The sequence below is a fragment of the Perissodus microlepis genome, chromosome 3 (genome assembly GCF_051167445.1).
Source record: "Perissodus microlepis isolate ML-2025 ecotype Zambia chromosome 3, ASM5116744v1, whole genome shotgun sequence".
Lineage (NCBI taxonomy): Eukaryota > Metazoa > Chordata > Actinopteri > Cichliformes > Cichlidae > Perissodus > Perissodus microlepis.
Window position 1 is genome coordinate 26,530,082 of NC_140463.1, and position 141,596 is coordinate 26,671,677.

Here is a 141,596-nt window from a genome sequence, read left to right on the forward strand (position 1 = left end):
TTCCTCAAAAATACAACTTGCCTAATAATTCTGCACTCCCTGTATAAGTGATCCCAGGCATCTTTTATTCTTGGACACATGACTGAATCGTTCTTTGAATTGTTGGACCTTGTTGAATCTATGCCATTGAAAATGAAGACATTTCTGAAAGCAAAAGCGGGCTTAACTTTGTACTAGCAAGTCTGGACACTTAAGGTAGAAGCTAGTCTATAATTGGTTTGTTTGTTTGTTTGTTTGTTTGTTTTGGGGGGGGGGGGGTGTTTTTGGAGTGACCAATAAACCTGTTTACTTCTATATTCATTTGTACCCCAACAATGAGTTAGTCTACATCATGTTGACAATTCTGTCAAAAATAGTGGAACAATGAAGGCAGAAAAGTACTATCATATCTTAATCCATAATATGTCATGCACAATTCCAGATGCTCTACCATCCAGAAAGCATCTGCTTGCGATAGTGTGGTGGGTCAGAAATTTGATTTGTTTCTGGGCTGTGCATTTCTGTTCCTTATATTTTGTGGTATGTCTTCATTTTTTGCTTTGTTTGTTGTTTTGCCTTATGAGATAATTAGCCACAACGAAAAAAGTTTCCTTCAGTCTGTTTCCATAGATTTCACTTTTTCTGTCATGGCCCTAAAATCTTTCAGGAGGTTACACATGTCAGGATAATATTAATTTGTTCCAGTAACTTATCACCACTGTGGGCCATAAATTGTTAAAATTCATTTTCTAAGCTGTTTCAGCACCACTCACTCTCCAGACCTCTCATTAATATGATCAAACTGGTTGCTTTGATGCTGTTTAATAATAAACTGTTCTCTTATCTGTATCTCTGTATCGCTTATCTATCTGTATCTATCTGTACCAGTTGAACTCAGCATAAGAGCAATGAGGAAACAGTAATACATTTGCTAGCAAAAGACTTCCAGTGTTGCTGTCAGTGTATAAGCTCAGACACTAAAAATACACTATTAAAAAAAAACTGTGCCATCATATCATTGAAACAGCTCGGCACATGAAGGCAAAATTAGCTGAAAAGATGTTAAAGTGAGAGTCTGTTTTGCTATTTCCTCAAAAAGAGGCTTCATTGGTGGACAGCTCAAGATCTTGAACATTGTTAGGTAGGCTGTAAAAGTAAAGTTTATTTGAATGGCATAAATACCCTGCAAAGCAGGAAAGCTATGACAAGGCTGGAACTTTCCATCTCCTTTTCATTTTATGCCCTGGCCCCTAGACAGGTCATAACATGAATATAAAGATCCTCTGTTTTTCTTGTATTTCTGTTCTATGTTCACTAATTCATTCTGTGCTTATAAGTCAAAGTTATATAATGTTGACAGGCTCGAAACAAAGGGACCTCCACATAGGTGTAAATACATGGCTCCTTTTGAGAAACGTGGCATTTTTTCAGGTATCAGTTTGTTGACGAATGCAGCTTAAATGCCCCAGTTTATCCTCCTCACTCCTAAAAATGCTTATAAGTTACTCCTATTTATTTGCACCCCAACAATTATTTAGTATACATTATCAACACATAATTGTGAAGTAGGAATGGAGGTGATCCCTGTATGCTTCAAAAGTCATACATTATGGTACGGAAATTATTTACTTCAATTTTATTCATTGAGCTCACATTTTGATATTCACGATCAAGCAGAAAAAAAGCAAAACAACGTTGTTTATAAAGCAATAAACTTGAATACAGAGCTCATTCAAACTATCTTACTAAAGATTTTTTAAAACGCTATCAAAATGCAGTTAATAATAGGCAATGCAATGAAACTCAAATCAATTAAATTAACATGAACATACATCTTAAAATTATATCAAATTCAAGAGTGATAATAAAATTAAAGCACAAAATTATTAAGCACATTTGAATGTTACAGAAATTGGTTTGATTTGTGTGAAGCATCATATTTAAAAGAAGCTCTGGCCTGTCATCCTAAGCAGACATACATTTACTTTTTCTTATGTTTGCGTGACCAAAAAACCACTAAAAGTTGTGTGGTCGGCTCCCCAAACATATGTGTTTGCAGCCATGCTCACATACACTTGGTCTCCTTGGTGCAGCTGCAGGAACACAGCGTTTCCTCCATTATCAGCTCCGTCGCTTTCTGTCTTATGATCAGCTGTTAAGACCGTCATCTCATTATTCTTGAAAATACGCAGATAATGTGGGTAGCTTCTTCCACCGTGATAGAAGATGGTAAAGTAATAAACACCTGCAACAGGTGCTGTAAAGACACCTGAAGAATAAAAGAGTGTTGGTCACATCAAAAAGAAAAGGAAAAAGTAATGGAAATTCAGATTTGATCATTACTTCTCATCCTTTAACTATATATAAATGTCAGATTTGTAAATTGCTGTTGAAATTTTTAATAATTAAGTTTAGTACATTTAATTTTACAATAACAATAAATATAATTTTCCAAAACTGAATTGCAAACATGTTTTCGTCTTGCACTTATATCTCTTTTACTTTGTGAGATAAAACAAATGAGCATACAGGAGGCTGTAAATCTTACCTGTGACTGGACTGTAGGCATTGCCAAAGTTTGTAATTACTTTCTTATAGTCTATAATTATGTCTGTGTTGAAGGGTCCGATGTGTGCATTGCCTCTTCCTGCTGTTGCACTGAATATTATCTTGGTTCTTTCTGTGAAAATCAAATCATAAACATAAAATTGTTGTAAATGTAGGTTCCACACTGACTGATATTGTGACTTATCTGTAAGGACACACAGACGATCAGGTGTATCAGATTTCTTTATATAAGCAGATAAATGTGACATTTAGCTTTTAATTTGGATCATTACTATGGTATTATTAATGAGCTTTTTGATAACATGGACATTATCTGGTCTTCAAAATGTCATTGTTTTAAGCTTTTCATCTTTAATTAGACAAACAGTGTAATTAATTTTGCATTCTAATATGACAATTTAGGGTGGTCCTACCAAATTTCCAGGTTGTTAGAGAGGCATAAACTCTTTGTTTTTTACTCAGTATATGATTTCCCGATACACAATGTTTATACATTTCAATAAATCATTCCAACTTTTTCCAATTTTTGTAAAAATAGAAACAAGGCGTGGCTCAAGACTCTTTTATTTTATTTTTTTTACAGCACTGAATTTCAGGGAGTAGTTGCTCTATCGTCAGGTTTGAAAACATAAAATAAGAGCATCAACACCTTCCATCTTCCTTCCTATACTAATATTTTTGAAGATTGTTAACGTTGAGTCAAATTAATTGTATTCAGCCACAATGAAAAAAATGCTTAACAGTTTAATCAATGAAATCTCACTTCATTTTGTTTTACCTTTGCTTTGCAGCTCCAAAATTTGGTTTTCGCTGTCTTTCAGCCTTGTTACAGTCTCCTTTAGGTAGATTTCAGTTTCCTTCAGTCTTGTTTCCATAGATTTCACTTTTTCTGTCATGGCCCCAAAGTCTTTCAGGAGGTTACACATGTCAGGATGGTATGGATTTGTTTCAGTGGTATTAGCACCACTGTGGGCCAAAGACAAGCCGCAAAAGAAGAAAATAGACCGTAAAATGTTAAAATTCATTTTCCGAGTTGTTTCAGCACCACTCACTCTCCAGACTCGCTGATGATTATGATCAAACTGGCTGTTTTGATGTTGTTTAATAATAAACTGTTCTCTTGTCTGCATCTTTATATCTCTTATCTGTTTATACCAGTTGGACTCTGCAAAGCACAATGAGGAAATTGTTTTTCTACTTCCTGACACAGAGGCTTGATTGGTGGACAGTTCAAGACCTTGAACATTGTTAGGTAGGCTGTAAAAGTAACGTTTATTTGAATGGCAGAAATGCCCTGCAGAGCACAAAAGCTATGACAAGGCTTTAAGTGGTGTTTAGGAACTTTTAATCACTATAATAAATTTATTATGGCAAAGCCAAGGTTAATATGCTTTTTGCAACACTACAGAATTCAGCAAATCTGGTCTACATAAAATATATCATATATTATCTTATTCTCACTCTTTGGGTAATCTAGGAAGGTCAGACTCAGTTTTTGATTTATTGTTTTATGAGGTTATTTGTGTTCCTTGGAGCTCAGTTTGGTTTTGTTTGTTGTTTTGTTCTTGGTTTAAAGGGGACATAAAATGCTACACGTGTAACGGCTAATTTACATCATTCAGCCCTGCTCTCAAAAACTGTCAAGGGTGTAACTCTGTCTGTGAAACTGGATTTAAGAAGTAACTGTTATAGGTCCTGTGTCTTATTAAACACCATTAATTCTGTTATCAACCCTTCACCTTCCCCACACTTACCAGTGTCTCCAGCCACCTGTGAAACCTTTTTACAGTTTCTTGTTAAAGATAAGATAAACCTTTATTAGTTCCACACGTGAGAAATGTGTTGTGTCACAGCAGAAAGTGGACAGTGCAGAGTTACAGTAGCAAAAATTAAGAAAAACACTGGAATAGAACAAGAGAAAAAAGAATACCATATGTCACAACCCGGCTCAAAGGATGTGACACAGTCTGTCAGATATTTTAATGAAATAAAGTAAAGAAATTCAAGCACAGGTTAAATGACAACAATCATAACTGAACATAACCAAAGGAGCATAATGAGCCCCAGATGAAGAGAGAGAGAGAGACAGAGGTTCAGTCAAGGTAGCTTGTATATACTGGGACTGGCCTTCTCAGGTGTGCTGTATCCATAATTGGGTCAGCTCCACCAACCACATATCTGAAAGAGACAGTCAACAACAAAACAAGGCCAGCCCACTGGCTGTCACACATGCTATATGCAATAGAATAAAATGCTACATTGTTAGAAAAAAAATACACTTAGTGTTATTGCACATAATAATAATAATAATAATAATAATAATAATAATGGATTGGATTTATATAGCGCTTTTCAAGGCACCCAAAGTGCTTTACAATGCCACTATTCATTCACTCTCGCATTCACACACTGGTGGAGGCAGCTACGGTTGTAGCCACAGCTGCCCTGGGCAGACTGACAGAAGCGAGGCTGCCATATTGCGCCATCGGCCCCTCTGGCCAACACCAGTAGGCGGTAGGGTAAAGTGTTTTGCCCAAGGACACAACGACCAGGACAGAGAGCCCGAGGATCGAACCGACGACCTTCCGGTTACAGATACGCTTCCATGTGTAGATGTGTGTGTTTGGTCATCTACAAAGTCTTTGTACTGGCAGCAGTAGGAAGGAAATACCTGCAGAGTCTCTCTGTGCCGCAGCCTGCCACTGAAGGTGCTGCTCAGTGCTGTCAGAGTCTCCTGCATGGGGTGGGGGATGTTGTCCCACAGAGATGACAGCTTAGCCACCATTCTCCTGTCACTCACCACCTCCACAGGATCCAGAGGGCACCCTAGAACAGAGCTGGCCCTCCGGATCAGCCTGTTCAGTCTCTTCCTGTCCCCCAGGCAAGTTGCTGCCCCCCCAGCAGACCACACGTTAAAACATGGCTGAGGCCACCACAGAGTCACAGAAGGTCCTCAGCAGTGGGTCCTTCACTCCAAAAGACCTGAGTCTCTGCAACAGGTACAGCCTGCTCTGCCCTTTCCTGTAGAGAGCATCTGAATTATGAGTCCAGTCCAGTTTATTGTTCAGATAAACACCAAGGTACCTGTAGCTGTCCACAGCCTCAATGTCTATACCTTGGATGTTTAGTGCTTGCAGTGGAGGATGTTTGTGCCTGCGGAAGTCTACCACCAGCTCCTTTGTTTTTCCAGTGTTGATCTGGAGGTAATTCTACTGGCACCAGTCCACAAAGTCTTGCGTCAGTTCTCTGTACTCCCTGTCGTCCATATCAGTGATGAGGCCGACTATTGCAGAGTCATCAGAGAACTTCGGGAGGAAGCATCATCGTCTCCAATGCCGGGTTGGTAGGCAAACTGAAGTGGGTCCAGTGATGAGCTCACCAGGGGACGAAGCTTATGATCCTTCGGTTCCCGCGTATTCCTCAGCTGTTTTTGATCGCTTTGAGCCTGTTTCTCTGTGCACTTTGGCTGAAGTAGGGTGTGCAAATTCCCTGCTGACTCGGCCTCAGGATGTCTAGAGGCACCCAAATGAGCGCATCAGTGATCATGTGCGCATCAAGCAGAGGGAGAGTGAGAGACGAAAAACAGCAGCAGAGCATGGCAGTTGTATCGCAGTTTGTGTGATTCCGTGTGCGTTAATGAGACTGTAAGTGTTATTACCTTTGACAGGTTAACTGGTATGATAATAGTTATAGTTGTTTGTGTATGTTTAAGCTAAAGTTATGCCTCAGTACACTGCTACCACGTTAGTAGGTTTATTTAATTATTTAATTAATTAGCACTAAGTTAATACCAGTGGCCAGAATCTCCCCCAATGACTATATCCCGCGGTTAAAGGATTTTTCTGTTGTTTATTGTTTAGTTTAGCTGTTGTTAGCTTGCCACATGCTTGCCTTAGTACTAGCAACTGGGAAGATATGTGCTATTTAGCCAACTTCTGGTCTTACGGCGACCCCTTGTGGACATTGTAAAATATTGCTGTGTCTGAGTAGATGATGTGTTCTGATTGTTGTTTAGTTATCTTTGACCCTGCTAATTATAGTATTACCTGTTTCTGTTTCCAGACAACCATGCTTATAGTCACCGATACTGCACCTGCCACAATTATAAGTGCATATCTGGCTGTATCATAGTTGGATCTATCCTGGCAAGCCCTGCTGTAACCAGTTCTTCTGTGAAGCTTCATTAAAGACGGTGAACTAAACTCCTGGACTGCTGCAGTCTTTCTGACCGAAGACTTAGGCCAGACTTGTATACCCAGCACTTCCAGTATATATATATTCTACATAGGGCTCTCTGGAAAAGTCCAGAACTCCCATTGCAAAAAAAATCTGTGAGTGTTCTTTGATGGCAATTTTTCATTTGACAAACAAACAAATAAATCCTGTTGTAAAAGCCAGCTTCTTCCAACTCAGGGCCCTTGCAAAAATTAAGAACATTTGGTCATCTGTTGACTTCAAGAAAGTGATTTATCTATTAATTTCATCCTGGCTTGATTAGTGTAATAATCTTTATTTTGGTATCAGCCAGGCTGCTCTCTTCTTCAGCTTGTTCAGAATGGGGTTAGGGTTAGACAGGCACTCGTGAATGAGACCATATTTCCCCAGTCTTGGCGCATTCACACTGGCTTCCAGTACGTTATAGAATTGATTTTAAGATTTTATTGCTTGTTTTTAAGTCTCTTAATGGATTAGCTCCCCCATACCTCTCTGATCTTGTAACTAAAAATACTCCAAATAGAACTCTTAGGTCAGCTGATAAGTTGCTTCTGATTGTTCCTAGCAGCAAACTAAAACCCAGAGGAGACCAGGACTTTGTGATTGCTGCGCCTAAACTTGAATAGACTGCTTCTTCAAATTAGGACCTCTCCAAAACTCGACATTTGTAAATCTCATCTAGAAACACATCTTTACTCCCTAGCTTTTAATTGTTAAAACCCACTAAAAAGTGGGTTTTAAGTGGGATTGTCCGCGGGTTCCATAATGGCCCCATTTAATAAGCCCATCTCGGTGTTATATTGGTAAAATCTGGGAACTAGTTGGACCCCAACTGGGCAAAGTACACAGAAACCCACCCAGGCCCCATCTTTCAAGTTTCTTGTGGGTACCATGTAAGTACCACATAGGCTGAACAGTAACAGTCCAGTTTATTGTCAATGTGTACTCCAAGGTATTTATAGTCCTCCACAATGTCAACACTGACCCCCTGGATTGAAACAGGGGTCAAGTGTTTCCTGGTCTTCCTGAAGTCCACGATCAGTTCCTTGGTCTTTGCCACGTTGAGCTGCAGATGATTCTGCTCACACCACGTGACAAAGGAGTCGACCACAGCCCGGTACTCTGTCTCATCATCCCTGCTGATGCATCCAACCACCGCAGAGTCATCAGAAAACTTCTGAAGATGGCAGGTCTCTGTGCAGTGGCTGAAGTCTGTGGTGTAGAGGGTGAAGAGGAAGGGGGGGAGGACAGTCCCCTGTGGTGCCCCTGTGTTGCTGATTACCTTGTCAGACACACACTGTGGGAGACGTACATATTGTGGTCTTCCTGTCAGGTAATCAACAATCCAGGACACCAGAGAAGCATCCACCTGCATCGCTGCTAACTTATCACCCAGGAGGGTCGGCCTGATGGTATTGAAAGCACTAGAAAAGTCAAAAAACATGACCCTCACAGTGCTCGCCGGCTGGTCCAGATGGGTGTAGACACGATTGAGCAGGTAGATGATGGCGTCCCCAGTTCCGAGACGAGGCTGATAAGCGAACTGAAGGGGATCCAGATGTGGTCTTACTATGGGTCGCAGCTGGTCCAGGATGAGCCTTTCCAGGGTCTTCATGATGTGGGAGGTCAGTGCCACGGGCCTGTAATCCTGGGGGCCACTGGGACGTGGCGTCTTTAGTACAGGGACGAGGCATGATGTCTTCCACATCACTGGGACCCTCTGCAGACTCAGACTCAGCATAAACAGTTTATGAAAGACTCCACACAGCTGGGGGGCACAGGTCTTGAGGACGAGGGGACTCACTCCGTCTGGTCCAGCAGACTTGCCTGAGTGAAGTCTCCTCATTTGCATCTCAACCTGGTATTGAGTGAAGGTGATGGGTGGGGTAGGGGTGTCAGGAATCTCACAGGAGGCAACAGCGCCATGTGAAGAGAGAGGCTGGCACAGTGGTGTGGCTCTGGATTCCAGGCTGACTACAGGTGAGGTTGTGGGGGTGGGAGCAGACACTGTGGTGTCGAATCTATTGAAAAACAGATTCAACTCGTTAGCTCTATTCTCACCTCCCTCAGCTCCCCTGCTGTTGGTTGGCCTGAATCCAGTGATGGTCTTCATGCCCCTCCACACCTCTCTCATGCTGTTCTGCTGGAGTTTCCACTCCAGCTTCCTCCTGTAATTGTCCTTAGCCTCTCTGATCTTGTCCTTTAGTAACACCTGGACCTTCCTCACCTCCTCTTTATTGCCCCCTCTGAAAGCCCTCTTCTTGTTGTTGAGGAGGGCTTTGATGTCCTTAGTCACCCACGGCTTGTTATTTGGGTAACAATGAACAGTCTGAGCTGGAACAATGGAGTCGGTGCAGAAAGTTATGTAGTCTGTGATACACTCAGTAAGCCCATTGATGTCCTCAGCGTGAGGCTCACAGAGTGTTTCCCAGTTGGTCACCTCGAAACAGCCCTGTAGTTCCGCTAAGGCCTCCTCTGACCACCTCCTAACAGTCCTCGTGGTCACAGGTTCCCTCCTCACAATTGGCACATAGCGGGGGGTGAGGTGAATCAGGTTATGATCTGACCTACCAAGTGGGGGGAGGGAGGAGGAGCTGTATGCATCCTTGACATTAGCATACAGTAGGTCTAGAATTTTTTCTCCCCTGGTGGGACAGGCCACATATTGTCTGAATGTTGTTAGTGTATTGTCCAGTGATACATGGTTGAAGTCACCCGAGATCACAATAAAGGCACTCGGGTGCTGAGTCTGTAACCGGGCTATGGCAGAGTGGATAGTGTCACATGCAGCTGTGGGGTTAGCAGAGGGAGGAACATAAACAGCCACCAAGATGACGTGAGAGAATTCCCTGGGTAAATAATACGGCCTGAGTCCAACAGCACACAGTTCAATGTCCGGGCAACAAATCCTTTCTTTGATTGTTATGTTGGCAGGGTTACCCCCCCGGTTGTTAACTAAAACAGCAAGCCCACCTCCTTTCCGCTTACCGCTAGCGATGCTGTCCCTGTCCGCCCGAACAGTGTGGAAGCCTTCCACGGAAGCATTCTCATCGGGAATGTCCTGGTGCATCCATGATTCGGTGAAACACATCAGGCTACACTCTCGGTATTCCCTCTGACTCCGTACCAGTGCTGAGAGCTCGTCGATTTTATTCGCTAACGATCGCACATTTCCCATCACGATAGACGGCAGACACGGTTTATACCTCCTCCTCGCTTCGAGCCTCCGCTGTCTCACCATCTCCTTCTTTCTTCTCTTCTGTCCTTGACCTCTGCATCCCCGATGTGTTTTCCTCCAAATTTCAGCTGGTACTTATGCGGGCCTGGCCAGCGAGCCGGCCGGCATCAGGGCGATCAGCTGATCTCTGGAGTAAACAGTCCGTGAGTGTAGGAGATGTGCCGCGGTCCCGTTCCTTGATAAAAGTAACAGTTCCACGGCCACCAGAAGAACAAAAACTCTCCCAATCCACATGATTGAGTAAAAGATAATAAACGGATGAAAATACAAGTCAGAAAAAAAGAGAATACGTAAGAAAAAAGAGCTAAACTAAGAGAAAAAGCAGTTTGTACGTGTTTTGGAATTTTTACGTGTTTTGGGGTTTGTACGTGCTTTGTCTCTAGCGGGCACCGTAAATATACTTTTATTTATTCTCTCCACATAAAATGTAATAAATAAATCATATAATACAAAAAACAACTATTTACATTTCAACTTTTAACTATTTAAATTTTCAGCTTTTTCCTTTTAAACAAATTTAAAGTGAAACAACACAAAACACTGAAAACCACAACACAAATATAAATTAAAATACGAAAACAAAAAGAATATGCACATTCTCTGTCATATGGGCCTGCATGAATAAACTTTCTGAATCCTTTATCATCCGCAATTGAAAATAGTTGTGGATGATTACTATACCTTTCTAATGTGACGTTGTTGTCCCTGGCTCTCTTTCTCTCTCTCTCCCTCCTGCTCTGTTACTGTGCTACTGCGTGTGTAACTACCCCCCCTCCCCCCTCTACCCAGCGCAAAGCACAAGGCTCGCGTGCGTAGTGAAGCGGAAAAAAAGTGCGAGAGAGAGGGTGAGATAAAAAAAAAACACGCTTGTGTCGTTCACTTCAAAGAGTCGGTTTCGTTTTGACCAACACATAACTAACAACCATGATGAAAAACGCTCATCTTCTTCCATCACCATCAGCTGATTAACATTGAGCTGCTGCAGTCAACACCATCAAACTAATTTAGTGTTTAATGTTATGTTATTGAATGCTTTTATTTTTAAATCTTTACCAGCGCTTAAAGACTGTAGATGTTCACACCTGGTGTTAGAAAACCGAGCTCACACTGTTTTTTTATAACAGGAAATTTAAATTTTTATTGGTTACCGTGTTTATTACCACTTTTATCAGTAATGTACTTCCTATAAAATATGGATTTGATAAGTTACCGGTTTATTGAAATCAGCTAGTGAACACATCGATCACTTTATTGAACTACACGCCTTACACTCTTGTGAGCTCTGGTTACTAACAGCAGGTGTGAATGTTTGGAGTCCAAAACGCAGATAAAGATTAGAATAACAAGGCAATGTAAAATCAGTTTAATGCAGTTGACAGTAGCAGCTCAGATGGAAATCAGCCAATTGTGAGGAGAGCAGAGGACCAAAACTGTCAGAGTTGTGGGACAAGTGAAGAGAACACTGTTGGCATTATTGTTAGCATAAAAGATGGAAATTTAAATAAATGTTAAATTTTAAAATTGATCATTGCCTCCTGTGCCTAAGTAAATAAATATATATATATATATATATATATATATATATATATATATATATATATATACTGAATACCAGTAAAAAAAAAAGGATGCCCCAAAGACCATCACTTTTCAAAAATAATAATAATAATAAGTAATACAAATAATATGAAAGTTACTTACATGTCAAAGATGGTGCTTGTGATCTTGAAGAATCTAAACGTGATAAGGAAATGAAAGAAAGTGCATGAGAAAATACAAACATTTTTGTTTTTTCCCAGGATAATTCAATATAAAAGATTCTCTTACTAATGCACAAAATGAACAGTGTAATTAAAAGTTTGAAAGGCACTGCATGTGTTTATATGATAAACTGACTAATTCAAGCAGCAAACACTAGCAGTGCAAAAATGTATCTAACTAGCTGACAGACTTTAAAGTCACAGGAAGATATATAAAAATGGTGACTTATGCCAGAACAAATGACTTGACAGACATAAATCCTAAATTCCTTTAAGTAAAAAATTGGTGACATAGTAATAAGTGGTCCCTAGTGGTTTTCAAATTATTACATGGCTTGTTAATTTTTTATTAAATTATTAAGAAGCCAGATGAGTTCAAAACATTTACAAATTACTATAAAGCACTATCCAAACTTCAAATCAAGTGGCAAAATCTCCAAATTAAAAGTACTCGCTAACTATAAAAATTTGATTATACTTAAAAATATGCAAAAACTAATTTAGTGGAATTTTTACCTGCTCAAGAATACATTAAACATGCACTATTTAATTGAAAAGAACAAAATTTGTGTACTTTTAGAAGGGATTATTAAATATTTGGGGATACTAGCCATAAAGAGGGTCTCGTACATTTACGGGCATCTAATTTCCTGGATTTAATGGTTTAAAAGTTTAATAGGTCTTTGAACTTGATAATAAAATTGAGTCCATTATTAGCAAAAAGAATTTAAAAAAGGAGCAAAAAAATGCTTAATATATAATAATTGTTTTAAACTTAAGCTTTGTAATTGTAGCAGATTTCATTATGTCTGTAATTTTTTATTTAGCCCCACAGTAGTAAAAGCCATAAATGGGAGTTAGATTTATTACTAGTATTTTACACAGCATTCAGCTATAGTAACTACTATAGTAACTACTACCTACTTCACCATCTGATCTGAACAGCTGCACTCTCTTAATTAATTAATGACCTAACATTTCTCAGTAACCAATAACTAGATGGAACAGCACAGTATCTAAGAGATCAGACAGTGTTTGAGCTAAAGAAGCTGTGTGTTTCTTTTGGGGGCTTTTTGCACACTGATCCACCACCGTTTTCCTATAGTACAATGCATATCTGGTAACATTACCGTAAACGTGACCAGTAGGTTCACGTTCAGATCAGAAAACCGTTTCAGCTGCAGGCATCTACTCCTGTAATTTAAACAATCACCTCATACGCCTCATGTTTTACACCCCTATAAGGTGAGCTTGCTACACTGCACATGAATATTACGTAACATGGTATGACTAGCTCATGTTCAGACATTTAAGATACTGTTCAGCCATTTTGTTTACTGGGTAGTGCATAATGGCCGAGTTAGCTGAGCAGGAATCCACTAAAGCCAAAAAAATAATATAAATTTTTTTAATTAATTACAAAAACCTTATAGGAAAACCTAAGAAACAGTTGCAGAAGCACAGAAAAAAAAACTGCCGTGTACGTTATAGTGTGTAAATTCAAAAACTGTATAGAGAGAATGGTGCAATGAAAACAGAATAAGATAAGATGAACTTTATTGAGTAGAATATAGGCAGTAAGAGTTTTGTAAAAACTTTAAATTATGTTTGCCAAAGACAATGCAGTAAATTAACCCAGTTCTACCTGCTAGCTAAAGATGTTATGCTTCTCCCCCTTATACCGTTTAGGACGACTATAGAAAGTTACTAAAATAACCATTGATGAAAACGTATCAAACTTTAAGTATTTACCTTTGTCATAGTTTTCAATTCTTTGGTATCCTTTTGTCCTCCACGTTCTCAAACACCAGGGAGAGAAAAGGCCGCAACAAACGAAAGACCGCGAAGACTAGACGCTAGGCGGTGCAATCTGCTCCTCCCTCTTTTTAAACAAGCCAATAGGAGCTGCTCACATTAAAAACAACTTTATTTAAAAAGTCGTTTTACACCTGAATCAAAAATTTTAAAAGTCAAACAATGCACAAGTTTAAAAGAACAATTTTATTTTTAAAAGTTTTTTAAGCATAGGGATGGTTAATATGTTTAAAAAATTAATATATAATATTTATCAAAAATTGTCGCCCAAATCAACATCATAATAAAAATATAATTAATAAAAATATAATAATGATAAGAAGAAGAATAACAGTTTACCTAAAAGCTCTTCTAACATTAGACTGCTTTTGAAAAGTTTCAATAGTGTCAATACACCATAAGGACAAGGGAGCTTCACAGTTGAAGTGTGACTGCTTGAAAGACCCCATTCCCTCTCCTTTCCACTAGTTCAAAGAAAATATAAATTATTTCTGATTATATAATTTGAGGGCACAAGTTTGAAGAGTAACATTTTAACAGATCGGTAATATACTTCAGGAGCTTTACTGGATCTGATTAACCAAAACTTCCATCTTCCATGTAGCTAACTGTCTTTTCTCTAATACAGTAGAGTGTGTCTGATCTACTAAAAATCCTCAACTGCATGTTTGCTCAAGTAAATAGTCTTAATTGTTTGAACAACCAGTAATCCTTAATTTGCAAATGCCAAATCTGGATTTTGTCTGTGTAATTCACTTTTATCTTAGGTTTTTTATTTGTATTTTTTGCTTTTCTTTTTTTCTACTCTTGTGTCCGTTTTAATCACTTATTATTGCTACTGTGACAAGTGAATTTACCTAAGAAGAATCATGAAGTCCTTATTTTATCTTATCTGAGCCTCACCATGCAGCCTACCATGCAGAGCGCTGAAAGTTCACATTAAGTACTTAAAATGAAATCTAAAATTAAAAAGTAACCAGTTTCAAACCAGTTATTTGGAATAGTGTGCAGAGTGTTTTGAGTAACATTGAATGTTCAAAAACACCAAAGTTCCTATAGTCTCACTTGACAGCTGGGTTGTAGTGTCTGATAACACATAACATCTTGAGGTCTCAATGTGGACTTTGAGTACATTTGCTAGCCAAGGCTAAATACTGAGAGGGTCAAAAATGAAGGGTAAAGAACATCTGACTGTACGTAAGGGTAGCAAAAGTGATAGACTGAGGTTGTGCCAAATATGTTAAAGTTAGGGTGATTTGTTAGAGAATGGTACCCCATGGGTGCCGTCTGCAGGTTATAAAAGAGAGTTATGTTCATACTTTCTTTTGAGATTCTTTTTACAATTTGACTTTCAGAACTCCCTGGGTTGTGTGCAATCTGTGATGGGCTTGTTTGGAATAAATCCTCCTTTATTCAAATAACACTTTCTCAGGCTCTTCACAGAAGAAGAATCCTCACATAAGCATGTGCTACCATTTTGAACCAATGTACACATTTACCATCACTGACCCAACTAGGACCTACATTGGATGCCCACCCATATGGATTTGATGTTAGAAACCCAAGTGGGTCCCATATATACTACACAATCTTGAGCCCATGTAAAATATATGCCCATATTAATTTAACATAACCCATATGGGGCCCACATAGACATGTTTTCAGGGTTTGACTTGCATTTGCCCATGTGTGACCCATATAGTTTGGCCAGGTAGGCCCCACCTGTGTCATCAATACTAAAAAATATATTGATTACCTCACTTTGCCCCACCTAGGGCACACAACAACACCTTTTCTTTAAATGACTATGTTAGCACATATCTAACCCAGGTGAAAAACCCAAGTGGGTCCTACATGTGTTTCCCATTTTCGACCAATTGAAGTGTTTCCCATGTTTGACCCAGCCAGGACCTACTATATGTTTCCACTTGGTTTTGCCAATATGGCTTTCATGTGAGAAACCTAAGTGGGTCCCATATATACTAAACAATCTTGAGCCCACATAAAATATATGCCCATATTAACTTAACATCACCCATATGGGGACCACATAGATATGTTTTCAGGGTCTGACTTGCATTTGCCCATGTGCGACCCATGTAGTTTGACCAGGTGGGCCCCACGTGTGTCATCAGTGCTAAAAAATATATTGACTACCACACCTTTGCCCCACCTGGGGCCCACATAGACATGTTTTCAGGGTCTGACTTGCATTTGCCCATGTGTGACCCATATAGTTTGGCCAGGTAGGCCCCACCTGTGTCATCAATACTAAAATATATATACTGATTACCTAACTTTGCCCCACCTGGGGCACACAGCAAACGCTTTTCTTTAAATGACTGTGTTTGCCCATGTCTAACCTAGGTGAAAAACCCAAGTGGGTCCTACGTGTGTTTCCCATTTTGAAACAAGTGAAGTGTTTCCCATGTTTGACCCAGCCAGGACCTACTATATGTTTCCACTTGGTTTTGCCCATATGGCTTTCATGTGAGAAACCCAAGTGGGTCCCATATATACTAAACAATCTTGAGCCCACGTAAAATATATGCCCATATTAACTTAACATAACCCATATGGGGACCACATAGACATGTTTTCAGGGTCTGACTTGCATTTGCCCATGTGCGACCCATGTAGTTTGACCAGGTGGGCCCCACGTGTGTCATCAGTGCTAAAAAATATATTGACTACCACACCTTTGCCCCACCTGGGGCCCACATAGACATGTTTTCAGGGTCTGACTTGCATTTGCCCATGTGTGACCCATATAGTTTGGCCAGGTAGGCCCCACCTGTGTCATCAGTACTAAAAAATATATACTGATTACCTAACTTTGCCCCACCTGGGGCACACAGCAAACGCTTTTCTTTAAATGACTGTGTTTGCCCATGTCTAACCTAGGTGAAAAACCCAAGTGGGTCCTACGTGTGTTTCCCATTTTGAAACAAGTGAAGTGTTTCCCATGTTTGACCCAGCCAGGACCTACTATATGTTTCCACTTGGTTTTGCCCATATGGCTTTCATGTGAGAAACCCAAGTGGGTCCCATATATACTAAACAATCTTGAGCCCACGTAAAATATATGCCCATATTAACTTAACATAACCCATATGGGGCCCACATAGACATGTTTTCAGGGTCTGACTTGCATTTGCCCATGTGTGACCCATATAGTTTGACCAGGTGGGCCCCACGTGTGTCATCAGTGCTAAAAAATATATTGATTACCTCACTTTGCCCCACCTGGGGCACACAACAACACCTTTTCTTTAAATGACTATGTTAGCACATATCTAACCCAGGTGAAAAACCCAAGTGGGTCCTACATGTGTTTCCCATTTTCGACCAATTGAAGTGTTTCCCATGTTTGACCCAGCCAGGACCTACTATATGTTTCCACTTGGTTTTGCCAATATGGCTTTCATGTGAGAAACCTAAGTGGGTCCCATATATACTAAACAATCTTGAGCCCACATAAAATATATGCCCATATTAACTTAACATAACCCATATGGGGACCACATAGATATGTTTTCAGGGTCTGACTTGCATTTGCCCATGTGCGACCCATGTAGTTTGACCAGGTGGGCCCCACGTGTGTCATCAGTGCTAAAAAATATATTGACTACCACACCTTTGCCCCACCTGGGGCCCACATAGACATGTTTTCAGGGTCTGACTTGCATTTGCCCATGTGTGACCCATATAGTTTGGCCAGGTAGGCCCCACCTGTGTCATCAATACTAAAAAATATATACTGATTACCTAACTTTGCCCCACCTGGGGCACACAGCAAACGCTTTTCTTTAAATGACTGTGTTTGCCCATGTCTAACCTAGGTGAAAAACCCAAGTGGGTCCTACGTGTGTTTCCCATTTTGAAACAAGTGAAGTGTTTCCCATGTTTGACCCAGCCAGGACCTACTATATGTTTCCACTTGGTTTTGCCCATATGGCTTTCATGTGAGAAACCCAAGTGGGTCCCATATATACTAAACAATCTTGAGCCCACGTAAAATATATGCCCATATTAACTTAACATAACCCATATGGGGCCCACATAGACATGTTTTCAGGGTCTGACTTGCATTTGCCCATGTGTGACCCATATAGTTTGACCAGGTGGGCCCCACGTGTGTCATCAGTGCTAAAAAATATATTGATTACCTCACTTTGCCCCACCTGGGGCACACAACAACACCTTTTCTTTAAATGACTATGTTAGCACATATCTAACCCAGGTGAAAAACCCAAGTGGGTCCTACATGTGTTTCCCATTTTCGACCAATTGAAGTGTTTCCCATGTTTGACCCAGCCAGGACCTACTATATGTTTCCACTTGGTTTTGCCAATATGGCTTTCATGTGAGAAACCTAAGTGGGTCCCATATATACTAAACAATCTTGAGCCCACATAAAATATATGCCCATATTAACTTAACATAACCCATATGGGGACCACATAGATATGTTTTCAGGGTCTGACTTGCATTTGCCCATGTGCGACCCATGTAGTTTGACCAGGTGGGCCCCACGTGTGTCATCAGTGCTAAAAAATATATTGACTACCACACCTTTGCCCCACCTGGGGCCCACATAGACATGTTTTCAGGGTCTGACTTGCATTTGCCCATGTGTGACCCATATAGTTTGGCCAGGTAGGCCCCACCTGTGTCATCAATACTAAAAAATATATACTGATTACCTAACTTTGCCCCACCTGGGGCACACAGCAAACGCTTTTCTTTAAATGACTGTGTTTGCCCATGTCTAACCTAGGTGAAAAACCCAAGTGGGTCCTACGTGTGTTTCCCATTTTGAAACAAGTGAAGTGTTTCCCATGTTTGACCCAGCCAGGACCTACTATATGTTTCCACTTGGTTTTGCCCATATGGCTTTCATGTGAGAAACCCAAGTGGGTCCCATATATACTAAACAATCTTGAGCCCACGTAAAATATATGCCCATATTAACTTAACATAACCCATATGGGGCCCACATAGACATGTTTTCAGGGTCTGACTTGCATTTGCCCATGTGTGACCCATATAGTTTGACCAGGTGGGCCCCACGTGTGTCATCAGTGCTAAAAAATATATTGATTACCTCACTTTGCCCCACCTGGGGCACACAACAACACCTTTTCTTTAAATGACTATGTTAGCACATATCTAACCCAGGTGAAAAACCCAAGTGGGTCCTACATGTGTTTCCCATTTTCGACCAATTGAAGTGTTTCCCATGTTTGACCCAGCCAGGACCTACTATATGTTTCCACTTGGTTTTGCCAATATGGCTTTCATGTGAGAAACCTAAGTGGGTCCCATATATACTAAACAATCTTGAGCCCACATAAAATATATGCCCATATTAACTTAACATAACCCATATGGGGACCACATAGATATGTTTTCAGGGTCTGACTTGCATTTGCCCATGTGCGACCCATGTAGTTTGACCAGGTGGGCCCCACGTGTGTCATCAGTGCTAAAAAATATATTGACTACCACACCTTTGCCCCACCTGGGGCCCACATAGACATGTTTTCAGGGTCTGACTTGCATTTGCCCATGTGTGACCCATATAGTTTGGCCAGGTAGGCCCCACCTGTGTCATCAATACTAAAAAATATATACTGATTACCTAACTTTGCCCCACCTGGGGCACACAGCAAACGCTTTTCTTTAAATGACTGTGTTTGCCCATGTCTAACCTAGGTGAAAAACCCAAGTGGGTCCTACGTGTGTTTCCCATTTTGAAACAAGTGAAGTGTTTCCCATGTTTGACCCAGCCAGGACCTACTATATGTTTCCACTTGGTTTTGCCCATATGGCTTTCATGTGAGAAACCCAAGTGGGTCCCATATATACTAAACAATCTTGAGCCCACGTAAAATATATGCCCATATTAACTTAACATAACCCATATGGGGACCACATAGACATGTTTTCAGGGTCTGACTTGCATTTGCCCATGTGCGACCCATATAGTTTGACCAGGTGGGCCCCACGTGTGTCATCAGTGCTAAAAAATATATTGATTACCTCACTTTGCCCCACCTGGGGCCCACACAGACATGTTTTCAGGGTCTGACTTGCATTTGCCCATGTGCGACCCATTTAGTTTGACCAGGTGGGCCCCACCTGTGTCATCGATACTAAAACATATATTGATTACCTAACTTTGCCCCACCTGGGGCACATAACAACAGCCTATCCTTAAATGACTGTGTTTGCCCATGTCTATCCCAGGTGGAAAACCCAAGTGGGTCCTACATGTGTTTCCCATTTTGAACAAAGTTAAGTGTTTCCCATGTTTGACCCAGCTAGGACCTACTAAAAGTGCTCACTTGGGATGGCCCATATGGGTTTAATGTGAAGAACCCAAGTAGGCCCCATACAAAAAGCCCAGTTTGAGCCCATGCCCACATGGTACCCATCCAGCCCGAGCAAAAACCAGGTGGGGCCCATATATACATGTTGGCTGGGTGAGTGGGTCTCTTCTGCTTAATCCTGGAGTGTAAACACATTTTTAATTCCAAGTTGGAGAATGACCGCTTGGATGAAGTAAACACAGGGATAATGCCAAGCAAGGGCGTAGATTTGGCATGGACGGAAGGGACATGTCCCCACCAATATCCAGCGATTATTGAATTGTCCCCACCAATAATTTGATCTCTTCGAGTAAAGAAAAACAAAACCCATAGAAATAAAAAAAAAGCGATCCGTCGACGTCTCATTCACCCAGCGGTGCAGAAAGAGTTAAATTACGTTCTCTAGTGGTCCTACGTCATGTGACAAATATGGCCAATGTGATTGGCTGTGCCTTTCAGGGAGCTCTGTTTAGTTTTAGCAGCGGCAATCCTGCGCTGCGAGGACCTGCAAGGAGGAGAGGAGGACGGCAGCAAAAAGGAAGAACCTGGATATAAGAAAGTATTTTTCAAAGAAACCTGTAAGTCACTTAAAGTCAAGTTCACTCATAAAATCTGTCCATCATAATAACGTTACAGGCTATGCAAGGCAATACATGCCAACCCCCGAATTTCAGTGCCCCTCTTATTACTCTTTCTGGGTTGCAAAATAAACTTTTAAAAAATTTTCAGGCGAGAATGTAGCTGTGCAAACTTCAAATATCTGAACCGGGGAGAACAGCAAACTCCCGGCACATCGTTTTAGGCTTTGGCCCACATCAGTCTAAAATTGTATGTAACCATGAATAACGTGTTACCATGTCCACCAGGAGAGACTGGACAGTATAGATGTAAAACAAATATGCCAGCAGTTTATCTCAGTTAATGAGAGGAGAAGGCATGTGTTTGGCTCCTTCACATAGTGGACATTGAGTTGTTGTGTGGGACACCAGTAGTCCATGTCTGTTGCTGTAACAGTAGTTCATGTTTAGAGTAAAACATCCCAGCTCACTGACTTGATAGGGGCAATAGTGCCTAAAATGTTGCATAATTTTGCTAAGAGATCTGTTACTTTGTGGTAATCTTAGATGAGTAGTTTTATGGACAAAAACCACCAGGTCATTCAGTGTTCCCTTAGTGCTAATGTATACGAGATGTTGGTGTAACTGAAGTAATGTTGTTAAGTCCTTAAAGTCATATTCTTTTATTGTCATGACTGTATTTGAAGCTATTTTTATTTTTGTATGACACCTGATTTATATGGAATATGGTTGAAGTAAACTAAAGTATAAAATACTTAGTCAGTCATTTGTTTAATAGTAACTTAACATTATATAATTCACATATAAAACTATGAATTGTAATTTTAAATGGTTTAAAAGCATGTAGAATAGCATACATAGGCAAGTATATTATATATAACAGGGCAGGGTTCGGTGGTTGAATCATCCGTCCCCACCAATGCCAAAACCAAATCTACGCCCTTGATGCCAAGAGTTCTCAGGTGCATGAAGCATTTTTGAGAAAGTGACATTTTGTCTCATTAGGGTCGAATGGGTGAGAATTTTAAAGGATTTCCTGTATGCACCAAGAACTACTGTAAGGAGTGTCGACTGTTACACTGGCAACACAGTATTTATTTATCCTGACAGACACAGGTCATCGGTTTACAGCATGTCACTTTAAATAATACATCATTATGAAAAAAGTAGTTAAGTGGTTTTGTGAAAGTTTACAATATAAATACTCTGGTTTGTCACATTAGCTTTTAATATTTATTAATCATTAAAGACTGGAAATATTATCACAAAGGCCAGTTTATAAGTTTGTAAAGACAAAAAAGATTACAAAGATAAAAAAATAAACTACAAACATAAAAACTAAAACAGACTTTTTTTCTGACATCTATCAACAAAAGTGTAATAATGAAGTAATGTAGCTATAATGAAGAAACCAATTATGATGTCACTGAAACAGAATGTCAAGCAGAACATGAGGAAACCATAATTACCTTAGCGAAGATCAAATTTTACCAATATTGTGTCGTTTACAGCTATAGATTTGTTTTTCACTCTTAGTTGAAATTTTGCCATCACCAAAACACCCCAGTGACACACAGTAGAGAACTACAAAATCCCAATTCACTCCAGAATGAAATCTGTAATAAATGGAGATAAGATAAATCTTACTTTGCCTCGTGTCTAAATTCTAAAATAGTTCTGAAGTCTTATTTAAAACAAAAAAAATGTATTTCTCATTGTCTCTCTAACTGACCCACTCATACTGTCCTCCTCTCTGCATGCCCACAGCCCTGCCACAATCCTCAGTCTTTCCCTCTCTGCTCCACTTCTCATAGCAGACCAGCTTGTCATTGACCCAGAACCACAGATCCAGAGTGCAGGAGTAGCGCAGGCCGAGCCAGACAAAAGGACTCAAGGCATTCTTGGCTCTCTCCTCCACCCATCTCTGTTGGTAATGGTTAGTGATGGGGACCAGTCCCCTGTGAGACTCTCTGCAGTAATCCAAGGCCTCCTCCCAGGTCTTGTTTTCTTTGATCAGGATCAATTTATCTGCCATAAAAACAAAATAACAGGCTCAATTGAATCTAGTGAGCTGTAAACATGAGAAACTCGCTATTTATTTTGTTATAATAATAATAAAATAAAAAAAACCTAGAAAAGCTTGTGTGTTACTCTGCCCTCAGTAGAAAACAGTATAATAATATTAATGAACTTTGTGCAGACAGGTCAACAATATCCTCAAATATTTATGTGTTTTTAAACTATTAGGAATCTAAAACCAACTTCTCTCCATATTTACAGACAACAGAGACTTTAAAACGTTGGTTGAACCTACCAGTAGCTGAAAGTTATCCCACAGATATTTAAAGTCATCTGACTGTCAACTAAGTGTGTTCATGTTTATGAAATTAAATCAGCATACATGCAGATGTAGGTGGAGGAAAAATATACAACATGTTCAGTTGGATCTTGTCAGTGATTCCAGTGATCCTCCTTTTAGAGAAAACCAGTCAGACACATGTTGATAAAAACTCACCATCATAACAGAAGAAGGGTTTTTCTTTGTCACATTCATCAGAGCTCCATTTTCCTGATCTGTTTAACAGAGTCATAGCACATTTCTTGTTGCTTTGTTCATCATTGAATAACTGCATATCCCAGTATCTGAAAGAGGAATCACTCCCATCTGACCATCTCCAGCTGTCTCTGAACAGACCCATCCACACACTCATGGGACCGCCATTGAACAGGGCCTTTATTTCTTCTCCATCTACGTGATCGAGTCCACTGGCCAAGTCAGTGTGATGGTATCTGCAGTAGCTCTGAGCCTGTGTCCAGTTCATAGATGTTGTTATCAAATACAATGTTTTACTGTCTTTCTTCATTTCTGTGAAACAAACAGAAAAACACATAAAGACATCCCTCAATTATTTCTCACCTGAAATTCTGTCTATCTCTGTCTTCTCACTTCACAATTATGTGATTGCATTATTTTTTTATATCATGATATTATAATATTATTTAATATTATTCATATCTCCTCACCATCATAGCAGATGAACCACATAGGATGGTCACATGAAACCTCTACCAGCTTGTCTCTTTTCCTCCCACAGTTTCCAGGCCCAGGTTCAGTTTCTTGTCTTCCATTCAGATTCCAGCTGTTGTCATTATGATTGTATTCCACTCCTGGCAGAGACCAATGCCACATCCTGTTTCTACCTGTGTTGTTGTTCAGTCCAATCCAGGCTTCTCCTTGATTCTGTGTGGAGTTACGGAGTCTGCTCATGTCTGTCATGTCAAACACTTTGGCCAGGTCTGTATATTTCTCTCTGCAGTATCTCTGTGCTTCAGACCAGCTCTTGTTTTCTGCAATAAAGTGGTACTCATACAGGCAGCATGTAAAGAAGCAACACTGACCTGAAATACAGAAATATGATAAACATAGTCTGACTGAAGAAATTAAATATTACAGGTTAACATCGTTACTTAAATGAGACTCTGACTGTAGTGACTGGGCAGATGTGAGAAGACTGAGTGAATCTAAGCTAAAGTCTTTTATTTGCCAGTTGCATACATACAATAGGTCCAGGTACATGGGAAATCTTGTACAGAGCTGAGAATAACAGTCAAATAAATACAAATACAAAGACACACTTACATATATGGTATATAACAAAGTGCCTACAGAGGTATTATATAGGATTATTGATTTTTTTTTTCTTAACAGAATAAAATGGGAAAAAAAAACATGTCAAGTAGTTCATTTATATTCATAAATATTCTATATTCGTTTTATTTAAATTAAAAAGAGTATATTTGGTAAAACAATCCACTTACCCATCAGAATAAGCAGATACAGACTCCACTGCATCTTTGATCTGACAGATGACAGTGATATTTCATTGCTCAAGGAAACAAAGATTTAAACAGAACTTCTTCTTTTTTCACTTTATGTCAGGAAAGAAAAGATAGATCAATACAAGATGATAGGAAATATGAAGTACATGTGAAAAAGACCAACATACTTAAAGAAAAATAGTGTGAACTATTATGAACCAGAACAGAACCTATTTTTTTAAATAATTCAGCAGCTCATGAACAAACTGATAAAATTAATGATTTTACTAATCTTGAAAGCTCTTTTTTATTTAATGCTAGTTCATCTTTTCAGTAAGAGTTGAGGTAACAGATTTTTTAGTTTTGGTTTTTTTAGTATCACACCTGACAAGATATTTCAGATATTCTCTACACATCACCTCTGCACCACATACATAAAATATATTACAGGTTTTAATCTTACATGTTATAATTTCTTCTCTATTCGGTGTGTTCATGAAGACCGCTCTCAAGTAGATATTGATATACAGTAAAGAGAGCTCTTTTTTGTCAAAGTTAATATTTTGAATATCCAAATACAAGAGTGGGACTATTTCCCCTGAATGAATGGTCCACTGATGAGAGGGATTTGTATATTCCAGTTATAAAAGGTGTCATTTACTTTATGAGTAAACAGGAAAAAAGGGGAAGAACACACTGCACTACTAGCTGTCCACCAAGCAAGAACGTATAAACATATCGTCCTTATCTGTGTTGCTTAATAACTTCATCCATTATCTTAAACTGGGTGTGAGGCACAGTTAGAACTTGATCTGCTCTAGAAAGTACAGGATATCACTGCTTCAGCTGCAGCTACTCAGACATCATAGCAGGAGACTGCAACCAACAAATGAAGGCATTTATCCAATCCAGTCTACTAATTTTTAATCCAAACCACACCTAAAACTGTCTTTCTAGTTACATTATTTTTTATATACAGTTACTGGTGTTATCAGTTTATTCAATTTAGGTTATTAGCCCCATAGAAATGAGTCCGATAAGATCTAAAGCAGGTGTATGTAACGATCACTGCTGAGTGATTGTCACTCTAACTGTCAAACAAATCACAAAATTAGTTGAGCCAGCAGATTGACTCATAGACCCGAATAAAGAAAACTGAATGGAATTTCTGCTCTGCTTCAAGTTTTCAGGTTTGCTTTGATTGAGATAATCATCTTGTACTTGGTGAAATGATACAGGATTCTTGGATTACCTGGATAAAATTTCAGCTTCCAACATTTAATTTTAATAAACTTGTGAATGGAGGCACGCTAGACTGAGTATCTAATTTTACTTCTGCTTTTGGTTATGTGCAAATTGTAAGCAAATACTATGCTCAGTGAAATAATGACCTTATATTTCGTGGCATGCTTTTATTATTGTTTTGTTTGTTGTTTTGGCTGTGTTGCTGTATGGACTATGCAGTGGAAATGTAAAGAGTGATGAGTGGTGAGAGTTTTGCCTGGGCGTCGATCCATTGGTAGTGCCTCAAGGTAATGCTTCGTGCGTCTCCTCCTTCACTCAATACAGACGAATGAGAGCGAGAGCTGTGTGTCAGTATTATTCGTTCATTTTTCCTCACTGCTTCCCCTGTTTAAGGTAACTGCCATCCACAGAACGCTATAAACGTGGCAGCATGTGTTACTGTTAACTGTTAGCCCATTATCATTGTTCATCATAAGGAAAGAGGTGAATTGTGGACTGTTTTTGCTGCGTTGAACTCTGTTGCTGTGTATGCTAGCTTTCTCTATTGCTCCACCATATTGTGTCATGATTTTTCTGTTACTGTCTGTATAAGATAACTACTGGAAGACATACAGTACTTTAAGTATTATTTAGTTGCTGTGGAAAGTCAGTGACTTTGTCAGCTAAAATATCTGCGTTAACAAGATTCATTTATCCAATGTTACACTTCATGTTGTGTACTGTCTAAAGTATTCTCATCAGCTACTACAGAGAATAAGAGTAACTTAGTTTGGAAACTATTGTCACGAGACTGTGTATCAATACAAGGAGAATATGGTTTTGTTTGTGTTGTTTTTGTAAGACTCAATACAGGCGAGAGGGTGAGAACTGCATGTCAGTACCATTCATTCATCTCTCCTCATTTCTTCCCCTGTTGAAGGGCAAAACATCTCTAGTGAAGGTTTAGTTCTGTTTTCTTGTTCTCCTCATTTAGTCTCTGTGTGTTTTGTTTTCTTGGTTCCTTACCTGTCATGTCCCATGTCTCTGTGTCAAGTCTGCTTATGTCTCATGCTTCCTGTTTTATTTTGATAGTCCTTGTCCCATGTTAGTGTACCTAGTTTTGCTTCCCCTTGTCTCTTTGTGTCTGATTAGTCCCAGGTGTGTTTCCACCTGTTCCCCATCCTCTCGTTATCTTGCCTGTGTCTTTTAGTCCTCAGTCTTCCCCTGTTTGTTGTCACCTCGTAAACCCTCACGATGCTGTGTGTTATCGCCGTGTTCCCCTTTTCCTAGTCTTTTCCTAATCCATTTCTGTAACCTATTATGGTTATACCCCTAGGATCAGAGACACTGGCCCTTTGAACAGAGAGCCAGTCCAGACTTCTGTACTGACGTAACTGTGATCTTTACAGTAGTTAACAAAAAACTCCAACAGAGTGACTCTAGGAGCCTGTGGCGGGGATTAAGGACAATAACGGATTACAAAGCACCAACAACCGGTATGACGAACACGGACGTGACTCTGGCAAACGAGCTGAACACTTTCTATGCTCGCTTCGAGGCTGCAGCTAAAGACGCTAACGATGCTAATGCTAGCGGCGCTAACGGCTGCAGACAGGAAGATACTGCCAATACCGGAAACGTGCTCATCATCTCCGAGCATGACGTGAGGAGAGCCTTCAAGAGAGTGAACACCAGAAAAGCAGCAGGACCAGACGGCATCTCAGGTCGTATCCTCAGAGACTGCGCATACCAGCTAGCACCTGTGTTCATTGAGATATTCAACATCTCTTTATCTCAGTCGGTGATCCCCACATGCTTCAAAGAGTCCATCACTGTTCCTGTCCCGAAGAAACCCCACCCTGCTTCTCTCAATGACTATCGCCCTGTAGCCCTCACCTCAGTAGTGATGAAGTGTTTTGAACGTCTGGTCAGAGACTTCATCATTTCTTCACTGCCAGACACACTGGACCCACTACAGTTCGCTTACCGTCCAAATCGTTCCACAGACGATGCCATCTCTCATCTCCTCCACACATCACTTACTCACTTGGACACTAGAAGGGGGAATTATGTTAAAATGCTCTTCATTGACTACAGCTCTGCATTTAATACCATAATTCCCTCCACACTCACCACCAAGCTGGAGCATCTGGGACTCAGCTCATCTATGTGTCAGTGGATCTCCAACTTCCTAACTGGCAGACCACAGGCAGTAAGGATGGGCGGACATGTCTCAGCCTCCACCACTCTCAGCACTGGAGCCCCCCAGGGGTGTGTTCTGAGCCCCCTGCTGTACTCTTTGTACACATATGACTGTGTGGCCACTACCAGCTCCACCACCATCATTAAGTTTGCTGACGACACCGTTGTGGTGGGCCTGATCTCTGACAACAACGAGACAGCCTACCTGAAGGAGATTAGGAATCTGGAGAACTGGTGCCAGAGGAACAACCTCCTTCTAAACGTCAGTAAGACAAAGGAGTTGATAGTGGACTTCAGCATTAAGCAGGAGAGGAACTACCAGACCCCCGTCATCAACAAGTGCCCAGTGGAGAGAGTGGACAGCTTCAAACACCTCGGAGTTGACATCACGCAGGACCTATCATGGTCCTGTCACATCAACACCGTGGTGAAAAAGGCCCGACAGCGTCTCTACCACCTCAGACGCTTGAGAGACTTCCGACTGCCCTCCAAGGTGCTCAGGAACTTTTACTCCTGCACCATAGAGAGCATCCTGACGGGAAACATCTCAACCTGGTTCGGGAACAGCACCATGCAGGACAGACGAGCTCTACAGAGGGTTGTGCGATCAGCTGAGTGCACCATCCGCTTCGAGCTCCCTGACCTGCACTCAATCTACAGCAGGCGGTGCTGGACCAAGGCCAGGAAGATCGTGAAGGACCTCAGCCATCCCAACAACAGACTGTTCTCTCTGTTTAGGTCAGGAAAACGATTCCGCTCCCTGAAGACCAACACAGAGAGACTGAGGAGGAGCTTCTTCCCGCAGGCGATACGGTCTCTCAATCACACCACCACATAGTACTGACCCACACATATGGTTTTTACACACACACTGGACATTCTGGACATTTGTTTACACTAGTGGCCACTGCACAACTACACTGCATGGTCATCTAATCGAATCACTTTATCACAAGTCACTTAAATAAATCACTTTAAGCATATTTGCACTGCACAAGTCACTTACACATGTGGATCGCACAACCCTGGACATTATATTTCTTCATACCATTTAGTACTTGTACAGCTGCTGTTATTGTTCTATATTTCTTCATATATTCTTATACATTTCTATATTGGGTATTTGTGTATTGTGTATTTTGTTGTACAGTTATTTTATTTTTAACTTTATTTTTTATATTTTATTTATTCTTTCCTATTTAAATTCACTCCTCATTTTAATTTCTTGTTGTACAGTTATTTTATTTTTAACTTTAATTTTTATATTTTATTTTATTCCTTCCTAGTTAAATTTACCCTTCATTTTAATTTTCATATTTATTTCCTATCCTATTCATAGTCTTTTTTTTCTTTAGGTCACGAGCAGTTGTCAAAACATTTCACTGCATATCATGCTGTGTATGACTGTGTATGTGACAAACAAAATTTGAATTTGAAATTGAATTTTGAAAATAATTTTTTTGTGAGATAGCCAGTGATAGGAAATGGCTAATAGTTCATTTTGAAAATGAACTATTTTCAAAATAGTTCATTTTCAAAATTTTCAATTTTTTTGTAGTTTATTGCACTTTTTTGCAATTTATGTAATTACTATGCACTAAATGCATACATATTATTAAAATTTGGGCTACAATGGTTGTATTGATGTATAGCAACTTGGAATGCTCCAGAAAATAGCACTACAGCATGTAAAAATATAATATAAGCTCTGGCGGACTTGGTTCTATGGTAGGTCTTAAAGGGTTAAGAGACATGGTTACAAAGAGGATTTCAAAGTCCAGGCTGTCAGTCACGCATTAGAAGCTGGAAATAGAGCAGCTGTGAAATCTGTCTGTCTTTGTTATTATGCTCATCGTCTGTGAGTTTACATTTTTGTTATGCACAAAACAACATTGTTTTCTTTTATTTATGGAGCATTATTATTTAATAAATGCTGATAATTTATTTTTGAGTAATTTCTTCATGTACATCTGCGCTGTATGTTAATAAAAGTGCCTGTGTGACATCTGGGACACAGCTTTGACTAAGAACTCTCTTTTTGTTCTTACCTTAAAAAAAAATATCGAGATATATATCGTATATCGCCATCCAGCAAAAAAATATCGAGATATGAATTTTGGGTCATATCGCCCAGCCCTAGTCAAACATAAGGCCTGGGGACCAGAATTGGACCACAAGACGGGTTAAACTTTGTACTAGCAACTCTGGACACATAAAGTACACAGGAAGTTAATCTATAATTCTTTTTGTTTTGTTTTTTGTTATTTTGTTGTTTTATTTTCTTCGGGTGGTATTTTTTAGAGTGACCAATAAACCTGTTGGCCTCGAGGGAAGGCACAGCATTAACAGAACTTAACGTGAAATACAGTAGTAGTAAACATGTGATTATAAGTAATCTAAACAGAATTGTAGATGTCATTCTTTCACACTATGGAGAAGCTATGGGAACCTTGAGTTTTGCAAAAGTGACTGTGGGTGTGTAATGACATTAATTCACTTTGTGCTGATTACTCCTATTCATTTTTACCCAAACAATTAAATAGTATCATGTTAGAAATTCTGCCAAAAATGGTGGAATAATGAAGGCAGAAAAGTACTATCATATTTTAATCCATAATACGTCATGCACAATTCCAGATGCCCTACCATCTGGAAAGCATCTTCTTGCAAGTAGTGTGGTGGGTCAGAAATTTGATTTGTTTCTGGCTGTGCATTTCTGTTCCTTATATTTTGTGGTATGTCTTCATTTTTTGTTTTGTTTGTTGTTTTGACTATGTTGCTTTATGAAATATTCAGCCACAACAAAACAATGCTTAACAGTTTAGTCAGTGAAGTCTCACTTCATTTTGTTTTACCTTTGCTTCACAGCAAATTTCTTTTTCAATTCACTGTCTTTCAGTCTCCTGTCTCCTTACTGTATCCTTTAGGCTGATTTCAGTGTCCTTTAGTCTGTTTCCATATTTCACTTTTTCTGTCATGGCCCAAAAATCTTTCAAGAGGTTACACATGTCAGGATGGTATGAGTTTGTTTCAGTAGCTTATCACCACTGTGGGCCATAAAATGTTAAAATTCATTTTCTAAGCTGTTTCAGCACCACTCACTCTCCAGACCTCTCATTAATATGATCAAACTGGCTGTTTTATGCTGTTTAATAATAAACTTTTCTCTTGTCTGTATCTCTGTATCCCTTATCTATCTGTATCTATCTGTTGAACTCAGCAAAAGAGCAATGAGTAAATGCTAATACATTTGCTAGCATGACTATAAATATCCACTATTTTTCTTACATTTCTGTTCTATGTTCACTAATTCATTCTGTGCTTATAAGTCAAAGTTATATAATGTTGACAGGCTCAAAACAGAGGGACCTTCACATAGGTATAAATACATGGCTGCTTTTGAGAAACGTGACATATTTTCAGGCATCAGTTTGTTAACAAAAGCAGCTTGAATGTCCCAGTTTATCCTCCTCACTCCTAAAAATGCTTATAAGTTACTCCCATTTATTTGTACCCCAACAATTATTTAGTATACATCATCAACACATAATTGTGAAGTAGGAATGGAGGTGATCCCTGTATGCTTCAATTAAATTATTTACTTCAATTTTATCCATTGATCTCACATATTCATATTCACGATTAAGCAGGAAAAAAAGCAAAACAATATTGTTTATAAAGCAATACACTTTAATCATTCAAAGCATTTTAGTAAAGATTTTTTTAAAAAGGTATTAAAATGCAGTTAATACTAGGCAATGCAATGAAACTCGAATTAGTTAAATTAACATAAACATACGTCTTAAAATGATATCAAATTCAAGAGTGATAATAAAATTAAATACTACAACTTTCCAAAAAGAAAACAAAGGATTTTGTATTAAGCACATCTGAATGTTACAGAAATTGGTTCGATTTGTGTGAAGCATCATATTTAAAAGAAACTCTGGCCTGTCATCCTAAGCAGACATACATTTACTTTTTCTTACGTTTGTATGACCAAAAAGCCACCAAAAGTTGTGTGGTTGGCTCCCCAAACATATTCATTTCAGTGGTATTAGCGCCACTGTGGACCAAAGTCAAGCCAGAGAACAACAAAATAGACTGTAAAATGGTAAAATTCATTTTCCAAGCTGTTTTAGCACCGCTCACTCTCTAGACCAAACTGGCTGTTTTGATGTTGTTTAATAATAAAATGTTCTCGTCTGTATCTCTTATCTGTTTGTACCAGTTGGACTCTGCAAAGCACAATGGGGAAATTGTTTTTCTACTTCCTGACACAGAGGCTTGATTGGAGGACAGTTTAAGACCTTGAACATTGTTAGGTAGGCTGTAAAAGTAACGTTTATTTGAATAGCAGAAATGCCCTGCAGAGCACGAAAGCTATGACTAGGCTTTAAGTGGTTTTTAGGAACTTTAAATCACTAAAATAAATTTATTATGGCAAAGCCAAGGTTAATATGCTTTTTGCAACACTATAGAATTCAGCAAATCTGGTCTACATAAAATATATCATATATTATCTTATTCTCACTCTTTGGGTAATCTAGGAAGGTCAGACTCAGTTTTTGATTTATTGTTTTATGAGGTTATTTGTGTTCCTTGGAGCTCAGTTTGATTTTGTTTGTTGTTTTGCCCTTGGCTTACTCTGAGTTTAAAGGGGACCTGAAACACTGCACGTATAAAGACCAATTGACATTATTGAGCCCTGCTCTCAAAAACTGGCAAGGGTGTAACTCTGTCTGTGAAGCTGGATTATTTATTTATTTTTTTGTGTCCCGTTTGGATCTTTAGTCATCAGAATTGTTGTCTTAAGGCCAAGAAAGATGCCAAGCGGATTTATTTTACCAAGTGGATCATCATGGCCTTGCCATATTGGTCCATTTGATTGACCTTTATTATAATTATGAATTTATTTTATTTTCGGTTGCTACAAACGGGACAGACATGACTGGGGGATAGGACAGGGAGAAAGAATGAAAGAAAGAGAGGGAGAGAAAGAAAACCAAAGGGGAGAAGAGACGGTGAGAAGGGGGGGAAGAAAGAAAACAAACAAACAAACAAAACACCTGGATCACCTGTATGGAGAAAAAAAACAGAAGAGAAAGCAAACAACAAAGAGCAACATAATAAAAAAAAACCAGCACCATCACAATAAACTAGCTAACAGTAGATAACAGTAGATACTAAATAATAAACAATATTGTGCAGCACGCAAGATAGACAGCGCACAATGTGCTTTGAGGCAGCAGCCACGAAAGGTGTAGTCCGCGTCTGTGAACACAGACGCTGTGAAGCTGGATTTAAGAAGTAACTGTTATAGGTCCCGTGTGTTATTAAACACCATTAATTCTGTTATCAACCCTTCACCTACCCCACACTTACCAGTGTCTCCAGCCACCTGTGAAAACTTTTTACAGTTTCTTGTTAAAGATAAGATAAACCTTTATTAGTTCCACACGTGACAAATTTGTTGTGTCACAGCAGAAAGTGGACAGTGCAGAGTTACAGTAGCAAAAATTAAGAAAAACACTGGAATAGAACAAGAGAAAAAAGAATACCATATGTCACAACCCGGTGTGGTATTTCGACAGAAGAACGGAGACGGCTTGGTTTATAATGGAACGTGTATTCAGCAGTAGTTCGCCATTCAAAACATATCACAATACACTTCACTTCTTCTATCCTTCTATCACTATTAGTCACAGAGCCCCCTACTGGTAACTGAGTACATGTTCATATTCAGTCCCCCTTGTAAAGCAACCCTTCACCATCTTAGCAGTGTATGTAAACATAACACCCGGCTCAAAGGATATGACACAGTCTGTCAGATATTTTAATGAAATAAAGTAAAGAAATTCAAACACAGGTTAAATGATACAACAGTCATAACTGAACATAACTAAATGAGCATAATGAGCCCCAGATGAAGAGAGACAGAGAGACAGAGGTTCAGTCAAGGTAGCTTTATAACTGGGACTGGCCTTCTCAGGTGTGCTGTATCCATAATTGGGTCAGCTCCACCAACCACATATCTGAAAGAGACAGTCAACAAGAAAACAGGCCCAGCCCACTGGCTGTTACACATGCTATATACAACAGAATAAAATGCTACGTTGTCAGAAAAAAAATTACACTTAGTGTTATTGCACATGTGTAGATGTATGTGTTTGGTCAGCTGCAAAGTCTTTGTACTGGCAGCAGTAGGAAGGAAAGACCTGCGGAGTCTCTCCGTCCCACACTGTGGGTGCCACAGCCTGCTACTGAAGGAGCTGCTCAGTGCTGTCAGAGTCTCCTACATGGGGTGGGGGATGTTGTCCAACAGGGATGACAGCTTAGCCACCAGTCTCCTGTCACTCACCACCTCCACTGGGTCCAGAGGTCATCCTAGAACAGAGCTGGCCCTCCAGATCAGCCTGTTCAGTCTCTTCCTGTCAGCAGCTGAGAGGCTGCCCCTCCAGCAGACCACACTGTAAAAGATGGCTGAGGCCACCACAGAGTCACAGAAGGTCCTCAGCAGTGGGTCCTCCACTCCAAAAGACCTGAGTATCTGCAGCAGGTACAGCCTGCTCTGCCCTTTTCTGTAGAGAGCATCTGAATTATGAGTCCAGTCCCATTTATTGTTCAGATGAACACCAAGGTATCTGTAGCTGTCCACAGCCTCAATGTCCATATCTTGGATGTTTATGGTAAAATGGTAAATGGCCTGCATTTGTATAGCGCTTTTCTAGTCCTTAAGGACCCCAAAGCGCTTTACACTACATTCAGTCATTCACCCATTCACACACACATTCACACACTGGCGATGGCAAGCTACATTGTAGCCACAGCTGCCCTGGGGCGCACTGACAGAGGTGGTTTAGTGGTTGCAGTGGAGGACATTTGTGCCTGCGGAAGTCTACCACCAGCTTGGCCTTGGGTCAGTTCTCTGTACTCCTTGTCATGTCAGTGATGAGGCCGACTATTGCAGAGTCATCAGAGAACTTCTGCAGGAAGCATAATCCTCTTCAATGCCAGGTTGGTAGGCAAACTGAAGTGGATCCAGTGATGAGCTGACCAGGGGCCGAAGCTTATAATCTTTCTGTTCCAGCAGATTTCTCAGCTGTTTTTGATCACTTTGAGCCTGTTTCTCTGTGCACTTTGGCTGGAGTGGGACCCTCTGTCCAGAAGTCCTGTTGCAAAAAATCTGGGAGTGTTCTTTGATGGCAATTTTTTATTTGAGAGAAACAAATAAATCCTGTTGTAAAAGCCAGCTTCTTCCAGCTCAGGTCCCTTGCAAAAATTAAGAAAATTTGGTCATCTGTTGACTTCAAGAAAGTGATTTATGCATTTATTTTGTCCAAGTTGACTACTGTAATAGTCTTTATTTTGGTATCAGCCAGGCTCTGCTCTCCCATCTTGTTCAGAATGCTGCAGCCCGACACTTTACAGGCACTCATAAACACAACCATATTTCCCCAGTGTTTCTCATTCACATTGGCTTCCAGTATGTTATAGAATTGATTTTAAGAGTTCACTGCTTGTTTTTAAGACTCGAAATGGACCCTCCTACCACTTTGATTTTTAAACTAAAAATACTCCAAATAGAACTCTTAGGTCAGCTGAAAAGTTGCTTCTGATTGTTCCTAGCAGCAAACTAAAACCCAGAGGAAACCGGGACTTTGCAATTGCTGCGCCTAAACTGGAATAGTCTGCTTCTTCAAATTATTACCTCTCCAAAACTCAGCATTTGTAAACCTCGTCCAGAAACGCATCTTTATTCCCTAGCTTTTAATTGTTAATGAGCCTTGTTTTGTTCTTTCTCTGTGTGTTAGTTTTACTTTCACAGCACTTTGGTCGACCTGTGTTGTTGTTAAATGTGCTTATAAATAAACTGATTGATTGACTGAAACTGACCATCATGAGAGTATTCCAAAGAGGACATGAAATATTTCCATCCATTATCCAGAACTCTCTTCTACATAGCACAAAACAACAATGAAGAATGTGTGCATCAAATTCACTAGTGGCATCTAGTGGACAAATAAGAAATGACAGTCTTGATGTCATTTCATTATTATTATTATTATTATTATTATTATTAATAATAATAACAATAATAATAATAATAATATCAATATTATTATTATTATTAATGATAATAGTTGATATTTTATGTTCTATTTATATTTTATATATTTTAAAATCTAGTTATAGATTTTAAAGATATCTACTTATCAAATATATTTGTGGTAACACCATGACAAAAAATGCAAAAAAAAAAAAAAGTTCCTAAATGATAGTCTCTTTAATTTCTGTCCATTTAATGTCATAAATTATACTACACACATCTTTTAAATGGCATACAGTGACTCCTGAAGACCACAATATAAGAAGTCTGAGTAGAAAAAGTACAAAATGAAACAAATGGTTGAACAGAAGGAAATAGTTACAAAAAGGATCTGTAAAACAGAGCTACAAAGAGTAAGTAAGTAAACAGTTTGTTGATACAATAAGTGATGGACAATCAGCAAAAACACAACAAACAAGCAGAACTCGTAATCCATCCTTTGGTCAACAATTATAACAAACAGCATTTATAGTTAGAGCTGTGGGAAGGGGGTGCTGTATGTGTTTATACAGCGGTGGAGTGGACCACAGCTGTACACAGCAGAGAAGAATCAGTAGAGTCCAAATGTCACAGGCACAGAGATATCAAGTATTCCAGTCTTGCAGCTCTTAGGACATCAGTCAAGACATATGATGTAAGCTTATTCGCACAAAGTTAACGTAATATTTTAAAGTCAACTTTCAACAACAGGGCCCCTGTGGCTTAGTTGCTAGAGCAGGCCATTTGCTAATGGTAAGGTTGCTGGTTTGATCCCTGGCTCCCCGTGTGTCATAGATCCTGAGTCCTGAATAACCCCCCAATCCCCCAAGGCTTGTATTAAAAGTGAGTAGAAAAGCACATATATACACTTATATTATTTTCTTATGGATTAATAAAGTATTCTGATTCCGATTCATACATACACCGGTCCATGTACAAGAAAGTCAAGTGCCCTGTTGAATCCAAGGGATTACTTTAAATGACTTCCTAAAGTTCATCTAGGTGCATGATTTAATGCTCCAAATAATTGGCTAATAGCTGATTTTGAAAAATGCACCACCTCTAGCTGGTGATCAGTACATAACATAATTTGATCATAATATGTCCTAACGTTTTTCTTAAAGAAACAGGAATAGTGTCTAAAGTGTTTCAACACGCCCAGACCTCCTAGTTTCCAGTGTTCTGTTTTGCCCGGGTTAATAATTTTCTGTTATTTCATTGTTCAATTTTGTTTCTGTAAAATTTATACATTTCCAATGCTGTATGTATGACCAATTTTTTACTTTTCAAATGTTAAAAGTTAGAAAATATAGTACATAAAAAATAAAACGCTAAAATTGATGCCTCAGTCAGAGGATCTTCATTAATGCATGTTATAAGAAAAATGTTGAAATTTGACCGATCAAATGCCCGATGGGCAGGTGAGCAAACTGTTACTGCACACCGAATAGAAAATATGGTACATAAAAACCTGAGTCAGGTGATCTTCATGCATGTTATAATGAAAAATGTTGAAAAATGAAAAATGTTGAAATTTGGACAATCTTGGAAAATCTAAGAAAACTCTGTTTGCACACAGAAAAAACATTAAACTGTTACTGCACACCTGGACACATATATTGCTTACCAGTGATGCATTCACTGCACCAGATCCAGTGCTTGTGATTACTACTGCTTTTGCACAGCAGTGATAATCAAAGGATCGCTGTTTTTCTCATTTTGTTTCAGATGTGGACTGAAGTATGGAAGGATCTCACCACCGAACGAACACTCAGTAAATGAGTAGATGTGAGACTGAGACGTCACATCGTAAAAGGACACGAGACCTTCCTCATAATCTACAAACACCCCGACTTTCCGAGGTTTCTCTTTAACCGAAAGGCTCACTGGTGGTGTTGTCAGGGCTGCATATTTCTGGTCTTCATAATGTACAGTAGCCCAGTAACCATTGTCAGGACTGATTGAGAGTTTCCCCTTGCGGTTTGCGTCACGTCTCGCCACACCCAGATCCCACCCGGTCTTTTTGCTGACCTCCACCTCCCAGTATGCCCTGCCAGAGGACAGCCTGTTGAGCCCCACGATACTTCCAAACATATTAAACCTCTGTGGAGAATCAGGATCTTTCGACATCTTTCCACTATCTCTCACTTTTTTCCCATTATCAGAAATTTCAAGGCTTTGGTGTGCGGTCGCCGGGTCCAGCTTCACGTCCACTGCAGTCAAAAGAACACAAGTGATTAAAAAAACAGAACCGTGTGGTGGGTAGAAGTGTGGAAGCATCACAAGAGTAATGGATAAACTACAATAGAAGTCTCCCCTTACTTTATTTACTTTTTCTATTAAACATTTCAGCCAAAGCTTTGGATTAAACCCAAACATGGTGGTAAGTATTGCTATGGAAACATTAGTAACAACACGTTTGTCCTCAGTAAGAAATAATATTTGTATATGAAATCTTAAGGAGATGAGATATGAGCATGCATGATACATTAACCGTTCCCTGAACTTTTTTTCACATCTTCCTCCGGATAAAGCAATAAAGAGAGGTTTCACACTATCGACAAGCAGCTAGGCTAACAAAAGAGCATCAGGGCATTGTGTTCGCCATGCTGACCCCTTGAGGTCTTGTCATCATAACAAGTAAACACTACTTACTTATGTTAGCTAACTCACTATTTAATTTTTTCATTGGTAAATAAACAATATATTAATATTTTTTAGCTAATAACTGTGCTAATTTTCCAATATTTTATTCACATAACTCCTGAAATCTTACATTACTGAATCACAGTGCATTAATTTTGTTGAGTTTGCTGCTCTCCCAGAGGTGTCAAATATCGTTCACGTGACAAAATTTGAGAGTAATAAAATGTGCCCAAGCTAAACGTGTTCATATCCTTAAAAATAATTATTCATGTTTTTCCATAGACCCTTTTTTCAGGGGGGGGAAGTGATTGCAGTTAAGTGAGCAGTTTTAGAAATATATAAGCAGACAAATTACTGTGGGGCAATTTGTTTCCACAGTGACACAGTTACAGTTGAGGAGGAGAAACTGTATGCCTTTGTGTTTAAATAGGAAAAAACTGACGTCGCACTGCCCGATGACCAATCATCACCATCAGCTAGATAATGAGTGAAAGTAATCGCTACAGACGATGTTAAAACTTATCTTTGCCATTTGTTTCTTAAATAACTTTGAAAGAGTACATTAGAAAATTATATTTTATTTTAGAAATCTACATATTAATTTTGATTGCATCCAACTAAACCTTAACAAGACGAGTTCAATTCTGGAAAACAATAAGAGCTAATAAATAACTGGAGGCTTTTTTTATTTTGGAATTTGAGAAAATCCTGCTAAATTTCTATAAAGCTTTGGTTTTTATTTTAAAAATTTCCCAACTTATAAAGCTTATTAATTTTCCATTACAAGACCTACTGCTGTTCATCAGTATGTATCTGTATTAAACATCAAAATGCAAAACAATCACATTTTTTCATTTAAATAAGGTTTTTATTTTGAAATACACACCTGCAAATTTAGTAATCCTCCTGAGTTCTGTGGAAACAAACATTTTAGTAAGTGGCAATAAATCAGAAAATACAGATTTTAATATAACTATAACAAAATGATGGGTCACCGATGGATGAGAGTTTTTCCAGTTTGTCGTGAATTTGCTTCATCATGGCTGAAGTCGTACTTCTCAGTGTGCCAAAGGAGAGTGAAGTGTCAACTTGTACATTTTTCCAGTCAGTAGATTCATTCAGGCCTGTTAGTGGCGAAACCTGTGTGTGTGCACACAGTAAACATCAGCGCATGACAAGATTAGATTTAATGAGTTTAACAAAACAGAATTGCCAAAGTGCAGAAATGCACTTTTATGCTGAGATGTTAAAAAGACCAGAAGATGGACTTCAGGTCCTCAAAGCTCACCTCCAAGTCTGGGTTTTTGGGTGCCTCAGCAATGGCCTTTTTGAGCACATAAATTTCTCTTTGCAGCTTCTGGATGATATCCTGAGCATCTCCTTTCACTTTCTGTCTCCTAAACAGTATATAAGAGAGTAAAATGTACAGCTCTATAACAGCACACTGGCAATGTTCAGCTGCTCTCCACTGATAAACTGACAGTACTAACCTCTCCTCTAGAGGCTTAAGGGCTTTCTTTCGAGCATCTTCCACAACTCTGATAGCCTCTGAGAAGAAATTATTGACTTCCAACCATTCAGCATCCAGAGTACCCTGAAAAGAGAGTGGATGTGTTAAAGTAACATCAAAGCAAGAAACCAAACAAATGAAAAATAAATAAACATCCTTACCTTGCAGTCTATTTCCGATGATCTGACTTCAGCCATCTTGAGCTCTCTGATGTGAATTTTCTGCTGCAAATCAGATTTCATCTTTTCCTGTTTTGCCTTGAAAGAGGACAAATGGCTCAGAGTCAAAAGTCTCATGATAGAAGGACACATCCTGGTCAAAAATGACTCCAAGGTTCCTCACAGTGTTACTGGAGGCCAAAGTAATGCCATCCAGAGTAAGAATCTGGTTAGATACCATATTTCTAAGATTTTCAGGGCCGAGTAAAATAACCTCAGTTTTATGTGAATTTAGAAGCAGAAATTTAGAGGCCATCCAGGTTTTTGTGTCTTTGCGATATTTCTGCAGTTTAACTAAATTTGGATACTAGGGAGGTTTAAAGCTAGAGGTGTGGTGGCTTTGACTAAAAGGTGTGCAAACACGCAGCAGTAGCCTGTAACACTCTGTGAGGCTTTACTTCCACTACTATGAGTGTCTGAACTGGACCTCAAAGCAGTGTTTGTGCTGTTGGCACCTTTTGGAGCATTTTTAGAATTTCTTCAGTTTTAGAGATTGAAAATTCTACTAATTATTACATTGTTACTCAGAACCACTATTTTAACAACTATTAAAACTGCATTACCTTTTGTAGTTTTTTAGTCTTCTTCTCTTTCAGCCTGTCTATCTCCTTTTCTTTTTCTTCGGGGCAGATTGCTGCGTGCTGGGCTGCTTTCCCAGGAAGCTCCAAGAGTTGTACCACCTAAAATATGAAAACAGTAAGTAATGAAATTAATCTTTATACAGTTTAACTCTTAGCAAAATTGTTTCACATTTATACTAAAACCATATTTTACATGCATCTGAATAACTGTACTTAAGAAATCTGCAGTACCTGCTGTCCACCAGTAGAGAAGTCCAGAGCTCGACGGGCTTTGTCTGAGCTCACGGTGCTTTGATGAGAGCGCTGAGGAGTCTCAAAGACTGCAGAGGAACAAGAGAGTTACTGCCAAGCAAAGCTAGCTTGAACTGTCATCAGCTGTGAAGATTGTAATGCGTACATGATGTGTCTGTCTCCATCTTTGTGGTTGTGTTGTCTGTGTGATCACTGTGGTTGCTAAAGGTCTGTGACACAGACATGAACACAGACTGTAAAAGGAAAGTAGAAGTGGAGATTCAGTGGGTGTCACTTGACATGTTATCCTAACACTTCTTTGATATGTTTGAAAAGAAAATCTGTGTACCTGTGCACCAGAGGCAAAATCAAGCCCCTGATATGCGCCCATGTTTGATCCTGTTGGCACAGACTGTTGCTGAGTTTCAACCACTGTAACAAAAGAGGATTAATGGTTAAATTAAGCCACCTTGCTTTTTTGGAGCGTTGTCATTATGAACTAACTAAATTAAAATGCATACATGATTTAATTATCTCTACTGCAGAGGCTTGTCTGGCTGGAGAATCGATTTGGGGGATGAAGCTTGATGGCAGAAACATATTCTGCTGGAGAGAACAGATGTGATTATACAGTTCAATGCTAATCTAGTGTAATTTCTCATATTTCGGTGAAAAAGCCATACCTCCTCCTTGACTGACGGACTGAAAGTTGGTCTGCTGCACTTTTGATGAGATTCTTCCTGATGATTTCTCCAGAGTTGAACTTTGTTCTCCTCCAGTTGATTTTGTGTAGATCTCATCCCTCCCTGGAGATCTCCGAGGTCCTGATCAACTGTGATTCTGGGCCAGCTGTAGTAGCTTGCGTTTGAATCTGTTGTGTTTGTGTGACACATTAAGGAATGATTATTTTAACTCTTCCTGCATATTCTTTGTTTATTTTTTAGTAAATCATTCCTGAACAATGTGAGAATAAACTGTAACGAACTGTCAAAGTGACAAATTTATCCTCGGCCTCTGCAGCTGCACAAAGTGTAACTAGGGGCAGCAGTACAATCAGCGCACTCACCAGACTTCACAGAATTCTTGAAAATATCCATAAATGGGTCTGTTAATTTGATCTGAGGACTCAGGATAGTCACTGTAGGAAGGTAACTGAATTGTTCATGTTCAGGGATCCTCATTCCCTTTGGTGTACATCCCATCTTTCCCTGGTGAACTCTGAGGCCCTGGTAACTTGTCGTTTTGGACCAGCCACAGTGGCAAACCTGAAGACTCATTTTGGATGAGTTGAGTATCTGAAGTAGACAGAAAAGGGTGTAAACAACAGGGAAACCAGTAAGAGTTCAATTATTAAAAATACATGCACTGTTTAGAAAATGTGGTTTTAGATTTTAGCAGGAATAATATGAGTAATGTGTGAATTATCAGTGAGGGTAGTTTATCACTAGTTTGCATTAATAATTGATTTTAATGCTATTCTTTCCAAACAATTTGGTTATTATTGTTTGTCTTCTGCTAATGAAATTAAAAAAATATATTTTTTCTTCTCTCATGATCCCAGAGTTTTGAGTTTTGGGGTGTTTTGCAGGTTTTTAATTTATTTATCTGTATTACAGTTCTGTATTGTTGACATTCTGGCTTTTTTATGGTTCACATCTTAGTCCTGTTCTCAGTGTTTGTTGCCTCATGTTTAATTTTGATAGTCCACGTATCATGAGTGTTTTTTATTCAGTTTTGCTTCCCACTTCCCAGCCCGTTAGCCTGATTCCATTCAGCTGTGTTCCCTGGTGTTTTGCATCTCCCTGATTTCCTAGTATGTAAACAATGTCTGAGTCCTCCTTTGTTCTTTGTCATTTTCTCCCTCAAAGTGTGTTTCCTGTGTGGTTCCAGCTTGTCTTGTTAAAGGCTTGTTGTGTGTTCATAGTTTCTACTATGGTGTATACTTTACACCGGCACTGTGTGGAACTTTTAGAAGAGTTTTTTTACTATTAAAAGTTGTGCTTTTCAGGTTAAAAGTAACCTTTCAAGGCATTACTCCTATGATGTCCTGATGTCCTTATATCAGAAAGAAATGATGACCATATTGTTTTTGCCCCTCAGTTACCCACCATTTCTCTGTTCCACTTTACAAGACAGACATATAAAATACTAAGACAAATATATTACCCCATATATATAAAAATACTTAAAAAAAAAAAGTGAAACTGTCAAAAATTACACCTTGGACTCCTTTGTGTTGCACAGTGATTAGGCGCCCTCTAGTGGCACTGAATGTGCAGCAAAAAAAACACTGATATTACAGTTTTGTGTCTTAGTGTGGAGAGTTCATGTCAGTAAAGATATACATTAAAAATGTCACCATTCCACTGAGATTTTAAAAAACATTATCAAGCTACAACATGTATGTACTTATACATAATATTGAATAATTTAATTCAATTTTTATTTATATATCACAACAACAGTAGCCTCAAGACGCTTTATATTGTAAGGTATATTGTAAGGTACAATAATACATACAGAAATCAATCATATGACCCCTACGAGCAAGCACTTTGGTGACAGTGGGAAGGAAAAACTCCCTTTTAACAGGAAGAAACCTCCCACAGAGCCAGGCTGGGGAAGGGTGGCCATCTGCCTAAATAAAGCATAAATGTGGTGAAATATCGATCCTATACATAACACATAAATGTAATTAGTGTTTTATTATTTTTAATAAACCTTAAACATTCATTTTAAAACTCATCTCCCTTTCAAACTTTGACCACACATATAACACATAATTATAGGCAAACACTCAGGCCCTGACATTTAATCTGGACTAGAAGGAGTTAAAATGACTCTCCAAGAGTAGTATTTGCATTTCAGGGTGGATTTGTTTATTCCTGTCATGGAAAGAAAAGCAGCCTAGTGGAAAAAAAAAGCTTAGCACACACCCTGCAACCTGCGGTTTAATTTTATAACCATGACAACTTCCTTATCCTGAAAAGATCTGTGTAATTAACTGAAGTTTTGTTGTATAAGTTTGTATGCATGTGCGCAAACTTATACAGGCTTATATAGGGTTTTTTTCTGGGATTTCGTGCAACCCAGGAAAAAATAATTAATACATAACGGGCTTGGAGTGACAACATTATGAATGAAATGAGCTTTATTTGGAAGCGCCCCCCCCCTCGACAGGTTGTGTGTGAGACTTCAGCACAGCAGCAGCAGCAAGTAGGCGAACCGAGGGCCCTCGCGCTCAGTTTTCGAGTATATCTGTGTGATAGAATTTAGAAAACACATCGGTGCAAATTATAAGTCTGGTGTTTTTGTGTCCGTTGGTTTGTTTTTGTTTTGTGAGCTGGTTATTAGATAACCAGAGAATACCTCGCCGCCCCGCCCCTCTCCTCCCAGTGCAGCAAGCAACAGGCGCACCTCGCAAACGGAGGGCGCCCTTACTCGCCACAAATGGGCAATAGAAAACTGACTGGTACCCATGCAAGCACAAAAATGCGTTGGCAGCATTGGTGCCAGCAACTATTTTTGCCGATGTCCATAATCCCGCCCCCACCATGTCGCCCATATCAAAACCCCCATATGTATGTGTCTATATAACGTTGTGTGCTGCACGCTACAAAATACGAGTTACCTAACAACTTTTTAGATTTTATTTCACACGCAAGATGACGTCACAGCATCTACACAAAATAAAATACATATAAAACATATATATAATACTTATAGTATTATACAAAGGATTAATGATTTAATATTATCTGATTCTTCTACAAACAAGGCTTTCATTCATGCAGGCACGAGAGGTCAGTGAGACTGTCGTGTTATTTTATCAAGAAGCATTTCAAAAAGTTCAAAGTGCAGAGCAGCCTACCTGCGCTCCTGCGTATCTCGATGCTCCTCTGTGAGATCTGCTGCTTTCTCCACACTCTGCTCCTCTCTAATAAAGATTCAGTAGTTTCAGTTTCCTTTCGGCAAAATCAATTCCGAAACCAACCATTTATATGCAACTGTGAGGAGTTGCGACATATCACTGCGAAATACTTGGTTACTGGAAACATCATGGAAAAGAAACAAACAAATAAACGTCATGAGGAAAAAAAGGGAACAACGTTCATTCATTCTTTAAGAAAAACGAGAGACAAAAAAAAACAAATACAAACAGTTGACATATAGATGCTAAAATCTATTTTTGATACCTAAAGTGTAAAAGTGGAGGTGTCTATCACACAGGTGGGGCTTTGTGTGCAAAGGACACTCCTCATTTAGCACGCAGGTCATTTAAAAATAAGTTTTTTTAAGCTGAACACATAAAAGTGTCATATCCTCCTCACTGGACGATAAAGAAGAGAGAGGCAGAGAGATAGATGAGTTTATTTATTTTCCATTTCCAGCATGAAGCAAAAGCAATATGTGACAGCAGACTGGGACTGAATGATTTACCATTAACATCCGGGTAGAACCCCCGCACGTGCTTCAAACATGGCACTTAAAGAAAAAATATAATAATAACAAATGCACATATACACAAACCAGTTCACAAAAAATACCACACCCATGCATACTGATGGCTAGCAGTGGCACCATGTTCTTCAACATGTCATGGTGTCAACGAACACAGACCGACACCCACTAAATATACACACACAAGGTAATCGGGTAATCACACACAGGAGGGGAGAACAGCTGATCCTAATACACACGATGACTGGAGGACACAAGCTGAACACAATGACAACAGACACAGACCTTCAGAATAGAACAGGAAATCCAGAACAGGAGCCTTCAAAGTAAAGCAGGAAACACACAGACTGATTTACAACACAACACGGGGACATGAACAGAGCACCGAGGACAGACACAGGTAGGGCTGATAAAACACTAAACTTCAGGTTCAACCCTAAACTAATACAAAATCAGAATAAACACAAGGCACAAAAATGAACTTCGAGGAAACACAAAACGCTGGGTCAAAATGACCCAGGACCATGACACAACATGCAAACTGAGATAGGGGTGAAGTTCCCCAGTAAACAAACACTCTTTGATTTGTAGAATGACACAAAACCTTCCTCGTAACTCAAAAAAACTCCAACGTTTGTGAGGTTGTACTTTGGGCAAAGGAAGCAGGTGGTTCTGTGAGGACTGTACAGTCTTTGTCATCTTTGTGCGATCACCCAGGAATCATTTTCAGGGTTTTGTGAGAGGTTCTCCTTACGGCTTGTGCTGGCTTTTATTACACCCAGATGCTCGTGTTGCTAACCTCCACCTCCCAGTAAGGTTTCCCAAGGATTTCCCAGTAAGATTTCCCCTTGCCTCTTGTTTTTGTACAGAGAAAGTGATCAGGCTTTTTCTTCATCTCCTGACACCAGCTGCACTGGATCTTCATCCTTTTTCACTCAGCGAACTCTTTCCTTGTGTTGGTCATTGCTCTGCACAGGAAAAACAAAGTATGTGATCACAGGTGAAATAAGGGATTGTTTTCCCAGTGCAGGTTTAGAGTGTTTCATTTTGTGATAGCCATTGATCCATTTTTCAAATAATCTCTAAGGATCTGACTTTTTAAGAAAGACACAAATATCTCTGCTTATTATTTGGCTAACAGCTTAAAATAGACATAGCATTTTATAATAAGTTAACAGCATTCCCACAAAGCACCCCTGCACACCAGCATTGCACTTAAATTATACTTTAATTAAGATATAGTTATGATTTAATCACAAAAATATGACTGGCTCAGCATTACATGAATCAAAATTTTAAACTGATGTTGGAGTGAGAACATTGTTACAGGAAAAATGTGTCTGTCTGCAGATATTAACTAAACATCTTTATGTACTACGAAATGGACATAATAATAATAAATATGCTAAAGTGAAAATAAACTTAACTGAAACTCAATACTCTTACAAACTAAATAGTTCCCAGAAATAAAAAGAATTAAGTAAAGCTTATTTAAGATGACTATGTTAGGACAACTTATTCATTGCACGTATACAGTACTAAGAACAACTTGATGTTCCTGACTGTACAATACTAATTGTTTACTGACTGACAAACATTTTAAGTTCCACTAAATTAAAAAACAATTTGTGGTCATTTTTTAATCACATTTCTTTATTATCCTTGAAATTTCTAGTACAATACTTAAATTAATATAACACTGTATGCAAATAAAAAAATAATTAACACCACTTCTTGTAATGGTGTTAAAATCAGCCCAACTTTTATTTTCAAATCCAAAACGTACATCAGCCAACATGCTAGACGTTGTTCTGCTGAAAAACAAACAACATTGGTGGGAGGGTCTTCCAATCATCCTGTGTTCAGTTGAACTTTTGCCTGTTTTACAGCTTCATACAACCTCCTTCTAAAGCTATTAACATAGTCTGCCAGATTTACAGGAGGTGGGAGGGTCTTCCAATCATCCTGTGTTCAGTTGAACTTTTGCCTGTTTTACAGCTTCATACAACCTCCTTCTAAAGCTATTAACATAGTCTGCCAGATTTACAGGAGGTGGGAGGGTCTTCCAATCATCCTGTAAAACTGCTCCTGGACCCTGAACAGTGTGACCAAAAACCAATTCATATGGGCTGAACCCAGTACTACCTTGGGTGACTTCTCTTGCTGCTAGCATGAGCCACGGCAGTCTCTCCTCCCAGTCAGGATCCAGTTCTGTATAATAAGCATGCAACAAGAACATCAGGGTTTGATGGAATCTTTCAATAGCTCCCTGCCTTTGTGGATGGTTCTGAGGAGAACCTGCTACACGATAATAGAGAGGACCAGGTGAAGGGGAACTGTTTGATGAGAATCACAGGTCAGAATGAAGCTTATAATGGTTCAAGGACCCTTATTCTAGGCACATCTGATCAAGCAAGATATCTAAAAAAAATAACTATGAGAAAATTAGGTGAGTGTTTGTGACAGAAACAAATAAAAGTGCAGTAAAGTCAGAAGTGAATCTTGTAAAGATAAACTGTGGTTATTGGGACACATTTCAACTCAAAGGAGATAAAAGCAGCATCACCCTGTTGTTACTGCCACATTCACCTAAATGAGAAATAAATAATAATATCAATTATTATTATTAGTAGTAGTAGTATTAATAATAATAATAATAATAATACATTATATGTATATGCCACAAACTTATTTGTGGTAACATCATGACAAAAAAATGCAAAACAAATGTTCCTAAATGACAATTTTATTCATTTCTGTACATCTGATGTCATAAAATATATTACACACATCTATTAAATGGCATATAGTGACTCCTGAAGACCACAATGTAAGAAGTCTGACTAGCAAAACTACAAAATGAAACAAATGATTGAGCAGATTGAATTAGTTACAAAAAGGATCTGTAAAACAGAGCTACAAAGAGTAAGTAAGTAAACATTTTGTTGACACAGTAAGTGATGGACAATCAGCCAAACACAACAAGAAGAACTCGTAATCCATCCTTTGTTATACAATTAAAACAAACAGCATTTATAGTCAGAACCGTGGGAAGAGAGTGCTGAGGTGTCTGTGTGTGTGCATGTTTAGACACCTTTTTAGCACATGAAATTGGCATGATGCTGTACTTGTGGGGACCAACAGATCACTCAAGGGGTCAAAATGCCCAAAGCACCTAGGATTAGGTATTAATTTTTCATGGTTATAAATATTTTTTGATTTTTTTTATATGAAAATGAGTATGTGTGCATGTATGGCGGTGGAAGGGATCACAGCTGTACACAGCAGAGTCCAAATGTCACAGGCACACAGAGATTTCAAGTACTCAAGTCTTGCAACTCTTAAGAAAGCAGACATTTGATATAACCCTAATTGCACAAAGGTACCTTAACATTTTAAAGGCCCCTGTGGCTTAGTTGGTAAGCCAGGCCATCTGCTATTGGCATAGTTGGTGGTTTGATCCCTGGCTCCCCTGTGTGTCACAGATCCTGAGTCCTGAATTACCCCCAGTATACCCAAGGCTTGTAGTGAGAAAGCAATCTGCTCAAAGTGAGTAGAAAAGCACATACACACACTAATATTATTTACTAAAGGATTCAAATTCATATATACACCAATCCACGTACAACAAAGTCAAGTGTCCTGTTGCATTCAAGGGATTCATATCAAAATTACTTCTTATTGTTACCTTTATCTAGGCGCATGATTTTAATGCTGCAAGCGTGACATAGCACTCAGAGGTTTAGGCTACAAATGTCCAAATAAGGGGCAGTGAAAAAATTGTTCAGTGTTTAAAATGTCTGTGAAGACATTTATCCGGGACACGTGAGTGAGTGAAGGAGACCAACAGTGGGATAATTCCAAGAGCTTTCAGAGGAAGTTCCTCAGTCTGCTGGTTGTCTGCAATTTGTTTTATAAGTGATTAGAAGATAAATAAAACAAAACTTTAAAAAGTATTGTTTTCATGCTACTGTGATAGGAATTGGCTAATAGCTGATTTTGAAAAATGAACAGCCTCCAGTTACTGGTGATCAGTACGTAACATCATTTGATCATAATATGTCCTAATGTTTTTTCTTAAAGAAACAGGAATAGTGTCTAAAGTGTTTTAACAGCTTTATCTTTAGAAAAGATTTTGTCATTTCTGTCTTTTGCAAAAGGTGTTTCAACACGCATGTTAACAATTGTTTCTGTAAATTCATACATTTGCACTGCTGTATGTAAGACTTAGTTTTTACTTTTCAAATGAAAATAAAAGTGAGAAAATATAGTACATAAAAACCTGAGTCAGGAGATCTTCATCAATGCATGTTATAATGAATAACATGCATTCAAGCAAATGCCTGGTAGAGAGGTAAGAAAACTCTGTTTGCACACAGAAAAAACATTAAACTGTTACTGCACACCTGGACACATATATTGCTTACCAGTGATGCATTCACTGCACCAGATCCAGTGCTTGTGATTACTACTGTTTTTGCACAGTAGAGATAATCAAAGGATTGCTGTTTTTCTCATTTTGTTTCAGATGTGGACTGAAGTATGGAAGGATCTCACCACCGAACAAACACTCAGTAAATGAGTAGATGTGAGACTGAGACGTCACATCGTAAAAGGACACGAGACCTTCCTCGTAATCTACAAACACCCCGACTTTCTGAGGTTTCCTTTTAGGTGAAAGGCTCACTGGTGGTGTCGTTAGGGCTGCATATTTCTGGTCTTCATAATGTACAACAACCCAGTAACCATTGTCAGGATTGATTGAGAGTTTCCCCTTGCGGTTTGCGTCACGTCTTGCCACACCCAGATCCCACCCGGGCTTATTCCTGACCTCCACCTCCCAGTATGCCCTGCCAGAGGACAGCCTGTTGAGCCCCAGGACACTTCCAAACACATCAAACCTCTGCAGAGAGTCAGGATCTGTCGACATATTTCCACTATCTTTCACTTTTTTCCCATTATCAGAAATTTCAAGTCTTTGGTGTGCGGTGGTGGGGTCCAGCTTCACGTCCACTGCAGTCAAAAGAACACAAGTGATTAAAAAGATGATTTTATTGTTACAGTACGACCAGAAAGAGATCATCAACAGAAAAAATATAACTCATGTCATACAGTTTCAACACCTCACCAGCTACTTGTATTAACTGGATAAAAAGCTAACAAGTGAGAAAATATTAAAATTGGTAATCTTAAAATGATCTTTGCCATTGTTTTCTAAATGACCTTTGAATATTACATAAGAAAATTAGATTTTAGTTTAGTAAACTACATATGAATTTTCATATCTAACAAAAACTTAGCAAGAAGAGTCCAATTCTGGACAATAAAAACTTTTATTACATCTAATACATCACAAGAGGTTTTTATTTTAAATGCCGAAGTTTAAAGAATCTAAATACCTATACTGTAAGTATCATGGGGATTTTATTTTGAAATCAGTTATAACTTAGGTCAAACATGATAATTTCCCAAAGGATTTTTTCCAATAAGAAACTGAGAATCCATCCTTTCAACATTTGAGCCGCACCTGTTTCCTTCTGTTAGCCAGTGTCAACATCTGGGACTTGTCTGTTGTCCATCAGTGTGTGTCTTGTGTGTATTTACAATGAAAATGTGGAACAATTGCCATTTCTTTCTATTTTAATACTGTTTTTAATTTGACATACACACCTGCAAATGTAGGAATCCTCTTGAATTCTGTGGAAGTAGAAATCTGAGTAAGATGTCGTATATCAAGTACAGATTTTAACACAAGTCATGACGAATCAAAAGACTCACCGATAGTTGAGAGTTTATCCAGTTCCTTGTGAATTTGCTTCATCATGGTTGAAGTCGTAGCTCTCAGTGTGCCGAAGGAGAGTGAAGTGTCAACATGTACATTTTTCCAGTTAGAGTCATTCAGGCCTGTTAGAGGAGAAACCTGTATATGTGTGCAGACATCATTAAATGTAATGATTTTAAATGAAGCAGAACTGACACAGAATAGAAATTAAATGTTTCCTCTTTTAAGTGCTTTTATGCTCCAGTATTCAAAAGACCAGAAGATGGACTTCAGGACCTTGTGGCTCACCTCCAAGTCTGGGTTTTTGTTTAACTCATCAATGGCCTTTTTGAGCTCATCAATTTCTCTCTGAAGCTTCTGGAGGAGATCCTGAGTGTCTCTTTTTACTTTCCGTCTCCTAGAGTGTGCACAAGAGAGCCTGTTTTATTCAAATGTACTGCACCATAGCAACACAAAGGATCTCCGTGGTGATGTTAAGCTGTTCCTCACTGATGAACTGAGAGACTAACTGCAACATAATCTCACAGGACCAACCTTTCCTCCAGAGGCTGAAGGGCTTGCTGCCGAGCATCCTCCGCAACTTTTATTATGTCTGAGAAGAAATCGTTGACTTCCAGCCACTCTGCATCCAAACTAGCCTGAAAGCCGTCAAACAGAGTGGAGGATTTAGAGCAAAGATATTAAAGCAAACAAAACAACAAAACAAAAAAATCAAACATATGTTACAGTCTTTACCTTGCAGTCTGTTACCGATGATCTGACTTCTGCCATTTTGTGCTCTCTGATATGAATTTGTTGCTGTAAATGAGCTTTCATTTTTTCTTGTTTAGCCTTGAAAGAGGACAAAGGACACGTATAATATTTACAAGTTATAATGACATTTTAAAAAAAGAGAGTCGACTGTTATGCTGAGATTTGCTGGCACGAGAGTTTTGTGTTTTTCAGGTTTGCGAGCATTTTTTTTTTGCCTGTATTTGTATAGCGCTTTTAAAAGAGTTCCTGCTTTGAGCTTGTACCAGAGATGATAGCACACATGAAGCATGTCACTGGACACTGCAAATGTTAATGTAATGGTGGATAAACAATCCAATTATTAATCAACCTGGAGACCTGATTAATATTGGGCTGGAAAATGAATTCTCATAAACAGCAGTTCCTCTAGTGGCCACTGGAGGATGGCTCCGAAAGTGATTCAGTCCCAACAGACAGACTCTAGTGTCAAAATGTCAGGCTAAATAGGATTAAAATACATGTTTAAAACCAGGTACAAAACTACAATAGTTGCCCCCTTCCTAACAGTTTTACTGTCAAAAAATTGGCTATATGATCTATCTATGTGGATATTAATAAAGGCCTAAAGTTAGGGGTGTGGTGGCTTTGACTGAGCTGTATGCAAACACAGAGCTTTCTGTTTAAGACTGATTGCTGCTTACTGAGCTGTGAGCTGTGCCAACCATAAGCTACAACAAGAGCAACAGAGCGCAAGGGTCAACTTTGACCTTACGCTCAAACAAAGAAGGTCAAGGTAAAATGCTTAGTCATCCTAGGTGCTCATGTCCTCCAAGGCCTATTGTAGTGAAGTTCTGTTCACCAAAATGAAATCGTCTGGAGCTGTTATTGGTATCAAACATCACACAAAATTTGAAAATGATATTGAAAACTAACATGTTGCTAAGAAACAGAAAGACAGGCAGACAAACAAACAAACAAATGGAACTCGTTACATTCTCTTTACCTTCGGAGGAAGAATGAAACTAATGTTTATGTAGTTTTACTTTGAAGTCAGCAATGAATCTGTTGAACGATGCAGCCAAAAGGCCTGTTAAATTCTTAGCAAATGAGCAAAATGATGCCTTTGGCCACCTTGTGTTCTTTAAGAGGAGCTTTATTTTGGCTTCATAATGTATACTTCAGTATGAGTCCATTTTACATGCATCTGAATGGTCGTCCTTAAGAAATATGCAGTACCTGCTGTCCACCAATAGAAAAGTCCAGAACTCGGCGAGCTCTGGAATCTTCAAGTTTTGTAGTTAGACGAGAGCGATGTGGAGTCTCACAGACTGTAGAGAAAGAAGACTGTCACTGTAAACTGTTCTATGCCTGTTATCAGTTATAAATGGTTTAAGCGTGATGTTGGGGTCACTATACTGCTAAAATACATAAAATGCTGAAATACATCAACAGTTACTGTAAACTGGGATGATAACAGCAGTTTTAGTGAGGACATTTTTCCTGGTCCTACATCAGTACAAACACTGTACCATCGGTGCGCTCACCAGAACTCTTGAAGTCATCCACAAAAGGCTCTTCTATTTTGATTTGAGGTTCATTGTAGCTCGGTTTATGGGAGAACCTGGATTGTTCACTTTGAGGGATCCTCATTCCCTTTGGCGTGCATCCCATCATTCCCTGGTGAACTCTCAAGCCGTGGTAAGTTGTATATTTGGTCCAACCGCAGTGGCAAACCTGTTTGTTCATGTTGGATAAGTTGGGTGTCTGCAACAGAATATTATCAACATATTTGTCAGTGAAGCAAAAATGAGCAGCGTATGACTTAAGGATGTAGTTCGTGTCTAATTTAGTTTAACAACATCCTTAACTCTATGTCTATCTTTCCCTAAATTTCACCACACCTCTGCACTCCTCTGGTAAGCAGTTTCTATTTCATCTGTTTGCTTATTACCGTTTCTTTTCATTTTTGTAGGCAGGCAATCAATAAAACTTAAATTAAGAGCTTTATCATTTCTATTTATTTTTTGTGACCATAGTAGTCGTGGTATAGACTGCATACTGGCTGTATTTAAAACCGTCAGAAAAGTAAGTGTTGTTCCAAATTATTTGAAGTATCGTGCTTTTGTTAACATTTTGAACCAAACTCAGAATGTGATACTAAAGGTACAGTAGTTGAATGGGTTTAATATGGGTTTCAGGTTACATACTCTTTACCTTTGGAGGAAGAATGAAACTAATGTTTATGTAGTTTTACTTTGAAATCAGGAATGAATCTGTTGAACAATGCAGGCAAAAGGCCTGTAAATTCTTAGCAAATTGGCAAAATGATGTCTTTGGCCACCTTGTGCTCTTTATGAGGAGCTTTATTTTGGCTTGATAATGTATACTTCTGTGTAAGTACATTTTACATGCATCTGAATGGTCGTCCTTAAGAAATATGCAGTACCTGCTGTCCACCAATAGAAGATTGCAGAAAATTACGAGCTCTGGAATCTTCAAGTTCAGTAGTTAGACGAGGGTGGTGTGGAGTCTCAAAGACTGTAGAGAAAGAAGACAGTCACTGTAAACTGGGATGATAACAGAAGTTTTAGTGAGGATAGTTCTCCTGGTCCTACATCAGCACAAACACTGTACAATCGGTGCACTCACCAGAACTCTTGAAGTAATCCACAAAAGGCTCTTCTATTTTGATTTGAGGTTCATTGTAGCTCGGTTTATGGGAGAACCTGGATTGTTCACTTTGAGGGATCCTCATTCCCTTTGGCGTGCATCCCTTCATTCCCTGGTGAACTCTCAAGCCGTGGTAAGTTGTATATTTGGTCCAACCGCAGTGGCAAACCTGAACGTTCATGTTGATAAGTTGGGTGTCTGTAAAAAAAATATTGTCAACGTATTTGTGAGTAAAGCAAAAATGAGCGGTGTATGATTTAATGATGTCTAATTTACTTTAACATCCTCAACTCTATGTCTATCTTTCCCTAAATTTCACCACACCTCCACATCCTCTGGCAAGAAGTTTTTCTTTCATCTGTTTTCTTATTACTGTTTCTTTTCATTCAATAGCCAGGTGATTAATAAAACTTAAATTGAGAGCTTTATCATTTTTATTTTTATTTTGCGTGTGACCATAGTAGTTGTGGTACAGACTGCATGCTGGCTGTGTTTAAAACTTTTGGAAATGTAAGTATTCTTCCAGATTATTTCAAGTATTGTGCTTTTCTTAACATTAGGAACCAAACTACTTGTACAGTAGTTTAATGGGTTTAATACGGGTTTCAGGTTAAAAATAGCTTTTTCGGTGCAATGCTGTCATAGTTACTAACACAGATGTCCTTATATCAGAAATACATATCCATATGAGATTAATGAGATATTTATTTATTTCTCTAGCCAAATGAAAACAGGAAGTTAAAGAGTTCTGTCTCAGTAAGATTACATTGTGATTACATCAAGAGTGACCTGGGCTTAAGATTAAACAACATGCAACATGATTGACCTAACATGTCTGTGTACTGTGGGAGGAAATACCCACCCGGGCACAGGGAGAACATGCAAACGCCACACTGTCCCCAACCTGAATTCAAATCTAAGACCCTTATACAGTGCGACAAAAGTACTATTCAGTGGTTCATGTGTAACAGTGACTGTTACACATGAACCGTTTGGAGTTGTGTTGCATAAGTTTGTGTCTAATCCCAATCGACTTGGTGTAGGAGAAAAAATGTATGTGTATGTGTGGTTATAGTGTACATGATGTTTACTCAAATATAAATGTACAAAGACATGGGTCGTGTACATAACACGGGGATCTACATAAATGCAATTAGTAATTCGTTTTATTGATGCAAGTCACCATAAAACATTGTCTCTTTTTATAAACCCATACATAAATCTACCTTTCAGTGTTTGACCATGCGTGAGGAAGGAGGAAGTGACATTTTCCTTTGCACAGCACAAACACTCACACCATGTCTGCTCTGGACTAGAAGGAGTTAAAATGACTCTCCAAGAGTAGTATTTGTATTTCAGGTTGGATTTGTTTATTCTTGCCATGGAAAGAAAAGCAGCCTAGTGGAAAAAAGTAGTTTGAGCACACACCCCGCAGTGCAGGTTGTAACAGCTTCCTTATCTTCAAACGATCGACGTGTAATTAACTGGAGTTAAGTTTGTGTCTATATAACGTTGTGTGCTGCACTCTGCAAACTACCAGTTAACGATCAACTTGTTAGATTTTAATTCACACACAAGATGACTTCACAGCATCTACACAAAATAAAATACATATAATGTATAATATTATACAAGATCGTAATATTTTAATATTATCTCATTCTCCTTCACTCATGCAGGCAGAGAGGGAGTGTTAGTGAGACTGTCAGGTTATTTTGTCATGAGACTTTTCAAAAAGTAAACACCAAAGTGCTGAGCAGCCTACCTGCTCCTTCTTATCTCGCAATGTCTCGATCCTCGGCTGTGCGATCTGCTGCTGTCTCCAAACTTTGCTCCTCTCTGGTTCAGTTTCAGTTTCGTTTTTTTCCATATTAATCCCGAAACCAGCCCTTTAAATTCAACTGTGAGGAGTTGCGACACGTCACTACGAAATACTTTTACTGGAAACGTCATGGAAAAGAAACAAACAGAAACGTCATGAGAAAAAAAAAGGAAAAAAAAGAAAGAATAAGGAGAGAAAACAAATACAAACACAGCTGACATCTTCCTGTTCCTGATATTTTGAAGATTTTTAACTGACATTTTTTATAACAGTATTTAACGTAGCTTACATTACAACAGTAGCACAATACATATTAAAACAAGCTTCCGATAAAAGCCGTTTAATGTGTAAGACAGGCAGTCAAGGTGAAGTCATAATGAGTTTAATCAGTTAATTAGTTTTTCATACCGACACTTTTTTTCGTGGTTAGAAGTGGATTGTTTTTTACCGATATTATAATCCCCCAAAAAAATCAAAGTTTAAAACTGACGGGAAGCCTGATGCGATCTTTTACATGACATCAGTTAGAACGATTAGGTGGGTATTTAATGTATTTAATACTTTTAGACAGTAAAGTGTAAACGACGAGGTGGGGCGCAAAAGACACTCCTCATTTAGCACGCAGGGCTTTTTTTCATGCTTTTCATGCTGAACACTAATAAAAGTGTAGTAGCTGCACTCTGTAATTGTCATATCCTCCTCACTGGATGATAAGGAAGAGAGAGACAGAGAGATAGATGAGTTTATTTATTTTTCATGAAACAAAAGCAACATCTAGGCTTATACATGACAGCAGACTGGGACTGAATGATTTACCATTAACACCCGGGCAGAACTTGCGCATATGCTCCCAAACATGGCACTTAAAGAAAAAATATAATAATAAGAACTGCACATATACACAAACACCCATGCATAGTTACTGATGGTAAGCAGTGGCACCATCTTCTTTAACATGCAAACTGAAATAGGGGTGAAGTTCCCCAGTAAACAAACACTCTGTGGTTCGTAGAATGACACAAAACTTTCCTTGTAATCCACAAAAACTCCAACGTTTGTGAGGTTTTCCTTTGGGCAAAGGAAGCAGGTGGTTCTGTGAGGACTGTGCAGACTTTGTCATCTTTTTGTGATCACCCAGGAATCATTTTTGGGGTTTTGTGAGAGGTTCTCCTTACGGCTTGTGCTGGCTTTTATTACACCCAGATGCTCGTGTTGCTAACCTCCACCTCCCAGTAAGATTTCCCATCGATCAGGCTGCTGAGCCCAAGCAGATTGCTGAATTACGTCTAAGCCTCTGGAGCTTTCTGCTTCTCTTCTCTGGCTCTCACTTGCTTCCCTGTGCCCGGATCCAGCCTTATATCCACTACAGTTACAACAAAAACAACACATCTGTAAATATAACAATGCCAGGAAACAGGAATCATACCTGCTATGAATACATATGAGACGTGATCAAACTGTTTTTACTTTTATTTTTGGTCCCCCTCTCCAGGCCATTAGGGGGTACCCAAAGGGCTGACACATTTTAAACTACATCAGTAGTAATGTGAAAAGTTTACAGTGACAGTAGGCAAGACCTGACCTCCCTTAGGGGGCCCAACCTGCCTCCACTCATGCTTGTTGAAAGTGGCACACATAATTCTGTTTAAACAAACTCCATGACAACAATGATGCAAACAAATAAATGTAAATGAGAGGATTCATCCTTCTGGGAATAATAAGAAAGAAGGAAAAAGAGGATGAGGGGAACAAAGCAACAACAGTAGTGACGGGGCACTGTTTAAAAAAAGCTTTAAGTTTGGAGTTGCAGTCACAGCACCGCTTGTTAAAAGCTATGATAATATTTCATGGTCTTCAGCTACCTACTTGTTAGCTTTCACAGCTAAAAACAACCAAAACCAAAACACAGTTACCTAGCTGCTAACACAAACCACAACTGCTCCTTCATATTAAAAGCATCAGAAAAGTTAAAAAAGGATTTTATTTTGAAACAATAAGACATGTTTGAGACTTGAGTTTCCACATTTCCAACAAATCTGCTGCTAATCGAGCACTGGCTGCAGTTCTAAAACTCAGGACTAGAAGCTTGAGGAAAAATCTGAAACAGAGATTTTAAAATATGAAATGTGTGCCGTACCTTTGAGTGGTTTCGATCCTTTGTGTCTGGGTCTTTCTCTTTTTGATGATCTTTAGTTTCCCTGGCTGAAAGCTTCTGGATAAGCAGCTTCACCTGAAAGATAGTATCCATTCAAGTATCCATCGAATTATCACCTAACCATGGACTTTGTGGTAGAGGTGGGCGGATCCAACTAAATATCGATGGTATGGATACCAACGGTGGTATTGGTATCGGATCAATACTTGTGTGATAGGATTGTTACTTTGTTACTAATAGTGTTGAATAATTTTTTTTCTTGGAAATGAAAAAAACCCTTGAACATGCAGTATGAAACATGTCTGAACCTTTTTGTGTTGACTACACATCTATTTTATTGTTAGCTTACAGCACAGCGACCCAAAGTCCTTTAGAGACAGACTCGTTTACGGGTCCATGTCTCCAAAAAAATCCAGTTTCAGAACACATGAAAACTCAAAAGGTGTGTTTTGTTAACTCATTATTGTACAAAATAAAAATCACAATGATTTAGTGTCCAGTAAAATGTGTTCACAATGTTTCAATTAGTGATGATTAAGCTCATAAATCATGAGACACTGCTCTCTCCTACATAAGCTGCCTTTATAGGTTGAAAGCATCAGTATTGGCAGTACTAGTATTGGATCAATAGCAAAATTTGTGTTATTACAAAGCACTATTTTCTGATCGGTGTCCAAATGTAGTCCCAGACGTGTTCTGGTCTTATAGAATTGGGGAGTTGGAAGAGCTACAACAAAAGTCCAGTTTACTTTCTAGCAGCTGCTTAACAGACGGTCATTTTGGTCTTTTGATAAAAAAAAAAGGTCAAAGTCAGCAGTAAAGATGATAAAACAACATCTTCTTTCCCACTTATGCCACATCAGGTCAGCCGAAGGAGAACATGAAAGCTTCACACAGAAAGTGTAAAACTAGAAAACGTGCTAACCCCAGCACAGTTGTGCTATCTCAACATGACTTTTAGTTCTTTTTTTAAACTTCTTGGTCAGATTGTGGTGAAGTCAGCGCAAAACGATAGAGGAAACAGAATTTGTTAAAAACTAAGAATCACCCTCTTTGGTGGTTGCATAACCCAAAAAGGGAATATATGTTTCTGTTTTCACTCATACCAAGAATATCATCAGAAGAAAAACCAACACTTCCTGCTTTAGCAGCATTTCCTGCTTCACCCCTCTACAGCCTCTACAGTACATACCACATTATGCTCTCTGCTTTCTAAATGACATTGACTGTGGTTTATCCCGTTTGCAGGTTTCTGTTCTTCTCTCCGTTTCTCTTTTAGTCCGATTGTTTTCTCCTGTGTTGTATTGGCTGAAAACATCCGGGCCAGATCCTTCACCTAAAATGCAGCAAGCAATAAGAACTGAAAACAATCAAGCAAAGAAAACAGATAAAACCTCTCCTGTAGTAAAGAAACACTCAGGTGCAGCAGCTGCAGTGAAACAAGCTGTCAGGTCTGGCTGAACGAGTGTCAGACGTTTTCGTGCACAGGAAGTCGTACCTTCAAACCAGAGGAGAAATCTGAGAGTGGTGCATTTTCACACGCTGTAGAAAAAGATGATAGTAATCATCAGCCATGTTTTTTTATTGTATTTTTCTCAATTTTACATATAAACATTCTCATATTGTGACATACATAATTTGGGATCCTTCTCCGCTGTTAGTGATGCTTTCGCTGCTGCAGAATTGATTTCAATGGGATCGCTTTTTGAATCTGTCACCATCTGTCAGAAAAGGTGGATAATAGTTTATAACGCATGAAGAATTTCAACACAGCTCCCTGTATTTGTCTCCTGTGATATATTGCAAACATATATGTTTGCTTCATGATGGATTCATCTAGCTCATGGTTTTCTGTAAAACGTGCCTGCAGAGGGGCACTGTTCTGGCTCAACTGCAGGAGGAGGAGTGGTGCAGTGCGGTGCAGAGAGTAGGTGGAGTATTTGGGACACTGGCAGTGCATTCCCTAATTAACCTGTGCTTATTAGGCAGTTTGCCCAGACCTGGAGATGGACACATGCCCACACAGAGGTGCTGTAGCTGATCTGCATACTTGACAGTGAGAAGCAAGAGCTACTGCTGTAAGAGAGAGAGAGAGCACCCTGAGGCCGGGCGCATCGAGGGTAGCGACTCTTTCCTGTTATAAATGTGTGTGTTCTGTAAATAAAGAGTGCGTGCCTGATGATGCTGCATCGACACGGACACAAAGTCTTGAACTACAGAAAGAAAAACAATGAACTCCAACATAAAAACTTTAAATGTCATATTTTGCTCAACCAGCAGCTTGAAGCTAAAACAGGATCCACTCATGACTTATTTGGGTACTTCAGGCTGGATCAAAGAGCTAAATGACTTTTCCACTGATGGAGGAAAGGCAACAGAAGCACTCGCCCTGCACCTGTGTGGGTTTCTGCTCCTCCCCGTGCTCCTCCTTTGCTTTGGCTGCTGTTTCCTGGGCAGAAATGACTGAAAACCTTTGAGCCACCAGTTTCACCTGAAAGATATTGAACACATTAGAAAGCCGTGATTCATTAAATGGTGTTTGGGAGGGGGGGACATCGTAGACATGATTAAAGATTCTATATTTTGTGTATTTTAGCCTTCAGGCTAGAGCACAGGTGTTGGTCTGTGATCATGATCATGTCCCATGTTTTACATATTTGGCTCCACCCATTAACGTATGTGTGGGTTTGTGTTGACTGTTGAGACAGGTGGAGACTGCTGATTGGCTGCTTTGAGTGCGTATTTGATGACTGGATGGACAGCAGCCTCTCAACCTCCAGCTGGCAGCCAGCAGAGAGCCAGCTGTTTACTGGGATCTTGAAATGTGAGGAGTGAGCAGCAGTGAGGAATTGATTTGAGAGCCGAGAAGCTGAGAGAGCATTCTGAATTCTGTTTTCAGCTGAGTGCATTTTGGAAATAATGAATTGTAAATAAATAAATTGCTGTACATATTGAGCACCTCAAAGCCGTTCAGCCGGAATGTAAGATCTTTTTTTTGCTCCTTTTTCCCCAGTTGGAAACCGAGGTTAAAGGACTGTCAGCACGACTCTTTGCGTGAAAATTGTAAAAATAAATTGCAGAAAAGGTTCTGGTAGCATAGTTCACAGACCTGTCTGTAGTTATAAAATAAAAAGTTTAAAATATATGACCTCCTTCACGTTTTCCAAAAACATCCAGTGGGCCAGATTGAAGTCTTTGCCAGGCCCATACAGGACCGTGGCCCTTATGTTTGACAGCCCTGTTCTAGGTTATCCCTAACTTGGGAATGTAGTACAGGATATAAGAGGGCGTTCTACCTGAGATGGTTTTTGGTTGGCTCCGTGTTTCTCCTTTGTTGAAATCAGCGTTTCCTTGGCTGAAAACATGCGGGCGAGTTCCTTCACCTGAAAAAACATCCATACCGAAAACCAAACTCAAGCATTCCCATCAGAACGCTCGGCAGTGTCACAACTGTGAGTGAGAGATATGCAAGACTCTGTACCTTCACACCAGTGGAGAGCTCAGCCTCTGCAGCGTGATCCACTGCAAGCACAAACACAACAGCTAGATCATTGAGCATGAATGCATTAGCCTGAGATCATAGAGGGGCACCTCAGTGTCAACTATATATATGTTTAATTTTGTGTAATAAGCTAGGATATTTATAATTAGAGCCATTTTGTTATATGTTGTAATATTTCATTTAGTTGAGTTAGTTACTCTTACTGTCTTGGGGCACGTCATTTCCTGTGGGATTAATAAAGTATTCTGATTCTGAATGTTTACCGACTGACCATACGATCACATACATTGTGTTGGATTGTCCTTCCGTGAGACGTCCACTGCTGCAGGACTTGTTTGTGTGTTTGCACTCATTACATCTGAAACGTTCTGTCACAAAACGAGAGGATCGCTGTTAAAATTTGAGACATTTCAGAGTAAAAACTGTATCTCAAACATTTGTAAGATGTTTTCAACGACAATGCTTAAAAAGTCTTAGATTAAAAGTTCAAATGTAGCTAAATTAATTAGATTAATTCTGATCAGGTGCCGTTGGTGACTACATGCTACAGCTTCCTGTTTACCTCTGGTCTGCAGGCTCTGACTTCACAGTTCTTCCCCTCTGTCATCTGAAGTTTTGGCTGTAATTCAGCTTTGAATCTCTCCAGCCTTTCCTTGAATAAAGCCGAATGCTTCTTCTTCGGTGGGACCGGAGGTGGTGCTGTCGGGTGGTCTCTGGCTGATTTGCTTGCCTGGAGGTTTAAAATTAAAACATTTGCCGTAACGTTCAAAAAAACTAGAAATAAAGTGAATGAATAAAATAATGTTTCTAGTATACGTCACAAGAGGCTCGATTTTATATAAGAAAGGACTACACTGGCTTAAAAACATGCATAAAGCTCATTCATTACTTAAAGGGGGAGCTACTTTTTTTTGTTACAGTGGTGGATGTTCATTGTAGATACGGTCGAATTTTCAGGCAATTCATATTTCAGGCCTTAAGGGGTTAAAGGTCATCAGTCTAATGTGTTAAATTGCAGTACCTGTGAAAATGTTTGATTCTGCGTGTGATTTTCCTCAGCTTGGCCTGCTGGTGCTGGGTTTGTGGTCGGTGGACTCATCGTCTGAAAGATGTTATGCACTGTAATGCAAATGTTGACTGCTAATGACTAAAATTTGACTAAATGCCTGAACAAAGGTCGGGCTCGTACAGTCTATTCAGTACCTGTCTCTGATCCTTCGTCTCTTTCTTTTCTAGCAGCTCTGCTGTTTCCGGTTCTCGAGTACTTGGAGGTTCTCCGACAGATCTTCTAACCTGAAACATTTTTAGAGAAACACATGTTATTCTTGTTTTACCAAAACACTGCTTCATGACACCAAACTCTGGGAGTTTATTACACAAGCCGAAACATTTTTTGAGAAAGTCACAGGACTCTACCTTCAAACCCGTGGAGAATTCCTGCTGCTGGTCACTGGTGGCTCTTTGGAAAGATGGTTGTGAGGTTGGGGGTGCTGTGATGGAAAAAGGATTGCATAAGGATTGCTTTATTATTTTTTTCCCCAGACAAATTTTTAAAAATAATTTGTCTTGAATAAACTTTATTTCTTTGGTCACACATACGTGGCTTCTCCTTGATTTTGGCTGCTGTTGTTGCATAGTCTGCAGATGGGTCAATGTTTATATATCCTGTCATTGCATTACTGTCTACTGCCTAAGAGAGACAAAATGTTTCTTAAACTGAAGAAACATATGTGAAACCTAAAGTCCTAAAGTCTAAAACAGTGACATACATGTGATAATGGTTGTTGCTTTATTTGTTCCTCCTTAGATTGGATTACATTTCCTGGGTATGGTGGTGCTGACGGCTCCCTGGCAGGTGCAGTCACCTGTAAAATATGGATTCAATTTACATGCTGCTGTTTACTCACTTTAAAGTACTATGAATGGATCCATTGTACCTGTGGAAGGGTGGGGAACTCGTAAAGTTGATGGTCTGACTTTGCGTTATTGGCTCTTTGGGTGGAGCGTTGTGCAGAAGCTGCTGTAAAAAGATCATAGTTCCAGCTTTCGCTTCTATTCAAAGTCATACTCTTAGATCGTAGCTCTGTACACACCTGATTCGTATTCATCCTCTCTGAATGTTGCTGCAGAGCTGTTACTGCTGCTTGTCTTTGCTGGTCCTGGTGAATTCTGTCAGGTTAAAATGAAACTATTTGAAAACTAGCTGCTGTTATTGAAGACTTTTTACTATAGAATAAATGAAAAAACAACAGCCACGCTAACTGCTCAGTGATGCTGTCAAAGAGTAGACTAAGATGGGCTACATGCATGTTAATTATGATGATCATGATGCCAGCTTGGCTAACATTTGCTGCTTAGCATTAAAGACAAAGTACATGAGGATGATGTGATTAGTTGGTTTGGTGCAGGACAGTCCCTCACCAAACTCTTCCTCTGAGGGATGTTCTGCAGTCAGTAACTGTACTATAGATGTGAAATGCTAATGATTAAATACTAAAACAAAGGTTCTGCTTCAAGCAGCCCATCTGGTACCTTTGTTTGATCCTTCCTCTCTTGATTTTTGAGCATCACTGCTGCTTCCAGGGGAACCTGAAACATAGAAGAGGAACACAGCTTCTTCCTCTTTTTCAAAACACAGCGCTACATGATACCAAACTCTGCTGTTTTAGCGCACAAGCTGGAACACTTAGAGAAAATCACAGTACTCTACCGCCTGCTGCTGAACGCTGGTGGCTCTTTGGAAAGATGGTTGTGGGGTTGCAAGTGCTATAATAAAAAGGAGGTTTATTTCAGACAGGTTTAAAAAAACATGTTCTTTTGTATACATTTTGTTAATTTCTTTGTTTATACATACGTGACTTGGGCGCCTCCTTGATTTTGGTTGTTGTTGTTGGATAGTCTGCAGAGCAGTCAATTCTCAGATATCCTGCCACTTCTCTACTGTCTTCTGTCTAAGAGAGACAGAAAGTTACTTAAACTGGAAAAAACAAAATACAATAAACTTAATATCTAAAAAAGTGAGGTACCTGTGAAAATGTTTGCTGCTTCACTTTTTTCTTCTTAGGCCTGACTATGTTTCCTGGGTATGGTGGTGCTGAAGGCTCCCTGGCAGGTCTGTTCATCTGAATAATATTGATTCCACTGACATATTTAATCACTTTAAAGATATTTCCATCCTGAATCTAAATAGCAAAATACAATTTAAAAAAAAAGTCAATGCTAAATCTTAAACTGTATTACCTGCTTTTCCCGGTGTTTTACCGTAGCTGGGACTGATTATGTGGTTGTTTAAAGAAGTCAAGGATAACTAAAACACAAAAGATACACTTCAAACAATCTGTTTTGTACCTGTGTTTGCTCCCTGCTGTCTTTTTTCATAGGCAGCACTGCTTGTTCCCGTGGTGGAGGAGTTGGAGGCAAGGATCTTTGTACCTGACATACAGAAAACAGTAACACTTTAATTCCAATGATATTGTACTTTTAAAAAAAGTGTCAGCAGTAAACTTTGGTGGTTTATGTCACATGCTTAAGCATTATTTAGCAAAAAACCACAGTACCTCTAAACCAGGGGGGAACTCCTGTGGCAGGCGACGGCTGGCTCTTTGGAAAGATGGCTGTGGAGGTGTGTGAAGTGCTGTAATTAAGAGCAGATGATTTTTTTATCACACTTTTTTAATCTATTCTTAATGATTTGAAAAAAACTTGTCTTGAATAAACTGTAACACTTAATTCTTTGTTTGTTTGTACTTACGTGATTTGGGCTCCTGCTTGATTTTGGTTGTTGTTGTTGCATAGTCTCTACAGTGGTAAACACTCAGGTATTCTACCATCGTGCTGCTGTTTTCTATCTAAAAGATAGAAAACAGTTCTTCTTTTAAACTTTCTTTTAAAGTTTAAAAGAAAAATAACTTAACTTGTAAAAACAAAAAGGTACCTGTGATAATGTTTTCTGCTTTACTTTTTTCTCCTTAGGCCTGACTACATTTCCTGGGTATGGTGGTGCTGAAGGCTCCCTGGCAGGCCTGCTCACCTAAAAAGTATTGATTACATTTATATGTTAGTGTTCACTTACTTTAAAATCGGCTAACTATTAACTCTAACTATTATTATTAACGATAACTGTAGTACCTGTGGAAGGGTGGAGTGTTCCTGCAGCTGATGGTGTGACTTTCTGGCTCTTTGGGAGTAGTGCTGTGTATATGCAGAAGCTGCTGTAAGTAAGAACACAGCTCCATGTTAGCCTCTACATTTTGTTGTATGAGAATCATGTTTTTACTAAATTCTAACTGCCTACATACTCAGTTTGTATTCTTCCTTGAATATGGCCGTTGCTCCAGAGTTGGCATAGCCGTACACGCTTGGTGACTCTGGAAAATTCTGTCAGGTTGACGGATAAAGTTGAGAAAAAGTTGATATGTAATGAAAACACTAACATGGAAGTTTTTGTACAGTGATCAAAAGTAACACAGACAGCTAGGAGCATTTAGGGGGATCTGCAAGTTACTACACTTTCGGTGACCTTGATTATCAAAATGTTGGGGTCGTCTGTACACCACGTGATTTAACTAAACATCAAGCAACTAAAGTCATTAAGTCATCCTTTACTTTTATAAATTATTTTTTTGTTATTTTTCATTCTGAAAAAAAAAAAAAAAGAAAAGGTGGTGGTGGACAAAGCTTAAAGTGCTTCCTGTCACTCATTTATTGGCCTAAAAAGCAAACTCATACCTCCTCCTTTACAGTCGCCTTCTTAGCTGGTTTCCAGTATTCCGTGTCCTCCTCCCACTGATTTTTCCAGTTGTACTGCTCTTTTTGGGGGATCCTCACTCCCTTTGGTGTGCATCCCATCTTCCCCTGGTGAATTCTTAATCCCTGGTAAGTCGTAACTTTGTTCCATCCGCAGTGACAAACCTGGAGGCTCAGGTTTGAATATTCTGTTGTTTCTGTTTGTCACATAATTCAAGAGTCAAATGAAGATTTTAAATAGTTTTAAGCAAAAATAGAAATTTATAGCAATGAAAATGAATTTTTTTTTAACTAATTCCGGTTTGGTTCGCTTTAATCTGCTGATATGGGAGCCTGTTCTCACACCTGAGGCATAATATACGTCCCACGGCATTCCTGAGGAAAACGAAGGTGACCTTCCGTGTTTTTATGGTAGGTGCCAGGTTATGGAGGAAATCCAGGAGAATGACGCTCCCTCAGTAATAGACGTTTAAATATTTATAGTATTCCAGCCCTAACCCTAACCACAACTTTAATGATGTTAGATAGTGTTAGATAGTAAAATAAAGGTACATGTGTAGATTCATTCCAAACAGTTCTCATGTTTCCTCATTTTTCTCATAATATAGGGATGTGTTGGGTGCCCGGAAGCGTAATATACCGATGATTTGTCACCTAGCGTAAAATGTTACATGTTAACATGTTGGATCAGGTCTTTTCCTATTGGGGTGTTTTTATCAGTTTGAAAGAAAAGTTATAATCTTGAACTCACACAACATAATATTTAAAAAACAAACAAACCTACCAATCTTGAAAGAGGTGCGGACATCTAGCCTGAGGTCCATTTGAGTTTTTGTGTGTCCCACATAGCTCTGTGTGTAATGCTGTGGAGGGTCTGAAACCCTCACACCCTTCGGGGTGCATCCCATCTTCCCCTGGTGAATTCTCAGGCCCTGGTAAGTTGTCACTTTGGACCAGCCGCAGGAGTGACAAACCTGGAGCTCCATTTCTGCTGCGTGTCTGCATTATACACACAACAAAAGACACACAGAGGATGCTGTGTGACTTCCTTTTTGCTCTAGAAATAACTGTGCTGACTGCACCGAGTGATTCACGAAACACTATCAAGAACGTAAACTTTCTATGATGGTTATTACAGTGTTCATTTTACCTCAAATGTGAAAACAGTTATCTTTTACCATTTTCTTGTGTTGTATGCACAAAAACCATGAAGTGTTCTTTTTTTCCTCTTTCAAAATGTGCATTAACATCTGGATCATCATATAAACGTTTAAAAACATCCAAGCTACAACAGCTGCAGCGGCTCAGGTACCGAAAGTGACAAGCTTCCCTTTATCCACAGCTGCTGCGGGTCCATCTTTTCTACTGTAAGTCGTCACTTCCCTAATATTAGAAAACTAAATTTTTAATTGCTAATATTATTTACCTAACTGGCTTGTGTTGGTTGCAGACCTACTGCATTAAAAGCAGCAGGTTGGCATCAAAAGGCAGCCACTGGGTCGTCTTTCAGGTAACTGTCTGATGATAGACAACAGGAAAGCACCGTAAAACATCAGTTTCATTACTTCCCTTTTCAATTTTGACGTGACTACAGCTAAACCTCTACGTGTGTCTTCTCCAACACCTACTTCTATCATAGTTTAAACAAACTAAATAATAATAATAATAATAACAATAAAGTAGTCAATTCTACTTTTTTAAAAATTGATTACAATTCCTGGAGTACGTTAGATATCCATTTGTAGCATCACACCGAAATAAGCTGTGACTTGATGACGTACAGGCTCCTCATTATTTAGGGCACCGTGGATTCCTGATTTTGCTCTCCTTTGTTTTCTATCGTAACAAACAATAGCAAAAATCAGCTGGATAAATCTGCTCTCTGTGTTACTTACAATAGAATCAGGGCGATGGATGCATGTGGTGCCTCTACTGTGCACTCTTCTCTTCCTTTGTTTACCGTTACCTCTGTGCTGACATGATGTTTGGTACGCTTTGTTTTGTGCTTTTACTTTCGTTTCCGGAAAAAAGAAAAAAAAAAAAGGAGAAAAAAAACCCGCCAACCGCCCCTGATAGATTTGCCCAGACATGATTCAACTGCATATTTTCACGACACACAAACATGGTCACAGCCATGATGAATAAAAAAGGAGAGACAAAGTTATATTTTCAAACAGGGATTTTATTCATTAACACTTACATGCTGTTTGACATTGCCTGACAACACTGAATGTCATTCATTTAGCCTGAAATTTGACTACTTTTCTGGAAGCAAGGCAAAATAAGGAAAGGAAAGCAGTTTACATTTTTATGTTGTTTTCAGATGATGCATCGTTCTGTACACTGAGGCTGTGGTGGGTTTAGGAAACCTTGAAACTGTAAAAGTGTACATTTGATATTTGTGTGTACCTTTTATGGGACAGTGGTGACACAGCTAATTATGGACCTTGACTCAGTTACAAGAACTGTCTGTGCTCTGCTTTAATTATCTCAAGTTCCAGACTGACCTCAGTCACCGCTTTGCCATAAAAAAATACAGACTAGTTTGCAATATGAAAAACTTCAAAATAAAATTAAACACAATGCAAGTCTGTGCTAAAGAACAGCCACAAAACACCCCAAAATAATAACTAAAAAACTGGGAATATAATTAAAAAACTGGGAATATAATTAAAGTATATGTTTTGAAAGCCCCTTATAACATAATATTTTATTGCTGATCTTTATTGCCCATACATTCACTTAAACACAGACTGTTGTTGCTGTTGCAGCTAATCAAGCTAGAGGTAGGTTGTGTTCAAGACTGCAACAAATCATTATAAGTTAATCTTCATTTTCAACTGATCAACTATCTGTTTATAAACAAATCTAAAGCTAAATCTATTAAATGTTCAGGATTGTTCTAAGAAAAAATAACTTTCTGGATTAAATTGTGTAAGCAATTTAATTGTTTCATCTTTGGATATGTTATCGAATAACCTTTCGTAAAAAAAAAAATACAGAAGTAACTACTAAGCAAAACTGTCACAATGTTGAGTGCAAGTACGTGTAGTTTTTAATAGTGTCTGATTCACAAAGTTCTAGGATCCATTTGGTCCTCCAACATGGTGTAAAAAAAAAACCACACACACTCTTCTTACTAACCACAGTATTTTAAGCTTCGTCTAAATTACAGTTAGATCAAGAGTTTGTGTTCTGGCTCAGGTTGTAAGTCTTGACTGGTTCACATGTTGAATAGCAGTGTGAGCACACTGTAGCAGCATTGTTTTGTGTTATGATTCTGATTATCTCAATTAGTAAATTGGACCAAACCAGGGGTTACAAAGACTGCTTTAAAGGCTTTTGAGTAATAAAGCAAATAACGGAGAAAAGATAAACGGTCAGTACTTGCTTTACTATCATTGGTCTGTTACTAGCTGCTAAACGTAAAGATATATATGAAAAAAAAAAGTCTAAGGTAAATGAAATGCCTGATAATTCCCATTTTCCTCTATCGGAAAAAAGAAAAACAGGAAGGTTGTGGACCAACAAACTTTAGTATATTGTAGTTAAAATGCATTTCTTAAGACTCCATTGGTATCTCTCTACAAATAATCAAAGGCTCAGAGTTTTTCTCTTCTTGTTTCACGTGTGGGCTGAAATATGGGTAAAGCTCAGCTTTGAATGAACACTCAGTGAACGAGTAGATGTGGGACTCAGCCTTCACATCGTAGAAGGAGACGAGATCTTCCTCGTAGTCCACAAACACTCCAACCTTCTCAGGTTTCTCTTTTAGGTGAATACGAACTGGCGGTGCTGTGAGGGCTGCATACTTTTCTTCTTCATAATGTACAATAACCCAGTACCCATTATCTGGGCTGAGTTTGAGCTTCCCTTTGCGGTTTGCGCCGCCTCTTACTAGGCCTATATCCCACCCCGTCTTGTTGTTGACCTCCACCTCCCAGTAAGACTTCCCAGAGGATAAGGTATTTTGCCCCACAACGCTGCCAAAAATATCAAATCTTTCAGGGACATCAGGTAGTTTCTGGTTCTCTCCTCCATCTTTCACTTCTTTTCTATCTTCAGACAGCACGAGGCGCTGGTGTGCAGAATCTGGATCCAGTTTTACCTTCACTGTAAATTTTAAAAAATGTAAAAAGGTCTGTATTTTAAACAAGTCACAGTTTCTAAGAGAACAAATAATATGAACCACATACCTGAAAACTTTGGGATTCTCTTCAGTTCTGTGATGAGAAGAAGAGTTTTAGATTGATTAAGTCAACATTTTAACTTTTAGTTTTCACTGCTCTTAACTAGCTGCTCTTACCAATTGAAGTTAGTTTATCCATTTCTTGCTGAACTTTTTCCAGCATTACTGTTGTGATTTTCCTGATGGTGCCAAAGGACAGCGATGTGTCCAGGTTTACCTCATCCCAGTCTATGATGTCTCCCGTGTCTGTAAGAGATGGGTACTTCTGCAAAACAGAAATACAACCTAACAGTTTGATAGCAGTGCTGAACAAAATGTCAGTAGCTAATCAGATATGTTTATCCTTCAGACTGATTATGAATGTGCCACATATATCATCCCAAAGTTTTCTCTACCTGCAGGAAAAGGATGTGGTCCTCGAGAACAGAAATGTTATCTAGTTCAGAGATGGCCTTTCCAAGTTTGTTGATCTCTGCTTCCAACTCATGTTTAAGGCCATTTGCTTCTTTTTCCAACACCTGCCTCCTGTTATCTATTGGCTGACGGGCTCTGGCCTGGGCTTCTTCCACAATGGCGATCACAGCATTGAACACATTGTCAATATCCCACCACTCGTTTACCAGCTGCTCCTAAAAATGGGAATGAAACAGCACTGTCTATTTGACTGTTCACCTCTTTTTTCTGTATTACATAGAGTAACACACTACTTTTTGACTGGTTTAGTTAGGGAAGTTAATTCTGAGAAAGGTTTAGCATTCAGTCAGTTACCATAAACACAATTTTTATCTTTGAAAAAACAAACTGACATGGTAGATTTTCACTTTGACTCGCCTGATAGCAGCTGGATAGTGTAGTGGTAAGACTACACACATTTAGAGTGAGTGTCACAAGTTTGATTCCCACCTGGTATCCAGTTAGGGTCCTGCCTAGACCCCCCATGCTAAAACCAAGCCCTGGAATGGCACAGCTATATCTGCAGCCTGTCCGCAGCTCGGACTCAAGAATTTCACTACATGTTGTACTGTGTATAATTATGTATGTGACAAATAAAGGTTTGTTGTTTGATTGACTTTTCTCTCCAAGTCAGTTTACTTGCTGCTTACCTTGCAGCTCTTGAAAGCTTCCTCAATCTCAGCAGTCTTTGTTTTTCTCTTGTCAATGTCCTCATTTAACTTTGTCTTGGTGTTGTCAAGTTCAGACTGTAGGAGAAACATAAAATAATACTTTAAAAATGTATTTTTTCCACGTGTACTCCTTTTTTGTGCACTTGAAAATTCTTTCACATGCCACAATATAGTAAGTATAGTAAGTAAAATATATACAATGCTGTCAAGACTCAAAACACATATTCAGAGGTTGTTATGGTAATTTACCCTTTTCTTCTTCCATTCATCTTCAGTTGAGACAACCTCCTCCTGACCTTCCATGCAGAGAACACAAATGCATGCCTGCCGCTCCCTGCTGTACAGCTCCAAGGGGCGTCCATGCTTCAAGCAGGCCCTCGCATCCAAATTCTCCACCGGCTCCACCAACTTGTGGCCCTTCAACCTTTCTGTTGACAAATGATTGTCCAGGTGAACTGAACAATACGATGCAAGACACACAAGGCAGGACTTCTTGGCCTTCAGCTTTTTGTCACTGCAAACATCACAGGCCACCTCCCCTGCAGCTCCAGTGTATTCTTCATCGTTGTCTTCCTGCTGCATCTCTTTCATTTGTTTTACAATGTCTCTCAGGACTATATTAACATCAGGGATTCTGCTTATATAATTCTTGCATAGTGGGCACACACTGTCATTGAGATGAATGCTTCGGTCGAGACACAGCTTGCAGAACGAGTGACCACAAGCTGTAGTGACAGGATCCGTAAATGTGTCCATGCAGATGGAGCAGTGGAGATGCTTCCCCAGCGAGCCGGGCTCACTGGGTGATGCTGAAGTAGGGACCATATCTGCTTCAAGAGAGGACCACAAGGTTATTCACTAAGAAAAGTAACAGTGACTTTTATTTTGTCAAATAAATTTTCCTTGAAATTCTTGTTTTGGATTCAAATGTTAGAATATGCGTTTTGTGAGTTGTTCCTAACATAAAGGAAACTGTAACCTTGTAAGGGGTCATCGACTTCATAATGTCCTTTATTAAAGAAATAATAACGATAGTGGACAATATGTACCAGCTCCACCCACAAATCCCCGTACACTTCTATGTAAAATTGCTCAACTTTGAAGCAGAAATCAAATTTTGGTGTATGTGGCTTAGGTAAACCTTCCTTGCAGCTTTAAAGCACTTGGTTGATATTTCTTAAATTACTTGAGGCTTAAAGCTATGAATTGCTCAGGGTGTGTCTATTTCCAACTAAGCCACATGATGTATAGTCGTCACCTAAAAAAACTGAGCTAACTGAGCTGGACCTCCCAGCTCCAAGAATTAATTGTACTAACCATTCAAAGAGTTTGTGGTCACGATTTGATGTATGAAATTCTGCCATGTCATGTTAATTAGCACTACTTTCTGTGTCCATGTGATACACCTGGTTTACCAAGCTTGCTAGCATTATCTGATGATTTAGCACTCTAATCTCTAAACGTGTAAATAAAGTCTCTTACGCAGAAGATGAGCTGAAACAAAGGCTTCAGAATCAGTTTACAAATCCACTTCTGGTTACTTCTAGTGTAAGTACGCTTAACTGAACAAGATTGAGTTTATTGCTTATTAATTCCACTTTGTAATATCATTTAGTTAAAGTATTATGATTAATATTATTTACCAGGACTTACTTAAATTCAACAGAAGTTATTTGCTAATATTTAACATGTGTGCAGGTCAAAGTATTCACTTTATAGTTAATAAAGTCTGCAAATAGTCAAACTAAATAGAATTACAAACACTGTAATTTGTGGGCAATAAGTTGGATACAATGACGATTTATTCTCTGAAACTTTCTACTGGCCCCTCTTAAAAGTTAGAAGTAAAAACCACTGAATACTAGTGACACACCCTGTAAATAAGCCTCACAAATGAGAGTGTTGAAGATTGGAGGAGGAAACTCGACACCAAATATAAAGTATCGGTACACACTGTATTTTCTTTCTACAGTACAGTTGATCACACACATTTGATTTAAATCTATTGCTGTAAGCTAACTGTATATTACATGTAATATCTGTCATTTAACATCAGTCTTTTTGTATGAATTTTATGCAAAAAGTACAGTATTACCTTTCAGCTAATGAGATCTCACAGGCGTCTGTCTCTGTTTCCCTTTACTCCCGGTGTGTGTGTGAGTGTGTGTCCTTCCTTTTGGACTTCCTCCTAGAGTTTAAGTTTCATTTCTGTTCATACTCCCAACCGTTCACATTTTTCACTCCAGAGACGAGTTGGCATGCAAACGCATAAACAAATCATCTGTGTGCCTGCAGCAGGGCGTGTTGTGTGTGCTCAGCATGTTCATACAGATCAAGTATTGAATTTCACAAGACCTTTTTATTGCACAGGACTTCGGTCGAAATACTGCCTATTGCTCATCATAAGTTTTATTTTACATACATTTTATTGGTTAATCAAAAAGGAAGACAAAAGCATTTTTGGCACTGAATAGCAGTTAATTGCATCACCCACCCAGTAATAAGTTACATTCATACAACCAAGTTCAACGTCCCTGAGGTTTCTAAACTTCACAGTTTCTTTAAACCCGTATAAACGATTCATTTTTTAAATATAAAAATATAAAATATAAAATTCAGTGCATACATTGGATTTCTGGCAGAGTGATACATGAGATCAATACCATTTACATTAAATGTATGACCACAGCCACCGGCAGCTTAGCTTAGTTTAGCTTAGCAACAGTTTAGCTTAGCTTGGCATTGGAAACCCTGGGAACTAGCTAGCTTTTCCTTTTTAAAAGTATTATTGAGGTTCAAAAGTATAAATAGTTCAAGTTTGTGTTTCACTGTAGGCTAAAAGTCAGCTGGTTGTATCCTTACATTAAATGCAAAAATAATTGAGTGACACTTCTCATCTCTTTCTCATGAATCAGAGCTTACTTTTCCTTGAAAGCTAACACACCCACCCAGCTGAGATTACATAATCATTTTATAGCTAAAAAACAAACAAACACATAAATAAAGATTTGATGATCAGCATGTTTCTTGAATCACAAAGCAGCATGGAGAGATCTCTGCAGAGACAAGAGAGACACAACACTGAAATTAGTGTTGTGTTTTGTGTGCATGTGTTTAATGCTGCAGTTGGTGTTAAGTTTACCAGGAAGCAAACCTGTAAGAATAAGAGATCATCTTCAATCTTCAAGAGCTGTTCTAGCTCAGCATTTCTCCTCTGGAGCTCAACGATTTCATCTTCCAGCTGTTCAACCTCTTTATTTGTTTGCCATTCCTCTTTTGGACTTTGTCCACTGAGATCTACAGTGAGCTTGATTTTCTCAGCTTCACTCACTCTATCTTGAACCTCTTGCTGAAGTTTCATCCTCCTTCGTTTTAGAATAACCTGTGGGGAGACACTGCATTAGCACAGCTGAGCTGACAAACTGCAGGCACACTTGTACCATGTTTTGTTAAATCAAGTCGTCGTATGGTCTCCTGAGCTTCTTCTGTAGTATGTTGCAATCCTGTGCACCCCGCGATGACAGTTTCTTTTGCTTTGATGGATGACACAAAACAAAACTCCATCAAGAGCTTCAGTTCACTTTTTGATTACAAAAAGAGTCAATTTTTTGACCCCCATCCAAATTTACAAAAGTAATCAAAAAGGGAATGAAAAAATGAAATGCTAAGGCAAGAAATGGCTGCCAAGATGTAAGCTAATTCTTACTTTTGTTGTTTAATTTGTTAACAAATATAACTTACTAAACAGCTTTAACACTAATTGTCTGAGATTATTATGGGATAGCGTGTGAATCCAACTGAGTGGCAAGTTTTTTAGTCTTTTTTTAAGCTGAAATTAGAGAATACTTATTACATTATTGCCAACAAAAATTATTTGTAAATACTTTTTCTAAAAAAGCTTTAGCAGAAATTTCTTTACCTTCTTCTTAAAGGCTTCCCGGCTAATAGAAATGATGTTGTGGCTCCAATGCTCTGTCTGTGCACACATAGCACAAATGCATGCCCGGTCACTCCTGCAGAACTTCTCCAACTTCTTCCCATGCAGTTTGCACACAGAATCCTCGAGGTTTTTTACCACACTGACCAGTAGATGGCGCCTAAGCTCTTCAGTCTGGTAATGTGCTTCCAGATGAGTGGTGCAGTAGGAAGCCATGCACATCAGGCAGGATTTGACTGCAGGACGTTTTGCTGAGCAGGAGTCACAGGGAACCTCTCCAGCTTTTAAAGGTTGAGGTGCTTTCACAGTATGTAGTGTCTGGTCTGTTTTGAGCTGTGGCCTGGTAGGAAACAAAGTCTTGCAAAGGGGGCACTGGCAGGCCTCGTTGATTTTCCAGTATTCTCCAATGCATCCCAAGCAGAAGACGTGTCCACAGGGGAGGGACACAGGGCTTGTGAACTCATCCAGACAGATGCAGCAATTAGGAGGGTCTGACATCGGGTCTTTATATGTCTGTGCAAATACAAGCAACCTGCGGCCTGTTTTAGTGTGCTTTTTGCACAGGTGATGATTTGTTTGAAGCAGTATGTCTGACAAGAAAAGAGAGGTTTTATTAGCACACATTCAACATCGTTCTTCACAAAGCTTGACATATCAGAAGGAAACTACACAATTACACACTGCACAGAAAACAGCTTCTGGTTTAAAGCTGTCCAGAGCTACTGTCATTACAAAGACTGTCCACTTTTTGTGCAAAATGCCATAATACATATACCTGTTTGTGACTGACTTTGGCCCTGTAACCCTGATAACAATAACTGAAGGAGAATGGATGGATGGACATAACCATACTGATTGCTTGAGCCATCGATGCCCATCAATGGACTGGTGTATCACTGACTATATGGAAATGCACAGTTCACCAGGCTTCAGTCTTTATTGCTTTGGTTATTCATTAGAATTAATTTAATAGCTAAATATGGCAACAGATGCCAAACAAACACTTTTTTTCCTCATGTTTCGTATCACTTGGCAGGATCAAACAGTAGCTGGCATTTGAATAACACTTACTCCATCTTTGTATGAACTGCTTTGTGTTTCCTTACTGGGAGGATTAATGTTAAGATCACATGAATAGAAGAATGTTTTTACAGGCTTCTCTACTTTAGTACAATACAGAAAACTGGTTGGCTTTAGCAAACATCCATTCTCTTCAGCTTATCCATACCTTTGTCTGGAGCCTATCCCAGCTACCATAGGGTGAGAGGCAGGGTACACCACACTGAGCTTACACACAGAAACAGGTAACCATAAACACTTATAGGCCATTTGGAATCACCAGTTAACCTAACCCCATTAACCGCATGGTTTTGAACCCACAGACACATTGGAGTCAAACTCTGGACCTTCTTGCTGTGAGGCAACAGAGATCATCACTGCTCCACAGGTGCTGCCCAACTTTAGTAAACACATTAATAAAAAGTAACATGTAGTGCAGTGCAAATATCTTAAGCCATCCCTAATTTCTTTGGATGCAGCAGTTTGCTGAAACGTGCGCAAGCATTCACGTAAGGCAAAAAGATTTTTTTGTTTTTTTTGTTTTGCCTCTTCCGTTTGGTTCTTTACCCATCAGAAATACTGTCAGAAGGCCAAGAAAGACGCCCAAGAAAAAAAGGGAAAACAAGGTGAAAAAGAGAGCAATATAATAAATGCAACACCATCGCATTAATCTAGCTAAGTGTAAATAACACTAGATACTAAGTATTAAATGTTATTGTGTAGCACGCAAGATCGACAGCGCACAATGTGCTTTGAGGTAGAAGCCAAGAAAGGGGTAGTTTGTGTCTGTGAACAGTGAACACCCATGTGTACACCTGTGTGCACACCTGTGTGGATGAGCATTCTTGCATTCAAAAGGTTTCTTCATGTAACGATCTGCTAGGGGGTGGAGCCATAGCCCCGTCCCACAGGGCATTAACCAGGCATGGAGGAGATCCAGGCCCCAAACATCCAGAGGCCCCCAGAGTGCAAGAGCCTAAGAAGGACCATCGGAGGGGCAACCGTGACACCCTCCTGGGAAGAGCTGAGGAGAGCCCCAGACGAGGGGTCACCTAGCAACCACGGAGCAGAGGCCACAGGGGGTTGCAGTAACGTTCCCCCGGGCTCTGCTGGCAGCCAGCTGTGCAAGAGTGAACCAAGCCACAGCCCGGAGGCCTGAGAGCCCCCCACCCCACTGAAGAGGCCTGACCGAGCCACGGACACCAAAAACCACCAACACTTGAGGGCATCAGCCACCGGCAGCGAGTGTGAGGGGAGAAAGGCCTCCATACTCTGGAGGGCCTGGGATGTTCCCAGAGAGGTGGAGTCGAAGACCTGACCTGACATATAGACACAGATGAACAGGCGCACACCGACACAAATGTGCAGTTTCACCCTCATGCACACATATACAAATACTCAGCACTCAACCAACGTAAAGAGAGACACAAATGGACACATTACATGCAATCACACTCCTCAAACATACTCAGACAAGCAGACTGTCCCCAGCTATGCAGTAGCAAGGAGGCCCCACATCCCAGACCCCAATCGGACAGCCCACACCTCCGCCCAGCCCCTGCGCCTCGATAGCTAACAGAGAACTGGGGTGTGTGAGGACCCCATACCTCCCTCCGCTCGCTCATATGCAGTGTGGCTGCGTGCTGTTTTAAAGTGCATTTAAAACACGGGAGGGCATGGTGCTTCCTGCCAGAGCGCAGCAGGTGTCAGTACGGCCCCTCCTGAGAACCCTCAATGTCTACATGCATTTAAAAAAAAACGTGCCTAAACCCAAGGCCCTATATGTATGTGTTATGGGAGTATGAGTAATGTGGATGTCTAAGTTATGGAATAAAATTGAGGCACTGGTGGCCAGAAAGGGACAAAGGGGGAGTGCCTCCCCTGCACCCTGGTGACACACCTGCACCCCAAGGCCCTGCATGTGTGGGTGGCATGTAGTGGAGCAGTTGGGGATGGGGAGGGAAGGAAGGGAGGGGCAAGCAGCCCCTCCCTGGGGCCAGCTCCCCCGCTGACCCCAGTAAGCACCCCCACCTTCCGGGACCCACCAAGGCAAGGGGGCCCAGGCCTATCCAGACCAGGGCCCACGGCAGCAGCACCACCAGGGCAGCCCACCCGACCCCACCGCAGAGGAAACTGTACCCACCCCATTATTCAATCATCTCCCAGACTACACAACACAACAGACACCCAGGTTAAGTTTATTCTCAAAAAGATTTCATAATTTCTTGAAGTAGTCTTCATTAGTAGCTCTCCGGGCTTTTTTGAGGGACATTCAGAGCTATTCTTGAATTTTGGCTCACTTTAGATGACCCTACTGCTTCACTAATACTGTCTGGGCTCTGGGGAGGGCTATCCGCTATCGATAGTGTATTATTGTATTTTCTTTCTATTCAGGTTTTTGGCCGTGTGTTTGGGTGGATCAAAATGGTACTTTTCTTCATCCATGATTCCATCAATGTTCACAAGATCTCCAACACCACTGGCTAAAATGCAGCACTAAACCATGACAGAGACACCACTTTGTTTTACAGATGTCTTCAGACTCTCGCTGTTGTACCTCTCTCGGCCTTCTCCCTGAAAACTGACAATGATTTGAACCGAAAGTTTTGGATTCATCGCTCCATCAGACCTGATTTTCTGTTGTCAGATCTCACTTAATTTGGTATACCTCAGCCTTCTTCACAGCCGCCCTTCCAATGAGATCATTTCTGTTGAGACTTCAGTGAACAAGACATGTATCAACTAAAGGGCCAGATGCTTCTCTCAGGTCCTGCGTCAGGTATTTTCTGGATTTCTTTTCCTATTTCTAAAGGAGTTCTAGATACTGTTCATCTGCTGGAGATAGTTTTTTTGCACACCATGCCAAAATATGCCAAGTTTTGACCGTTGTAAAATTAAATTTTTGCACCAATAATGTGATTACCATATTGCTTTATCTTTGGCATTTTTAAGAGATTTGTTTAGTGACAGGGCGACAGTAACAAAGTGCCCAAAGATACGATTTAAAATGAGATCTTTACAAAGATGTTATGTGTAGACACAAGACTGGTTCATTCCTTGAGTTACGTTTCTGATTGAATAAATGATAGGTCTGTTAAGTGGCTTGACAAAACGACTACTTCCTGTAAAAATAGTCAGGTATAAAGACTGGACTGAACATGAGTGAAAAGCAGCCAGTGTCCAAATAAAAACCTAAAAGATCTTTAGACAACTATTGCTCAAAATCACTCTGAAGTAAGGCTGGCTCTTTGGAAGTAATATATTTAAAAAAAGTTTGTTGGCACAAAACATTTGCACAGTATTAAATAAACAACTTCAGTTTGGAGGTCAGTCAAATATCCCACAAAAATTGATCTGAAATGTTATAATGAAACACTGTTCATGAAACAAGGTCTGATAACTTTAATATAAAGACAAAAACAAACATTACCAGTACCAGCATTTTGTCACTGATACAACAAACAGCAATGTGGAAAAGAAAAAAACAAATATGTATATAAGGCAATTCAAGAGAGCAGTAAGAATATTACTCACATGTAACCATATGAGGTAATGAATGAGTTTATAGGCTCAAGAGCAATCAAAGAGTCAGTCAAACTGTTGATCAGACTTGTGTGCAATACCATATTTGTTCTGAAGTGGCATGCCACCACAACAGTTTGTTCAAAAATTCATGCAAAACTGGATTTTCCTGCTTTCATACGAGCATATCTGCACTAGAGGGGAAAAAGGTTCCCGCTCATTCATACTGAGAGTGAAAGAATTCTGAGTGTACGTCACAAAACATCTGTACTACATCAGAGCCATGCAGGAATCTTGAAGTTTTGCGTATCCTCCAGCCACTCAGCACTGAGTATTCTCTATGAACGTAACAGCATTAATGGCTACATTTGTCACAATGACACAGCCTTCAACCCAAACTTATTTTAGATTGCGGCTTTTCACTCCTGAGCCTGAGAGTAATACGCACAACATGAAAATGACTCATTCACCGCTCACACGAACTATGAACAATGTAAACAAGTTCAACTCAGCTGTGTACCTCCACAGAAATCTCATGTAATGGTCAAAAGCTGTCTTCAAAATACCAGAAAGCAAAGAAATAATTCATAAAACATACTTACAATTCTTTTCTAACTGCCAGCTTGTGTATCCTCAGGCTCTAACAGCAATGAGCTACACTCTGCTCACTTGGTTCTCCTGACATAGAGATAGACACACCCACCACTGCTAGGAAAGGGGCTGGCCGTTCTGGACAGCATACACCCATAAACTCGGGCCCTGTTAATAAAGCTCAAACCCTGGTGAAAAAAGCCCCAAATAATTAAACATATCAGAGTTAGATAAATGTGTTTCTTTCCTGCCAGAGTTACTTAATAATTTGTAAGGTACTGCAAATGATAATATCTTTATATTTTAAGTTGTTTGCCTTCATTTTAAATGGGTTATAGCTATTTATCACTGTTTTTCTCCTTACTTATATACGATTATGCTGAAGTTTCTTGGTATGTTAAAGACTGAGACTGGTTAGAATTTGTTATTACATCTATACATTGAAAAAACTGCAGAAAAAGAACATTTAAAGTAAATATCTAAAAAAAGAAAAGACAAAACCTTTCTCTATTAAACAAACCTCCTAGCCATTCACGTGAGTTTACGAGGTTAACTTAATGCACCATAAAGTTCCTGTTTTTACAGAAGCAGCTGTGGTGACTACCATACATGGTGCTGTACTCCGGAGATCCTACGTCAAAGATTTTGACCCCACTCAAGTGTAACTGCTGTAATGTGATATGAGTAAAGCTAAATAAACAGGATGCGTAATAACAAAAAATTGATTCAAGTCTTTCAAGTTTCCTTAAATGAAAACCATGAAACAGACAGAGGATGGAACTAACACTACATAATACTAATTAGTTTGTTATATACTGTGCACGCACTCTACAAGCGCATATTTAAAACATCATTTGCATGGTTCATAGCTGGAATTCTGAACAAATTGTGCGTGGTATTTTTATCTGTGTCATAGTTTATCACAATGTAAAAAAAGGCAACAGGAACAACAGTCGGTGTTAATTATTAACCTTAAATTGGTCATTTCTGAATACCTTTTATTGATGTTCAGATTGCGCAGCACTCTGAGTTCTAAACTTTGATCTTATTATTCATTTATCATTTTGATTGTTGAAGGAAGTGAATTAGAATTAAGTCAATCCTTGATAAGCAAAGGCTCAGATTTCTTTGATCCACCTAGTAGATAAAAGTATGGAAATAGTTTCTCTGTGAAAGACTCTCCTGTGAAAGAGTAAATATGCAAGTTCTCATTCACGTCAAAAAATGAGACTCTGCCTTCTTCATAGTCCAGGTACACTCCTATTAACCTTGGCCTAGGGAAAAGGTAGAGAACTGTGGAGGGTGCTGAGTGAACTTTATAGTCCAAAAACCTTTTTCCTATGGCAAAGAATCCATTTTCTCTTTTCAAAAAAACCCTTCCTGATCTGTTTACAGTTTCCTTGGCAACACCCACATCCCAGTTGTTTCTCAGGCCCACTCGGACTTCCCAGTAGTGTCGGCCAGAGGTGAAGCCCTTCGTCCCAAACACCATGGGACAGTCAAACCTCCCAAAGTCATCAGACGAGGGGCTTGCTGCTCTGAAGTACTTCAGACGTTTCCCAGATTCAGTCACCACAAGGCCCTCGCCGGCAGTGGAAGGGTTAAAGGCGACTGATTCTTAAAGGAAAAAAGACATATGGTCAGTTACATATATATATTAATAGTTATGTTGAGCTTTTATATCTTGGAAAGTAAACTAAATATAAATCTATGAACTCACCTTTATATTGCCTCATCCTGGTCAGTTCTGAGAGGAAAAAACATCACAGTAAGGCAAAACTTAAGTGTAAAACACGTGTGGTGTTTCAAATCACATACTTGTACTGTGAGATTTGCATCAACAAATTAAAAGAAAACTCTTCTTCAATGGCAGCCAAGAATATGAATATACAGACAATTCTGTGGGTGGTGTAACTTGTGACAATCAATCACATGCTAGTGTGAACGCAGGAGAACAACTACAACTACGTGCAGTAGCATGAGCAGATATCGCCGTGTTGGTGTTGTTCCTGGATTAAAACTACAGAGTTTTGCATTGTAGAAACACCATCACACTAAACACCAGACTCTAACCCTAACCGTAACCCCTGTAACCCTAACCTTACTGTGATATCCCAGCAATGTGATTGGTCACTTGGAGCATTGAACCTGGACCTACATTAGTTTTAATGATCCAAGAACAAAACCAACACAGGGATATCAGATGCACCACAGGTAATACTGGGATTAAATGAGATAAACTCTTCTTTATTTATCCCACAGTTAGCGAATAGCTGTTTCACTTGCCCAAACATAAAGATGTGGAGTACTCATAACTATGTAAATGTAATCTGGCAATGTCATCACATTTGCTGAGTTGAGCGTTTTGACCATTGCCATCTTGCTGTTTTGAAAGAGGTTGTCACAGTTGAAGGGTGGAGAAGTCAAGGGACAGTGGATGATTAAAGAGTAACTCCCTGTCAGTCAAAAAGGTCACCTCTTTAAAATTTATGTATTTAATAAAATGTAAATGTAGAGACTATAAAAGTCTTTAGGAAAAGCTTCACAAAGGTCATTCTTCATGTAAGAGGTCATGTTTCCATAAATGTCAAGTGAACTTTTTGTAACCAGACAGATTCGCCCTCTGCTGGCCATTTAAAAAAAAAAAAATGCCGATAAAAGGAACTTCTGCTTTGGCTGTTTAGTTTCATGTCATTTCTTCTGAATAATCCCATGCATCCATTCATTTCCTTCCATTTATCCAGTTCAGGCTCACTAGAGTCAATCTGAGCTGTAATGGGGCTGGAGCACGACCTATACAATTGTTCATTCACACCTACAGCCAATTACCAGTTAACCCCAATGCTCTGGGCGGAACCTGGACTACACAGATAACCGGCACAGGCACAGTGAGAATATGCAGGCGTCACACAGAAAGACACCAGCCAGTGGATTAGAAGACAAGACCTTCTTTAAATTATTTATCCCTCTTATGAAGAGTTTTCACTCAGCTGGCGGAAGCTATATTTTCCATGCAGATGGCACTGACGTTAAATGTGCTGTGGTGTCGTTTCGTGTTTGCACACGCTGAATTGTCGGCTTCACAGCAGAAGAACTGAATTTTGTATGTGCACAGCAGCCTCCACGACAATCACAGTCAAATGCAGTGATCATCATTTTAATATGCTACGTTAACGTGTACAAACAGAAGTATCCAAACTAGAGAAATCTTCACACATAAAACAAACGCTGCAGATATTTACCTGCTTTTGTGAGAGTTTTCAGTTCAGTTTTGAAAGTGTGCACAAGATGAGCCATGGCTCTCCTCGCCGTCTGCACACACAAGTCTGAGTAAACCTTGATCTTGGACCAATCCTTGGAGGCTGAAATATTGCTCAGAGCCTTCAAAGTCTGAAATGATTCATAAGGACATGATAGTGAGTAGCAGCTATTTTCAGTTGGATCTTTTTTTGGATTGGGGGCAGGGGTGAGTGAGGAAAAGATACAAAGCGATGGATAAAAGACTGAGAAATTTGTTGCACCTGGCTTTAAAAGAGATATATTGTACATATATTTTATTATAAGATGCTTATAGGTCACAGTCTGTACAACTTACCTGTAAGAGCCACAGGTGGTCCTCATTTTGTGAAAGCTCGTCCAGCTCTGAGTGTTTTCTCTGCAGTTCTGCGATTTCGTCGTGCAACTCCTGAATTACCGCTTCGTCTTTCTCTTGTGACTTTCTGAGTTTGATTTGAATGTTTGATCGTAGTTTAGCCTGCATCTCTTCTACTTGGTTTATCAGATTACTGAATAGTGTATTGCTCTCCTCACTCTCTTGGTCTGCTTTTATCTGCAGGAGAAGGAAAACCCCACCATTGGTTGACATGCAGGGTATGCACTGAACACCGTAAACCTTAATGTGACAAATTTTGCATTTGGAAATTTGCCTCAATACTCACGTTCCGCAGTTCGGAGCCCTCATTAAATTCCTTTATCTTTTCCATCCTCTCCTCAATCATCAGTTTGATCTTTGCTTTTTGAGACTCAATATTTTCCTGAAATGTACAATTTTAAGCCATTAAATTGGGTGAAGCAGTCATTTTCAAGGTTCCGCGTTCTCATTTTAACAAAAATGTAACAAAATAAAATTCAGCATTGTCTTACTCTCTGCCTAGCCCCTTCTTCTTCAACAGGCACCGTCTCATGGTCTTTGTGGTCTGTCTCACTGCAGAGCAGACAGATGCACACCTGATCATCTCTGCAGAAAAACTCCATTATCCTCTCGTGCTTCCTGCACATCCTCTCCTCCAGATTCTCCACTGGCTCGATCAGCTTGTGTCTCATTAAAGAGGGAACTCTCTGGTGAGGCTCCAGATGGGCTTCGCAGTATGACGTCTGACACACCAGGCAAGACTTCAAGGCTTTGAACTTTAAATCAGTGCACACGTCGCACGCCACTTTCCCCGGTGCATCCATGTCTTCAAGCGTCTCCACCTTCCTCTTCTTGATTTGGCCTGAAATCTCTGCGATGACGGTGTTTGTGGAGAACTCGGGCCTCACATAGAATCTTTTACTGCACGTTGGACAGTGGCATAACTCACTTCTGTCCCAGTGCTGAGTGAGGCAGGTCCTGCAAAAGTTGTGACCGCAAGGTGTAGTGACCGGGTCACTGAAGACGTTCAGGCAGATCGTACAGACGAAATGATCCTCTGGCAACGAAGCGAGGAAACCAAAAGCTGACATGATCTCTGTAGATGAAAATATCATTGATATGCTTTACATTTCTGTTCTTTCAGGCTTTTTATATCATATGAAATATAATGTAACACGTTTCTGAATAAAGGGGAAAAATAGCTAAATAGAGAGATAGAAATAGATTTGGCACTAAGTGTGTGTTTTGGCTGTTTCCAGTGAGAGCCCTGACACACCCAATGAGTCATAATCATATCAATCTCTTTGCTTGTTTTAATTTTGGATCACATACTTACAGTTATGCATTTACAGTAGAAGCAAAAACAAAAGAAAAACAGCTCAATTTCATTTTAAATTGACTTACCTTATTTCTAGTAACTCAGTAATTCCAACAGACTAAACTCCACGTTCGCATGCAGATATAAAACCTGCTGCAAACAATTCACCACTCGTCTCTCACACGGGAAGTAATATGAGTGAACCTTGAAGAACCGGGGAAGCTCCAGTCACTTCAGTAGGCGTGGTCAAACTACATCATTTGGCTGAAACGAAACTTAATGCTGTAGCAGGAAAATAGCATCATCTGGGCATATTTGGAAAAAAAAAATAAAAAATACATTTATTGGTGTAAACATTTCTCCCAAAGCATGTTTGCAAGATCAGTCACAAAATAGCAGCATGCAATGAATTCAGATTACAACAAAACCAAACTCTTTTTTTTTGACATGATGCATTTAAAATGAATGTCTCATTTCTGGAATACACTTCATATTTTGCCAAAAGCTGTATAAGATCAATACTACTCTGGTGGACTGACTGTGGTGGATTGGAATCCATCTGGCTGCTATTTGGTCAATTCAAATTTTATTTTAAATACTGTAAAAGTATTCAACTTTATTTATTTAATGTTTTTTGGCAAACAAATCATACTTCATATCAAAGAGTTGGAGGTAGTGTGCAATCATAACTTCATAAAACTGCAAAAAGTACAATTACACAGTTACTTATCATATGCTGACTATTATTAAACAATTCAATATCAATGGGTATTTATACCCCTAATCTTAATTTAATGGGTGCTACTTATTTTTCTGCTCTATGCTTATCCGAGGGCAAATGTATGCAGTTTATGAAATTGACTCATAAGAATATTTGAATACTTAATTGTTAAGTACCCACGTGATTTATAGCTACACCTGGGAGAAGCACCTCAAACATCTAAGAAAGGTACTAGAGCATCTCAGAGTAGCTGGTCTAACTGCTAAGCTGAAACTGAATACCTGGGATTTGTCATAGAAAACGAGGTGAAAAAAAATAAGCAAACTCAGTACTATTAAATCGTGCACTTTGCCACAGACAAGGAAACATCTTAGATCATTTCTTGACATGTCAGCATTCTACAACAGATTTATGGCTCATTTCTCTGCCAGGGCATCTCACCTCACCGATCTAACAGGATCTAGGTGTCCTAACCAGATTCAGTGGATGGAGGAGACTGAGGCAACTTTCCAGGATATCAGGCAATCACTTAAGACTGCAGTGTTTTATAGCCCAGATTTTGAATTTGTTTGTAATACATGACAGCAGTAAGCTGTAGTCCAAAGGATGGCATGGAATGTGTTTTGTATTGTTTGTTATAGTAAAATGGGTATATGCTATATTAATTATTTTCTGTTCTTTTTGAGTTACCTGGCTGCTGCTCCAGTCCTGGTTTTGGTGAAAGAGGCAGCTGAGGGTGGTGGAGCTGGTTTAAATGCAGAAACTAATAAAATGGACTGAACCATCTATTGTGACCATGCAGGGGAGAATGGGGTTCTCCTTGCATAATGGTTAGCTGTTATCACTGTGGTTTTCACCTTTGGTGTATACAATGGTTTTTATTTGTTTGCTATGTAACTGGAGGTAGTTTTCATTTGGGCAGGTTCTTTTTAGGATGGGGAAAACAGTTGACTATGGAAACGCTTGAACATGTGTTTATTAGTTGCAGGAAGTATGTCAGTCAAATGAGAATGTTGAGGGTAGAAACTGTAGTTTGAAAAGGTGGCTGAGTGGTTAAGTCATGATAAAAGGAAGTGTGTGGTTTATTGTTTCTGTTTTATTTGTTTTGTTTTGTTTTTTGAGAAATACTGTACTCATCAAGAGGATCTAAGGATTTGGAAGTGATGTAACAGTAAAACCCAGGAGATGGCAGTAGTGCAACATCTTTGGATTCAAGCTGCCATTAAAAATGAAAGAAGATTTGGGCAGGTCAGTTTGAGTTATGTTTTGTTGTGGCTTTTGAGTAGAATTTTGTTAAGTTGATCTCTTTTATGGACCCACTTGGGTCTTAAATAGTTTGTCATTTTAAATATTTGTAATAATGTTGTCCTTTTTGGCTATACTAAAACCCATGTGTGAAGATTACACCTGTGTTTTTATGTTCTTGGCTGCCATGATAGTCTTTTATTCCTTATCAGTTCTTTAGTAAACAATATTATTCCTTCCCACTGTCTTCAAAGTGCTTGCTCACGGGGTGTCATCTGGTTGTTGGGGTTTGTCTATATATTTTAGGGTCCTTGCAAATTAAAGTACCTTGAGGCAACTGTGACTTGGTACTATAAGTAAAACTGTCTTGAATTGAACTGATTATCTCATTCTGTGTGCCTGGTATGGTTTTATAGATTAAACAAGCTTAGCATAAGGCCTGGGAACAGGTAGAAACTGCTTTCTTTTAGACAATGCTGGTGGTGGTCAGAGGGCCCGGTGGCGCCAGTGTCCGGCAGCCTCGCCTCCGTCAGTGCGCCCCAGGGCGGCTGTGGCTACAATGTAGCTTGCCATCACCAGTGTGTGAATGAATGAATGTGTAAAGCGCTTTGGGGTCCTGGGGACTAAGTAAAGCGCTATACAAATACAGACCATTTACCAATGCTTCCAGTCCTGCTAAAGTAAACCCAGAAACATACATAAAACTTCTGAGGTGTAATATACTGTTGAGCAAAAGACCTCCCGTCAGTAGATTTTGGGACTTCTAAACATTTTGCTGCAATCTTTAGAGAAACAGCTAACTGAACTTTATAGATCAAGATCTGTTTCTATCATGCTTACATTAATGTAGTAACTAGTTTTCCATTAAATGTTCAGCAAGAAAATAATTGCACTTACTCACAAAATAAAATTACTCTATTGTTATGATTTGTCTTCCTGCACACCCAGTTTTTTAATGCTAATCAAATCACAATGTATTTAATATGCAAACAATCTTGAAATACAAATCTTCTTATGAGACCTTCTGCAATAATGTCAACACTGTTTCTTTTTACCAGAATGTCATTTGAGGTTTGTGTTTTACAAGCATGTTGGCTACAAATTCACAAGATGTATAATTAACATATTTAGCTACAGTTCACATGTAATTAAATCGGGTATAGCTACAACAACTTTTGTTTTTATGTCCTTAGCTTTGCTTGATCAGATGTTTCTCATTCACGGGACAGATGACGATGGTGTCAGAGGCTTTGTCACAGCAGTACAGGTAGAAAAATGGAAGAATTTTTTCAGTGAAGGTATCCTCAAAGGTGTAAATATGGGTCCGTGCTCTCACATCGTAAAACGACACTTGGCCTTCTTCGTAGTCCACATACACGCCCACTCTCTTGGGCTTAGGGTCGAGGGAGAGCAGTGACGGTGGGGATGTTGACGCTCTGTATCCCTGGCCTTTCTTCATGGCCAGAGCCCAATAGCCTTGGGTGGTGCTTACAGAGATCCTGCCCTTTCTGTTAACAGATGACCTCGCCACACCAAGGTACCAGTCATCCTTTTCCCCCACCTGGACCTCCCAGTAGTGTCTGCCAGAAGTGAAGCCCTCATGGGCCAATACTATAACCACCGTGTCGAAGCGATCAGGGTGGTCCGGGAGGTCCTGCCAGGCGCCCAGGTGTCTCACCTGATGTCTATCCTGAGAGAGCTGCAACCACGGGTTGGCTGTGTCAGGGTCAAGAGTGACATCCACTGCAGAAGAACGAGACAGAGGATATATTTTGTTGGAGAGTTTAATGATGAAAACACAAGAAATAAAAATAAGTAAAAAAAGCATTACCTGTATATTTCAGAACTTTTTTGATCTCTGTAAAAACAAAATACAACATTCTCTTAAGATATGTTTCTTATACATCTTTACTTTTTTTAAAAAATAAAATGAATAGTCACACAGTAACAAAGGTATTTTTGAATATTTATGGAACTCCTACCACTGTCAGACAGTTTGTCAATCATTTCAGTCAACGTCGCCTCTAGTTTGGACACTGATTTTCTGATCATGCCAACACTTGTGTCAGTGGGAACACTGGTCTCAGACCAGTCTTTAACAGATGGTGGAGTGCTGAGGGCTGGGAAGCTCTGCAGAAAGATGCAGCCCAAGGGGGGGAAACAACTTAGAAACAAGTTATTGACTAAAATAAGATGACCATAATTACAGTCATGGTTCTTTTCAAATAACCACAGATCACATAGATTTTAAGGCTTCTGAACTAAGAAACAAATATGGTTGTAGAATTATTTCCAAATTAAGAGACTCAAATGCTCAGGGTTGCATCAGAATGGGCATTATTTATGAAACACTGCCAAAACAAACTTGCAAAGCTACTCTTTGATTGGATTGCAGGTTTTGGAATGCAATACAGTGCAGAGCAGAAAGAGGGCGCTGTTGTCATTTAATTTAGCTATTAGTGAATACTGTAAAAGGCACCTGGTTTCACTGCAAAACAGAGGGTTAACAAAATGCTGGAAGTGTCATTTTACCATAAAAATCCTTTGAAATGAAGAAAAAAATAAGGAAAAATTAGAAAAATATCCATGAACTTGTACACTTTGCACAGTAAAATATCAAGTACCACAACTTAAATTTGGCTCCCCGACACTGAGCACTGAAACAAAGCCTCTCTCACCTTTAAGAAATGAATGTGATCAGTCCGAGCAACGGTTTCCAACTCTGTGTTCCTCCTCTTTAGCTCAGTGATTTCCTGTTCCAGTTCAGCAATGAGACCTTGAGTCCACCTCTCCGTCTGCCTCTGCTTCTCCTCGATGACCAAAACCAGCTCGGCCTGAGTTTTCTGGATGGAGCGCACCAGCTCCGAGAAGACCTGCATGCTTTCCTCAATCTCTCTTTGAGCACTGGCCTGAAAGTACAAAGCAAAAAGCACATGTATGTTGAACAACCATGTGAGTGTAGATTGTGACGTGGCCACAAAAAGGTAAAAACTCACTTTATTGAGCTCCACAGAGTGTTTCATCTCCTCCACCTTTTTCACTCTGTCCTGGATCATCTGCTGAACGTCTATTCCTGTCCTCTTAAGCTGTGCCTGCACAGTATCAGATCACACAGGCATGACTTGTGGTAATTATAAACTTGATGATGTGAAAAGATTATTAGTCTTTAGTTGTAATCAGGCAACAGAGAAGATAACATCATAAAGACACTGTGGACCAGCCTGCTGTGCAAGGCGAGGTCTGTGCAGCATAGTCGTTCGTGTTAATGTTTCCTTAAAATCCTGGAAGGTTTAGGTTGAATCATTAGTTTAGTAAAAGTAAACAAAAAAACAAAAATTCAACTCATAGAGTAACAAACAACAGAACCTGTTGTATCACCAAACCTTTGTGACATGTTAAGGGCACAATAGGTCAAAGCTTGGTGGTGCCAAGGGGTCATTTAGTGCTTAATAAATGTATTAGACCACCACCCAATATAAGGTTTATGCCGCAGCTGCCCTAAATTAACAGTACTTGTAATTATGAAAAGATTTTTTTATATTTTTGTAATGGTTAATCCACCAATATGTGCAAGTTCTATTTAAATCTAAATCAGAGGTATGCAGCTCCAGGCTTCGAGGCCCGGTGTCCTGCAGGTTTTAGATATGTCCTTTATCCAACACAGCTGATTTAAATGGTTAAATTACCTCCTCAACATGCCTTGAAGTTCTCCAGAAGCCTGGTAATGAACTAATCATGTGATTCAGGTGTGTTGACCCAGGGTGATACTAAAACCTGCAGGACACCAGCCCTTGAGGCCTGGAGTTGCCTACCCCTGATCTAAATGATATTTCTAATACTAAATTTAGCCATAAATCTTAAAATTTTGTCTGGGCCTGAGTGACAAAAAGCTTCTCCCACTGAAATGAAACGTCTAAATGAACAGAATCAACTTTCCGGGGTTAAATGTGACACTTAATTAATTTCTGACTTCCCAGTGAAGTCCAGAAATGTCTGTATGCAAACATTTTTGACAAATTTCGAAAATATTTGTCATTTCTGTCACAGCTGATCTTATAAATCTGTTAAGCACTCTACATAATATTTTTTTTATGTGGTTTATCTATCTACAGTGCATTACTAACGATACGATTAACAATTAACAATGAAAAATGTGCATCATAACCATCATTTGAATATCTTTCACCATTTTGAATGTGGGAATCTGTGAACTTATGACATTAACTAAAGATAAACAATTAGCTGACTATAAATAGCAGAGAGGGTGTGTACTGGGTGCCATCTGAGCTGATCCTTTTTTCTTGATAAGACAAAAAAAAACAAAGAAAGAAAAGAAAAGAGAACTTCTTGCTGAGAAATGAGGGTGCATAAATAATTCAATGAAAATATCTTGCTCTGCTTCCAGCGCATACAGTAGTATGCATCTCCAAAAAAGGTCATATTTATCCATATTAATAACTAAAGAATCCTTTTGAAGGAGTCCACAGAGTCTGGCGAATGAAACTGGAGTGTTGTGGAGCCACAGATTGAAAGGCTCTGTCCCATCCTAGTCTTTAACCATGTACAAGGAACAGTAATACATTTTGAGCCTGCAAACAAACACTTCAAGCAGAAGTGTGTTTAACAAAAGTCTGAAGCTTTTCCATTTAGTCCTCCGTGTGTAAGTATGAGAGTTTATCTGTTTTATCTTTGGCACCAATCACCTGATTTAAACTATGTTAAAGAATACTACGTAAATCGTACATGACAAGGTGTAAACTAAATATCAGTCTCCTATCTGTATAACTGTGCTTTCTGCTGTTCTCCAGATCTGCTGTCAGCGATCGTGACTTCAAGCATCCATCATTTTATGTTAACTCTGGCTGCACTCGCAAGAGTCCATATTTATAGAACAGTGATACCAATTTTTTACTCTAAACATTTTGAAGGACCTAGGTCAAGTGGTTTTTTAGATAATGGAATTTGAAACTATCCCTCCAACAAAAAAGAGAACAGCGGTAGTAAGACATGAATCTTTCCACTTGAGTTCCTTTAGCTAAGTCTGAGCTGGTCTGGGGGGAGGCAGTTGATGAACCGGCAAGAATTGACCCGCAAATATCTTGAAATCTTTTCTAGCACAGATAAACATTTGGTCCCTGTCCTATATTTGGATGGCAGCGCATCTGCCTCACCTTTTTCTCTGTCCATTCTCTCTCCACAGGGACTGTGTAGTGAGCCCTGTGGTCCGTCTCGGTGCAGAGGACGCACACGCACATCTGATCCTTCTTACAGAACAGCTCCAGGAGCCTCTCGTGCTTCGGACACATCCTGTCCTCCATGTTGGCAACGGGCTCCATCAGCTTGTGCTTAGTGAAGCGGGCTGAGTGACATTTCAGATGCTCCTCGCAGTATGAAGTCAGACACACCAGGCAGGATTTGACCGCCTTCGGCCTACCTTCCCCAAGGCAAACGTCGCACAGGACTTCCTCCCAAGATTGAGATGTGAGCGAAGAGAAAGAAGGAGATGGTAAGGTCTGAGGAAGTTGAGAAGCAGAGATTTGAGGTGAGGGTGGGGGTGATGTTTGGGGAAGTGGAGGCGGTGGCTCTTGTGCTGTGGCTTGGTGTGCCAGTGGAGGAGAGGTCTTCGGAGGTGAAATTGGAGGGATTAAAGGTGGTAAGTCTTCTTGCTGTGGCCTCTTCTCTCCTTGTTTCTCCTTCACTCCCTCTTTCTTTCTCTTCTCCTCTTGTTTCAGCTTCAGCTCCTCCAAAAGCTGCTCTTTCTGGTCTTTCTCCAAAAGCCTCTCCTCATCCTCCCTTTTCCTCCTTTCTATTGTCCACTTCCTTTCTTTCCCTTCTCCCTCTTCCTTGCTTCCCTTCCCTTCCATGCTTTTAATCCTAATCTCCTTGAACTGCTCTGCGATTTCCCTCAAGACAGTGTTGACACTAATATCGGGCCTTTTGTAGAAGGACTTCTTGCACATGGGACACTGATACAAAGGACTGCTTTTCCAGTATCCCAGGATGCAACTCTGGCAGAAGTTGTGTCCGCAGGGGATGGACACGGGGTTGGTGAAGACGTCCAGACAGATGGAGCAGTGCACCTGCTCTTCTGAAAGGTTCCCAGTAGTGGCCATTCCTGCACGGCGGAGAGGCAGGGTCATTTTCAGTGCAAGCAACCAGCCTTTGAATGGGTCATCAAACCTGCTGTGATATCGAGGTCGCTAGGATTAGATGGCATGACCTTAATGATGTCGTCTACAAGCAGATCTACAAAGCAAAGCATGGCGGGACTCATTTATCATTACATGCTTTGAAATTACAGGTCATAATGTTTTAGGTAAACATTTAGAATAATGACAAATGAGTCCCGATTAGTCCCGACTCATTTTAAGAGCTTACATGCATATGTTAATATTTAAATACAAAACATAGTCAACGTCTTTCATAATCATTATTTATATTAAAATATTTTTAAAATATTTAAATATTGTTACTGCCCTCTTGTGGCCACATATTGTAATAGTCACACTGCTTTTAATTTCTGACCCAAGAAATATATAGACAAATACAACTATAACTATAATAAGTTTATCAGAGGACGACAATTAATAGAATTATCACATGAATTTTTACTCCTAATCTTTTCTTTTTAAAAGCAAACTCCATATCACAAGCTAAATATTATTATGTCTCTCCTGTACGCTGGTACACTGCGACACAAATGTATCTGTGAAGCTGCAAGTAAGCAGGTTTGACCTATAAGACAGGCAGCTTCAGGCCTAGGTGTTCGTGACAGACCAGATTAAGATTTTTCCAAAAATACTAGCGTACCGCATGACCTGTCTTAATCTTTCTTATCTTGACAAATGAACACCTAATACCTAAAAATATACAAACTTATAACTCTACGATTGAAGTCTTCTCTTGAACTATTTTAAGCTATAATTCCCTGCCTGCAATGGAAAGAAAGTCCTTACCACAGGTCAGCGCTCTTTAGAATAAAAATGTTATTAGAAAAAAAAATCCAACAACAATACTCCCCTAAGAGTTATGTCTGTGTACAGAGAAGCAGATGATACCCTGTGGAAATTAAAAACACAGGAGGTGAAGGGAGAGACAAAAAGCAGAGATCTGGGAAACTCACCAGAGAGCAGCTGCCTGGAGACTCCACAGTGCACTGACATATGAGACAGGCTGTAACCGCTGCCCCTTACAGCCGCCCCCCCACACAAACACACACTCAACTCAGACCCAAAATATACCCCGCTCCCTCAGTCTCCTTTTAACCTAGATACAAATATTCTCTGGCCATGACCCTCAAAGCTCCAGGAGGAATAGCTTTAAGTCTTCAGAGAATACAGCACATTAGCTAGGGTCAAATTCAGGAGTTTGACAAAGAAATTAAAATAGCAGAAGTGACACTAAAATCTGAGAAAGTTTATATATTGAGGATTTATTTTTTTTGTGTTAATAATTGTAGGATTTTCAAATTGGCAAAATTTAAAACACAAAAAAATATTAGCCTTGCAAATTATCAATATAGGAAAAAAGTACTGAGCAGCTGTTAGCTTAGCATGAAGATTAGAAGCACAGACAATATAAAAACATGGATGTAATATCCAGGTTTTAAAAAAGAATAAGTCAACGTGGAAGTGTCTTAAACCTGCATTCTACCTGAAGGCCACCAGAGAGCGATAGCTGTGGTTGTAAAAAAACAAACAAAAACTTTGGGCCTGATAGAAGGCCATGCTTTCTGCAAACAGTCTGTGGACTCAGTCACTGATTTCTGGTCATACTGAATCAAAAATGAAGTCTATTTATAAAGCTTTATAGTTTTTGTATCATTGTATATTTCAAAATAGAGCCTTAACCATGGCCACTGTTCACCGGCTAATGACGTGTGACTGGTAAGTAGTTTGCCAACTAGCATAGTTTCACAGTCAAACCCGTCCCTCCTCATATCATCCATTCTTTTGAAGATGGTGACGGTAAAAATGCCAAAGTTGAGGCTTCAGAAAGACATGTCAGAAACCAGTGGATGACACGACAGTAGCTACTACAGTCTATCCCCTTCATGCTGTCTATGACTAAAAACACTTTCTTCTCTCTCTTTGCTGGCATTGCTAAAGTTTAACATTACAAGTGTAGTAAAACAGACAGCTGACACTAAAATAGTTCTATATTTTGTGGAGATTATATATGATATAGATCACTGATTTTTTTTTTTTTTTTTAGCTATGCTAAGCTAAAGGGATCCAGAGGATGCCTTAGACAGAGGCCTATTTAACCAACCCCAAAGACAGAGCTCACATTTCAAGGTTGCTTTTGTTGATTTATAACAAAAGTAAGTTCAGTGTAATTCAATCTCCTGACAATTTTTTTTTTAATGTTTTGTCTACATAAACCCTCGAAGAAAAAGTAAACAATGTGATAACCACTGCAAAAAAAGTGCAGGTGTTTTAATTATGTTATGAATCCATCAGGAGAGTTCATGGTTTTTGTGTAATCTTATTTACTGTTGTGGCTTAATGGACAGTTAATATGAGTGAGATAAAATAAAACAAGATATAATTTTTTTAGTTTCTAGATCAAATGGCTTGAATTGTCCAATGACATAGGTTTAAAAACAAAACAGACTGTTAGGTTACCAAACATGGGCGTGTCTGAGGCCCTGAAAAGTAGGAGAGCTCATGTCTGCCACTGAAAAAATGACAGGCACGGTTAAGTGAAAACTTGAGTTATCTCAAAATTATTGATTCAAACTGCTGAGTAAGTAAAAAAAAAAAGAACTTGAGATACCCAACTGGAAATTTTGAGATAATCACCTCAAATTTTGACCTATAGGCTTTTTTTTCTTTGTCAGTTGTTGGTTACCCTGAAAGTCCAAATTAGAGGGGTAATAAGTTCAGCAGGAAATTCAGTTTAAGTCACTTAAGCTACAGTAAATATTTTTTTGACGTAACTGTTGTTGTGATTTATATATATATATATATATATATATATATATATGTATAAAATTCAATTGAGTTGGTTTCTTCTTTAACAGGAAGTCATGCATTTTGTGCCTTAATCAGCTTTATTGAACAAGTTCAGTAGACGTTACAAAAGTATGTGATTCATGTAGAAACAGAGAACTTTTCCATGGCCTTTAAACAGGTGAGCCTATGATTTTTTTTAAAGTAGTGGAGATCAAAGTCATTAAATATATACAACATTAATACAGATTCTGTTATATGAAAAAAGCAGATAACTGTGTTTTATATTACTTTTGATGTGCAAAATAGTTACAGTAACTAAAGCTGTAAAATGATTGCACTGGTCTCCCACGCTATCCCCACTTACTGTGTGTCTATATTAGCTTTTACAATAATGTCCATAGGATACAGTCTTAATTACAATAGGTAGGTACAAGTACAAGAAACCTTGATTCGATTCCCCAGGCAAAGTCTAAATCACTAGAAACGAAGTTTGCATCTGTTAACTTCATTACTTGGCTCTCCGAGCCTTAGAGTTGCAGTTACACAAAGACTTACAGAGTAGGGAAAGTGCCAGCTTTACTCAAACTCATCTATCATCAAGTAGGAAGCAAAAAAAGAATGATTTATTGTCCTTCACATGTTTTCACATCACTACATATTTCTTCTTTACTGTAATCCAAGTTTGAGTTAACAGATGATAGTGCAAAGAAAAAACTGGCTACATTTAAATAAATTGTAAATGTACCATTATAATACATGTATCAGTCAATAAAGAATTTACCTCAGAAAATAGCCAGTATTATGCTGAGAAAGTGATGGTGGTGTGTATAAAAAAGATGTTTTATATATAAACAGAATGCATAACCTAATGCTGACTGACTATACCCTCAGCTGTGTTTAACATGGGTTATGATGAGTGGGGCATTATTCTTCCCCTCCTGGGTGAGACAGGGGCTGAAGATCGGGTACAGGTTCTCACTGAAACTATCGATAAAACTGTAGATATGCAGACGAGCTTTCACATCATAGAAAGAAATCTGGCCTCCTTCGTAATCCAGAAAGATTCCGACTTTACTGGGTTGGGAAGGCAGCACTAGAGGCAAGCGGGGCGACGCAAGCACTTTCACCTCCCCGTTCTTCAGCCACAGGCACCAGTACCCACCCTCGGGACTCAGCTTGATCTCACCCTTGCGTCGGGCAGAAGCGCGGGCCACGCCGAGCGTCCAGGCCGTCTTTCGCGATACGTCCACCTCCCAGTAGTGTCGCCCCGTGCTGATCCCCTCCCGGCCCAAGACAAAGAGGGCCGGGCTGAAGCGCTTTGGACCCTCAGAGTGAGTGGACTTGCGCTCTTCATACCTCACCTGCTGACCATCATCAGTCACAGTCAGGTTCCTCTGGGCTGTGGCAGGGTCCAGAATCACCTCAGCTGAAAAGGAAGGAGCAGAATATGAGACAGGGAGAAAAATCTGCATTATTTATTGCCACTTCTGCTAAAAAAAAAAAAAATAATGGGCTCCTTATTCCTGAACATGCCTCAAGGGTGTCTGTAAACTGGCAGCATGCTACGGGAGCAATCCCATCTCTGCTGTGAAGAATTACTTCCATTTTGTGGGCATTTAGAAGAAATGAGCATCATCATCTACTCAAGAGAGGCCTCCTGCTTTCCTTTAACACCCTTATGTACAAGTGGCACGAATGTGCTCCCTAGAAGAATTATAGCTACAAACCATGGATGTCACCCAGCTAACAGAGTAGAAGTGTTACTCACATGCGTAGTTCTGCACCTTCCGGAGCTCTGAGAGAGAGAGAGAGAGAGAGAGAGAGTGTCAAAGTCACAGCAGATGGCACGTGTGGGTGGTAAACACACAGATCTGAACCAGAGCTCTAAATGCTCGATGCATGTGCCGCTGTCAGTCAGCTGCCTCTTCCAGCGATCCCAAGTGGATGATCTGTGGCATCAACACTATCTCCATCTGTCCAACCGTCTTGCATGTGTGACCGTGTGAGTGTGGCGCGATGATGAGTCACTTTTCCATTCCAAAGTGTGCGTACAGTGACCTACATATCACTGATTTGGATTTTGCACAGGATGTGTGGTTTGTATTAGACAAGGGACGATGGATTGTACTAGAACTTTGCATTCATTATCCCATGCAGGGATCCCAGCAAAGCCTGCTGCGAGTTTGATTTTCAGTTTAAAGGGGTACTTGAAGCTACGGAACTGTATGCAGCGTACGCAGAATGGAAAATACTCATCGTGACTATGAACATTTTTCAAAACACTCTTTTCCAAATGATTGCACACATGTTGATTTGCATTTAATACATAAAACATGAGCCATTTCAGATCGCTCATTTTTAAAAGTGCTTTCAGAAAAAGGATTAAGAAAAGATTTTCCTGAATATGTGCTAATATTATGTAAGGTATTTATTTAAATGTATCTAGCCCTGCATGATATGCAGGGTTTAAATGATGCTCTGTTGGAACTAAAGGGCTAAGATCCATACGTTCATATTGTTTGCACCTACACTCTGAAATCATGACTTATCAGTTTAAGCAACATTTTTTCCAGTTTTCTGTTGTCTAATTTTGATGAGCCTGTGTCAGTCATAGCCACATGGACCTGGTATGGTCTTCTGCTTCAAGCAGTGGCGGTCCTAGCCTGTTTGGCGGCCTGGGCGATCGATCGGTGCCTGTGCCATTCCCAATATGCGCTGGCATGACATCGGGGCAGCATGAGTACGAGCATTTTTTTTGTTTGTTTTGGCCGTTGCCCGTGATGCCGCCCCCCACCACTATGCCCGTGTCGCCCGTATCAAAAACCGCTACTGGCTTTAAGGTTTGACTTGTTGTCTACTCAGACATGCTCTTCTGCAAACCTTCTTTGTAATGAGTGGGGTTTTTTTGTTGCTGTTGCATTCCTATAAGCTAAAGGCATTTTCTCCCAGATAATTGCTGCTCACTGGATAATTTCTCCTTTTCAGACTTTTCTCTGTAAACTGTAGAGATGACTGTAGATCAGCTGTACTAATATTGAGCGCATCTGGCAGCATTAACCATGTTGCAAGTCGCTTCCCCATTTTGATCTTCATGGTTTGAAGCTCAGCTGACATGTGATTGGCTAATTGGGTATTTTCAATTAATGAGTATTTGAACCGGTGCACCTAACAATAATAATAATTCCACAAACCCGCCCGCATCGCATTTCTGTGGAACCCAAGGAATGGAAAGAGACGGCGAGGAAGACCCAAAATAACGTGGAGGAGTACTTTCCTTGAAGAATTACGTTCGGTTGAACTGTCATGGGATGAAACAGCAACCGCTGTGATGGACCGAGTTTGATGGCGTCCTCTTGTCACCCGATGCGCCGATCGTCGCGGAGGATCGAAGTCTAAGTAAGTCTAAGTAAGCACCTAATAAAGTGGCAAGTCTATATGTAAACCATGCTCTGCTTCTAGCATTGTAGGCATGATAATGCTGCAGCACTAGTTGTTTTGTACAGTTTCTCAAATACAATGGTTATAATAGCTGCATAAGTGCATTAGGTCACAAGTTTGGCTAGCCCTTACCTTTCCCATATATTCTTTTAAGCTCATCCTGGAACTTATCAATGAGGCTGCTGACCGAAGACCGGATGGTTCCCAGATAAAGGTCAGTATTGATGCTGACCGCTGACCAATCAGTGGGCTCGGGTAGGGGTGACAGTGATGTCAGGTTCTACGTGAAATAGAGAGGTCATGCAAGGTAAGATGAATGGTGCGTCAAAGGAAATAAAGTCTGTAAAGTTTACAATGAAAAGAACACACTAAATATGACGCCAACAGTGTGCTCAGTGCTGTCCTATTTAATTTTGGTAATGGGAAACACAGAACAGAGACACATTATTGCTCTGACGGGAAAATAAGAGAGCACTCAGTACAGGGCATTGTCCAGATGTGGTAAGTAAATTCCCTGTCTATCAAAAAGAGATGCACTGGTCTGCTTACTCTCAACTTTGATGTGTCTGGGTATTCGAGGCTTCATGCCTTCACTTCCATTGATGCTATGTAGAAAACCTCTAAAGTAGCAACTTCAAAGACATCTATTCATTCACATGGGGGAATGGCCATAACAGGCTCGGTCTGCTAATGGAGGCTTTTGATGTTGTGTCTCAAAATCTCTGAGCAAACACAGCTGGTGCAGCCACAGAGGTAGATAATTGGCTTTGCAATTAAAAGTAAAGCGTGTATACAGTTTTCAGAACAGGAAAACAGAGATATGTTCAGTATAATACGATCCATATGATATTGTTCAGGCTTTTCTGGTGAAATCAAAAGGGTAGAGAGTCTTGTGTTTTAGATGCCTGTGAGATTTCCATTATTGTGAATAGCACAGCTTATTCTGTTAAGTCTTTAGCCTTCTAATAAAATGCTCTGCCCCAAATGCACAGTAATTGCGTTTTCAGTATGTAGGCCAAGCTGGAAAAGCAAGAACTTTAAAGGCTAGCTATATTTAGTACAGAAAAATAAAGTTAGCATCCAAAGCGTGAAGATACTCTCTCAAGAGCTGGACCTGTCTGCATGCCAGTGTGTGTTAGACCCACATGGAGCTCTGTAGTACCTGAAGGAAAAGCACTTTGTCGTGCGTCTGTGCATGGGCTTCTAGCTCATTGCTCCTCCTCCTCAGTTGGCTGAGTTCATTCTCCAAACCCCTGGCCATTTCCTGGGCGTGACGCTCTGCCTCACGTTGCCTCGTGGCTATCAGCTCAACCAGCTCCGCCTGACTCTGCTCCACCAGGCGCTGCAGCTCTGCGTACACCTGCCAGCTTTCCTCCAACTCCTTCTGAGCACTGGCCTGTGAATGTGAGCGCCACATGGCCAGTGTTACCAGTGTGAACATGAGAAAAGCTCAGTCCAGATCAGATCGTGTTCAAGACCGAAGACCGGGTTTAAGGAGGAATGCCTGTGTATTCTTAGCAACAAAGTTCTTACAGATTAACCAGAGTCTAGAAGTTACTGAGTAACACGGCTCCTTTTACAGGGGAGCTTGGAGGACAGGTTGAGATAGTGCTAATCCTGTGGAAGAAGTTATTTATTGTCTTGTACGTGGCGTTAATGAGGTAGAGAACATTCTATACAAACATTACATAAACTGCATTGTGGGAATGCAGGATCTTTGAGATTAACTTGAGCCACAACTCTGAGAAACACATGAAAATGCAAACGTTTGATGCAGCCGCATCAGACATTAACCTTTAAAATGCCAGCTCTTTTGCACAAAGTTCCAGTTATATTGGCTTGAATAGATGTATGTTTCTGTGGGGAACAGTTGCTGTGAGTATGCATCATACATGCCACCTTCTGTGTTCTCTACCTAGACACCACCCTACATTTTTAGGACCTCATGTTGTGTAGGAAATTTTAGAGAGTGTCCGAACCTGATTTCACATGTGAAGTCAGCTTATGCTGAATTATTTCCTCTTATTGTTGCACTTTTTTTTTGTTGAAAATGATTTTCCATCCACACCCTTCTTTTTGCTCCCTGATAGCCATCGCTCCATTTGAACTCTTTTTTTCTTCCCAATGACAAGAGCATAGGGTCACATTTCATTTAAACATTAAAATATGTCATCTCAACTCTCATGTTGCAATTTAGATGATTATGATTATGTAATATGTAAATGATTATTTGTTTGTTCTCTTCAAAGTTCAGGGTTTGACATGAGTAATTGCACCTTATTTAGCAGTTAGAGTGATAAGAGAGAAGTATTACATAAACATCTTTATGTAACATACAGATTTTTACATACCTGGAGCAAACCTCTGGAAATTTTACTTTAAGTTTTCTGCTACTGTTTCTAAATGACACTAAATGTGGAGTTGCTCCTTTATTTATCACACGCTAACACAGCATTATCTTTATTATTACTATTGTCCTGCACATTTATTGCTAGCATGAAGTTGTAGACTCTTTAAAGTCCTGATAAAATGTCATTTTATCAAAGGTTTCTTGTTTAAATGTTCCTTTTTTTAATGTTGTGTTTGTCTCACCTTTGGCCTAAAGTGTTGATTGTTGTATATATCTTTCTATATGAGTCTCTGTTTGCTTGACGTAATGATTGACAGAATTAGAGGCATTAAATCAAACTACTAAAATGATTCTAGCAAATAAACATGTAAATACTGCAGTTTAAAAAAAACAACCAAAACCCAAATGTTTACTTAGTCAGTTGCCTCTTAAGTGTCTTTGCGCGCCACTTGTGTAACTGGATTGACAGGTTACATCTTCCATTAGATGCTGAAACCACCAGATTTTCCATCTCAAACTGATAAGTTACATGCATCTTAAACTTACTCAATAAATTCAATGTGTTGTTTAGTCTGTCAGCAGCATGTAGCTGGACACGAGTCCGTGTGTTTGTACAGTAAACACAGAGGGAACGGTGGGAAAAAAGGTTTCCAGAAAGAGGAAACCAAGAGTAACACTGAAACCAGGAAATTTCACTCATGAATGTTTTGCATATGTGTCATCAAATTCAAAACTACCCAGATGTGACAAGATGTGAAAACCTAAACATAGGACAACTGATATATTTAGTGTTACCCTGGTAAAACCTGTTACACTCCCAGCATTATTAGTGTAATTGTCCTGGAAAACCACTCAGGCTTGTTATCTTTTCATTTCTTATTCCAAAGTAGCATTTTACTGCAGGGAGGCTGTGGCTGGAAACAGGGTGTGTGAGAAACTAAATGTAAATGTTTACACTGGTCTCACTGGTTGGACGGCCTCAGACATGGATCTCAGTGTGTGTACACAAGACAAAAACAAATGACATTAGTGCCCCACCTTATCTGCTACTGCAGAGCATGAGAGGTATGAGATGTGGGTGGCATCCCGCCTCAAATATGTCCTGCTTGTACTGGAGCATAGGTCTTTTAGTTGGCTCACCTTGCTTCGATGACTAATAAAGATGAATCTACGTCATTAGGGGTAAAACTTAAGTGTCTGTTGGCTTTTAATAAACTGCTGCTGGTCATCTTACAGCTGCCCTTGAGCAACAGCTTTTTCTGGATCACAAAGCTGCTTAAAGTGCAAATATAGCTTTTGAGCTTCAGCTAAAGAAAAACATTATATGAGAGCAGACTGACAAATATTTGAAATGCACTTTAAACATATTTACAACAGCAACGATTAGACTGGTTTTCAAATACATGTACAAGTGTAAAAGGACTGGTCTGTTTGTATCAGCCACTTCTGATAAGATGCCTTTGGAAATGCCGCACTGGTGCGACGCTTAAGAATTCAGCTTGAAATCTTTCTGAGATAACAAAACGTGAGTGGAGTTTTAGATTGAAAAAAGTATCGTGGACACAAATGTGTTTCTCGAATCATGCTCCAAAACACAGCACTTGAAATGCTTATCCCTAGTTAGACTTCAAAACACAAGCAGATAAAAATCAGTGGCATACAAAATGTATCCAGGAAACAGATGCATTAAAAAATACCAGACTCCAAACAAACTCAAACGTAGACCAACTCCAGTTATAATGACACAGCATAAAATAGAAGACAATAGATTATTCACAACTGCATAGTTGATTCTGATTAAAAAACTGTTTCAGTTTGATTTTAAATGATCAGTGTCCAGCTTAAGTTCTGAAGACAAACAGCTGTACATGTTAATGCATTCCTGAAAAGAAAAATCCCAACAGATGCTGTGTGTGTCACACATACCAAAACCACGAGGTCAGTGAGTAGCTGAGGAGTATTTGCATATTAATGTAGCTTTGGATTAAATTTAGGTTTTCAATTGTAATGAAACTATAACTTAAAAGGTTTCAGCACAAAATGTGTGCAATTATAAATTGGAAGATTGTACACTGTTAGGGTTAGAAATGGGAAAAAAATTTGTTGTATGGAAAATTCATATTGAAACAGTAGATTGCATTTTTACAAGTTTTTAACAGTGTAGATCATCGTAAAAAGCTTAATTGTTGTGGACGCTGTTTGTGACCAGGAGGTTACACAAAATTTACATTATTTTTTCTAAAAAGGACTCGTAAGGCAAATCCACGATTTGCTTTTTTAATTTGGATTCAAAGCTCTTTACTGAATAGAAAACTAGACAAAAATTACATAAAAACAGTTCTTAGCACTGACTGTCGATCAGTCAGCCAAATGTCGATACTGACCAATACTGGAAATGTTGGCTGAATGTTTACCATAACCAATGACCGATATTTATGTTATAATCTATTATTTTTGTGATGTCTGGATGTTCAAAGCTAGTTTGATGAAGGCTCGAATACTTAAAATTGTTAAGTTAATCTCTGTTTCTTAGTAGCTTAACCATGATGTCACATGCAGGTTTTTATTAGACTTACCTTTATGACCTTGATGGACTGTTTGATCTCGTCAAGTTTCTTGGCTCTCTCCTTGATCAAATGTTTCAGCTCTGATCTCTTCTTTCCCATGTTACCCTGTGAGACAAAAAAACCAGAGGTGTGTCTTACCAAAATGTTCCTGCTTTTATATTATAAAAATATCTCAGGAGTCATTTTAATGATCTTGTCATACAGGGATACTGACCATCTTCTTCTTAAATTCATGGTCAATGGAGACAATCTCATGGGATTTGTGTGTGGCATCGGCACAGGCAGAGCAGATGCACATGTGGTCGGTCCGGCAGTACACATCCAGGAGACGTTCGTGTTTCTTACAAATTTTGTCTTCCAGGTGGAAAGTTGGTTCAATCAGACGATGAGACATCATTGCCCTGACCTGGAGGACAGTATGGGCATGAGTGGTACAGAGACATAAATACAGTTGCTCTTAAAATTGATAGAAATATTTGCTTTTAGGTTATTTAATTAATTAACATTTAACAAACCCACCTTCTTATGATGCCTGAGGTGGGACTCGCAGAAAGACCCAGGGCAGTTCACACAAGATTTCAGCGCCTTTAACTTCCTTCCAATGCAAGCATCACAAGAAACATCCCCAGGCTGGGCAAACTCTCCGGTATCCTTCACTGGTGAGCTGCTCTGCCCCGTATCTGAGCTCAAATTCCATCTGGATCCGTGAGAGGCGGTGCTTTTAGCCACCGTCAGCCCCTGAAACTGGGAGGATATTTCAGCCAGGACCCTGTTGACGCTCATCTCAGGCTTTCTAGAGTAGCTCTTTTTGCACATTGGGCACAGGAACTTCTTGCTGTGGTTCCAATAGCCCTGTAGACAGGCCTTGCAAAAGCTGTGGCCGCATGGTGTGGAGACGGGCTCCACAAATATCTCCAGACAGATGGAGCAAGTGAACTGCTCCTCAGAGAGAGAATTAAAGCCTGGAAGACAGAAGGAAGTGTGAGAGGCTTAGTACATGTGTATTTATAATATAATTAGAACAGTCAGTACAGACACCGTTTAAAGCAGATCTTAACATTTGACATTTCATCTTTTTTTTTTTTTTTTAAGATATGTGGCACGTGACTCACTTGAGTCGTGTGGAAGCCTAAACAGAAACCTGCATAGAAACAGCTGTGAAACTCACTAGGAAGGGACCTGAGGACAGCAGTTTAATCTTCTTATAAGTGACAGCTTTTCTCTGGAGACTTTACATATTACATCATTTTAAATCCTAAAAATGATTTGGTTAGGTTTAAGTTGTTTTTGTCGACTTCGTGTCTGGTTTTATCCGTCCTTATTGGATAAAAATGAACTTGGAGCAGTCGAATTAGGGCAAAAGGAGCCACAGAGGAGATGAGACAAAATTATATGTGTAATGAGGTCATTTTGTATCGTGACCTGAAAAATCTACAGTGCTCAATAAATTACCCACCTGTCACAAAAACTAGAAGACACAAATATTTTAGAAATCTATTTAAAATGTTCAGTAATACCTGTCAATAACTGTAATTGGATAAATAAATACTTTTTAAAAAAATCAAATTTATTTTACTTTTTTCTGCTTTTTTGTATAACAGTAAAATATAAAATTCATGGATAATATATTTTAACATGAAAGATATTTCTATTAAAGGTCTTGCACAAACTGGTGGATTAAACATGACAGAAACATTAAAAATGATTCTGTTCATTATCAGTACAGTGAAGTATCATTTAGTGCAGCTGTGACATAAACCTGACATTTAGTGATTGGCTGATAATTTCTTTCTCTTTTTTTTGACCTCTGTATATCTGTCTGAGGCTTATGTCAGGAGGTGGTAAATTTCCATTCAGAGGTAGGGGGAAAAGGGCTAATTCAAGTATTTTCCTTTTTTTGTGTTTTTGTAAACTGATTAGAATTTCTGAGGTTTCTATATTAAAAAAAATGCAATTCACCATTTTCTTATTCATCTATAAGACACACGCTCACAAATAAATGGCAGTAAACTAAGATAATAAACTGCAGTGGATGGGGAGGCAGTGGAATCATCTCCCACCCTCGCACTAAAAGTCACTGCAACTTTTTTTTGTCCAATGTCCAACTTCCAGAATACACTCCCTAATTCTGCTGTTGCTGTTACCTCAAATTCAAAAACTGATTGTTCAAAGCACAAAACAATAAAAATGAAATTAGAATTTCTGATTACACGCAAAAAAAAATCGACCGCCACTTTAAATCTAGTACAGGTGTCAAACAAAAATAAGGCCTAAACTGATCCACAGCTTGTCCTCAAAACAAAGTAAGACAAAGCCAGGAAGACACTTTTCTTTTTCCAGTTAACAGTTATGTGACATCCAGTGAGAAAGTATCACCACAAACAAGGAAGTGTCTGCAACAGTGTCACTGTGTCCTGTTGTGGGCGAGAAACTATCTGAGGAATGCAGATATTCTGGACCTTCTGCACCTGCATCATACGTTAAGCTTAGGCATGAGCCAAATGAACTTTTCCACCAAATCTGCTACGACAAACAACCTCTATACGTCACAACATCTGCACTGTTTCAGTTTAACCCAAATCTAAAATGTTTTTTTAACATATGTAGATTTAAACTAGGCAAGTAAAAAGTCAGGTACCGTCAATTCCAGACATCTGTCTGTCTACACCTCCTGTAGTGTCAGCATGGATAAAGTTTCTATCATTAGATAAGAAACTAGCACTAAGATTATGTTAAAACAGGTACAACTCACTCATGTTTTCCTTTGACCTCGAGCGGTGCGCTCCTTCACCTCACGTACTTTGCTGTGAAACACACAGCTCGGGTGTTGAACTCTTCCTGAAACTTGCAGTGGACCTCCCACTCTCAGTGGGACACACCCAGACTTGCACATAAACCCTCCCTTTGTTATTGCTCAGTGATTTCTCCTGCACTGCTCTGCGCATATGCAAAGCTCTTAAACCAACAAAGGTGTTGCATTTTTATCATTGCAGAGATCTGCCCCTGCTTTCTGTGGCTTTCTGCCACTGTATCTTCATAAAAGCCAAGAACACAAAAGACTTGCTCTTCAAGAAGTCTCAGACAGAGGTGATCACTAGCACTGTAATAATACTGAGACTGATACTAAGGTAAAAATACTAAAGAAGTTAAAAAAAACAACAACAACTATTAACTCAGAGGGTGTTTTTTGTTTTGTTTTGTGTCACTTTGGGGTTTTTTTGGTCTATATTATACTGTACATACATCATTTGGTAATATCTTTCCTCCCATTACTGTCTGTGTGTGTGTGCAGGTCTCCCTCTCCTACCTTTAGGCTCTGTGTTTGAACGTTTTTGTATGACGCAGACACAGTTGGAATCATATGATTGGCTCTTTCAATGAGTTTGCTTTCTCTGGATTGGATCGTTGGTTGATAGCAGACTTTTAAACTTCTTGAAACAGCTGACATCTACTAGTTCTCTCTTCTTCTGATCCCAGCAAAGGTCTGCAATTTAGATCTGTGTATTGTCTGGAGAGATTCGTGTAAGTGCAGTCATAGAGTTGGCGGATTATGGTAGTCTTGTTAGCTGTGAGCTTATACTTTTATTTATTATTGTTTTGGTGGCTTAGGGTAGAGATTTGTCCTTCACTGTTGGTGGAAAGTAGTACTTATTAGCAAGATTATGTTTGTTGTTTTGGTCATTAATCACCCTGAGGCTTTCAAACTGGTACTGGAACTCAAAAATCTCACATCAACAGAAGGCGAACTGGTACTGTGAAGATTAGTATTTGAGTTACAACGTTTTGATACTTGTCAAACCATTCAGTGACCCAGTCGTGCCATATGGACAATTCCTATGGACCTTACAATGTTTAATCAGAGAATAAAGGCCATAAGTCAGAATAACTCCATACAGACTTGTAAGCTCCTCAGGCCTCAGGGGCTCAGATTACAGGAGCAAAATGCCCTCAACAACAAAACAACACCAGCAGATTCCAACAGTGTAGACATAAAGAGCTCAGATTTTTCCTTTAATCTAAAGCCTGTCTGTACACACAGACATCAATTCACCTTTTTAGGTTTGTTTTAATAAAGATGTTAGTTAGAGTCTGGCTCTTTCTAGTCGTATTGCTAAGGTAACCAGCTGCTGGTGGCAGCTTCACAGGATGTATGACAATGCCTACAGTCCATTAGTCCATTTTACACGCCCCACTGAAACATAATGCTCAATTCATGCTTCAAAAGACATTAGCAGAAATATTTTATGTAATTTTTCATGGATAAGTTTTGCGATTTGAGATAAATTGATAATTGATTTCTACAATCTTTTGCTTGAGCTGTTCAAACTAGTTTTTTACTTGTTTTGTTTTTTCTTCTCTTTTCTGTGACCCAGCAAGGGTCATATATGGATTAAACCTTTCCTGTAAAGAAGAATGACACCTGCCTCTCTTCATAATCCAGAAACACACCCACCCTCTAGGGAGGTGGAGACAAAAGTGAAGGGTAAGTCTTTTGCATTATTGCAAAAGTGCTCGCTCCTTCCCTGTGACTAACTGTGACTAACAGTTGTTTTCTGGGCTGGGAGTGATCTGTTGTCTTCTCATCAAAGAGCCAGAAGCAGATCCCAGCATGCAGTTGGATTTCTCCTTCATTCTGGCCTCCCAGTAGTGCCTGCCTGTGGTTCGGCCTGGAGTTGCAACAGCAAAAGTGTTTTCTGTGAACCTTGCTGGACTAGCTGGAACTTTCTGACCTGCAGATACAGCATCGATGATTATGTTGTCTGTTAATAAACAGAATTTCTTTGCATCACACATTTTATTCTAAATTTAATTTGAACATAAAAATCTAAACTACTGTAGGGGTGTTCAGGAAAAAAAAGGTGACAAACCTGCAAACTTCATCCCTGCCTCAAAGTCTGTGGGTGAAGACGGGAGATAATAACCAGGGTGATAAATTATACTGTTGATGTTTTCAGTGATACATGGCAGGGAATAAATTGCCAAAAATAGCTCTATTTATCAAATCTCCTGCTGTGCTCAAATCACCTTTCGTGACAACATAGTTTATCAGTTCCTTCCATGTGCATTTCCATCAAATCCCCTTCCACCCATTACACTGTCAAAGACATGGGGTCAGAAACAGTCTAAAGCCAACATTTTTCAGCCAGTCTTTAACTCCTTCTGTCATTTTTTTAAACCCCATTTTAGGAAAATCAGCTCTGACCAAGACAAAGTCAGGGACCTACTTCACATAGACAGCGTTGCATCTTAACTTCATCCAGTTTGTATGTCTTTACATTTGATGAAAAGACTGAATAGAAGAAGCAAATTTTGTATTATAGCTCCTGCTAATGTGATGAAGTCCATATGCTTGTGTAATGCCTGTTTAATGAGAATGGTGTTAAAGTTTTAACTTATTCTAACCAGCAAACTAGTTAATGTTAACATATCGAGTATGTTCACCTGTTGTGAGATAAAGACCCCACAATGCCATGCAAAGAAACTCCAACAATCCAACAAGCTCAGCTACATTTAAGAGAAAGAAAACTCAAGAGAACAAGGCCATCTGCTCAAACCAGTTGGAGGTGAAGGGAAAGAAGTGAGGGGGGAAAGGAAAAGAGAGAGTTGACAAACTATCAGGCTAAATTTCCCACTCTTGAGACTTTTTTAATCTGGTTTTGTTCAGCCAATATTTTCTTGTTTTCTAATGTGTTAATTATTTTTAAATGGCACTTTAGAGCTTCTCTGTTTGCAATCCAAGAACTTTAAAACAGAAATTGTGCTCCCCTCAGTTTGCCTATTGGGTGGTTGGCATTAATTTTGGTGGCGGGCACAACATAGCACACCAGTGGGCTTATTGAGGCCTCAGTCACACAGGCCTAGAGACAGGTCAGCAACTGTTATCAACCACTGGCTGCTAGAGAAAAATGTGTATTGGATAAATGTGTGGGTGAAAATGGTTGCAAAGAGGGCACTACACCAAAAACGTACTTCTGATTCTTTGTTTGCTAGCAGATTGCTGTGATCGCCCATAGTTTGCATGCAAGTCTTTGCCTGCAAAAACCATTAACAGTTGTAACTTATTACTGAAGCCAAGGCACAAATTTTACTTTGAAGGCAAACTCCGTGCATTTCCTGTTTCACTACTGTGTGTGTGCAACTGGCGAGTGTGTGCAGACAAATTAACGGCAGTTATGGATGCCTGCGACTACCTCCTAGTGCAGTGTTTCCCAACCTTTTGGAGCCACGGCACATATTTCACAATAGAAACACACATTGCACACCACCAAACAAAAATGTCACAAAAAGCATGTTAATCATTTTCCCCTGCGCATCAGGTATAGCGGAAATGGTTCGGTTTGTCCCCAGTATACCTTTTTTACTTTCTTCCGACCACTACTCATGCTAGGGCCTTTATCTGGGTCAGAATTTTTTTCAGGACCCAGGTAAGATTGACTACTACTACCAACTTAACTACTACGTAATTTCTTCTGCAGGTAGTTGTACTGCCTTCTAGTGGAAGAGAATGTAATTATTCTGCCTGTGACTCACACCGCTCACTTAGATCAGTAATCAGGTGGAGCCAGATCATCTTCCACGTCACACCTGATCATTTGTCACAGCACACCTATGTGCCCTGATACAGTGGTTGGGAAACACTGTCCTAGTTTTCTCCTAAGGAACAGTGGCTGCCAACTGGTTTGTAGGCATATGTGACTGAGGCTTAATCAGATGCCTGCTGCAGTTGAAATCTGCACCAATGAAAACAGTCGCAGTGAACTACAGAAGCTCAGGTAAAAGTGCAGCTCTTAAACCTCAAAGATGATGATGAACAGCAGAGTATGGGTAAAGCTTTTTTCCCCTTTCCATTATTCATAGCAAGTGTCTTAAAAATGATTAAAGTTTAAAACTGACCTGTCACATTTTCTGATGTGTAATGAGCTTTATAACCTTGCATGGCTGCTTGGATGAAAATAGACTTTCCATCTTAGCTGATGCCTCAATACAGGGTATACATCCACTGATGATGGCGTAAAGTCAGATATTAAAGACCAGTCTGTATCACTAGTGCACTGATCTGCAGGATGTGGTCTTCGCTTTGTGACAGCTGCTGCAGTTCGTTGTTTCTCTTCTCCACTTCTTCAGTCTCTTGCTTCAGCTCTTAGATAAGTTCTTCAAGCCTCTTCTGTTCACCAGCACCCCTCACACAATTCTACTCTATCAGCTCTCTGTGGGCTCTTTCCATGGACTTCATCACAGACTTGAATATCTGAACACTTTCCTCCATTTATTTCTGTGCATTCTCCCAAGAATCATTCATAAAAACTACTGGATAATTACAGCAGAGACCATGTGGACTAAATCAGCACTGGAAGAGCGACTGACAAACTACAAAAGTGGACAATTTTTACTTGAGTCTGTGATTTTCTGGATATTTTTAATTGAACTATTTGTATATATTAGAGGTATTTCTTATATTTTGTAACTTTGTAATGCATTGTATTATTTCAATTAGTTCAGTCTGTTACTGTGTTTGTTGTCTTAGAGTAACAGTGACCACATACTTTCCATAGGGATTAATGAAGCATTGTGATTCTGAGGATGATGAAAATTCATGATTTGTGATGATTAATCACACTGCCTGTAGGTGTGCCTGAGCTAAAGCAGATGTGTACAGCTGTAACAGGTGTTAGCTGCTGCCTGTTATGCTCTGTTTCCCCTCATCTGAAGGCCAAAAAGTTTTTTGGCAGTGCTGATAAATGAGGAAAACTTTTCTATTTAAGTTATTCATAAGTACAGGCATTTTGTTTAAAGCTGCCCCAGTATGTTTGCTCAGGTGGAGGATTTCTGCATTTTTCCTTTATAATAACCTGTACATACAACTCCTTCCTCTACAAAATGAATCTGAATCTAGAATTTGCAAAGAATGTTAATATGAACTCTTAATTATAGTGACTACACTGTAAGAAATAAAATCCATAACAACAACAACAACAAAAATAATATTCTGGCAGCTAGGGTACTGTACTGTAAAATAAAAGAAATTTTCCATTTAAAATTAGAAATTTTCCATACTCATTATACAGTTTTGTAGCTTTAATTTACATTAGAATTTATGTATTTTTACTGATGTTTTCTGTTTTATGAAATAATACAAATAATTGGGGTTAAAATTATAGAGAAGACCTCTTGTATTCAAATATTAAAATAAGATGTTGTACATTTAAAATTTCATTTAATATAATAAACCATACACCGCCCATTAAAAAGGGTTAAAATATTAACAATGTAACATCTAGTAACTGGGTTTATAATTACAACAAACCAACATTTTTGATCAGATCAAAAGTAATTTTGATCTAATGCACAAAAATCATCTCCATCTTTACTCTTAAAAATGTATTGCCACACACCTTTTTAATGCACGTATTAAAAAAAAAAAAAAAAGAACGCTGAAGTATGAAAGTTTGGTCACACCAGAAGGTAGCGCCAGTGAAAAGTGTGTTACTGACACGATCAGTCCCAGTAGTTCACTCACTGTTTTCTTATTTCTTCTGTATTATGTGGTTTGATCCTTCCTTTGAAGAGTTTTGTTGGAAAAGAAAGCAAACTGATAAAATGAAAATGATCTACAATCAAGTAGCGCTTTACTAGTCCCTAAGGACCCCAAAGCACTTTACACAACCAGTCATCCACCCATTCACACACACATTCACACACTGGTGATGGCAAGCTACAGTGTAGCCACAGCCACCCTGGGGCGCACTGACAGAGGCGAGGCTGCCGGACACTGGCGCCACCGGGCCCTCTGACCACCACCAGTAGGCAACGGGTGAAGTGTCTTGCCCAAGGACACAACGACCGAGACTGTCCAAGCTGGTGCTCGAACCGGCAACCTTCCAATTACAAGGCGAACTCCCAACTCTTGGGCCACGATTGTCCCTCCTTTGTATCCAGAGGTTTTCCACCTTGCTGGCTGTCATCTTTAGTATTATGTTTATTTCCCATAATTAAATGATAATTTCATGCATCTTTTAAACATAAATAAAACTTAAAGTTACCATTTTTCCACCTATGTTGCTGTGATCGGCGTCGGCACAGACCTGACAGCTGATTTTGTCATGCTTCTTACACACTCGCTCCTCCGGGTCCCTGACTGGATCAGTGAGCTTGTGCTGTCTTATGAGTCTCACACTGAGACATCATACACACCACACAGGACTTTGTGGCCTTTACTTCCACATCTGTGCAGATATTGCACAACCTTTCCTGCTTATCACTGGGCCTGCATTTGTGCTACTGAAGTGATCTTCGAAGGCAACATTAATCAGAAGCTCAGGATTCATAGCAAAGAAACTGATGCTCATCCAGTGTACCTGCCATGTCCAAAATTATAGGGAACACGTAGCTGAATTCAAAATGATTCACAGTACATAGAAATGATGTGACAGTGAATATCAAATGCTGCTTGTACTATAGTGAAATAGCTGAAGAGTGTCTGTGTTGTGCTATGTTGCTTCATGTAAATGTAAACTAAATAAGTCTTTACCAAATAAATGCAATCCACATATCTACTAAAGTGTGGTAAACCAATCTTAAAGTTTCTTTGTCTGAGAGGCATTTGTGAATAAACTAAAATACCGCACAAATGAAAGTTTGAGTCTGATGGTGGATGAAGGTGAACCACTAATACAGATGTGTTAAATAAACCTGTTTACAGCCTGGAATAATTTTTTCCTTCGTGACAACTGTGCAGGAGGTGAAATCTTTAGTTAACTCACCCATTTTATTGTGTTAAGGCTTAAAGTTGTGTAGGAGTGTGGGTGCTCTGAAAGGGGGTTGGGACGAGTTCTTTGCTAGGCAAATTTAAGTCATTTGAAATCAATCAATTCATTGATAACTTAGCAATTTATTCCCTCCTCTACTGTACATACGATCTGGCATAAATCGCATATCAACAGTTATAATGCTAAAATCAAGGAATTAAAATGGGAGCTCACAGAACAACGGTTAACATCATGGTGATTATGTCCATCTTTCATTTACAGTCTATAGCAATTACACTCTTTATTATGACCTGAAGAATCTTTGTCTGTGTTACTTAATGTGCAACAATGGCAAAGCTTCACAGAAACACAATATTTTTGTGATTTTCTTTTAAGGCATTGAATGTAATTTAAAATAACTTTTCAGTTTTTAAACATAACATTTTTATATTTATTCTCTTTTAAACATGATGTGTGTGGTCTTCAATGCAGATACATATGTACCTGCCTTAAATGCATTAGAAACTGTCATGCTCTATCGCATCCACTAGTGGGCGGTCTTGCACTGGCACTGAGGAAACATCCCCCCCCCCCTCCCAAAATCTAGCAGACACTTTACATTCATCATGCATTTTTAGCATATATGCTGTCACCCATAGCAACATTTGAGCACACCAGCGGCTGAGAATGGTCAAACAGTGCATCCAGCGAGCACAGCTGAAGTCAAAATGCAGTTTGTATACTTTTGCAGGACATTCTGCTTTTTGGATTCTGACCTCGAATCCACAGACACGGCCAAGGTCTCCCAAAAAAGATTTATTTCGTCTTTACACTGCAGCATATTGACAGAATTAGGGTCAATAACGCTCTAAAGAGGGGGGCTCTGCTCCAAAAAAATGACCACCCCAGGTCTCTGAGATGATATTGATCTCTTTCCCTTCCAGCAAATGTCACAGTGTCTCCATTCATCACATTTTACTGAACCTCTTGTGTTTTCCTTTGACCATTTTCTTCGGAGGATCTGTCTCCTGCTCGTCTTGCTTTTACTGCACCGCTTACAGCTCCTTGCTTGGAATTTGTGTCAAGAGGCGTCGTCTCATTTTATTTGAGCTATTGCAGCAAATCGGCTCTCACGTGTGCTTTGAGATGTCCCATATGATCTGCGCTGGTTTCAAAGCAGATGTCTCATATGCAAAATTGCAAACATGTGATTATCTGTGTGTGTGTGTGTGTGTGTGTGTGTGTGTGTGTGTGTGTATGCGTGTGTGTGTGTGTGTGTATGCATGTGTGTGTTTATAAATGAGGGCATGCATCTGTGCATGTTAAAATATCATATTCAGTGTGGCCCTACAGCAAATCCACCACAGTGATTATGTTGCATGATGTTATGGAGCTAGAATTTCTTTGAGTTGGGGGGGAGTGTGTGTGTGTGTGTGTGTGTGTGTGTGTGTGTGTGTGTGTGCGTGCGTGTGTGTGTGTGTGTGTGTGTGTGTGTGTGTGTGTGTGTGCGTGTGTGTGTGTGTGTGTGTGTGTGTAGTGGGGGGATTCTGCTTTCTCTTACTTTCTGTCGCAGTGTCAGTCAAGGTAAATGTATTCCTCCTCCCCTCCTTTCCTCCCCCCTTTCTCTTTCTCTCTCTCCAGCTCTCCTTTGTATCCATCCATCTTTTCATCTTTCACCCACCTGTCTGTCTCCTGTTTTATTCATCCTCTTTGTTCTTCCTCACATTGTTTTATTTTTCCATTACTCCATCCCAGTGTTCTTTTCAGGTTTATAAATAGAAGCTATACCCTTCTCTTTGTCTTTGTCTGTCTCTCCCTCTCTTATTCTTCCCATTGCTTCCTGTTTTCCCTTTTCTTCCCTGCAATCCGGCACTTAGCCGATTCTCTGCTTGAAGCTACACTGCGCCGTTTCCCCCCACACCCCCCCCCACCCCTCCTTCTCTCCACACCTCTCACTCTAAACTCTCTTCATTTTGCACCTTCGTCTCCCTCTTTCATGCTTTAATTTGAAGAACTCTTAAATTTTTTTTTTAAAAAATAGCCTGCTTGCAAATAGACACAGTCCTCAAGAAAAGGGAGCTTTAGGTAACCCACTCATCTCCCTTTCCCCTCTCTTCTCGCCTTGCCTCTAAAACACAGATAATGAAAAGGGGGGAAAGAAAAACAGCTCATTCTCCTTATAGTTTTCTCAGCATGGTGCTGCTTCCCCTGCGTCCTCCCTCCTCGGGCTCTGTCGTCTTAATTCCACCCTCCTCCTCCGCCTCATGCTCTCTGATTTCTTAGAGGTGGTATCAGTGCTCTCACCTCCTTCAAGTTGATACAGGAGCACCAGCGAGCATTATTGATAGTCAGTGCGGATAGTGTCACACTCTCTGTGTTACTGATAACCTCGCCGTGCCCCCAGAAACCAGAGGACAAAACCCTCAGATGAACTGACGCCTCCTAGATCTGATCATGTGACATCTCTCAGTGGAGTAAACACACAATTGCGCTCCACCATCAGCACTCCCTGCGAGGCTCGTCATTGTTCTAGAGATATTCTCCTTGGACTTTGTAGAGGAAGCAAAATCAAGAGTTCATAAAGTGTCTTGCATAAGGGCACTAAAGCAGAGCAAGCTGACTTGAAGGTTTGATTATTATTTTTTGATTTCCTGAGTAATTACCTAACCCTGCTGCCATATGGTTATGTAACAGGTGCAGACAGATTGATTGTTCCAAGTGTTGTGGAACCAGTGATTTGTTAATTAGTGACATAACATGTTGCATTAGGAGCTCCGACACCCGACGGCTTCATTATGCAGATCGCCCCATGCTGAGTGCAAATCTGATGTCTAAAGTTACTCACTCATGCTGAGAGTCTATCATGTATCCAACGCCCTGAGCGATTCACTTGCTTCGTAAAAGGAATTAGTCATAGCGAGGCGCGCACAGCAGCTAGTTAGTTAAGACTAGCAAATAGGTGGTAAATACTGGGACCAATTATTAGTGTTCAACTCCGAGGGCAGCAACTGATCTGCAGATACTGGATGGGTGATATCGAGGCCAGGACTTTCTGTTCCTGTTGCAGTGGTGACTATTACTACAGATACATGTATTATTTCCACATGTTTACCTGCATGCAGCGATTGGATGGTGCACCTCACACTAACAACACAAATCCTAAAGCTTCTTTGAGAAATTTCTCTGAGAAATGAATGAAAGCACCTACATTGCCGCTAAAGTCTAAGGCTACATCCACACTAATGCGTTTTTGTTTGAAAACCCATGGTTTTCTCTCTGTTTTGGCCTCCTGTCCACACTGAGACGGTGTTTTCGCTCAAGGAAAACGCAGCGTTTTGAAAACGCTCTTGAAAACGAATGCATTTGAAAACGATGCTTTCGTGTCGCAGTGTGGACAGCGAACCCCAAGCCTTTTCAAAAACGATGACACATTGCAGTCATGTGATGCAGTCATGCCACTAATTAAACTAAGATAGCGGAGGGCATTATACAGCTGTTGTTTTGTTTGCGCTCAATTTTGACAGCCCTATTAAAGATTAATATCAGTCTGTACACGCTTCAGATAGCTTTTCTTCAAATTCTTTAATTCTCACTCGCTTTTGCAACTTTGTACTTTGTGTTACTCGCAGCAACAACTCCACCTCATTGTTAGTCCGTTTAAAAAACTCGGTGCTTTTCTTCGATATTTTGCTGCGACGTTTCAGAGAGCCGGAAAGTAAATAAACGGCAAACAGAAATGAGGCAGGTTGAATCTTCTTGCGTTTCACGCATACGCAGGACTGGAACGTAAGCTCTTTTGGCCGTTTCAATTTGGACGCACAACTCTGTGAAAACGACTGAAAATGCTAGTGTGGACGCGGAGCGTTTTCAGACGAAAATGCAGTTTTCAAATCTATCCGGGCAAGTGTGGACGTAGCCCAAGATTTCGACATTTTGTCAAGAGGTGTGGCTTATTTACACTGTAACTTCAGCTAATATTCTGTATTGTACTTCATTTAACTAGATAGATAGATAGATAGATAGATAGATAGATAGATAGATAGATAGATAGATTTAGTCCTTTGCATTTCTTACACTGTCTTCTTAGTTTTATTTAAAACTCCAGCTCTCTTTTTAACTGTAAAATATACAGAAGATGATATGAAAGAGAAACACGTCATCCATGTTTTAAGACAGCAAGATTGAAATCTTACAGCAGCGATGAAGAAAACAATGCACAGAAATATTGGCAGCTTTTCTGCTCCACCATCCGTACTTTGGATCCCGCAGCTTCAGCAGCCAGACGCATGCGGCTGAAGAAAAGCTACAACACTGCAGTGCTTCATTCACATGCGGCACTCAATCCGTGAGCTGCTCCTCTCCTTCAGATCTTGCCTGCTGCTGCATGCTCTCTCTCCCTCTCTCTCTCTCTCTCTCTCTCTATCACTCCCTGTGTCTGTGCAGTCCCTGGACAGAGAGGGGCTGACTTCTTTCACTCTAATATGTGTATCACACCCGTATCAGGTAATACCTTTTCATGCATCATATGGCTTTTGTCCCTTTCATGACTTAATCTTTTTTTTTTTTCAGTGTAATTGAGACATGCACACACGGGCCAATGAAGGATTTTCTTAAAACCATATTCTGCTTGAACTGCCAAACACAGCTCGGTGGTTGACAGCGCCATTATCCCCTCTCCCCCTCAAAATGTGATCTGATCTCATCTGATGTCGTCTGATCTGATCGCGCGTCTCATCATCTCGTGCAATTCCACGTATTATTCTCCCCATATGTCTTCGTAAAGACACTGAAAGCCATGCAGCATATCTTATGATTGCGCCAGGCGTTTTGAGACCAACAACACGGCGCTCAATGAAATCCGAGGCTTAAACGATGAAGTCCAAAAATAGGACTATTTAGCAGTGATGCATTTCAGCTGCAGGATTTTCTCTTTAAGCTGAGTGAAGGAATACACGATCAAAGAGCATCTCAGGTTGGAGGCAACAGGCTCACATGGAAGTCCGGATATTTGGAAACAACTGTTTTCTTTTGATTCCTCCTTCTCTGAGTAAGTCGGTGTGTATGAAGCATCACTTTGTTGGCCTACCGCCAAGAGTGCACTTTACTTATGCTCTCCTGCCTTTTACCTGAATAAAGAGGATGACCTCTGACCTCCTATAGTACTCTTTCTTTTACATTACAGTGTATGCACTGACCACAAAAAGGTCTAGAGTAGCACGAGCCTCTCTTATTTCCTTTGGCAGAAGCCTCTTGCTTTTAAACCCTCATACAGAGTCTGTGAAAAGGAAGCAACTAATTGCACTTTGCATGTGAATAGAAAGCCACTGCAGGCAGTATAATCTCTGCTTTAAGGCTGAGGTGAACCTGACCTTTTTATCTTTCAAGGTTTTTCTTCATTGACAGTACAAAAAAAATCATCTATCAGTTTTTCAAATTCAGGGGATGGATGAAGACTTTCCAGGCTGTCACTGGGCAAGGGTTCATCCCGGACAGGCTGCCATCCACCAAAGGGGTAAAGTTCAGAGAATTATTCATGCTCACATCCACACCTACAGCCAGTTTCAAAGGTTTTGCATACCTTAGTGAAAACAGGAAATTGATCTGAAATTGATCTTGAAGTGGCTCGAGAGGGGTGAAAACTCAATGAAGAATTGATGGGAACAAACAACAACAGATGGAATTCAGTACTGAGTTTATTAGCATTTATTGACATGTGGGTTAAGTTAAAGTCACCAGTTTAAAAAAAAAAACAAAGCCATTTTGTGTAAAGAAATGAGACAAACCTACATTGGATTTCTTGCATTGGATGCTTTTAATTACATATTTTTATGGATTTAAGTCTGTTTGTAGACTAAGACTGTTGTCTTTTTTAAAACACAAGACAAATTTGCATTCTTTTACTCGCTGGATATATATTTTTCATGTTTTGTCTTCAGTTCACTAAAGCATAGGATATGTAAAGTAACCTTTGGCTGCATCTACACACAGACACATATACACTGTATTGGGCCACCTACACCTACAGGAGCTGCTCATCCAAGCAAACCTCGAGGTCACGAAGCTCCCGGAGGACAGTCCTTGTGCTGATGTTAATGCCAGAGCAGGTTCTGGAGCCGAGTCAGCAAAGCGTTGGAGACTTTTACAGCACTCAGTGACTGCCCTTTTAGTTATTAAGTTATTTACTGAACAGGAAAAAAAAGTTTTTGGATTTGAATGTCACAATATGAATTTAGTTTGTTATTTGCTTAGTAAATAAGCAAATATTTAGGCGATCGTGGCTCAAGAGTTGGCAGTTTGTCTTGTAATCGGTTGCCGGTTCGAGCCCTGGCTCCGACAGTCTCGGTCGTTGTGTCCTTGGGCAAGACACTTCACCCGTTGCCTACTGGTGGTGGTCAGAGGGTCCGGTGGCGCCAGTGTCCGGAAGCCTCGCCTCTGTCAGTGCACCCCAGGGCACCTGTGGCTGCAATGTAGCTTGCCATCACCAGTGTGTGAATGTGTGTGTGAATGGGTGGATGACTGGATGTAGTGTAAAGCGCTTTGGGGTCCTTAGGGACTACTAAAGCGCTATACAAATACAGGCCATTTACCATTATAACTTTTCATTTCATTCTAATTATTTTTTTGCTTTTATGAAAGGTGGTCGAATAAATTTGTTAAGCAATGCAGCTATTTATTTACTGTTACTCACTGCATATTTTTAGTGTATTTATATTATATAACTTGGCCATGAAGAGGCAGAGTCACAGAGAGAGAAGAGAAACAGCACAAGGAAAGCAAAGAAAATCATGCAACTATATATATTATATATATATTATATATATATATATATATATATATATATGCGCCCCCCTCTTTAGAGCGTTATTGACCCCTATATATATATATGTGTAACTAAAACTCTTACTCAGTAACTCACACAAATCAATAGAATGACAAATATGCTGTGAAGTTTGTCCCTGTGTTTATTTTGATGTTTAATGTAAAAAAAAAAAATGTGTCAAGGGGATACGCAAAGACATGGAGTCCTATTTATTCTGTGTATAATTGAGTGCTCCCAATTCCTAAATTCCAGTTCAGTAATGAGCAATGCATTCTCCGTCGCGTCATCCGTGAGTCTGTTTGAACTGGAACAGCACCCAAAGGGGGCCTGGATTGAAACTAGCTTCTAGGGAGACTAGTGGCAATACTGGCATCCCCTGAAGAAACAGGGTCAGAAAGATCTCCTTTAAGCAACTGAAATTACTTTTGGAGCTGTACATACAGATTTCATGTTTTCTTTGTTGCTGCTTCTGTTTATGACACAGCAATAAAAACACTGTTAAATTACAGTAAGGTGCTGCTAAATAGATTTGACATCATAATGCTTTGCTTTCTGTAATCTTACAGTAAAAATGTGTGGTAGTGTCCTGTATAGAATCCATTCTTAATAGTAAAATACTCCCAGTTTATTTTGTATTTTAGTGTTGCCTATAATGTGTGTATTTGTTACATATAGAACCACATGACTTTCCATTCCCCCTGAACTTTATCAGTATAGTCAATTTTCGTGATGAAATTTCATGAGCTAAACCTTAACTAAACCACATCACACCTCTGCAACATTCACAATACTGGATAAAACACACACACACACACACACACACACACACACACACACACACACACACACACACACACACACACACACACCATTTACAGAGCATGTTACATAATTATGCACAATCTCCTTTATATGATACAGGAATTTGTTGCAGGGAATCTATTTTATAATCCGTCCTCTTCCACTTACTATTCACACCTGTGGAAAATTTAGTATAAGCACTAATTGCATGTCTTTGGACTGTGGGAGGAGGCCAGATTACCCAGAGAGAGTCCACACAAACTCACACTAAATTCGAATTCAGGACCTTCTTGCTGTGACGCTACAGTGCGTACCATTACATGACCGTGCTGCCCTAAATGTATCTGACAGAATCGGTTATTAGCCTGCAAACATTTTGGATAATTCTCAGCATTTATGGAAGCTTGTTTCTGTCACAACATTTTGGTTAATTTTGATGCAAAATTCAAAATTATTTCATGTTTTTTATTTGGAGGTTGAGTTAGGAAATCAAATTTTTAGACATTAACCCAGAGTTTTGTCCTATGGATGGAAAAAGAAATGTATTTTTTCTTTTTCAGTGGTGGAAATGCTTCTGTATTTTATTGATTAGAATACTTATTTACTTTAAATTTTAATAATATCATTCCTGATTTTATGATGCTGCCATGGCAAACAGATGGGGTATAATTGTAAGTTTATCATGCAACAAATTAATTATAATGTATATGTACAAAACTGTAAATAGCATAAAAGTCTTGTTTATTTATTCATTTAAAACGCAGCCTCCGTTTGTCTGCTTGCAGAAGACATTGTGGGATGTCTGTTCATAGCAATGCACTAACCATAGTAGTTGTCATTGTTTTAATGCATGTACTTTTTTTTCTTTTTTCTTTTTTTTTCAATAATCTGATCGATATTTCTCACTTTTTATAACAGATGGTCTAGCACAGGCCCGACCAGTGAAACTCCATTTTCTGTCGGTATAAAGAAGTTTAACTGCACACATAATCCATGAGATAAGTGCATGACAAAGTAATCCTGCTTTAGCAAATGAAAGAACATTTCTCAGCATCACTTTGCTTAAATTGTAAGACATAAATGTGCATATTATTTTAAAAAAGGAAAGAAAGAAAGAAAGAAAGAAAGAAAGAAAGAAAGAAAGAAAGAAAGAAAGAAAGAAAGAAAGAAAGAAAACTGTTGTGGACACACTAAAAAACAGACATTTCTATAGTTGTGAGAAAAAAAACCCAGGAAGTCTTCTGTTATTAATTACTTATTTATGGCTTTGGTATAATAAGAATAAATGAATGGCCATGGTGGAAGTTTGTGTGAGCAAGAAAAGTTGTAAAAATACAGTTAAAAGCACAAAATCTATGCTCTCCTTCACTTCTTCCAAAGCTGTCCAGTGGGCCAGATTGGAGTCTTTGCCCCCGGGCCTCATGTTTGACTCCCCTGGTCTAACGTGACCTTTATTGGACACCTGCGTGGTTCAGTTTTTGGCATTGACCAGTTTTGACCAGTGAGGTGATTTTAGGGTTTGAACCATGTTTGTTGAGGGTCTTTGAAGGTTTAAAAAAACAAAAACAAAGAAGAAAACAGTTACACAGTTGTTAGAGTTGAAAGCAGTACGCAGCAAATTTTATTTAGTGCAGAAAACACAATACAGGGAGTGTTCATGTGCATTCTCACCTCAGTTACCACTTCTGAAAGTCCAACAGCACAACTTAGATTGCAATGGCAAAATACGCAGAGGGAGTTCATAGTCTACAACATACAAATATGGATTCCACATGCCTCGACATAAGAAACACAACAAAACAAGTCGGAGAGGTTCACAACAACATAGGCAACTATATAAGTTACACAAACATAATTCAATAAATAAAGCCTCAATCGTCATGGTAGAAGAAGTAAAGATGCATTAAGAATATTTGTGATTTGTGGAATGGGGCCCTGTAGAGCTTCCTGATTGGCAGATGCCTCCCTGAAAGGACAGTGGTCACCGATTGGCCACGCTGTGAAGGGTAAGCCAAAGCCTCGGTGCCACGTTGTGAGCGTACAATCATCTGAAAGACGAACTTAAAACCTACTTCTCGTGTTTTCGTCATATTTGGGGACAAACTGCCTGTTGAAAGCATGCTTTTTGGAGCTTGCTCATTACAGTGAGTTATATTAATCATTTTGGGTGCTTTCACTGTTGCTTTACGCAACTACAGATAACATAAAGAAGGGATCTACATGAAGAGATTATCTAAATATGTGTTTTTTGATCTTGAAAGTATGGCTTTGATGTCGTTTCTAGGCTGTAAAGCTGAGCCCAAATATCTGCACCAATTACTTCCCTCTATTCAGCACATTATAGTCTTGTCAAGCATAAGAAGTGGATATAGATAAACATATGCAAGCAGGGGAGAATATTGAGTTAGCAAGCATGGATTTAGGGAGACACTGTACAGACGATGCGATGTGAATGATATTTACAAAAGCTTTGGCCGCTATTTGCCAAGCTCTTGTCTGCCTTGACGTCAGAAAGGGTTTTTAAGGAGAACGTGGGGACTTCTCTTAAGCCAAACTATATGCAGCTTTGCTCCATTCGTGATCACAGCAGTGAAACAAGCTTTTTATTCCACGCATCTTCCCTCATTCACAGCGAGCAAGCTGTGCTCGCCGAGCCCCGCATTCGGTTGCCTTCGGGGAAAGTGAAATGAGGTCAGGCTAACAAAGCAAAGCGAAAAACACAGCATTGGCAAAGAAAGAAATAAAGAAAGAGAGAAAAACCAGTGTCTTTACATATGCTATGCGTGCAAGGAGGAGGTAAATATCTAGCCAAAACACTGGTTTGGAACACGGGTAATAAAAAAAAAAAATGACATTTGATATGAGTGACAAATCTGACCTGAAGCATCCTGTTGAGGCATGTAGCCACACTTTGAGCAACGCGCTGAAGTCAACATAGCAGCATCAGTCATGTGATAACTGTAGTAAGCTAAGTGCATCCACACTAATGGCTTAATAACAGTTTAATAATAGTTTAATAAAGAGGAGGTTAGTGAATTAGTAAAGGTTCTGGCGTTTGTGATATCGCAAAAAAGGAAAAAAGAAAGGTGTGATCCCTGCCTGATTGTAGGAAAAAGTCATACATAGAAAGAATGGAATTGCATTGAAGATTTGACAACATGCAAACTCATGACCGATCACAGAGAACTGCAACTTCGATGGCTTTATCACCTTTACCTGTTAAGCTGAATTTGTATCAAACTGCCTTTTCTCCCCCATAAAACTTTTACGCTTAGAGTCGAGGCATTTGGGCTCCTGCCCGTAAAAGAACAGATGTTGCTCGAGGCCAAAAGACGCGTGACCGTTAACTCCAAGGAGGATCAAACCTGCAACCGGTCACGTGTCGCCTCTGTCTCACAGCCTCAAATCCACAGGGATTTTCTCAAGTCACATTTCACATTGAAATGACCACTTTACTCTTACTTTCTTGAATTGTGTCTGTTGCCAAGCAACATTAATGCTCTTTAGTTTCTGACAGGTAGCTATTTACAGCCTCCAGACTCTGTTTTCAGTTACATCTGGCCCCTGAACAGCTCCTACAGTGACAATTCAGACAGCTTACCTTTTTATTTTATATGTACACATAAGCATGCGTCACAAGGTTATTCTGACTTATTCTTATGTTAGTCTTCTGTATATGTGACTGTAAGGAAAGTTACATGTGTGTTACCATTATGCGTATAGAATTCATATGTATTGCCTTCCTCAGAAATAAAGGAAAAGCTTACTGAGAGCAGCTGGAGCTGAATGTTTTAACTTTGCTTTTAACAGCGAGCCGTGAGAAAGAAAAAGAGAACAACTATATGATTTCATGTTAAGTTGTCAAAATCGGCTACTTTAACAAGATGGCTCTTAATTGGCATTGGTAGTATTTGCGTTTTAAAAATGTTCATCATAAACACTTCATGCACAAAGTCACAGTCTTATTTCATTTTTATTTCATTTTCTCCTTAGGTTTAAGACTAGGCTATGATGGTGTAAACGGCCTCCAACTATAGATATCCCCTCTTTATTATTGCAGCACAATTTCATGACTGATTCTGCAGACACTTGTGTTTCATAGTATTCACAGCTTTCACCTCATTGGGAGAATTTTGGATCCGCACTGCAGTGAATCTGGTTTTTACAGTGTAGTCTATAAATTTCCAATGCAGTCATTTCAGTGGAAACTGGTTATTTTAAACAGCCTCTTTTTCCATTGAGTTGTTGGGACATTTTTAGAGGGTAAAATGCATGAAATTATTTAACAGGAACATGAGTCAACAGCAGTGTAATGGCCAAGCTAGATAACGTAACTTGAAGAAATTCAGCAGACTGATTAGGCGGATGCTTTTCTGTACTTTCTCCTTCCCATTGGAAAGATTACAAATTTTCCAAGGATGGTGTTCTCAAAGTAAGTGGAGCTATCAAATGAATGGTTTCCATCCATCACGTGATGGTAACAGATCATTTAGTGGGCAGTTAAGAGTCTTGTAAAAAAAAGTTTGTCTGAAGCCATCACTCACATAGTAACAAGATTACACAGAAAATAGAGAGCTTTTACAGCGCTCAGAGGATCTACTGGACAGCAATATTTTCAGACAACATCTGCCACTCAAATTCTTTCCTAAAGCTGGGTAATATCTCACAGGTACACATAAAGGAGGATGAATCCCAGTGCTGTCCACTAAGCTCGGCTGTGCTGTATTTTTAACTGGGTAATCCCATCAGGTGAAGCGCAAATGCATTTACACTGGATATGCCCAAACAGATTTAAAAGAACAGTATTATGTGAAAGCAATGTTGATGCTTCATGTGTCTATTCAGCATGCCTGCCAAATCAAATCCACCTAAATCCGCATTACTACATGTATGTCAGGTAATTATTTGAAAACCGTGTCCAATCCAGTTAGGGGAGAAAAGGGGGTTTGATATCAAAGTCAGGTGATGACATCAACATATTTCCTTTACGCTGCTGGGGGTGGTGGGCAGGAAAGGAAAACGGCGAGGCCGTGATAGAGAAGAGTGTACGCGCAGCAGCTTGTGCCGGTTGCACTGCTCAATGTGCTCGAAATAGAAAAGAGGTTACATTCCAATAATAATTCTAGTAATTAGTGGAGATTATTATTATAGCAATGGAGAGAAAGTCTGGCTTTAGAAGCAGTTCAGTGTGCTACATACATTGAAGAGGAAAGGGGAGGGTACATGGATGTGTGTGTGTGTGTGTGTGCATTGACCCATTATATATATAAATATGTGTGTCACATCATAAACTGTACATGTATGCTGAAGGAATGATACATTTGCACAGTGTGCTTATATAATCGCCATAACTGTGTTGTTTTCTGTTTTTTTCTCTCTCTTGTTTGGCGTCTTTCTTTCCATCTCTGCCCAGTAGCTGCAGTGCGTCTGATCTAAAGGTGAGAGGGCTCAGGTTCACGGCTGGCATCCGTTTCGAATCATTATCAAGAGTTTATTTAAGGATGCAAAGGTTTAGGTTACTAAGGGACACTCAGTAACCCAACACTTAGCATGGTTGAAAGGCGGAGACAAACTCCTTAAATGCTGTGAATGTGACAGCAACACGATGCTTGTTATATAGATGAGCGAACGTCTTTCAAGACAAGTGACACGAGACCTGGTTTCTGACCTGCTGGCGTTCAGAAAATTCTTGGCTGTTCAAAGCTGTGGTGATGACAACAACAATTTATACTTTTTACTACTTTAAATATTAAATATTAAATTACTTTTTAATACTTTAAATCAATATACTCGCTTGTTACAACATTTGCAGAGATTTGAACTGCATCTAGTCTTCCTCGGTGGATGGAGTGTGATCATTTTAAAGCGCTAGCATATAATGTGGTGGTCAGTACTTAAGTTTTACATTTAACTTAATCAAAATGTCCTCAAAAACGTTATTTTTAGTCTTTACGTATTTTCTTTATGCCTCAGCTTTAAATCTTTACATGTAAAACTGCCTAGCAAAAAGAACAACAATTATTTGAACATTTAGGAGTTTATCTAGGCCTATATAGTGCATAGTTTAAATATTTAGCAAGCTTTTAAAGAAGTGAACTACTTTAAAAGTGAGCCTTTAAGGGTGAACTCTATGTGACACTAACGTTCCTTTGTCTAAAACTTTTTTAAAAATCTACAAATTTTAAAATACTGTTGGTTTTAGCTAGCTAGCTAGGGTCACAAGTTTTAGCTAACACATCAAAAGAAAACATCTTACAACTAAAATGTGAGAAAAAGTCTGACCTCAGACCTTTATTTAAATTAAAGCAGTGACAATTAGCCTTTTTTCTCTTTGCTTTTAGTCCTTGGATTCAATAAACGAGGAACAAATTGTGACGTTAGCCACAAGCTTAATTTCAAGCGACATGATTTCTTTTTTTAATGAGCATGTATGAATATTTGAAATCATTTCCACCGGTGGTGCAGTGCTCGATGACATTTCACTGCATCATATTTCACTTGGAGACTGTCAAAAGCTGAAATTGTAGTCACCTAAACATTCATGAGCATGAATGTCACTCATTAGCGGTGATGCGTGTGAGGGGTATTAGCGACTCGTATTATCAAGCGGTGTGCCAGCTCTCCATCACATATTGATCTCGCCTGCAGCAGACTGCCTCCAACTGAGCGAGTTAGTGGCCTTGTTTCCATGACCACCACCTCAGTCACCTTTGAGATCAGACTTGCTATTCAATATCTGAGCTACACAAGAGGCGATCCAGAGGTGATTTTACACCTGAGCCAGTTACTCGGTGTTATTTTCATCCTCGCTGAGAGAGACGCAGCGAAAGGAATAAAAGCCTTGTGACGGCAAAGGAGGTGGAAAGAAAAGAACCTGGAAACTAGAGAGTGTGCTTCCCTTCTGTTTGTGCATTCCTGTCTCGCCAGTGTTGAAGGATGTGTGCTTATTCTGTCAGTCAGCAGTCAGTTTGCCTGTTTGTGTCTCTGTGTGCTGGGCTGCAGGAGGAGCAGGGTAAAGAGCCTGGGGGGTAGTTTGCATGTTTGGGAGCATCGAGGGACAAACAGGTGGCATGTAGGGACATCTGCAAAGGTTAATGTGGTGACGGGAGGTTACAGTATTTCGTCATGCTAGATTATAAATTCCAAACCCCACCCCACTTTTTCCCCCTTTCCCTTTCTTTCCCCTCTCAAAGCCGGCCAATCTATCATGCAAAAAGGTATTTAATGACACTTTGCATAATATGACAATAAATCCAGAACGATTTCAACCCCTGCTCGAACCCCCCATCCAACCGCCCACCCGCTCTCAATCATTGACTGTAATTTTGTATATCTGTGGAAAGATTTTTTTTGTTGTTTGTTTGTTTTTTTTCTTTCTTTCGTTCTTTTCTGTTATAATCATTCAGTCACTCTACTTCTTTTTCTTCTGGAAGCGCCTGAACTGGTTCTGGATGGCAAGCGCTGCCTTCTCCGTCTCCGGTGCCTCCAGGTCAATGTCGATCTCCTCCTCCTGCTCCTGAGGCTTCGCTGCTGATGCCTTCTCTGGAGAGGGTTAGAAGTCAGAGGGGAGGAGTTAATAATAAGCAGAAAGACTGGTGAGCAACTACCTGTTTATTACAAGGATTTTCTTAGCCGCGCTTTGATTGTACAGTAAGTGGAGAAATTAAAGGCTATAGAGGAGATAAAGGGAGTGATTTCAGAGAAGTAAAGTGCCTATTATCACACAATGCTCCAAAACCTTCTATCACAGAAGAGAAAAGCGACAACAAAGACTGAAAATGTGCTCTATAAACTGCACTGCACGTTGGCCTGATCTGCAGCGAGTGGATGAACAAACAGCACATCCAGCAGCGAGGCCTAGTGGAGTAGAAAATCTCCTAAAATACAGTGTTTATTAAAAACCTAGGAACATGATGTGAAACCAATGATGTCGCTGTTATTTTTCTGACACAAAGAACAGCTCATTCCCCATTTAAAAAGACCGTAGCATACAACATGTCCAGTCAACTATTAAATGACTTTGTCGGCAGAGTCTGATTGGTACACTGTGAGACTGAGCTGTCCTCGTCTTTGCAGGGCTTTAGGACTGAATGGTTTTCAGTGAAATTAAATAGTTGTTATTCATGTGAGGGAAAAATTCTCTCGCAGTCAACAAATCCTGGAAATGCCACCTGGAAGTTAATTGCTTGTCAATGAAATGACAGTAATCTGGGGAAATTTAAAACCAGAAGCTGCAGCCAGATAAAAAAAAGTTTCAAATGTAGAACACCTTTCTTCTTCTGCTTTGAGGTGTCAAATAGTAGATTACAGGACGTCATCAGCATCAATCAGCATCTCAACTTGAAGAAAGACATCATTTTAAACTATCATGAAAACTTACTTACATAAACTTTGATCTGTGTTATGATCCTGTAGTTTCTATTAAACCTCCAGGTAATTATTAGTCTCCATGTCTCTGTGTTAGTTATTTGTCTTTTTGGTTTTACTTTAAAGATGAACTTTTTCATCTATCTTATTTTACTGTCCATCCTTTGGGAATGTCTGTTCAGCATGCCCAGGTTGCTTTTCCCTTACATGGATTCATATCCTGTAATACTGGCAAACAGGGGTCACACAAAGCTGGTTAGCAACTTGATAAGTTAACCCAGGGTTTCCTCAGCGCATTAACATGACAGGGATGGTTAAACATACAAAACAGGCTAAAAGCAACACAGCTGCTGTAGACATGGCAACAGGTTGTATGAGGGAAAAGCTGTGTACAGTTGTTCAGTGTGTGCACTTTAATCATTTTGTTTAGTCAAACTGGAAAAGAGCTACTGTGTTAATACATTTTAGCCTATTTAAGGCCATTAAGCACAGGTGGCCAAAATACCAACTGTAGGTTAACAGACTTATTAATATCACAGCTGTATCATTAAGGCAAAGGAGAATGAATGTTTTATATCAAGTAGTTTATTAAATTAATGTTTAAAGACAGTAGGATTTGATGGTTTGAAAAAAAAAAGAAAAAAAAAGCAGAAATACCAAAATCAAATTCAAATGTGGGCTTAGTCTACGTGCTAATTCGATATAAAGTCCAGATAGGTGTCCTGTTTTAGGATCTTGTAATAAAACGTATCGAACAATATTACTATTGATGCTGCCAGGATCACTATTAAAAACCTCGTTCTGTTCAACTCTCCTACAATCTGTCAACAGAGGTTAGAGAGGTCTTCTAGGAATGGACCTGATTGGTCAGTAGGCGATGATTTCATACCCATCGATCTCTAATTTGGACTGAACAAGTTATCATAGATGATCTACATCAGTAAGAAGAAAACCACCGTTGTTGTACAGAGAACACAGGGTTACCCTGAAGCTACCTGGATAAGTCCTGCTTTGCAGCACAGACTCTGAAGCGGTGTATCTTTGATGTTACAAGTAAAACTAAAGGCTGAAGGACTACGAAACAGGAATTGAGCTAATCCAGGTAACTTCATAGTTAGCTTAGGACTCTTAGTATTACGAAGGCAGCTCACCTCTTACTGGGTTACGCTGCTGTACTTGAGCTTGCGGATCTTATATCAGATTTGTATGTAGACAAACACTAATTCGGTTTTTATTTTTATTCTCTTCTTGCTGCCGCAGTGTTAAAACACTAATGTGGCTGCAGCTGAAGGAATTCAAAACTAAAACGATGTTACGCACATCTAAAAATGGATTTGAATAAATAGTAATCCATCAGATTGTGCCATATAACAGACTACTGGGAACTCCAGGCCTCAAGGGACAGTGTCCTGCAGGTTTTAGATATATACAAACTTAAGTAGTAGAAGCACTTCAAACACAGTCTACACTTAAACTGATTATAGTAAAGAAAAACAGAATTGTTTATTAAAAGCTGTGAGAGATGAAGTCACATCACTCTAAACTGCCCCGATCTTAACCAGCCACTCATGAATTTTACTACTTGCTATGTTCAATTTCAATTCAATCCAGCTTTATTTATATAGCACCAAATCACAACAACAGTTGCCTCAAGGTGCTTTATACTGTGACGTAACCACCCTACAATAATAGAAAGAAAAGCCCAACAATCCCCTATGACCCCCCTGTGAGAAACAATTTGGTGACAGTGGGAAGGAAAAACTCCCTTTTAACAGCGGCAGACCAGGCTCAAGGAGGAACAGCCATCTGCTGTGACCGGCTGGGAGTGAGGAGAGGGAGATGGGATGAAAGACACACTCTGGAACAGAGCCAGAGATGTTGCCAATAGGAAAAGGGCTAAAACGCTGTCCTTGTGCTGCTAACTTCACACTGAAACTGTCGACACAATCAGCTGCAAAATGCAAATCAGCCAAATCCAGTTTGAATGTAGGCCATGTTTGAAGTGCTTCCACTGCTTCGTGTTCTGTCAGGAAGCCCTTCCTGACCTTTCTCTGAAGCCTTTCTGTTGGTCTCATCGAAGCCACCAGACTCCTGACAACAGCTGTCATTTTACGTCACAGAGCGCGCCACCCACTGGTTTACCGTTGCCCGCTTCGGTTAGTTTTTACGGTGCGACTTTGGGGTGTGAACACATTAGTCGATACAAGCTAATACACCAACATCGCACAGCTTCAGGACAGCAACCACACTGTTCTGCGAGGTAAAATTAGCGTTTCTCTCAGTGGTGTCTGGTGGCTTCAAGCAGCTCCAGCAACATTTCAGAACGGGCTGTCTGACATCAAGAGAAGCAGTTAAAAGAAAAAGTATTACAACATATCCATCATTTGACCAAAAATAGAGATCATGCCACTTTCATTGTGTACAGAGACATAATGATGCAACAAAAGGAAGAAAAAAAACTGAACTGGGTTAGACTCCACTGTGCAGCTTGACTGCAGACTTTATATAAGCTTATACCTTCTCCCGCTGCACCTCTGTGTGTGTCTGATTAAGTATGAATCAGAGCGCTATGAGTAGCCCTGGGGCATCTACATCATCTGTACATTCCCGCCATACTGTATATCTGTGTTAGCTACAAGATACTACAGTCATTACGGCTGGGCAACCTTGCCTCGGGGCTAGAATGGAAAACCCTTATGTGAGATTAAATTTAGGTGCATTCAAAAAGAGAGAATGCAGAGAGATTAGAATGGCAGGGAAATATGAGAGAGTAGCACAGTGAAAAATGAAAAATGGAGACAAGGCAGGAGACATGGAAAAATGGAAACTCTAAGTCGCTGGTTTTGATATTATGGAATATTTTATAGGATAGAAGAGAAAGACTCGGGGACATGATGGAAGGAACAGAAGCTGATCACAGGTTTTGTTGGTGCAAACGTGATTGATTGTGCATTTCCCAGTGCTGGAATTAGTTATTGATGAGCAACATTGGACAAAAGTTAAGCTGCAGCCAACTTTTTTTTTCTTGCTTGACGCACTGCTGATCCCTGCCAGAATTCCTTCTTGCCCCCTGGTTGCTTAGCTCATGGAAAATCAGCAGTCTGATCCCTCCATAGAAAAAAAATGTCACTTTTCTAATAATATGGAAGAACAAAGAGGAAGAGCAGGATGCTGAACGAAAGAAATAAGCAGGAAAAAAGGCTGTGGAAGAGATATGGTTAGCGACTTTGTCACTATATTTAATAATGCTTCTGATTTGCTCGACAAGTTAATAACTCCAGAGTGACGGCAATTTTAAACTTGCTCATTAACCACAGAAAAGAAGATACCTTTGCTTCTTTCTCTGCAGTCTTTATGAGCTTTCTCTTACTTTAACAGGCAGCGGGGAGCCCAAACGAGCCGTCTGAACCTCTTTCTAAAATTCTCTCGAAAAAGCTATTAAACATCTTTATGAATAAAACTGCCACAGTAAGGTCTGAGGAGTTGCCAAATCTGACGGCACTTAGGAGAACAGCAAAAATCTGCTGATGCATATGAATCTGAAGTCACTGCATTTGACTCTAAGGTCCCGAGAAACCTTGTGTCCAACCAAATCCATATAGCATTATTTTAAGGAACCTCTGTTTTGACCAGAGTATGTCCTTTATCTCACACACTCCAATATATATCATTACTCATATGGTGATCTATCACTATCATCCTTAATGATTCTTAATGATCAGGTCTCATCAGCACCATATTATCCCAGTACCTTAGGCTTACTTGGGGGTTCTTTAAGAAGTGAGAAAGAATGGAAGGTGGAGGCCTGCAGATCAGGCTCTTCTCCTGTGGCACCAGCTCCCAGTGTGGATTCAGGAGACAGAAACCCTCTTTACCTTTAAGATCAGGCTTAAAGCAGATGGCCGCCCCTCCCTGAGTCTGAAATGAGGGTTTCTTCCTGTTAAAGTCGCAAGTTCTCGTTCTGAACCGCCGCAGTGTTTTTTTCTTTCTGTTTTAAACTCTTTACCACATAAAGTGCCCTTAGTTACCTTTTGTTTGGATTTTGCACAGATAAAAGTGAACTGAATATGATGAATGCAATTCATACAATAACATGCAAATGCTGGAGAGCAGGGGTGTAATTTCCAGGGGGGTTAGGGGGGTTATGACCCTCCCCAATAATCAGACCCAACCAATATAACCCCCCCAATAAAATTATGAATTATCTACATAAATAGGCTGTTGATTTTCTTTACTTGTTTCAGGTATTACCAGCAAAATAGCTGCATGTTTAATCATCTGGGAGTTTACCCAGATTTATTTAGACAGAGATCTTGACCCCCCCAATGTTCAGCACAAAGTTACGCCGATGCTGGAGAGCAAAAAAAATACATCCTGAATTTTATATAAAAGAAAACATTTTAAACCAAACAAAACTAAGACCTACCTTTGTTGTCAGCTGCAGTTGTCTGACTGCTGTTAGCAGAGTTGGTGGATGCCAGCTGTAGAGGAAAGAGAACACTTTAAGCATTTTGTACTATAACTGCATGCATTACATTTGTACTTTAAAGAAGTAAAACACAAGCTAAACCACGGGACAGTCGAGCAACTGATTTTAGGTTCGATTTTAAGTGTTTTGAGTAATAAAGGAATCTTCGGTCGGTCTTTATTTTATTCAAATAAAAAGAAAATTTTGCCAAACTGCACAGTGTGATAATCGTATATTTGTTGCTCAGGAGCAGTTCCTGGCAGACTGAGATGAGAAGCAGAAGATGGCACGAAGTCTTCTCTGCATTCTTTAAATGACTGAAGGCTTCAAAATGACACATTCACTGTGCAGAGAGAGCAGAAAAGACGAAGCTGAATGAGCGCGTGCATGTGCGGGGCTCTTCAGCAGCTTGTCACATGGCACGTTCGCCTCGTTTGGGCGCTCAGCAAAAGCAGCGCGAGGCAGAGGCAGATGCATCTCATTCTGTTTTGTGTCACTAAAATCTAGTTTGTTTTGCAGCCGTCTGCCTCGCTTCCCTCTCCTTCTTGTTTCCACTATTTGGGTATTTTTGCTTCTTTGCCGAGCTGTGGTGCTGTATGGTTTTTGTTTTTGTTATCAAGCGCAGTCTGGAATGACCCCAGTTATTTAACTGTCACACTTTTTTCTTTCTTCTACACTTCCCTTTTTTCCCTTGTTAAGACATTAGTCGTCACACTTCTCTGACATACTTCTCTTTCTGGTCTTTCTTCTTGCATCTCGCTTATTTTTCAGTCACTTGCATGTCCTTAAAGCCATCAGGAAATAGCGAGTTGGGGAAAGTGACAGAGGAGGAGATGGCCAGAGAGAAAGGGGGGAGAGATTTAGACAGATTTTGAGATTATGCAATGCTGTTTCTGACAGAGAACAAAAAAAAAATTAAGTCCATGCCTGTGCCTGAGTTTGAGTGCGTATGTGTCTGTTGCTGCTTAACTCTGTCCTTATTGCACTTTATGATCCATGTAACAAATGGCCCGTGCATAACCCAATATTCAGCAGAGCGTGAATGAGTTGGTGAAGCGGGGCATGTCACTCCGGCCCCGCCAATAACTCAGTCTCCTGCCATGTCTTCAAGCACGCATGAGTGTATGTGTGTGCTGTGTGTTGATTTGTGTGGGAGTTCTTCTGTGCCCGTACAGTGTGCAGGCATGACGCGTAAAAAGCCGTCAACAGCCAACCCAGGGTCAAAGCCAGACTCTGAAGAAAGCTGTGCAAAATGTCCAGACACTGCGGGTGTATACAGTGTGTGCCTGGTGTCTTTGGGGAGAGAGAAGCAAAGGAACGAGAGATATAGAGGAGTTAAGAAAAGGAAAAAAGAGCGAGAGGGTAAGGCAAAAGAAGAGCGACAAAGCATTGGAGGGAAGAAATTCAAATGACAGGCAAGGAGGCAGCAGTAGAGACGGGGATGTTACGGACCAAGAAAACAAATGCATGAAAAGAGTGAATGTGTCTGGGAATATAATCACTTTTATACCAAAGGTTTTTAATTTTCAAGGTATAAAAGCTGAAATCCCATAGCAAACAGAGTAGTATGTCTTAATTACAGCGCTTGGCAAATTTATTAGACCGCCACCCAATGTAAGATTTATGCCAAAATTGCCCTAAATTCACATTATTGGTAAATTATCAAAATAATTTTTATGTTTCTGTAATGGTTAATCCAGCAGTATACAATAGCTCTCAATAAAAATTATATTTTTATTGCTAAAAGATATTTATTGTTGTTATCAATGAATTTTAAAATTCACTGTTTTACAAAAAAGCCTGAAAAAAATAGTAAAGCACTTTTTTTTATTACAGTTATTTATGTCCATTTCTGAACAGAAAAAACAATGTTTTCATGCTTGAATGTTACACTTGATTAATTTCTCACTTCTCAAAGAAGTTCAATGTGCCGACTTAAATCTGAGCATTAAACGTCAATTCAATTCAATTTATTAAAAAGAAATCTTGATACATTTTTAATATATTAGCATTCTTTATATTTGTATTACATGTGGTCTAATACATTTATTAAACACTGTATAACCACGGTGACTTTACTGTAACAGTATTACTTCCTCCAGTAGGAAGTAGGCAAGGTAGTGCAAGCAATTGTTATATCACAGTTATTAAATTCAAGTGAACCCAGTTCACAACAGTGTGTAATAGATAGAACTAAAGTGTTCTCTGCAGAGTAGTACTCAAGTAAAGAACAACGTCATCAGCATATCTCAACACGGCCATTTTATTTTTCAGCTGTTGGTCAGTTATTTTATTGTGTGCACTGTAGCCCTGATCATTTCAATCAGACATCAATCAGCTCTCTCTTTCTTTACAAACATTTGTGAAACAATAGGTAGTTCTAAAGAGGTCACTGAAATTGAGTGTGTTACTATAATTGTGGCTGTCGCAACTATGTCACTAGAATTGATACTTAGAGTACCATTCTATATCAAAATTTTGAAAACACAACAGTAGCTTTATTTGGGTTTTGTAGGTACTTTAGGAAGTGTATGTACCAAGGCATCAATTTCTCCAAACCTGAAGGGGGCAGCATACAGCTACAAGCATTCTAATCTAGAAGAAGAAGTAATCCAACAAGCACAGGAAAAACTACAAATCGCACATGAAAAATTACACATGCAACTAGTGCAGCTATTGCGACAGTTCTGCTCCAACTCATTGATCAGAAAGGGAGTCGACTAGAGAATATAATACAGTAGTCCTTTGTTTATTGCGGGAGATACGTTCCAAAAATAACCCGCGATAGGTGAAATCCGCGAAGAAGCCAACTTTATTTTTTACAATTATTATAGATGTAAAACCCCTCACTGCACAGTTTATACACTTTTCTCAGACAGGTGTGAACATTTTCACACTCTTCTCTCTTGTTTAAACACTGTGCCTTGGATGGTGCAAAACGTTTCATCGACATTATTGTGTTTGTTGATGAGAAAACATACAGTGCAGCACTTCAGAGTCACACTGCTAGCGATCGAAGATTTATGTAAATTTGACAACCTGAACGCATTCTGTACTGGACAGGAGACACGGCACGAGATTGACTGACAATGGTCTACAGCCAATCAGGATGCAGAACACAATGCGCTGTAAAAAACAAAACAAACAAAGAAACAAAAAAAGCATGTAAAATTGCATAAAAAAAAAAAAATCAGCAAAACAATAGTGAGGGACCACTGTATAGAAATAGGCAATAGAAATGTCCAAAGGGAGGAAATACCTCTAATTTACCAAAGCAGCTAAGAGCTATATGCTAATGTGATGTAAGCGTAACAATAGTAACCATCCTAACATTTCACTCTGTGTCCTATCAACAAAATATAATGGTAATTTTCAATACATGATTTGCCACCATAGCTGTGCTTTAAATTTGTTTGTTTTTTTATGTAGGATGATCAGTTTGTTTCGGTATTGAATTTGGTATCAAGAATCATGTAAGTCTATTGGTACTAACTACTAAATTTCTGGTATGTTGATATCCCTAATTGTTGCAGATGACTTTCTAAAATTGCCTCCCTCCTAAATATTCCACAATGCAAATGGTAATATTCTGAAGCGGATGCATTTAGGATGCATCACAGTAACTCAGCCACAAAGTGTCAGACCACGTAAAGTTACAGAGCGGGGCTTCAGAGTCACCAATGCTCTACGAGTGTACACTGATTATTTCCAGCAGTGCAGCCTTTTTCATTTTGTAAGACAACTATGGAAAATAAGATAACCCGATTCTGTCTGGAGTTTACATGTGAAATCCCTTATTTCTGCTGTGCTTACTGTCAGTTACAAGCCACTGATGTTTCATATCATTGAGATCAGAACTGAGTGTCCACAGGGGCAGCTCTGACTCAGGAGGTAGAGTGGTTTGTCCAGTCTGTGTGCCAAAGTGTACGCAGGCGAGGCATTGAACGACAAATTGCCCCCACTGCATTCATCCCTGTTTGTGTGTGTGCATGATTGAAAATAAGCACTTAAAAGCATAAAGCAGTGTATGAATGTACATGTGAAAAGAAGACACTTCTAGTTAAAAAGGTGCTCAGTGTAATAAAACACTATAAAAAACACTGTAGCATTTCTTTATAATCCAGCAAAACAAACATTATTATTGTCAGTGACTTTCAAAATAAAATGAAAATTGTTTGTGTCGAGTTTTATAATAAAAGACTATCTCTGTTCATTCCTACATTCATATTATAGCTGCTAATATATACTGTTTGTGGGGGTATAGTGGCTTTTTTTCAATAAAGATGAGTATGTGTATTTTTGTGCTGCCTTTGCAATGTCTAAAAGCAAAGAGGTATTCTGTAGAGTACAACCAAAACAGTTTGAGAGAGCACTCTAGCCAGTCAGAAGCTGTGATGTTGGAGCCACTAATGAAAACAACTTATTTATAACTATATAAACCACATATAAAGCTATTCAATTTCAATAACATAAATCCACCGATCAGACATACCATTGTGACCACCTGCCTAATATTGTATTGAGCCCCCTTTTGCTGCCAAAACAGCCATCACCCATAGCGACATGGACTCTACTAGACCTTTAAGATGTGCCTCTGCTGTGGTAACTGCCACCAAGATGTTACCAACAGATCCTTACGAGGTGGGACCTCCATGTATTGGTTTGTCCAGTATGTCCCACAGGTGCTTGTTTGGATTGAGATCTGAAGAATTTGGACACCTCAAGCTCGTTACATTCCTCAAACCATTCTTGAACCATTGTTGCAGCTTGCTTTCTTCCTGTAGTGTTCTTCAGGTAACCAATGCATATGCACCCAGCCATGATGCAAAAGAAAGCATGATTCATCCATCTTTCATGGCTCCGTGGTCCAGTTCTGATGCTCATATTTTTGGGGCTTCCAGCAGCGGGTCAGTACGGGCACCCTGACTGGTCTGCAACTATGCAGCTCCATATGCAACAAACTATGATGCACTGTATTCTGACAGCTTTCTATCAGAACCAGCATTGACGATTTTCAGCAATCTGAGTTACAGTAGATCGGACAACATGGGCCAGCCTTCGGTCCCACTTGCATCAGTGAGCCTTGGCTGCCCATTACCCTGTTGCTGGTTCACCACTGTTCCTTCCTCGGATCCCTTTGGATCAGTACTGACGACTGCAGACTGGGAACAGTCCACAAGACCTGCACTTTTGGAGATGCTCTGACCCAGTCGTCCAGCAATTTGACCCTTGTTAAACTCACTCAAATCCTTATACTTGCCCATTTTTCCTGCTTCTAACGCTTCAACTGTGAGGACAAAATGTTCGCTTGCTCCCTAATATATCCCACCCACTAACAGGTGCAATGATGAAGAGATAATCAGTGTAATTTACGTCACCTGTCAGTGATCATAATGGCAAGCCTGATTGGTCTAAACTGTGGTCCAAAACACTGGCATAAGATGTCTTCTTCAACTTATTTTGTTCCATTTTACAGGGAGAAAAAAGCCCATTTAAAGCCGTACACTGTACAGCATTGCTGCAATAGTGGTGAAACATCAGCAATAAACTACAAAACCTGAAAAACAAAAGTGAAACAAAAAGAAAAGAACAAGGCGGTGAAACAAAAAAAAAGGCGATCGGGAAACATAAAAAGGCGAAATGAGGGAGAGACTGCAGAGATATGAGTGTTTCTGCAGCAAGAGGGTGAAACACTGCAGAGCGAGGGGAAGGCTGTATGTTCAGCATTAACACACATTGCACAGTGAAGTGCAGGAGCTTTTAGCGAGGGCGGCACTGAAACAGGCTTTTACTCAGAAAGAATCCCTTCCTAACAGTGTGTTTGATAA

General features: G+C 39.5%; 10 protein-coding genes across 16 annotated transcripts; all 10 read right to left on the minus strand.

Annotated features, from left to right (window-relative positions):
- Window positions 1-1,970: 1,970 nt before the first annotated feature.
- LOC146390760 (cerebellin-1-like) lies at window positions 1,971-5,332 on the minus strand. The gene is made up of 5 exons (XM_084922239.1): window positions 5,310-5,332; window positions 4,985-5,041; window positions 3,326-3,483; window positions 2,528-2,659; window positions 1,971-2,248 (listed from the first exon to the last, which is right to left on the minus strand). Exons 1-5 carry the CDS (start codon window positions 5,330-5,332, stop codon window positions 1,971-1,973), a joined length of 648 nt encoding a protein of 215 aa, XP_084778365.1.
- A 16,918-nt stretch (window positions 5,333-22,250) lies between these two features.
- LOC146390761 (secretory phospholipase A2 receptor-like) lies at window positions 22,251-24,383 on the minus strand. Its single transcript, XM_084918325.1, has 4 exons — window positions 24,347-24,383; window positions 23,552-23,926; window positions 23,043-23,393; window positions 22,251-22,555 (listed from the first exon to the last, which is right to left on the minus strand). Exons 1-4 carry the CDS (start codon window positions 24,378-24,380, stop codon window positions 22,251-22,253), a joined length of 1,065 nt encoding a protein of 354 aa, XP_084774451.1. The 5' UTR covers window positions 24,381-24,383.
- An 11,675-nt stretch (window positions 24,384-36,058) lies between these two features.
- LOC146390762 (uncharacterized) lies at window positions 36,059-44,994 on the minus strand. 2 transcript variants are annotated; one of them, XM_084923745.1, is made up of 14 exons: window positions 44,919-44,994; window positions 42,114-42,342; window positions 41,731-41,918; window positions 41,569-41,650; window positions 41,397-41,479; window positions 41,214-41,301; window positions 41,048-41,136; window positions 40,799-40,915; window positions 40,179-40,274; window positions 39,998-40,101; window positions 39,796-39,904; window positions 39,503-39,647; window positions 39,394-39,420; window positions 36,059-38,074 (listed from the first exon to the last, which is right to left on the minus strand). In XM_084923745.1, exons 2-14 carry the CDS (start codon window positions 42,322-42,324, stop codon window positions 37,530-37,532), a joined length of 1,884 nt encoding a protein of 627 aa, XP_084779871.1. In that variant the 5' UTR covers window positions 42,325-42,342; window positions 44,919-44,994; the 3' UTR covers window positions 36,059-37,529. The 2 variants fall into 2 exon arrangements, with proteins under 2 accessions (XP_084779871.1, XP_084779870.1); XM_084923744.1 differs by having other exon boundaries at window positions 41,569-41,653.
- A 3,253-nt stretch (window positions 44,995-48,247) lies between these two features.
- LOC146390763 (uncharacterized) lies at window positions 48,248-56,617 on the minus strand. Its single transcript, XM_084923754.1, has 11 exons — window positions 56,458-56,617; window positions 54,672-54,890; window positions 54,469-54,560; window positions 53,567-53,786; window positions 53,259-53,350; window positions 52,026-52,121; window positions 51,825-51,928; window positions 51,579-51,687; window positions 51,287-51,428; window positions 51,179-51,205; window positions 48,248-50,521 (listed from the first exon to the last, which is right to left on the minus strand). The coding sequence occupies exons 2-11, from the start codon at window positions 54,871-54,873 to the stop codon at window positions 49,977-49,979; spliced, it is 1,629 nt and encodes a 542-aa protein (XP_084779880.1). The 5' UTR covers window positions 54,874-54,890; window positions 56,458-56,617; the 3' UTR covers window positions 48,248-49,976.
- Window positions 56,618-57,242: 625 nt separating this feature from the next.
- On the minus strand, window positions 57,243-68,908 carry LOC146390764 (uncharacterized). Of its 3 annotated transcripts, none has more exons than XM_084923749.1 (31): window positions 68,813-68,908; window positions 68,344-68,435; window positions 67,702-67,916; window positions 66,900-67,114; window positions 66,470-66,548; window positions 66,300-66,382; window positions 66,106-66,201; window positions 65,923-66,019; window positions 65,729-65,805; window positions 65,520-65,603; window positions 65,198-65,293; window positions 65,026-65,122; window positions 64,882-64,937; window positions 64,704-64,760; window positions 64,265-64,340; window positions 64,109-64,188; window positions 63,941-64,036; window positions 63,771-63,861; window positions 63,588-63,661; window positions 63,375-63,464; window positions 63,193-63,273; window positions 62,734-62,901; window positions 62,458-62,539; window positions 62,151-62,191; window positions 61,966-62,052; window positions 61,065-61,160; window positions 60,303-60,390; window positions 60,168-60,211; window positions 59,862-60,005; window positions 58,652-58,744; window positions 57,243-57,877 (listed from the first exon to the last, which is right to left on the minus strand). In XM_084923749.1, exons 3-31 carry the CDS (start codon window positions 67,901-67,903, stop codon window positions 57,869-57,871), a joined length of 2,679 nt encoding a protein of 892 aa, XP_084779875.1. In that variant the 5' UTR covers window positions 67,904-67,916; window positions 68,344-68,435; window positions 68,813-68,908; the 3' UTR covers window positions 57,243-57,868. The 3 variants fall into 3 exon arrangements, with proteins under 3 accessions (XP_084779875.1, XP_084779873.1, XP_084779874.1); XM_084923747.1 differs by having other exon boundaries at window positions 64,109-64,191; XM_084923748.1 differs by lacking the exon at window positions 68,344-68,435 and having other exon boundaries at window positions 64,109-64,191.
- A 102-nt stretch (window positions 68,909-69,010) lies between these two features.
- LOC146390765 (E3 ubiquitin-protein ligase TRIM21-like) lies at window positions 69,011-74,475 on the minus strand. Of its 2 annotated transcripts, XM_084923752.1 has the most exons (7): window positions 74,326-74,475; window positions 72,480-73,057; window positions 72,210-72,305; window positions 71,502-71,735; window positions 71,224-71,371; window positions 71,114-71,140; window positions 69,011-71,030 (listed from the first exon to the last, which is right to left on the minus strand). In XM_084923752.1, the coding sequence occupies exons 2-7, from the start codon at window positions 73,053-73,055 to the stop codon at window positions 70,480-70,482; spliced, it is 1,632 nt and encodes a 543-aa protein (XP_084779878.1). In that variant the 5' UTR covers window positions 73,056-73,057; window positions 74,326-74,475; the 3' UTR covers window positions 69,011-70,479. The 2 variants fall into 2 exon arrangements, with proteins under 2 accessions (XP_084779878.1, XP_084779879.1); XM_084923753.1 differs by lacking the exon at window positions 74,326-74,475 and having other exon boundaries at window positions 72,480-74,317.
- A 47-nt stretch (window positions 74,476-74,522) lies between these two features.
- On the minus strand, window positions 74,523-81,437 carry LOC146390766 (E3 ubiquitin-protein ligase TRIM47-like). 2 transcript variants are annotated; one of them, XM_084923757.1, is made up of 4 exons: window positions 81,351-81,437; window positions 76,150-76,757; window positions 75,385-75,612; window positions 74,561-75,286 (listed from the first exon to the last, which is right to left on the minus strand). In XM_084923757.1, the coding sequence occupies exons 2-4, from the start codon at window positions 76,663-76,665 to the stop codon at window positions 75,263-75,265; spliced, it is 768 nt and encodes a 255-aa protein (XP_084779883.1). In that variant the 5' UTR covers window positions 76,666-76,757; window positions 81,351-81,437; the 3' UTR covers window positions 74,561-75,262. The 2 variants fall into 2 exon arrangements, with proteins under 2 accessions (XP_084779882.1, XP_084779883.1); XM_084923756.1 differs by having other exon boundaries at window positions 74,523-75,612.
- A 998-nt stretch (window positions 81,438-82,435) lies between these two features.
- Window positions 82,436-88,742, minus strand: LOC146390767 (E3 ubiquitin-protein ligase TRIM39-like). The gene is made up of 7 exons (XM_084923755.1): window positions 86,375-88,742; window positions 85,483-86,066; window positions 85,278-85,373; window positions 84,935-85,168; window positions 84,582-84,729; window positions 83,060-83,086; window positions 82,436-82,956 (listed from the first exon to the last, which is right to left on the minus strand). The coding sequence occupies exons 2-7, from the start codon at window positions 86,059-86,061 to the stop codon at window positions 82,436-82,438; spliced, it is 1,605 nt and encodes a 534-aa protein (XP_084779881.1). The 5' UTR covers window positions 86,062-86,066; window positions 86,375-88,742.
- A 435-nt stretch (window positions 88,743-89,177) lies between these two features.
- Window positions 89,178-95,502, minus strand: LOC146390768 (E3 ubiquitin-protein ligase TRIM39). Of its 2 annotated transcripts, XM_084923751.1 has the most exons (7): window positions 95,378-95,502; window positions 93,426-94,369; window positions 91,251-91,346; window positions 90,933-91,163; window positions 90,237-90,384; window positions 90,086-90,112; window positions 89,178-89,997 (listed from the first exon to the last, which is right to left on the minus strand). In XM_084923751.1, the coding sequence occupies exons 1-7, from the start codon at window positions 95,415-95,417 to the stop codon at window positions 89,444-89,446; spliced, it is 2,040 nt and encodes a 679-aa protein (XP_084779877.1). In that variant the 5' UTR covers window positions 95,418-95,502; the 3' UTR covers window positions 89,178-89,443. The 2 variants fall into 2 exon arrangements, with proteins under 2 accessions (XP_084779877.1, XP_084779876.1); XM_084923750.1 differs by lacking the exon at window positions 95,378-95,502 and having other exon boundaries at window positions 89,179-89,997; window positions 93,426-95,227.
- A 1,759-nt stretch (window positions 95,503-97,261) lies between these two features.
- On the minus strand, window positions 97,262-108,404 carry LOC146390769 (zinc-binding protein A33-like). Its single transcript, XM_084923758.1, has 8 exons — window positions 108,319-108,404; window positions 106,086-106,528; window positions 105,781-105,972; window positions 105,576-105,671; window positions 101,812-102,045; window positions 100,782-100,929; window positions 98,980-99,006; window positions 97,262-98,637 (listed from the first exon to the last, which is right to left on the minus strand). The coding sequence occupies exons 1-8, from the start codon at window positions 108,320-108,322 to the stop codon at window positions 98,099-98,101; spliced, it is 1,683 nt and encodes a 560-aa protein (XP_084779884.1). The 5' UTR covers window positions 108,323-108,404; the 3' UTR covers window positions 97,262-98,098.
- Between the last annotated feature and the right edge of the window lie 33,192 nt (window positions 108,405-141,596).

Bases quoted from the DNA above. Each gene is read 5' to 3' on its own strand.
- LOC146390765 (XM_084923752.1), bottom strand. From the start codon at position 73,055: ATGGTCCCTACTTCAGCATCACCCAGTGAGCCCGGCTCGCTGGGGAAG. The intron at 72,306-72,479 runs GTAAATTACCAT...TTTCTCCTACAG, and splicing joins ATGAATGGAAGAAGAAAAGG to TCTGAACTTGACAACACCAA. The intron at 71,736-72,209 runs GTAAGCAGCAAG...TCCCATTTTTAG, and splicing joins AAGCTTTCAAGAGCTGCAAG to GAGCAGCTGGTAAACGAGTG.
- LOC146390769 (XM_084923758.1), bottom strand. The intron at 99,007-100,781 runs GTAAGGGCTAGC...TCTCTCTCTCAG, and splicing joins TAAAAGAATATATGGGAAAG to AGCTCCGGAAGGTGCAGAAC. The intron at 98,638-98,979 runs GTGAGTAACACT...CTTCCTTTTCAG, and splicing joins GAAGGTGCAGAACTACGCAT to CTGAGGTGATTCTGGACCCT.
- LOC146390761 (XM_084918325.1), bottom strand. From the start codon at position 24,380: ATGCAGTGGAGTCTGTATCTGCTTATTCTGATGG. The intron at 23,927-24,346 runs GTAAGTGGATTG...TCTGTATTTCAG, and splicing joins GTATCTGCTTATTCTGATGG to GTCAGTGTTGCTTCTTTACA. The intron at 22,556-23,042 runs GTGAGTTTTTAT...TTTTTATGGCAG, and splicing joins ACCCTTCTTCTGTTATGATG to ATAAATTGATCCTGATCAAA.
- LOC146390764 (XM_084923748.1), bottom strand. From the start codon at position 67,903: ATGGAGCTCCAGGTTTGTCACTCCTGCGGCTGGTCCAAAGTGACAACT. The intron at 62,053-62,150 runs GTACAGAGTCTT...ATGTTTTTTCAG, and splicing joins AGCTCTCCACTGGTGTGAAG to GTGAAGGAACTCGCCCGCAT. The intron at 58,745-59,861 runs GTATGTACTGTA...ACTATCTTTCAG, and splicing joins AAAGCAGAGAGCATAATGTG to GTGAAGCTGCTTATCCAGAA.
- LOC146390768 (XM_084923751.1), bottom strand. From the start codon at position 95,417: ATGTCAGTGCACTGTGGAGTCTCCAGGCAGCTGCTCTCTG. The intron at 91,347-93,425 runs GTGAGGCAGATG...GATACTGTGCAG, and splicing joins GAGAATGGACAGAGAAAAAG to GCACAGCTTAAGAGGACAGG. The intron at 89,998-90,085 runs GTAATGCTTTTT...GTTCTTCTGCAG, and splicing joins AAAAGTTCTGAAATATACAG to TGGATGTCACTCTTGACCCT.
- LOC146390762 (XM_084923744.1), bottom strand. From the start codon at position 42,324: ATGAGTCTTCAGGTTTGCCACTGTGGCTGGTCCAAAACGACAAGTTAC. The intron at 41,654-41,730 runs GTATGGCTTTTT...TGTTCTCTCCAG, and splicing joins GTCCGTCAGTCAAGGAGGAG to CAGAATATGTTTCTGCCATC. The intron at 40,916-41,047 runs GTACTGCAGATT...TTCATATTTTAG, and splicing joins TCTCTACTGGTGGACAGCAG to GTGGTACAACTCTTGGAGCT.
- LOC146390767 (XM_084923755.1), bottom strand. From the start codon at position 86,061: ATGTCAGCTTTTGGTTTCCTCGCTTCGTTGCCAGAGGATCATTTCGTC. The intron at 85,374-85,482 runs GTAAGACAATGC...TGTACATTTCAG, and splicing joins AAGAAGGGGCTAGGCAGAGA to GAAAATATTGAGTCTCAAAA. The intron at 82,957-83,059 runs GTGAGTTCATAG...TTTTCCTTTAAG, and splicing joins CAGGATGAGGCAATATAAAG to AATCAGTCGCCTTTAACCCT.
- LOC146390760 (XM_084922239.1), bottom strand. From the start codon at position 5,332: ATGGTGGCTAAGCTGTCATCTCT. The intron at 5,042-5,309 runs GTGGGACAACAT...GGTGTTGGCCAG, and splicing joins GTGGCTAAGCTGTCATCTCT to AGGGGCCGATGGCGCAATAT. The intron at 2,660-3,325 runs GTAAAACAAAAT...TGATTTTCACAG, and splicing joins TTTGGAGCTGCAAAGCAAAG to AAAGAACCAAGATAATATTC.
- LOC146390766 (XM_084923756.1), bottom strand. From the start codon at position 76,665: ATGTCAGACCCTCCTAATTGCTGCATCTGTCTGGATGAGTTCACAAGC. The intron at 75,613-76,149 runs GTAAAGAAATTT...GTCTCCCCACAG, and splicing joins GGGAAGCCTTTAAGAAGAAG to GTTATTCTAAAACGAAGGAG.
- LOC146390763 (XM_084923754.1), bottom strand. From the start codon at position 54,873: ATGAACGTTCAGGTTTGCCACTGCGGTTGGACCAAATATACAACTTAC. The intron at 51,688-51,824 runs GTTGGTCCTGTG...TGCACACTCTAG, and splicing joins CTTCAGCCTCTGGAGGAAAG to GAGACGGAAAGTAAAAAGAG. The intron at 51,429-51,578 runs GTGAGCCACAAG...ACACATATACAG, and splicing joins ACAAAAACCCAGACTTGGAG to GTTTCTCCTCTAACAGGCCT.